Source organism: Neoarius graeffei, chromosome 4, assembly GCF_027579695.1.
Source record: "Neoarius graeffei isolate fNeoGra1 chromosome 4, fNeoGra1.pri, whole genome shotgun sequence".
In the NCBI taxonomy this organism is placed as follows: domain Eukaryota; kingdom Metazoa; phylum Chordata; class Actinopteri; order Siluriformes; family Ariidae; genus Neoarius; species Neoarius graeffei.
The window spans coordinates 79,037,581-79,181,759 of NC_083572.1; the positions used below are offsets into that span (position 1 = coordinate 79,037,581).

A 144,179-nucleotide genomic window follows, 5' to 3' on the forward strand; every position below is an offset into this window, starting at 1 on the left:
TTTGAAATATGCTATGTAATACATCAGTCCATATGTCAAAGCAATGGCTGTAAACGAGATGCGTTGAGACCTGTGCGAGACATCGCACGAGACATCGGACGGAAGTAAAACGTACAGCGGAAATCAAAGTGATCAACGTTGTCAAAAGACGTGCGCGCCCTCTTTCGAATGCTGATGTAATAAAGCCGGAAGTTTTGTTTGTTTTGATAGCAATCAGGAAAGTTTGAAAAAAGTCGGCAGTAATCGTCATTTAAACTCGTTTTTGTGCAATATTTCATTTGGAAAACAGTTTTCAAAATGGCGGCACTGACACCTGGCTGACACGTCATGTTTCGAAGTCTCACACAAGTCTCGTGAAGATCATGCGGGTAAGTGACGCCTGCCGTGGACCAAACGAACTAAATTCAACATGGCTAAAAACCGAATAGGCCGATAAGTATAATATTTAATTGCAATTAGTTGCCAAAACGAGTCACGATATAAGGTGACTAAAACCGAAAACGTAATTGAATAACATGTTAATTAAGAAATAAAGCAAGTTTAAAAATGACTTCAGTTCTCCTTTAAGTAATAATAATAATAATAATAATAATAAGTTAAATTTATATAGCGCCTTTCAAGAAACCCAAGGACGCTTTACAATTATAGACAAGGAAAAAAATAAATAAATAAAAAATTAAAATAATAATAAATAATAATAATAAAAAAGTGTGAGTTTTACATTATATTTTAAGTCAAAGTCCCTTCCCACGCCATGTGGTGCATAGGGCGGCGCCGATCTCCGTTTCTGTAGCCCTCGGCCTCTCACCTATTACATAGCTAGGGTTACAGCGGGGGGCTAGTCCTCTGGTAACCGTGAGGGTTTTATTATATTATATACATTATATTTCAAGGCTATGTTAATTTTTTTTACTTGGTGCAACTGTTAATTTCTTTAGGAGGCCTTTTACGGTGTATTAAAGCTAGCCTACAATAGAGTTTATTCTATTGCTGCCAGAAGCTGTTATTTATACTGAGATTTCATGACATTTTGTATGTCTTTATTTATTTATTTATTTATTTATTTTTTGCAGGCTGACATTACAAAGTGTGTAGTGAACACAGATCCCAGCTTCCATTCTCACTGGCTGGTGGCAGCAGCCTGCACGTGTGCACACTACCTGAAGGCCATCGTCTTCTACCTGCTGAGGGAGAAGTGAAAGCATGGCAGAGGAACAATGGACATTGAGCCTCTCTTCTGTTTTTGGTGGAGAGAGCTGCCATTTCACTGCTTCAACCCGTTACTGCTCTTGGTGTGTTTACACATTCAGGAAAGTTGCACTGTGCCTTTTAAATGACATTTGTGTGTACTGAGCTGTTCTTGGATGTCTTCATGGATTGGGTTCAAGGGGCTGTAAGGATTTTCAGTGGATTGATGTCCATAAGTGATGGTACGTAGAGGGCACTTGTATCTGAGGGGTAACTGTCAATAGGACGCGAGCTGCAGGATGTTTCCCCATCAGAAACAGGAAGCTCTGTGTGTGCGTGTGACCAGTGTGTTCCATTAAAGCCATACTGTCTAGCCCTCGTCTGCACTGTCACATAGTGGCTCTTATTAGTTTATCCATGTTTCTAGTGGACTGCACTGTTTTGGTTTGGGTTGTGTTTTGTTTTTTTTTTGGTGCGTGTGTGTGTGTGTTTTTTTGAATACACTTTACTGATAATGACACCTTCAAATGGGTCTAGTGTTATGAAATTACTTGGGCAGGATAGAAAATCTTTTTGCTCAACTGAAACTGAGCAGAATATTTGAGTCATGCTGACCTGAAAGATTCTTTTTAAGGGTGTGTGTGTGTGTGTGTGTGTGTGTGTGTGTGTGTGTGAGAGAGAGAGAGAGAGAGAGAGAGAGAGAGACAGAGTGAAAGTGAGAGAGATTAAAAAGCATGAAATTAACAAACAGATCTGGCTTTTTATTTCTATTTCTTGTCCACTCTAAAACAAAGAACTTGTCCATTCCAAAAAAAAAACCATATCTGAATCCTCCAGTTGTCCATAAAAAGCCTATAAGAACTCTGTCCAAAGTTTTCAACAAGGCTAAGGTGTATCTGGTGTTTTTGTTGTCATAGCTCTAACTGTGCTGTAAATATAAAAGCTATGAACTTTGACTGCATTTACGCAATCGCATCTGATAACTTTTTCTGTTTTTATATATTTAAAAATTCCTTTTTGAGGAATTACGCATTGCTGTTGTGTGCAGATTGCTAAGCCACCCTGAATGTCTGTGGAATAAATGCTAGTAAATGGAAAAATGAATTGTTTCCCATTATTGGATTTGTGTAGGGATTTTTTTTTTAGATTAAAGGTAGACTGCCTTTCAGATTTTTCAGGTGTTAGTCATAAAAAGAATTTTCCTTGACACCCAATTATTTTTGTTTAGTGGACCAAAAGCTACTGAATTTGAATCACAGACTTACAATTTTATTACTTTTTTTTTTCAACAGAACAATTAATGAAATTTAGGGCCACGTGCCCCTAAATTCTCTGCTATTTTTTCCTGCTTCACCATGACCCAATTCAAGATACTACATCATGCATCACGTGGTGGACTTTCCCTGATTGCGCAAGGCATTGTGGGATACAAATTTGAAACAGGAGAGAAAATGGAGGGCGTGAGCGTGAGAATGAAATGTGAAAAACCGACTACAGTAACGGAAAGCGAGAAGAAAAGACGTTATGTTGGGAAGGAAAGGAAACGCAGGACCAAACTAATAAATATCAGCGGTCAGCCAGCACCTCGGTGTGATCAACTGTTCGTTTAGTGACAGAATGATGGAACTGTCAGTGCACGGTCACGGTAAACCTGTAGATGGCAGTAATGCAACACTGTGGATGCCAGCTGCCATAAAACCCAAAAGAAGAAGGTAAATGTGCGCATGCGCACACAGACTTCCTCTGTCTGCTTGACTGCACGAAGCGAGCGATTTCATGCACATTATTTGCTCGGGAATCCCCTCAAATAATTTCCCAGCCACAGAATGGCCTGATATTTTGTGAGATATTACAGAAATAAACATGTGTATCACAATGACGAAATTTCAGAAGGAAGTAAATTTCACCAATTTTATGAAATCGAAAGGCCGTCTAGCTTTAATATTACCTAACTGGAATTCACTGAATTTTGTCCAGTGACAGGATCATAGGGAAACGTGGTGATCGTTTGTCTAAAATTTCTGCAATTTTGTGTAAACCCCTGACTTTTTAAATACAAGCACTTTCCTTTAGGCCCGAAAAATTCAGGGGATAGACAATGGAGCTTGACCACACACACAGTAATTTCTCTTTGCTGTCAGCTGCCAATTATGCAGAGAACCAATAAGATTGCAACTTTCCACATTCTAATGTTATGGCTAGAATAGTAGATGAAGTGTCTGAGGCTGAAGCTAACTTAATATATCTTACAGTATAAAAGAAAAGCACAAGAGAATTTAGATCGACAGAAAATGTAATACAAGCACTGAACTAAACATCTAATGGGAGTCTAATATAGTGGTATCAATATTACTGCATGAATATTCTTAATGACAATCACTGTTAGTTTAGATTAATTTAATAATTCGGGTTCCATGCCCATTATTTGGCAACTTATAAAATAGCACACGATCCACTAGCTTCGGCTGTACCTACTGTTGAAAGTTTTAACAAGTGACCAGACAGGCCAGGAAAATATTTATTTTATTTTACTTGCACAATTTAATATGGGAGCAAGATACTAAATCAGGCGGCACGGTGGTGTAGTGGTTAGCGCTGTCGCCTCACAGCAAGAAGGTCCTGGGTTCGAGCCCCAGGGCCGGCGAGGGCCTTTCTGTGTGGAGTTTGCATGTTCTCCCCGTGTCCGCGTGGGTTCCCTCCGGGTGCTCCGGTTTCCCCCACAGTCCAAAGACATGCAGGTTAGGTTAACTGGTGACTCTAAATTGACCGTAGGTGTGAATGAGAGTGTGAATGGTTGTCTGTGTCTATGTGTCAGCCCTGTGATGACCTGGCGACTTGTCCAGGGTGTACCCCGCCTTTCGCCCGTAGTCAGCTGGGATAGGCTCCAGCTTGCCTACGACCCTGTAGAACAGGATAAAGCGGCTAGAGATAATGAGATGAGATGAGATACTAAATCAAGCTCATGTAATAGTAATACATGTGCTTAACATCAGCTAATTTATCATGCTGTTATTGTGCTATTTTAATTTGTCAAATGAATAAAACAACACCAATATTTTGGTTAATTTGATGTCTCATCTCATCTCATTATCTGTAGCCGCTTTATCCTGTTCTACAGGGTCGCAGGCAAGCTGGAGCCTATCCCAGCTGACTACGGGCGAAAGGCAGGGTACACCCTGGACAAGTCGCCAGGTCATCACAGGGCTGACACATAGACACAGACAACCATTCACACTCACACCTACGGTCAATTTAGAGCCACCAGTTAACCTAACCTGCATGTCTTTGGACTGTGGGGGAAACCGGAGCACCCGGAGGAAACCCACGCGGACACGGGGAGAACATGCAAACTCTGCACAGAAAGGCTCTTGCCAGCCGCTGGGCTCAAACCCAGGACCTTCTTGCTGTGAGGTGACAGCGCTAACCACTACACCACTGTGCCGCCCGTAGGGCTCATCCATCCATCCATTATCTGTAACTGCTTCTCCTTGCTTGCCTGTGACCCTGATAAGTGGTTACAGATAATGGATGAGTCCTATCACAGAAATCACAACTTTTCTGAAAATAGGGGTTGGGTTCTAAGGAAAAAAACTGCAGTAAACTCAAACAATAACAAGACCTAACAAAGGGTCTTGCATCATTTACTAATGTTGACTCCTTTAGCAGCAGCATGCTTGGATTGTGTTCGGCTTCATTTGTAAGTCACTTTAGATAAAGTCTGCCGAACAATAAATGATTTACATATACAAGCTACACATCAGTGTAGTTACAGTTGACATATAATTTGCATGCTGTTAAAAAAAGCACATGAGAAGACTGTTTGCAATGTATTTAATGATCCAAAGTGATATGTACTGAAAACACACCATGCAAAACAACTCAAAGCATGACTCTGTGCGACTTTGCAGCAACCCCTATTAGTCAGTCCACTGTAATAACAGGACAAGCCTTATGGGATACGCTCCACATCAGTTTGGTTAATGGTGAAACTATGCCAACCTGACATTAGGGCTTGACTATATAAATGTTATATAGTTCCAGTATTGCAATAAAAACACCTTTATGAGAATCTCGTGGGTAGCATAAGTAATTTTATAACACTAATTCATTGACTGTTGCTCTTTACAAAAATAAGATGAATTATAAAATATTATTAAATGTTTAGTTTTTCATGGATTGTTTAAATTCTGACATTGATAGGCTAGAATATTTTGACCATATTGCCCACTCCTACCTGATACTCTTTTAAAGAATATCTTACTATATTCAGTAATGATCAACTCTGATGTCTTGTTTGTATATGTAAATCTTTTGTTTCTATCTTTATTACAATCTTAGACTTTAATAACGGGCGGCACGGTGGTGTAGTGGTTAGCGCTGTCGCCTCACAGCAAGAAGGTCCGGGTTCGAGCCCCGTGGCCGGCGAGGGCCTTTCTGTGTGGAGTTTGCATGTTCTCCCCGTGTCCGCGTGGGTTTCCTCTGGGTGCTCCGGTTTCCCCCACAGTCCAAAGACATGCAGGTTAGGTTAACTGGTGACTCTAAATTGACCGTAGGTGTGAATGTGAGTGTGAATGGTTGTCTGTGTCTATGTGTCAGCCCTGTGATGACCTGGCGACTTGTCCAGGGTGTACCCCGCCTTTCGCCCGTAGTCAGCTGGGATAGGCTCCAGCTTGCCTGCGACCCTGTAGAACAGGATAAAGCGGCTAGAGATAATGAGATGAGATAAGGTGACTTTAATAACGTTATAAATTCTAAAGACAGTGTAGATGATTGTAGACTTCAGGAGGAGCTCTGCCACATCCTCCCCCATCACCCTGTTTGACTGTCCAGTAGGGCTGAACGATATGGACAAAATTTCATATCTCGATATTCATGCCAGATATCTCGATATCGATACGATATGACTACGGGTTTGGTGAAAACCAAGCATTTTTCAGAAAAATAAAAACATCATAATACAAAAAAATGTGGAAAGTGCAGTTTTATTTTTAAGAACTCACTGCCAGTCATCAACATTAACATAAATTACGAATAAATAAATTACAAATCAAACATCTTACTGCAGCTCTGCTTTAACAATAAATAACAAATGCAGCAGCTGGTGGAACATTGAAAGTGCATTGAAGTGCAACATCTTATGTTCTTCAAAAGATCACATAACTGTATGCAGAAAATGCATTTGCTACTAACAGAACAGAGGTAGTTACAGGCAGCACAACTTCTACAGATTCTTTGCCAGGAACACTAGCTTGTTAACCATCGTCCTTTTTGAATCCAAAATACTTCCAAATAATGGAAGATGATTTATGTTTTGGCACCAAGTCAGATTCTGCACCGCCACCGGCCGCATTATCTTCCGCACTCATTTTCTTGTTCTTTTTAATTTCCCCGCTGTCTGTAGTGTGTGTGCACGTCGGTCTCCATCTCCTTCACTCCTGGCGTCATATGTTTGTCATTGGTTGGCTTCAGCTGTCGATCCACAGCAAGCATGAAATAAGGTTTGTGGTTGGCTGGCCTTTGCGGTGCATTCAAGGGCAATCGTAAAAATGATGTTTGTTGTGACTGCGAGAGCTTTACATGCAGGGTGAGCGCGGGGAGGGGAAATCTATATCGTCTATATCGTTGCTTTTTCGATATTAATATCTTGAATGTTCATATCTAGATATAGATACGATAATGATATATCGTTCAGCCCTACTGTCCAGTAACCTCTATGGAGTATTTCCACATGGAGCAATGAGGCTGCAGAGAACCTTCAGGTGTGCTTGGACTGTACAAACTGGGATGTGTTCAGGACTGCTACCAATAGTCTGGATGAGTACACAGAGGCTGTGACATCCTACATCAGCTTTTGTGAGGACTGCTGTGTTCCATCACAAACCAGGGTGAGTTTCAATAATGACAAACCCTGGTTCACAGATAAGCTCAGACAGCTAAGGTTGCAATAGGAAGAAGCATTCAGAAGTGGGGAAAGGAACAGGTTTAGCAAGGCAGTGAGAGAAACAAAATGACTGCACTCTGAGAAACTCCAACACCAGTTCTCAGCTAATGACTCTACGTCTGTCTGGAAAGGGTTCAGACAGATCACTAACTACAAACTTTCAGCCCTCCATTCTGTTCATGACTTATGCCTGGCCAACCAAATGAATGAATTCTACTATCGTTTTGAAGATGATGGGACTGTCCTGATATCATCTCCCATGACTCCACACTCCAGGTCCTGCCCACCACCCCACCTCCCTCACCTCTACTGCTGCTGGGGCCTTTCTACAACCTCTCACCTTGGAGGCCCCCCCATAACCACCACCACAAGCTCAACTCTCTCCATTCTGGAGAGGGACATCAACAAGCTCTTTAAGAAGCTGAACCCCTGCAATGCAGCAAGCCCCGACTCTGTCTCACCATTTATCCTGAAGCACTGTGCTGATCAGCTGTCTCTGGTGTTCACAGACATCTTCAACACTTCATTGGAGACATGTCGTGTGCCAGCCTGCTTCAAGGCCTCCACCATTATCCCCATCCCCAAAAAGCCAAAGATCATAGGATTAAATGACGATAGACCCACCACCCTGACTTCTGTGGTTATGAAATCCTTTGAAAGCCTTGTGCTTTACCACCTTAAAGCCATCACTGACTCACTCGTGGACCCCATGCAGTTCGCCGACAGATCCAACAGATCTGCAGATGATGCTGTCAACATGGCTCTTCACTTTATCTGCCAGCACTGGACTCCTGTCTGACAGGAAGCAGCACGTGAAGCTGGGGAAATGTCTCTGACTCCCAAACTATCAGCACTGGATCCCCCCCAAGGCTTCATCCTTTCTCCTCTACATTTCTCTCTGTACACCAACAGCTGCACCTCAAGTCTGTCAAGCTCCTAAAGTTTGCAGAAGATACCACCCTCATTAGACTCACCTCTGATGAGAATGAGTTTGCCTACAGGTGGGAGATTGATCATCTGGTGTCCTGGTGCAGGCAGAACAACTTAGAGCTCAATGCTCTAAAGACAGTGCAGATGATTGTAGACTTCAGGAGGAGCTCTGCCACACCCTCTCCCATCACCCTGTTTGATTCTCCAGTAACCTCTGTGGAGTATAGATGGGTTGCATCCGACGTCACATCCGCCTCATTAGATATGCAAGACATAAATTGGTGGTCAACTAAACTTACTGTTCACAAAATGTTACTGTTGCTGGGGCGCCTTGCTAGTCGTTAAAATGTCCTACGCTTGCATTGTTTTGCGCTGTTTGAATCGATCAAACCGTGAAAGTGATAAAAGTTTCTTCCGGGTTCCCTGTGAAGTGATAAAGGGTGAAAGAGCAAAGGAATTTCCCAAAAGGTGACAAGAAAGTTGGCTCTTGAACCTTTCACTGCGATGGAAGGGAGCAGAGTCAAAGAATGCTTGAGTCTGCAGTGATCACTTTGTGAAAGGTTTGTAAATTCCTCTGATTTATTTAATTTAGATTTGCAAGTCACTTTTCTCACCATTTTCTGTTATTTCATGATGTTTTGAAGCTCATTGCTTAAGTCCTCATGTGTTTTTGTTTACTGCTTGATTGTGTCACCATATTGTAAACTAATGCATGTGTTTTCACTTTATTTGTCAGGGTGTCCTAGCAATCTTTACAAGGATGATGTAGTTTGGGCTCCTCCACTGAACTAGATAGATGAGATAATCAAGACGATTCACATAAAACAAAAAGTTCACGAGTTAACAGTACGAAACTGCTTCCCCGGCCATGCAGTTACAGTGAACTGTGATAACTTCTCTGTCCTGTTTCACCAATACCCAGGTCTTTAAAGGGGTTTCTGTGGATCTTTGTGAATGATTTACCTGGAAGAGAAGAGCAGGGAGGATTAAGAATCGAGCGGCTGTGGTTTGTTTACACCCAATACTTGTAGCGTCCTAGCAAATATCACAAAGACACATACAAAGAACCCACAAAAGCCTACTTACCCAGACATAAATGATATAGGATTTATCTTGTAATGTCTTGATCCCCAGATCTTTAACCAGCAACATATAAAAAGTTTAATACCTCCATGCTCTTCCAGGTTTTCATCTGTTTGTCCGTGTAGAACGATGTCTGCAGCACCAGGTAGTTTGAGATGTCAGGGAACTCATCTCATCTCATTATCTCTAGCCGCTTTATCCTGTTCTACAGGGTCGCAGGCAAGCTGGAGCCTATCCCAGCTGACTACGGGCGAAAGGCGGGGTACACCCTGGACAAGTCGCCAGGTCATCACAGGGCTGACACATAGACACAGACAACCATTCACACTCACATTCACACCTACGGTCAATTTAGAGTCGCCAGTTAACCTAACCTGCATGTCTTTGGACTGTGGGGGAAACCGGAGCACCCGGAGGAAACCCACGCGGACACGGGGAGAACATGCAAACTCCACACAGAAAGGCTCTTGCCGCCCACGGGGCTCGAACCCAGGACCTTCTTGCTGTGAGGCGACAGCGCTAACCACTACACCACCGTGCCGCCGTCAGGGAACTCAACGAATGGATAATTTTCCAACTCACAGGAAAAATCCTTCTGAGATAACATGCAAGGATCTATCCCATTGCAAAGAGCAACTTTCTGAAGGTATCTTGACTGTGTATTGGCCTCTAATCTGCAAAAATAGTCGGAGACGGTTTCACTAGCTCTTTGTATAACGGCAGCCAAATTGGTTTGTTTGACCACCACTTCATTCACTGGAAGTAAGCAAAATTCACGTGACTGAATACAACCTATTTCCGCTTCCTGGGCACTACAATCACTCGGGGCCTCAAGTGGGAGATGAATATCTGCTCTCTCACCAAGAAAGCGCAGCAGAGTATGTACCTTCTGTGGCAGTTGAAGTTGAATCTGCCAAAGACAGTGATGGTGCACTTTTACACTGCCATCATCCAATCCATCCTCACTTCCCCCAACACTATCTGGTACGTTGCTGGTACTGCCAGGGACAAGGGCAGACTGCAGTGCATCATTTACTCTGCTGAGAGGACGATTGAATCACTCCCCTCTGGTAGGAGGTTTCAGTCCGTTAGAATAAAATCCTCATGCCATAAGGCCAACTGTTTCCCCCACTGCAGCTGGTCTCATCAAGAAGGTCAGAGACCCCCACTGACTCTAACCTCACACTTTCAATCTGTGTCATTAATGTACTTTATCTCTGAACTGCAATTTTACACATTTCATAGTCATGTCATACACCTTCATTCTGTGAACTTTTATTGCACATTCTGGCACACACTGTACAGCTTGGTTATTTATTTAACCCTTCCATCCATTATCTGTAGCCGCTTATCCTGTTCTACAGGGTCGCAGGCAAGCTGGAGCCTATCCCAGCTGACTACGGGCGAAAGGCGGGGTACACCCTGGACAAGTCGCCAGGTCATCACAGGGCTGACACATAGACACAGACAACCATTCACACTCACATTCACACCTACGGTCAATTTAGAGTCGCCAGTTAACCTAACCTGCATGTCTTTGGACTGTGGGGGAAACCGGAGCACCCGGAGGAAACCCACGCGGACACGGGGAGAACATGCAAACTCCACACAGAAAGGCTCTTGCCGCCCACGGGGCTCGAACCCAGGACCTTCTTGCTGTGAGGCGACAGCGCTAACCACTACACCACCGTGCCGCCGTCAGGGAACTCAACGAATGGATAATTTTCCAACTCACAGGAAAAATCCTTCTGAGATAACATGCAAGGATCTATCCCATTGCAAAGAGCAACTTTCTGAAGGTATCTTGACTGTGTATTGGCCTCTAATCTGCAAAAATAGTCGGAGACGGTTTCACTAGCTCTTTGTATAACGGCAGCCAAATTGGTTTGTTTGACCACCACTTCATTCACTGGAAGTAAGCAAAATTCACGTGACTGAATACAACCTATTTCCGCTTCCTGGGCACTACAATCACTCGGGGCCTCAAGTGGGAGATGAATATCTGCTCTCTCACCAAGAAAGCGCAGCAGAGTATGTACCTTCTGTGGCAGTTGAAGTTGAATCTGCCAAAGACAGTGATGGTGCACTTTTACACTGCCATCATCCAATCCATCCTCACTTCCCCCAACACTATCTGGTACGTTGCTGGTACTGCCAGGGACAAGGGCAGACTGCAGTGCATCATTTACTCTGCTGAGAGGACGATTGAATCACTCCCCTCTGGTAGGAGGTTTCAGTCCGTTAGAATAAAATCCTCATGCCATAAGGCCAACTGTTTCCCCCACTGCAGCTGGTCTCATCAAGAAGGTCAGAGACCCCCACTGACTCTAACCTCACACTTTCAATCTGTGTCATTAATGTACTTTATCTCTGAACTGCAATTTTACACATTTCATAGTCATGTCATACACCTTCATTCTGTGAACTTTTATTGCACATTCTGGCACACACTGTACAGCTTGGTTATTTATTTAACCCTTCCATCCATTATCTGTAGCCGCTTATCCTGTTCTACAGGGTCGCAGGCAAGCTGGAGCCTATCCCAGCTGACTACGGGCGAAAGGCGGGGTACACCCTGGACAAGTCGCCAGGTCATCACAGGGCTGGCACATAGAGACAACCAACCATTCACACTTACATTAGATAAAACTTTATTGATCCCTTTGGGAGGGTTCCCTCAGGGAAATTAAGAAATATCCATGTTATATAAGTAAAACACACTATGTGTTCATAAGAGGAGCAGAAAGGTAAAAAAAAAGTGGGAAAAAAAGAGGTTTAAAGAGCTAAAAACTACAGAGCTACTAGAGAGGCAGCCATCTCACACAACACCCATTCACACCTACGGTCAATTTAGAGTCACCAGTTAACCTAACCTGCATGTCTTTGGACTGTGGGGGAAACCGGAGCACCCGGAGGAAACCCACGCGGACACGGGGAGAACATGCAAACTCCGCACAGAAAGGCCCTCGCCGGCCACGGGGCTCGAACCCGGACCTTCTTGCTGTGAGGCGACAGCGCTAACCACTTATTTTAGACTCTTACTTTTTATTCTATTTACATAGCTTCTCTTTTTAATTATTTTATCTTAACTGTTCAAGCACCAATCACCAAAGCAAATTCCTTGTATGTGAGAATGTAACTGGCAATAAACTTGGTTCTGATTCTGAATCATTACCACCATCTAGTGGTAAATAATAATATTGCTACAACTGTCGACGTGTCAACATCAGCTACAGGATCCAGTGAACAGGACCAGTTGATCAAGACTTAACAATGTGTTTACGTTTATTTAAAGTAAGGGATGTCAGCCGTAATGGCGGCACGGTGGTGTAGTGGTTAGCGCTGTCGCCTCACAGCAAGAAGGTCCGGGTTCAAGCCCCGTGGCCGGCAAGGGCCTTTCTGTGTGGAGTTTGCATGTTCTCCCCGTGTCCGTGTGGGTTTCCTCCGGGTGCTCCGGTTTCCCCCACAGTCCAAAGACATGCAGGTTAGGTTAACTGGTGACTCTAAATTGACCGTAGGTGTGAATGTGAGTGTGAATGGTTGTCTGTGTCAGCCCTGTGATGACCTGGCGACTTGTCCAGGGTGTACCCCGCCTTTCGCCCGTAGTCAGCTGGGATAGGCTCCAGCTTGCCTGCGACCCTGTAGAACAGGATAAAGCGGCTACAGATAATGAGATGAGATGAGAATACAAACAACTTTTTCCTCAACGCGTTAAATAAAATAAAATTATATATTTCTTCAAAAATAACATCAGGCAAAATGAGAATATTTCAAGCTGATGAAAATTTGCAAATTTTTCAAATAAAAACTGTGATGTGATATCAACAAAAAGTCCAGAAACACGAAACAAAAAGCTATTTAGTTTTCTCTCTTATTTCATTTCTCTAAGCCAGTTTCTTGGCATCTTTTCTTGGCTGCAAGTTCATTTATGTTTGGGGTTAGGTTCTGAGCTGTGGAAACTCTCAGGATGGAGTGGAGATGTGCATCAGTGAGACGATGACTTTGTGTGGTTTTGTTCATCTTCATCACAGAGAAAAAGTTGCTCACACAGGTATGTACCACCAAACATGCAGAGCATTCACGCAGTGTGTGGGCGGAGTTGGGGCATCATGTCAGGAATGAATTGGGGGAACTGTGCAGGCCCCACAGTCATACTTTGCCCTAAGTGTGCCGTTACACTGGAGTTCTATCAGTTCTTTTTTTTTAAGATTATTTTTTTGGGCTTTTTCCACCTTTATTAGATAGGACAGTGTAGAGACAGGAAATGAGTGGGAGAGAGAGACAGGGAGGGATCGGGAAATGACCTCAGGTTGGAATTGAACCTGGGTCCCCGGATTTATGGTATGGCGCCTTATCCACCTGAGCCACGACGCCCCCATCTATCAGTTCTATCTGGATGTTTGCTGGAGCTTTCTCCACATCAACTGCAAATGGACTTCTGAGCAGTTCATAGTTAAATTTCTGCGCTTCAAAGTTGCCAAAGTGCCATGTAAACTCAGTGCACAGTGTGTTCAGGTTATCAGCAAAAAGCACAGCTGGAAACACAGCGGTGGAGACCTGGTCTGTGATTTTTTTGGCAACATGGAAAGTGGTACAAGTTCCCTTTTGGCATCTGCGTCTCCTATAGGTGCAACTTGACTTGAAACACTTTCACTGCATCATACATGTCCATCATCACACGGTCCCGTCCCTGAAGCTGGAGGTTTAATGCATTAAGATGCTTCGTTATGTCGCACAGAAAGGCCAACTCACACAGCCACTTTTCATCCCGGAGCCCTGTTCAGTCTTTTCCTTTACTTTCCACAAACTAACAAATTTCCTCACGCAGCTCAAAAAAAATCTACTGAGCACTTTTTCTCGACTCAGACATCGCACCTCTGTGTAATCACGCACGTCACCAAATTCAGAATGTATTTCCTCCAGAAAAGACTGGAACTGCCGGTGATTTAAACCTTTGCCTCGTATAAAGTTAACTGTCTGTGTTACGGTGCTTATGACATGTTCCATCTTCAGGACTTTGCTGCACAGCATTTCCTGGTGTATGATGCAGTGATACACTGTCAGCTCACCTGTGCAGTTCTCCCTCTGCATCTTCTCCCGCATCCGTCCCACCAATCCACTCTTTTCCAGGCACATCGCAGGCGCTCCATCCGTCATCAGTCCCTTAAGTTTGTCCCAGTGCAGTTTCATGTCATTCACACATTTAGATACTTCTTCAAATATGTCATTTCCTGTGGTTGTGTCGTGCATTGGTTTAATACCCAAAAGTTCCTCTGTAACACATATACTGGAGTCTGGCATGCTATTTGGTCGCGGATCCACGAAAATGCACAGATTTGAATAAATTTTGTGAAATGCCCAAATACTCAAAAATCGGGAGAGGTGTTGACTTGCGGTAAATGTGCAAACGTAATATTTGCTATTTTGCATTCAATTTCATGTCCCATTTCGTGTTTTACGGACTGACCTTGACTCCGATTACGCGTGTGTAACGAGGTTCATGATTGGAAGAAAATGTGTCAATGTAGCCAATCGGCAACGTGAATATATTGTAGCTTGTTCTTGCTTGTTTACAACGTGCTAACCGCATTTCGAAGTTAGAAAGCAAATATTTTGAACAATGGCAAAAAATTATTGATCGAAAAGAAGAAAACCGAGCAAGGGAAGTGGATAGTGGGTACAGAGTGAAATGGAATTGGGAATGGTGTTAAAACCGTTAAGAGTCGTTTATAACAATAAAGAAACGGACACCACTGTGGGCGAATATTACCGGAAAGTTGACATTGCTGGTAAATGCAGGTGTGTCTTGTGTGATGCAGAGACTAACTGTGCTGATCGTGGTTGCTTTGCCCTGGTCGACCATATCAAAACAAAAGGACACGCACGGAAACTGTATGAAAAGCGGTCAAATCATCAACTGCCGAGTAATTTTTTCACTCGTCGCTGGGAAAATGCACAAAAACAAGATTTGACACATGGCATTAGCCCTGTTTACTTACAGGCCACGGAAAAGCCTGCAGCTCCACAGTCTAAGGCTACATCCACACGACAACGGCAACGAGATTTTATTTTTTTTTAAAAATCGCGTCCACATGGGCAATGGATCAGTAAAATATCAAGTACATATGGCAACGCAATGCTTGCTGAAAACGATGCAATACACATGCCACACCTCTACGCGCGCTGTAAGACGGTCCCATCGGAGACACCAGAACAATAGAAGAAGTAGGACGCATGCGCATAAACCCCTTCTTCTACCCGGCGGGAAGCACTCACAGGAACAAACACACAACAACAAGAAGAAGAAGATGGCTGCGACTACGCGAGGAAATCGTGCCTTCTGTGTGTACAAATTAGTTTTATTAGTGTGCATAGTTTTATATAACTTTAATTTTCTTATTGTGTGTGAACGTTTTGAAAAGCATTTTTATATAATTTATATAACTTTTTATATTGTGTGTGAACATTTTGAAAAGCAGTATCCAATAAAAAAAAGAAATTCAAGAAATGGTTCAGTTGCTTGTTTGTTTGAAAGAAAAGCTGTATACAAAAGTGAATGCAATGCAGTGGTTCATACAAAACAGCGAGAGTGCTGCTTGTTCTAGTCATGTGGTTGTGACGTCATCGTAAACAAATCTGTTCTACTCATCCAGACGACTTCGCAACGGCGCCGTTGCCAGATTTTTCCACTCTGGAACCCGTTCTCGTTTTGGGGCACCCAAAACCCCGGTGCCATGTGGATGCCAGGCCGAAACGATAAACAATTTTATCAGATTCACCTGAATCTGTTGCCGTGTGGACAGCCTCTAAGAGTCTGACATCGTTTGTGGGAAGGAAAGCACATATTGAGGTAAGAAACCACTTTTTGTCTAAGTTTTTGTCACTTTCCTCTTAACTGTCAAACAATGCAAAGAATATAATATATCCTAATTATAGAGAAAAGTTTCAAATTTAGAATGAAATGCAACTGATTTGACATTTAGATCTAGTCAAGTCAAGTCAACTTTATTGTCAAATATGCTGTACATGCTCGACATACAGCACAGATGAAATTTCAGTCCTCTCTGACTCACGGTGCAAACAGGCAATGCAATAAATAAAAATAGAATAATTGAAAAACAATATAAACAGTATAAACAGTAGTTGAGTTATTTACAATTGCAAAATCATGAAAATACCTCACTAAAGTAATTTTATGCAGATAAAACTTTATATTTAGATCTACTGCAGGCTAAGTTTAACTAATCAAATGTAGTTTAGTGGACATGAGAGTCTTCGTAATACACAATAGAACAGTTAGTGAATCTAATAGGCTATAGGCCGATATGCTTTTGCATGAAACTGTTAATGTTGTGGTTTAATGCTTCACATGGCAAGAAGTAGTGCAACTTACAAGCTGATTCATGGACTGGGGAAAACTTTGAAAGACTGTTCCACCCAAGAAAAAGCAAAAGCATGCTGCCAACTTAGGATGTGTAATTTTTCAGCAATATAATAAAGTTATGAGGTATGAAATAATGTACATTGTGTTTTTGTATTAACTAATTTTCAAAAATGCTATCTGTTTCAGTAATATTTACTCAAAATAAACTTATTAAAAATGGTAATGATGTTTGATAAGTTTAGTAGCCCTCCACTAGTCAGGAGCCAGTCAGATGAAATACCCCGCAGTAGGCCGTAAGGTGAACCCCGAAAAGTCTTTCAGAAACAAGATTCCGCTCCGACGTCTCCGAACTACATAATATCCAATTCTTAAAAATGGACATATTATGAAATGATGTCATCAAAAAGTTCTCACCTTGTAATGCTGTCAATTTTTCGCACGAAGGCTTGAAAAAGCGAACTAATGTCATCAGCGCGGAATGATATTTTGGCACCGCGGAATAAGATTTCGCTACAGAACAGGTTCCACGGTTGCTGAAGTATCCCATAAACACCCGCGACGTAGCCCATTTCGTAAACAAGAGACCAACATGGCAGCCGCCACAGCCTCATCTAGCAGCAGTGGAGGAGAGGAAAGTTTGGAAATAACGGCAAAAAGGAGAAAACTTCTTGCACGTAAGCAGTGCTATATGCATATAGCTTCTGTGAAGCATGGAGTGACCCAGGAATTTACCTTCAAAAGGTGGAATACATACCGGGACAGTATCCGACAGTGGCTGCAGTTGAGCGGTGAGAACAGGAGACTAGCTGAAAACTACAAACACTGTTTAGATTTAGATTTAGAGTTTGACAAGATACCCGAGGATGCTGCCTTCCACCCTGCATGTTACCGCAGGTTTACGGACAAACTTGCTATTGAACGAGCGGGAAAGCGTATGGTGCGCGAGAAAGAAGGGGGAGATGAAACTCAAGACGCCGCAAGACCCCCCGAAGCTGCCCCCCCCCCCTCCGAAGCTGCCCCCCCCCCTCCGAAGCTGCCCCCCCCCTCCGAAGCTGCCCCCCCCCTCCGAAGCTGCCCCCCCCCCTCCGAAGCTGCCCCCCCCCCTCCGAAGCTGCCCCCCCCCCCCTCCGAAGCTGCCCCCCCCCCCCCCTCCGAAGCTGCCCCCCCCCCCTCCGAAGCTGCCCCCCCCCCCTCCGAAGCTGCCCCCCCCCCCTCCGAAGCTGCCCCCCCCCCTCCGAAGCTGCCCCCCCCTCCGAAGCTGCCCCCCCCCCTCTCCGAAGCTGCCCCCCCCCTCCGAAGCTGCCCCCCCCCCCTCCGAAGCTGCCCCCCCCCCCCTCCCCTCCGAAGCTGCCCCCCCCCCCTCCGAAGCTGCCCCCTCAACATCGGGCAGCACTAAGAGTCTTAGATCCAGGTCAGCACTGCCTATGTCCAGCTCAGGTCCCGTCCTTCCTGCCCTGTGCATTATATGTAAAAAAAAAAAAAAAAAACCTCAAATTCGTCTTAAAGGGAGGCAAACGACAAAGGGAAGCTCTTTCAAAAGCTGAGACCTTAACAGCAGGTAAGCAAACCCACACACACACAAAGGGTCACTATCACTGATCAACCCCCCCCCCCCCCCCCCCCCCCCCCCACACACACACACACACACACACACACACACAGGGTCACTATCACTGATGACTATCTACAGTGCTATCTCCCTCTGCAAGTGTGTTTGCATGCATGGATGTTATGTTTCAATGTTTGTATGCATGTAACATGTATGCCTTTATGTGAATATGCTACTGGCAAACTTAAATTCCTATGTGGTAATAAGCATGTCTTTCTGTCTGGCAAGGCAAGTTGCAGACTGCTGCTGAGACTAAAGATGACCACAGTATTCTGGTACACATTAAGGACAAAGACTGTGTGGCTCTGGAGGTGCAGTACCACAAGAGCTGCTATCAGCAGTACACCAGATTTCTGAATGAGCCTGCTAGACAAGAGAAGGACAAGTAAGCCATGTACTAACTTCTCATACATGACCATAGAATCCTACTTGCTACTGTTCAATGTGAAGACAATTAGTCACAGCACTGTGTGTGTGTGTGTGTCTCCCCCCTTTCTCTGTCACTGACACCTAGGTCATTGCCTGGATGCTGACCCCTGCCTTTTTGCACCATGCCACAGGACTTTTATATATTTTTATATTTTTATTTGTGTATATATAAATTTGCATTTGTAATGTGTATATATCACTTTTGTTGTTTACATTTTCTATTAAAGTTTGCAATTTGCCACATAGTTCTGTTGTATGATGACTCAGTCTTGCATCTTCTTTGTTGCCGCTGCTGCAGGTGCATAGTGCTGCCTAGTGCGTTTACCTACCTCTACTGTGCCGCTGCATAGGTAGTGAATACTTGAATCCCTGCCATTGTGCCTCTGAACTGAGCAATAGAACTGCAATATTATATATAGGTTGTATTATTATTATTGTGTATTATTATTCCTATGGACTCTTCTCCTTCCTGCACAATTTCTTAAATCTTGATCTGAAATCACACGCATTGCCTATATATTATATATGCCATTTTATGGCTAATCCATGGTGTATACAGCCCACAATGACGAGTCAATACTCTATTCCATTACTGCCTGTGTAACATTGTAGGTCTGTTTTTCAAGCAAATTTTTATAGTTGATCAGTACTTTATAGTTAATAACCTAAGAGAATGAATACATGAATGGTCCTAGTCATTAGACCATTACACCATATTTTGTACTATAATAATGGTGATAATAAAAATTATTTTTATTCTAATAATAATATAAACACTTCAATATACCACATATATGCAGTATTGTCTTTAGTGATGTATTTAAAGCACTATTTAGGACTTAGAAGACATTTCACCCACTTTGGAGGGTATTTTGGAGACTTTCTACTAATGTGACTGTAATTACGCAAGCTGTCAGCTGATCTGTGGTCAAAAATCGGCAACGCGATTGGTCCAGACCGGTCACGTGATGTCCCGACACGTCATTTTTAGAGGAAAATAGTTCGCCACGCGATCGCTCGGTGCGAGGAATTGACAGGATTATAAGGTGAGAACTTTTTTCGCCACACTTTCTAGTACTCATTCTTAATTTTAAAATAAATATTTCGTAGTTCGGAGACGTCGGAGCGAGATGAAACGAAAACGGGGTTCACCTTACGGCCTACAGTGGTCATGAGATTTCTTGAAAGTGTGAAAAATTATGTTATTGTAATTTGAAAGTTTGCATGCATTTTATTCTAAAAGTTTCTCAAATTTTAAAATATGTGCTATGAATTCTGTGAAAAGGTCCTGGCTTCTGAGGGCCTTTGGCCCCCACACCCCCTGGCTTGACATTCACTTTTTTTTTTTTAGATATTCCCAGGGGCATGCCTGCGGAGTCCACTCCACGGATGAAGATTGCCAGCTGTGCAGTGTCAGTCTTGTCGGTGCTCTCATCCACAGCAAGGGAATATGCAATAAAGCCTTTTCCCTTTTCCATCAACTGTGCCTGTAAATCAGTGGCAAGCTCACATATCCCATCAGCAACCGTATTTTTGCTTTAACTTATATTTGAAAATGCTTGCTTTTTTATCTGGACACAAGACATGGCACATTTTAATCATGCAACTCTTCAAAACCTCTCCCTCTGTTAAAGGCTGGGCTGATTTGGCTAGCTCTTCTGCCACTACAAAACTAGCTTTCATGGCAGCTTCACTTTGTGATTTTGCTTTTGTAAACATAGCTTGCTGTAACACTAAACTCTTCTGCCTTCTCTAGCTTCTGCTGTATGTCCAGGTTTTTGTACTCGTCCTGATGTTTTGTCTCATAATTCCGTCTTATGTTATATTCTTTAATTCCGGCCACATTAGCTCCACAAACAAGGACACACGTGTTTACCTTAGATATCAACAAACATGTACTCTGCCTTCCACCTGTTTTGAAAACCCCTGTTTTCAAACTCCACTTTTCGTTTGGTCATTTTTTTGGGGAGTCAGGATAGCTTAAATATCACTAAAAAGTGCTCGGTATATTATAGAGCAGGGCTTTTCAAAGTGTGGGGCGCGCCTCCCCTGGGGGGCACCAGAGTTCTTCGGGGGGGCGCAACGTGAGGAAACATAAGCCAGAATAAGTTACTATTGCGGACATTTAGCGAACTTCAGCTAGCCTTTACCAGAGACAAAATGGATCGATTTTTAGTACCTAAAGCTACAGTGAGTGAGGAGACAGAGTCTGGGCCAAGCAAAAAACCAGACCCTTCAGGATTTTGCGATTCAACCAATCCCCGTGAATTCAGGGCGGTGTTGCAATTATATCCAATCACCGCAACCTTCCCGCAAATTTGACCAATCGTTGGCGTCGTCTTGAGGTGACGTCGACAAACTACCTTCCGCCTTACTTCCGTGTATACGTTCAAGAGAAGCAGCATGTGCGAGTCAGTGTTTATATAGGCTTAAATTCTGTTACTGAAAGTGTGTTATGTTTACAGTGAAGGACTGTGCGCACTTTACATTATTTTTTTACTTAATACAAGAAATTAATGGCTGCCAACATTTTTGCCAAAATGGTATTTTATTTTCCATTGTTTAGGCAGCTTCAGCATCATACTGTGAGATTCTGTTCAAATTGTTTTTTTCTTCTATGAAGCCTGAGCCATTTATTTTATTAGTTTATAATTATTGTTTAATTTAGTCTTCAGGAGAGACTGCCTGCACACAGTACTAGTATTAATAGGTTTTTTTTGTTGTTCTTACATGAAAGCTGAGGCATTTATATTATATTTTAAGGTAACTTCATGTTGTGCTGTGAGGTTCTCTGCACTTTAACTTTTGAACCAACAAGTGCATTTGGATAAGTAAAGCCTATTTTTCTGCATGTTTGTAGTCCTGGTAATCTTTTATATTGGTAAAGTTGTTTATAGGACCATTTCTCAATGTCTTTGTTTTTTTAATCAATAGTTTTTCAGTAATAACTTAATATTTAACATATCACTCAATTTTAATCACAAAAAGAGAAAATCACAACAATTTCTTGCAACTTTCACTTCCTCCCACAATGCAATCGCAACAAAAACCTAAAAAACACCGCAACTTTCATCGCAATTTTTTGGAAACCCCCCCGCAACATCAGACATTTTAGCCCGCAACAATCACAAAAAAGGCCCGCGGAATCCTGGGGGGACTGAAAAAAGAAGGAAGTATGACCACGATTATTTAAAGTTTGGATTTTCATGGACTGGATCTGAAGATGCTCCACTGCCACAATGTGGTGTCTGCCAAGACATGCTAGCTAACGATGCTATGAGATGTTTAAAACGTGTAAAACAAGATGTTTTAAAAAGAAAAGCACAGATGTTTAAAATGTGTAAAAAAAATGTTTTAAAAAGCACAGACGTTTAAAATGTGTAAAAGAAAAAAATAAAAATGTGTACAACAACCATTTTTTTAAATACGAATGGAACATTAAGTATAGCAACAACAAAAATTGTGAGGGGGGGCGCTGTTGTTTATTTGCTCTCTGGGGGGGGCTGACTCTCCCACACTTTGAAAACCCCTGTTATAGAGAATTACTACAGACTGAGCTCTTGGTAAAATGAAAACACGCTTTCAGACATAGACGCCGCATTCTGCGTAGAATCATACGTCATCCTCGCCGCCATATTGGATGTGGCAAAGTGGAGATTCTTCAACCGTCTCTGGTATAGCGTCTAGACAGTAGCCGAGAATAAAGATGCCTCATTCATGTGCTGCGTTTAACTGTACCAACAGGTTTACCGTCCAAACGAGATCACATGGGATTACCTTTCACAGGTGAGACTGGAAAAATACTTTTCATTGTATTTGGTCATTATAACGTAATTTTACGAACAGATTTTTCTGACTTTGTGGCTAATATGAAGTCTCGCGCATAATAGCCGCTCGGTGAAACCTGTCTCCAAACAACGAAGTATTTCCTTCGTAACTACGCTGATTGTTGTTAGTTGCTTAGCTAACTTTTCACATACTATGTAGGTTTCCCAAAAATAAAGACATGAAAAAGCAGTGGGAGACAGCTGTGCGACGGGAAGGGTTTTCTGCTACTCCGTCATCCATGCTCTGCAGTGAACACTTCAGAACGGAGGATTTTGACAGAACAGGTCAGACAGTCAGGATCAGAGAGGGAGCTGTTCCTTCAGTCTTCAGTTTCCCAGCTCATCTCCACCGGGTAGGTGTATAGTTATAAGCAGTGAGAATTAGATAATACAGTGCCACACTATGATGAACGTTTTTGAACATATGATGAATGTTTTTAACCTTTATGAATGTGAAGGAATCAGTGATGTATTTTGTTTTGGTATGACGTTAGAACCTGGCCGAACTCAGTTTGGCGGTCATTCAGCTCACTTTATTCAACGAGAGTAGGTCTGTGTGGTGACTCAATAAATAAAACAGTAAATTTTTATTTTCATTCACTATTTCCAGTTTTTCCACTATTTCCATCATTTATCATATTCAGTCTTGTAGGTTGGTTACTGTGGCCTCAGGTTTTGGTAGCTTGCTACGGTATGCTGACTGATTAGCTTACCTCAGCTATCTATCGCATATCTGTTGCTAGTTTGCAGTGTACAGGGTATTTCGCACACTATTTATAACCATCACATTAAAAGTTATATGTGTTGTTTTGATGCCTGTTTGTTTCCCAAATATATACGTGTGTGTCTTAATGGGTGAATAAAAGGCATCGAGTTAAATATTATTGTAGAAAGGGGCTTTATGAAGTTCAGTCCATTTACTTGCATTGGTTTACGGGGAAGATTTGCCACATCCAATATGGCGGACACTCTGACGTATCCCAGCAACGGGGCCACCAGCTCAATGTGGCGTCTATGTTCATATGTCTATGCTTTCAGACACTTCTTCTTCTTTAGGGTTTTATGGCGGTTGGCAACCAACTTAAAGGAGCATTACCGCCACCAACTGGGCTGGAGTATGGAACAGGTAGATATTGGATTAAATAAACAAACAAACAAACAAAAAAACACTTATATCCTCTGGGCTAGCCCAGTTTCTTTGAGAAATCTGAGAACAAAATGATATATATGGCTAGATGCCTTACCCAAGATGCCGGGTAGATTAAAACTGCTGTGTTTCACTGTGCTTAATGACTGACAAAGGTTTCTTCTTTCTTCCTCATACTGTTTGCAGTGAAATAAAACATGCTCTACTGTTTCCAGCTGGCTACAGTAATCACAGTTTCCTGTGAGATGTTTACCTATTATTTTTAGTGTACCGTTAAGCCCTGTGTGACCAATTCTTAGACAAGTTATTATGCTCTCATCTTTCCTACTTCTACCTTCCATTCTTCCTTTGTCCACCTGTTTTTGGATGTTGTACAGATGTCTGCCCTTTCCATTATTATCCAAATATTCCTGCCAGATTGATTTGGCATGATTCTTTATAAGGACCTTAGCCTCCGCCCTACTCCCAGGGATTAGTAAATCTACCTCTTTATGCTTGAGTGTTTGTTTGGCTAACTTGTCCACCTGCTCATTACCCTCAACACCAGCATGTGCCGGTACCCAAAGAAAATGAGTTACTATTCCTACTGCTTCTAGATGGAATAATGCACTGTATATTTCATTGACGAGGTCGCCCCTGAATGATCTACCTGACTGTATGCTTTGTAGAGCTGAATAACTATCTGAGATGATGACAGTATTGTGAATTTTTTGTTTTGTTTTATCCATTCCAGGGCCAACCAGATCGCTACTAACTCTGTAGTGTAAACAGATAAGTTGCCATCTATTCTTTTCAAAATGCTCACATCATTTGCTGGAATGTGTACTGCTGAACCAGCAAACTCTCTTTCTGGATCTTTTGATCCATCTGTGAATATGAATGTATGGCATGAAAAATGTAACTCTAAATAATTCTGCACTATGGTTTCTACTGTCACCTCTTTTGGTTTCTATTTAATTTCTAAGTGAATCCCCAGGTCTACAGAAGGTAATGGGAAAACCATGGCTGAATAGAGGATAAAGGTACAACAGGACTGTACTGCAACTGATGCAGCCCTAAACTCTCTGCTTTAGCATCACCTATCCACCCAAAGCTTCTAAAGTTGGACCTGTTATGCTCCCAATAGTCATTTAAAATATTTTTGGCTGGATGATCAGCATATTGCCCTCTAAGGTTAACCCAGTATGTTAACATAAGTTGTATTCTTCTAATCCTTAATGGCATCTCACCCATTTCCACCTGCATTGCAGGTACAGGGGATGTTTTAAAGGATCCACTACAGATCCTCAAAGCCTGAGCTTGCAGTACATCTAAGACCTTTGTTAGATTCAGCTGAAGACATATATGCTATGCAGCCATAATCAAAGACAGACCTCATAAGTGCCCAGTATACATTAAGCAAAGCTGCTCTGCTGGCTCCCCAGGACTGTCCTGATAAAAGCGAAGGATGTTAATAACCTTTTTACACTTGTTTCCTACCTTACTCATGTGCACTTTCCATGTTAACTTTTCATCAAACCATACCCCAAGAAATCGGATAGCTTTGACTTGCTCAAGAGGATGTTCATAAAGTTTTAAAGAAAAATGCTTTAGGATTGAAGTTTTTAATGAGCGAGGGCCATATACAGTTTGCTAGATTAAAGTGTTGCTAATAACGGACACCAGTCAAGTGTTTGACATGGTTACGTGTGTGGAATGTTCACACGTTCTAAACCATTGGTTGGTTTACATTGTTCACATTGGTTCTAAACCATTTTGGCATGTGGCAAAATCTTGAATTTTCATTTGTGATTGTAAATGCACCAGAATTAGTCACTGACCAGTTTTCATCTAGTCCCTGGTAGGTTAATACATAAAATGTAATAACAAAGTCACAAACTCAAGGTCCATGGGCTATCAAAAGTCAAATAATGACAATAGTGCAATTGTGACGAGGGTGGGCAAAGTTGGGGGGCCCAAAATTTCTGGCGGCGCCCCTGCAGTCATGTTAATGACCTATTGCCAATTGACCTAATGAGTTGCAATTTGGTCCTCCAGCTGTTCCTTTTTTGTACCTTTTAACTTTTCCAGCCTCTTATTGCCCCTGTCCCAACTTTTTTGAGATGTGTTGCTGTCATGAAATTTCAAATGAGCCAATATTTCATCTTATCTCATTATCTGTAGCCGCTTTATCCTGTTCTACAGGGTCGCAGGCAAGCTGGAGCCTATCCCAGCTGACTACGGGCGAAAGGTAGGGTACACCCTGGACAAGTCGCCAGGATGAGCCAATATTTGGCAAGAAATTTCAAAATGTCTCACTTTCGACATTTGATATCTTGTCTATGTTCTATTGTGAATACAATATCAGTTTTTGAGATTTGTAAATTATTGCATTCCATTTTTATTTACAATTTGTACTTTGTCCCAACTTTTTTGGAATTGGGGTTTTATATATATTAGTTTACCAGCTGGGAGGTCTGTATCGTGAAATACCGTGACCGAGATCTTTAAAGTATTTAAGGCCGAGTGGCGAGCCGCCATTTTGAATCCTCATTCATGGCTGTAATGCAAATGGCTTTCTCCTCAGTATGCAAGTGCACTTCCATGGCAGGAAAAACAAACCTACATTTTGCCACCTATGTAGTCCCCTATTTATACAAATAGGAGTCATTCAGGATTCAGCCATGTTTTTGCTCGGTGTTAGCAAGTTAGAGGTTTATAGCTTTCTCCTGCAATGTTTTCTTTTATTTCTTCTTCCTCAGGGTAGTAAAACTCGCTTTCACTGTGAACACTGTCATTATCGCTATCCATGATGTAAAATTAATGCTATTCTCCTGAGAAATGCTGGCAAAAATTTATAAGATTTTTGATAATCTAATAAAAAAATCTTGTAAAAAAAGATAAATGTTGACAAAAAATGTTACTATGTTTGTTGTTGGGCAGCACAGTGGTGTAGTGGTTAGCGCTGTCACCTCACAGCAAGAAGGTTCGGGTTCGAGCCCCGGGGCCGGCGAGGGCCTTTCTGTGTGGAGTTTGCATGTTCTCCCCGTGTCCGCGTGGGTTTCCTCCGGGTGCTCCGGTTTCCCCCACAGTCCAAAGACATGCAGGTTAGGTTAACTGGTGACTCTAAATTGACCGTAGGTGTGAATGTGAGTATGAATGGTTGTCTATGTGTCAGCCCTGTGATGACCTGGCGACTTGTCCAGGGTGTACCCCGCCTTTCGCCCGTAGTCAGCTGGGATAGGCTCCAGCTTGCCTGTGACCCTGTAGAACAGGATAAAGCGGCTACAGATGATGAGATGAGATGTTTGTTGTTGTTGTGAACGAGCGAGTTGCCAGAGGTCCGTAGTAGGATACAGACCCGCTCGCCAGCCAGAGCGCAGGATTTGGACCGCGAAAAAAATAATAAAAACTGTTATTTAATCCAGTATGGCCTATTCTCAGTCTTGTAAACCAAACCTCCTCCTGTCTGTTTGGGTAACTAGATTTGCTACTTGAGATATCTTTTTGTATATTATATAAGTGTCTGGCTTTCTTCTCCTTATCCCATTCAGCTTGCCATATTATGTTAACTTTATGTTTAATGAGTACCTTAACTTCTGATCTACTGAGTGGAATATTTAACTGAACCTCTTTTTCTTTGGTTGCCTCTTTGGCCAGCTTCCTCATTACCATCAACTCCTTTATGGGCTGGAACCCATACAAACTGGATTGATATTCCCTGTTGACTGATTGCAAATAAGATATTATTAATTTCATTCAATAAGTCCTGTCGGGGGGCGGCACGGTGGTGTAGTGGTTAGTGCTGTCGCCTCACAGCAAGAAGGTCCGGGTTCGAGCCCCATGGCCGGCGAGGGCCTTTCTGTGCGGAGTTTGCATGTTCTCCCCGTGTCCGCGTGGGTTTCCTCCGGGTGCTCCGGTTTCCCCCACAGTCCAAAGACATGCAGGTTAGGTTAACTGGTGACTCTAAATTGACCGTAGGTGTGAGTGTGAATGGTTGTCTGTGTCTATGTGTCAGCCCTGTGATGACCTGGCGACTTGTCCAGGGTGTACCCCGCCTTTCGCCCGTAGTCAGCTGGGATAGGCTCCAGCTTGCCTGCGACCCTGTAGAACAGGATAAAGCAGCTAGAGATAATGAGATGAGATGAGAAGTCCTGTCGGCATGATGATTCTCCATTTTGAATGGATTGGTATTTACGTCATTACTGTCGCACAATTAAAACGTGCCCGATCAGCCGACTGGTAGGTTTTCAAAATAATAAATACATATTATACTGAGCGTATTTCCCAAATTAATAAATACAAAGTACCTGCATCTTTCAGTTCTTTTAAATCAAGGCTGAATAATTTATTCTTTGTCTTTTATTAAATCAAATTGAGACTTTTAATTTGATTTCTTTCAGCGCGACCGCAATGCATGATGGGATATATTGCTTTGGTTAGTGACCACCGGTTGTACACTACTTTTCATGATGCATTGTGGGATACTTTGAGTGCGCTATCTATCGTTTCGGACAGCACTACAAAATGGCGTCCTCACTATATAGTGCCCTATATAGTGAGCAGGGTGCGATTTCGGACACAGGGTTAGTGTTTGTCAAATTTCTTTAGTTTATACTGAGAAATATCCGGAAACCGTGAATCGTATTTAAATCATAAAAGGTGAATAAACCAGGACAAAACTGTTTCTGATGGCTTGCTTGCTTAACTTAATACATTAATTTATTAAACAATTAATTGAAAAAAAAAACCCTGCTTTATTTTTTAGCAGCTTCCGGGTTAGGCTGGAACTTACGTCACCAATACGAAGGCGTTGCTTTGCCTTAAAAAGCGTGTCCCGCCTACAGGCATGATTTCATTGGATGTTCCAAGTTCCTGTTCCCCAAACAATGGTTTCTATTCGATGATTTTAGTGTCACTCAGACTTCAGTCAACAAGATAGGGTGAATCACAACTGACGGGATGGATGCGGGTAAGGCTCCTAAGAAAACACTATTACTCTGCATTTTTGTGAAACTTTATCACTGTTTAATCAAATCAGCAGTAAACGATGTGCTGTGAAGGATAACTAGCACTTCTGCGTGTTGTGAAGCGGATGTCAGGATTCAGAATAGGAAATGTGATGTTGTAAACTGTGTGCAGATACAAACATAACAGTTGGACAGCAGATAAGAGTCGACTCTCACTGCCAGATAACTGATGTGGCAATGACGTAGACTTCCATGACTCTGCCACCGATATAAATGCACTATGTAGGATACAAAATAGTGGTTTGTTCAGCCTGTGTAGTGCTCGGATAGAGCTCCAGGCTGTACTGTAAATGTCTGGACGCCGTGGTGGACTTAAGAATTTATGATGCCTTAAAGTTCTGTTCTGTTGTTCTTCCCAGCTGATTATCTGTCATGTTATTGCAGCGCCATAGGGAAGCTCTTTATTAGCTATTAGATGTCATCAGTGTAATACATTATTTAGTACAGCTGGGGTTTAATGGGATTCCATTAAAATGCTCCTTCCCTGTTGTTTCCCAGAATGCTTTCACGATATTCTTAAGATTCTGTTTATTACTCTCTAAACAGCTACTCTTACCTATGACACACTACGATTTGGGGAGTTTGAGGATTTCCCAGAGACATCTGAGCCTGTCTGGATTCTGGGGAAACAGTCCAATGCTCTGACAGGTAAGTCAAGTCAACTTTTATTGTCAAAATATGCTATACATGCTCGACATACAGCACAGATGAAATTTCAGTCCTCTGTGACCCACGGTGCAAACAGGCAATGCATTAAATAAAAATAGAATAACTGAAAACAGCATAAACACTCTAGATAAGAAATAGACTAAACACTCACAGGTAATATATATAAAACTCACAAGGATGTTGGAATTAGACTCCATGTTGAAGCGTGTTTGTTCGTCTTTTCACAGAGAAGGATGATATTCTGTCAGACGTTACTTCGCGCTTGTGGTTCACCTACAGAAAGAACTTCCAGGCAATTGGTGAGTGATGTGACCTGGCCCACACTAACGACTATGCAATTGTGATCTTTAGCAATGACCGATTTGTCTAGCTGATGTTGCTTGTGTGGTGAAGTTGTAGCTGTACTGTTGTTACAGGCGGGACCGGGCCTACGTTTGACACAGGCTGGGGTTGCATGCTGCGATGTGGACAGATGATTCTTGCTGAAGCGTTGCTCCGCAGACATTTGGGTCGTGGTATGTCTGTCTCTACCACAGTGAAAGCACTTGATTTATTTTTCTAGCTCATACAATGTATTTTTTTTTTTTTTTAAATATAACAAGAGTGGAGATGGGTACGAGGTCAGCAACCAAGAGAGGAGTATATAAGCATCCTCAATGCCTTCATAGACAAGAAGGACAGCTACTACTCTATTCACCAAATAGGTACAAGTCAGTCCTGTATTTACCTCATGAGTTGTGGAATTACAGAGCTTTTTACAAATCAGATGTATTGTTTGAGGTTCCTACAGTTAGTTGTCTCTTTTACCTTTAGCTCAGATGGGAGTGGGAGAGGGCAAGTCCATAGGCCAGTGGTATGGCCCGAATACAGTGGCACAGGTACTCAAGTAAGTTGACGAGCTAATATAGATGTCATGAAGAGCTCTGAGAGAAAATTGTCACATGAAATCCTGTTATTTTCTTTTGAGCAAGCATTTTCTATGTATATCTCGGGCAAACATGATTTTCTTACCTCACGTAGGAAGCTGGCAGTGTTTGACACATGGAGCCGATTGGCAGTTCACGTGGCCATGGACAACACTGTGGTAATCGAGGAAATCAGTGAGTTGGCATTAGTATTAAAGATACTTTTAAAGGTTCTGACTGCAAAGGTGAATTCTGGGCAGAAATGTTCTATTGCTGTTGGAGTTTTGAGCTGAAATTGAGGAACTACGCTTCTGCACACATCGTGTATCCTGTGTGTGAATGTTTTGCCGAGATAAAATGAGTCCTGAATTTTACAATTCCGGAGATTGCTGAAGCAAGTGAGCAACAATATTATGTGACCACTGTGGCGAGTGTTTGACCTACTTTTAACCAAAACAAGTTGGCATGGTCCGCATTGTCGCCTCACAGCAAAAAGGTTGTGGGTTCGAGCCCAGTGGCCGGCGAGGGCTTTTCTGTGTGGAGTTTGCATGTTCTCCCCATGTCTGCGTGAGCTTCCTCCAGGTGCTCCGGTTTCCCACACAGTCCAAAGACATGCAGGTTAGGTTAACTGGTGTTTCTAAATTGACCGTAGGTGGGAGTGTGAATGGCTTTGTCTCTGTGTCAGCCCTGCGATGACCTGGGGGCTTGTCCAGGGTGTACCCCGCCTCTCGCCCATAGTCAGCTGGGATAGGCTCCAGCTTGCCCACGACTCTGCACAGGATAAGTGGTTACGGATAATGAATGAACAAAGTTGGCATGGGCAAACATGGTGGACCCTGCTCTCCTGCCAGCGGAAAAGGAAAATATGAAAAGCAAGTCTGCTAGACACCGTGCCAGAAACCAAAAAGTTGAAACCAAAATCTGATGAATTTGCAGCGCTTGTCTTGAGTCTCTTGGGTGAGTCCAAGTATGGAATTGTACGCCTAATGTTTTGATTTTACAGAGAAAGAAACGATAACACAAAAGCAGTAACAGAGAAAAGATGTGTCTTTTGTGTCATGGATCTATTCACGAATGTCAACCACAAGTTACATACATGCAACTCAAAACTCCCTGAGGTCGATGCAGAGTTACGGTGTTTTCTGCACGTCACCATCTTGGTGTGACGCAGTTCCATAATTATGCTAATTAGCTCAGCTCCTCGCGTTCGGCTGTTTCCGTAGGGCCATACTGTTTGGCTTCAAGAGGTAGGATAGTCGGTCCCAAAATGGAGACGCGTGACCCTCGGCACATCAAAATGATCACATCTCATCCGCACGATCTTGTTCTTGCAGGACATAGGAAAATGCCATTCACAAAAACAAAACACTTCAGATGACACTGCAAGTCAGTACCTTTTAAATATATACAGACTTGAATATGAGGATTATGATAAAGCTACACTATATGGGTAAAAATTCATGGGCACCTGACCATCACACTGCATGTTGAACATCCCATTCTGGATTTAGTCCCCCTATGTGGTTATAAGAACCTCTGCTCTTCTGGTAAGGCTTTCCACTAGATTTTGGAGCATGGTTGTGTGGATTTGTGCCCCTTCAGCCATAAGAGCATTCGTGATGTCAGCATTCCAGTTCATCCCATTTGGGTCTGTCAGTCCCAGTGCAGTATTGCTAAAGGTGCGGCCTTTTCTTCACGCTTCTCATTGCTTTAATTTTACTTCCGTATTTTCTTTCCTTTCCCAATTCTGAGCGAATCCTCCCTCTGAGGTTTCAAGAATAGGATGAGGAAATGGACTGGAGTCGATGAAGACTAATGTAATTCCCAAATGAGATGTCCTTGGTCACTGTCATGTCACTCTAAAGCAACTTTACTTATTGATCCCAATGTACATGCAATGATGATCTGCATATACACAGTGTGATTACTCACTGAATAAACATCATTTAAAACAATGCACATGGACCAGATCACGTTCTTAAATGTCTGTTGTAGTGCATTTAGTTTTGTAAATCTTACATATTGTAATAAATCTTAATATTCTTTATTTTAACCTAATACAAAAGTAACAATTATTTGTTTATTATTAGACTATTTATTGGAATTTCTTTTTTTTTGGGAGAGGAGGAGCATTTATACCAGACCTGGGCATTTTCCGGCCCGCGGGCCGCATCCGGCCCTTTGGTTCATTCTGACCGGCCCGCATAAGGTTAATTAGAAATTACAAAATAAACGTATTTTCTAATTTTACCTCATGCATGGACTGAATGTGCATTGCTTTTATTTTGAAGTTGTGTTCAACAAAACGACATGAACATGACATGAAATCCCACGAAACCTAATCCCGCGATAACTACTTCCGTAATTTGTCCAGACCAACCACAAACTTGTACGTCATCCTTCAAACGGTCCAGCCAATCACATAGTGTGACGTCACCAGCAGGCGCCGCAGCCCGAGCCAATCTGTAGATCTGATACCTACACCGAATTGACTGATGATCATCTGTCAGCTGTGCTTCGCATCTCCACCTCAGACATTCAACCTGACTCTGATGCACTCGTTAAAGACCAACAGAGACTAGATTTCTCTCACTGAACAAATAAAAAACACCAAATGAGGTGATTAGACTACAAATGTGGGCATCATTATTATAATATGATGTATCTTGTTTGATATTTGGAGTAGAAAGACAATATTTTGATGTCTGTCTTGTGTTTTGGGGTGAATGTGACTGAAAAAAAAAAATGGTACAAACGTTCACATTAACCATTGTTTTGGGAAATTTGATTGAATAAATGACATTTTTTGTAAGGCAACCTCGTTTTTTCCCATCCTCTTACCGGTCTTAGCAGCTTGTAAAAACAATTATATTTATTGCTTTATATAAAGAAATACAATTAATATTATGCAGAATTTAATTCAGCCTTATGGTCCGGCCCTCCACAAAATTTTCTGTTTCTCATGTGACCCTGTGGAAAAAATAATTGCCCACCCCGATTTATACTGTACTCTTACATCATACTCTACAGTACAAAAGACTTCTACATAGGAAGCACCCATATATCCTTGATCTAGAAGCTTTGTCCTTGTTCACCGATTCTTCAGAATGCATTTTATGAATTGGTATGTCTTTAAGGCTGGTGGACTTTAATCATTTTCTGGGTCATCGCCTGAGGGATGTAGGATCCGTTAGTTTGAGGTATACAGAGTTAACCTCTCAGTTTCAAAGGATAGTTTTATCTTTGGCACCATTTGCAAGAGAACGATCACATCACTGATTGTGCGTTTTACCTTCTAGAGCGGTTGTGTATGCCATGGTTGGACTTTGAGAGGGGAGGAGGTGTAGAGCCGCTGGAGATGAATGGGTATATGGAGGGGGCATGTGCTATGGCTTTGGAAGAGACAGCTGTGTGGAAACCACTTGTGCTTCTTATCCCCCTACGGCTGGGCCTCAGCAACATCAACGAGGCCTATATTGAAACTCTAAAGGTGAATAAGTGATAGATGGACACCTATACTTGGAAAAAAATAAAAGCACTTGTTTATTTTAATGATTGTGTTGGGATGCAGACGTGTCAATATGCTGCTTTTTTTTTTCCCCCTCTCTCTCCATCTCCACAGCAATGCTTCATGATGCCTCAATCTTTAGGGGTCATTGGTGGGAAGCCGAACAGTGCCCATTACTTCATCGGTTTTGTTGGTAAGCACTGACGTGTTCATATCTGAGCATGAATATCAAAGAGGTATCCTGTGTTCCAGTAGTTTTATAACACGCTTGTTGACATCCATTTACATCAGTGCTCGCACTTCAATTTTCAGTACGAACACACCTCTACAGCAAGAACAATGCAGGTGAAGGGAATCCAGTCTCCTTGCTAGTTAGTTGGCAGCGTAAAGAGATCACATAAAATGCAGAGGAGCTAGTATTTGGATTCCTGATACTCCACGGTAATCAAACAAATCAACTTTTGGACTTGAAGTATTTATTGTGGAGACGTTTTCTTGCCAAAATTTGAGAAAATTAGTATTAGTTAAATGTAGCACAGATTTGATGAATTTATGATAAAACATTAACCCCTTCAATGCCCTTGGACGAGTCACATACGTTATGAAATCTTTTACCGCTGTGCCTTATGATGTACGCTACTTGTCAAACACCTTTTATGTACCTTGCATGGCACATTACCGCGAGTTAGCCTAGTAGTTAGCGTGTCTGCCTCTCGATTGGGAGCTCATGAGTTCTATTCACGGTTGGGTTATACCAAAGACCATCATAAAAATGGTACCCAGTTACTTGGAATACATGGACCCTTGGTGAACATTTGTGGTTAAAGGACCCATGGCATGGTGGTTTGTTGATGCTTTAAATGGGCTCGTGGAGGTTTCTGGATGTTATATCCGCAGCCTTTCTCGAAATGAACCCTCGGCACATAGATATAGCCTCCTGGGAGAAAGCCCCATTTCAGCCCTTTTCCCAGTGTGTCGTTTTGCTAATGAGAAGCATGGAGGCAGGGAAGGGTAGAGGGTGGGGGTTTGACCAAGCTGCGGGCATGCTACCTGTGTGTGAACAGTAGCAATGGCAGGTCAAGCAACAGTCCAAGATTTTGCTTTTGACCTGGAGTCCGACCCCGAAGCAGAAGTGCAAGCAGTTGAACAAACTAAATCACCGACTTCAGCAGGAGTACCTTCAGTGCAGAGTACCTGGCTAACTGCAGGAAGCGGTTAGCTGCACAGCTAATGTAGCCATTGCAAGGCTAACGCACCGATTTTAAAACACGGCAAAACGACTTAACAGTTATACACTTACTTGTTCGGTGTTTGTGGCTGATGCGGCAGGGATGCTTGGTACGGACCCAGGCTTCAGTGACAGTTGATGTGCAAAACCTGCCCTGTACTGTCCCAAGTTGTGGAAACATTCATCAGGAAAATGCTTCCGACAAACATACACCGTCTTAGGTAGACTCGACGGCATATTATTGGAGTAAATAAAATTAAGCCACTGCGTCTTCAGGGTCCCGTCGGCAGTAAAAACAGACTTCTTTCTGTATCGTCACATCCATGTACAGCGCAACTTCCATGTTTCGCTCGCTTAGGTGGTGCCATGTTGTTGTGTCCTCTATGGTCTCCTCGCTACAAAATTGAAGTGACGTATCTATGGTGGCAACTTTTGAGCTGGGCAGGCAATCCATACAGTGGGTGAGAATCCAGAGGGGGGGGCGTGGGGATCATTTCCCTTGCTGACGTAGTAAAGGGAAGAGCCTATCAACGTGCCATTTTGACACGCTATTCTCAAATGTTGGGCATAGTTTGGTTTACACATTGACATTTCTAGCCACTGGGGTGACTTAAGGAGGTCAGAGGAACTCATTTTAACGTTAAAAAACCTCAAAGTGAAAATTTCATGCCATGGGACCTTTAAGTACTAGTAATTCATGTTTATGGACAGGTTCTCATTGACCAGACCCGTTGTCTTTAATTAAAAAAAAAAAAACTCTACAATGTGTGTTTTTTTTTTTCTATACAAATATTAAAAATAAAGATTATCAAAATATCAGGTTTTGTTCTATGTGCCTAGCACATTGCAATTAATTATGGGTGGCAGCCAAGGGGTTAAGTGAAACAGACTTGAAATTGTAATCATTCACTATCTTCAGGCTCAATTGCAAATATTAGTCAGAACAATCAAATACTCCACTCCAAACATTGATTATTGTGGCATTATTTGTTCTTTGGGTTTACTCATTATGCCATCATTTCAGACATTTCTACATCTTATTTCTTGTCACGTTTCACATCGTGCTTTAAAGATGGTATACCCCCTTTCCACAAGCTGAGACAGTTCCCTGTGGTCTTAAAATGTCGGTGACGTGCTTTGGTCAAAACCCCACAACGATAACGCACCCCAGCAACCTTCTCGTCCTGTCTAAACAGCCTTATTCAAAATGCTGTACTACTTTTAAATAAGGCACTGCTCACTGCCAGTCAGTCAATCAGGTAGCACTGTCCTCATGAATATTCATTCACAAAAACAGTTGAGTGGAGATACTCAAATGAGGGGGTGGCATAATTCTTCTGAGCTTCCCTTGTGAGATGGGAAGGGGAGGCAAATCTGAACGGCTTGTTGAAGCACACGTTTTGTGAAATAGGTAGCTTAAAAGAAACTGACTTATTTCAGAGTTTGAGGGTTGGTAAGCACTCCAGACACCAACTGAGTTTTGTTTTTTTTTTTTTTTTTCCCCTTCCTTAATACATCCTTTTTAATGCTTTCGAGGTAGGTTTTCAATTCTAGTTATACTGACTGAAATCCTTTGATTTCCATTTATTCATCCAACCATATACACTTGAGCTGACTAGAACTACCCAGTTTAACTACTGGAATGCAGGTATTCAGTGCTTACCATTTCCCATTAGCTTTATGGCTGTGGCTCACTCATACTGCCCCCTGCAGGTGAGGAGCTCATATACCTGGACCCCCATACAACTCAGCCGGCTGTGGAGCCATGTGAAACCGGAGAGATTCAGGATGACTCCTATCACTGCCAACACCCGCCGTGTCGCATGCACATACATGAGCTCGACCCATCTATAGCTGTCGTGAGTAACACAATCCCAGTGCTCTAATCTTCACCATAAAGTGGGCTTCCATTCCCGTTTTTGAAATTGTATACAATCATGACTAGAAATGCAAAACATTCTGAAATAAATGGCTACATATCAATTTGTTCTATCCATATTCACTGGATATGAGCAGATCACACACTCTGACTGGCTCCTCTACTACTAGGCTATCAGCTTGTATACTGTGAGCAGAGAAACAAAATGGGAGTGTTGCTGAACTAACGGAGGACGAAATAAAAACTAACAAAAAAACCAACAAAATATGGAATAAAAGCATTTGAACAATTTCAAAAATTGCATTTTTCACAAATTGCTGCTGTCATTTCACTGGTTTGTTGGACATTTTGTATAAGTCTTATTTATCGAATTTGCCAAAAAAAAAAAAGCAGTTTCTCAATCCAGTGAATGTGGATAGAATAAACGTTATTCCACTTGATCTTGTCGTACGTGGTTTATAGCCAACTCTGCTACGTGCCTCATCGACTGTCAGCTCATGTACGACTTGATTTTGTGGAATAACTGTTAAAGATTTATCTTCGCTTGACATAGAAAAGACAGAACAAGTAATATGGCTTCCATATGTTGACTGTCAAACTTGGCGTCTACAAAAAAGTAGCTTATGGCAATAGAGCTACCTGCTGTTTGCTTTAGAAAGCATTTAATAGTGTGACATGTTCAGTATACAGGGGGCTGCAAAAGTAGGTATACAGTAATGAAAAAAAAAGTATTAAATGAAACCTAGCACCACTATTCTAATACTTATACCTGCAAACTAGTCACCTTTCGGCGAAATTCGCCGTTTTGATCCCAAAATAGGTCACTTGTGTGAATCGTGTAGATCCGAAGAGTTTTTTTTTGGGGGGTGCGCGAGGCTACGTTGCCGAACATTTGGTTTCAATGTACTACTACTTCAAAGTACGACTACTACTTTTCTCCTCACACCCACATTCAGACCATTTCCGCCTTCTTCATACTTCAAACGTCTCTCTGATTGGATGACATTCCAACGAGCCAATAGTCTTACAGAACGCTGGACAGTATCCACGAATTGTAACTGAATAGAGGCGGGGTTTTCTTGAATACAGGTGTGTATAGGAAGATGGCAGAGATCATCCAAACGCAATGCAGAATGGGACACAGTCTTGAAAACAGCTCACGGAATCATATTTTCTGATTTTTTCTGGAACTCTATATTACATCTGGAGACGGAAAAACATTTTTAGTATGCAGAGAAAGCTTTGTTACGATGAGTGCGATTTAAAGAGGCTTTAGGGTGTTTTTTTTGGTACCTGTGATTTGGTGGTCTGTGAGTCGCGTTTTTATGACGTAAGACGCAAGGGGCGGGGCTGTTACGTTTGAACTGAACGCGCGACACGGAAGATGTTTCTGTGGGCTGAAACAAAACAGGAAAAAAAGTCATCAGTTTGAATAAAGTCATTTTTTGTTGAACATAGGATCTATAAACGTGTGTTTTGGGTAAGAGAAATCATTTTTATGTGAAACTATTGGTGGGATTGTCAAAATTATAACGTAATATCTGTTGATCTCGGTTGTATTCAGAGAACCAGTTAGTTGTGAGAGAGAGAGAGAGAGAGAGAGAGAGAGAGATTCTCTCCCTCACACACACACACTCTCACTCTCACCATGAATTTGGCAGCACTGAAGGAAAGGAGGGCTGAATTTGGTGTCCAGCCATCTACCAGTGCTGCTGGTAATAGGGCAGAGGTGGTGAAGGATAGCATGGCGTGAAAGAGGCACATGGCAGAGCAGCATAAACGTGCCCTTGAACGGCTTGTTCGGGCCAAAAGGTCCAAAAAAAATAAATAAATAAATAAATAAACTGGTCTGCTGAAGAAAGTTTCCAGTGTCACACTTCAAAAATTACTTTTTTAAATTCAAATTTTACTTTTTATACTTTTCCTTCCTTAATGGTAATGTAATGAGCTGTCAGACGCAAAACTGAAAATTGCAAAGCTAAAAATTAATAAATCTTGTCTTTGTTTTAAATGTTGTCTTTTCCCTTTATCTTCCTTGATCGCGTGCTGTTTAAGGGGGCCGGGAGGTTACCGGTAGTTTGTCACCTTTTTCAACCCTCATGAGTTTGCAGGTATGAATATTGGAATAATCCTTACTGTATACCTACTTTTGCAGCCCCCTGTATTTTTTTTTTTTTTTTTTAAATCAATTTAGTCTGGTTACCTCCAGAAGTGTGAAAAGGAAGAAGACATTTAAGGACTCCATTTTGACTCCAGTGCAGGAGCATCATGGCAGTATGACAGCCAAAATCTGATTACAAACTGAATCGATTCAGTTTGTAATCTATCTTACTTGGTTATTCAATAATTTGATCAAAACCCGTGTGAGGAAATCGCATTTTGCCAGCAAGATATTGGACCGCTTTAGAGAGACTGTTAGGCTTTAATCCTGATAAAAACAAAGCATTTTTTTTCTCCTAGTTAATGTTTTCTTCAAGTTGCCAAAGTATATAAGCAGAAAGTATGTTGTAATAGGTACAAGACATGTCAAATGCAGAAGAAAAACCCTGCTATTTTGGCATGGTCATAATTTTGTACTCAGCACATGGCTGTAGTGCCCCTTGAGGACAGTGTTTCTTCAGAATATTCTGTATTTGAGCCATTTAGCTGTGAGATCAAACCTGATTTTCTTGTTTCAGGGCTTCTTCTGTCAAACAGAGGACGAGTTTGATGATTGGTGTGCACATATTCGAAAAGTGAGTTTGCATTGTGTTCATGCCCAGTCTTAATTATTGCTGTGAGCTGTTGTTAATTAGCACTTTTTTTTTTTTTTTAACCTTGCAGTTATCGAGCTGTAGAGGAGGTCTTCCCATGTTCGAGCTTGTAGATAGTCAGCCATCACATCTAATCAACACTGAAGCCATTAATCTTACTCCCGGTAAGCCCATATGTTTGTGGACATTCTTAAAATTATGTGTACTGATTTTGAGTGTAGCTGAATCATCCTTTGCAGATTTCTCAGACTCGGACCGGCTTGAGCGTTTCTTTGACTCTGAAGATGAGGAGTTTGAAATCCTGTCTTTGTGAAGATAGAGAGAGAGAGTTGGTCATTGTTCAGTATATAGACCTCAGTGCCACATTCCGGAGAGGAGTAATACCACTGACGTGAGGCCTGCCTGGCATTTGGTGGCATAGTCACCTGCATAAAACTCAGCTTCCTGCTACACTGACTGCTCCATGTCATTCCGAGTCCTGAAGTCGTCATCACAGGCTCTGAAGAATCGCAGTATGTTCATATTAACACTTAATGTGTATCCATTTTGAGTCTTAACACTTTTTGTTATGAAGTGACCGTGCCTTTTTATGCGCCTACACTAATGCAGATTTGCCATAAGTCACTATCGGTGGTCACCAGGAGCACAGCTGCTCGGAGTATGCTCATGACCTACACTGCTTCGATGTCTGTAGCAAACTGTAAATGAAAGCCACGATGTAAAGGTTACAGACCAATTAGGATAGCTTGTGTAGTACAGTACATTTATCAATGTTTAAAGTATCTGTACTCAAGTTTATTTTAAGAGTATTTATTTAATCAAAATGAATAAAGATACACAATCACCATCCACTTTGTACAGGTCTTCCTAATATTCATGCAGTTATCCGGGGCAGCAAAAAAAAAAAAAAAAGTCAATACAGGTCAAGAGCTTCAATTAATGGTCATGTCAGAATGAAGTGTGATCTGTGACTCTGATCATGACAGTTGTTGGTGCCAGATGGGCTGGTTTGGACTGCAGAAACTGCTGATCTCATGGAATTTTTACACAGAATGAATGGTGGGGGTGGGAAACAAACCCAAAAGCCTTGTATGCACAGGTGTTCCTAATAAAGTCGACAGTGAGTGTGCATGCAGTGGCCCTACAACACCCTTTTTACTCAGAAGTTCTCCTTACTGTTCATTTCCAGAGCTCTCCAATTGGCAGATTCTCAGATGCATTGATTGTGTTCTCACACAGCACTTTAAGATCACTGTGTACTGCTTCTATGCTTCTGGCTGCATCAATCACCTGGAAAAAAAAAAAAAGCAAAGAGATTATTCATTCCCAAGGTCTACGAACACTACCAACATGTATTAAACTTTGCTTGTAGGTATATGCCAAGATTAAACAGACATTACTAATCTTGTCCTGTTACATAACATCTCAAGGGTGTTGAAGCTCCAAAATTTGTTTTTTTTTTTTCCATCCTAATATTACAATACCTAGTATGCATTACCAGGGTTGTGAAAAGTAAAACGTGAGGGGACGCACAACCCCCCCCAGAAGCTGAGCATGGCCCCAGAAACCAAGTAAATCTTGCATCAACTACAACAGTCTTAGTATCTCCTGAAAGAGAAAAAGTTGCTGCCGAAATGTGTATATTTTAATGATTATAGTTTTAATGTCAAAGCTATCAATCAGTTTTTTTTCTTCATAATATTGAAAAATTCTTACTTATAAACCAACATGTACATTAAGAACAGTTTAGCTACATGAATTAAAATAAGATTGAAAATACTGAGGCATTTCAGGAACCACAGTAAAACCATTTAAAGTTTTGCAAGTATGAAAAGATATAAATGACTGGTAATCTGTAATTTGACAGCTTTAACTTTACCAGTTCTGCACGTTTCTTTCCCTGCATATGATCGACCAAGTGTGTTCTTCCTCCTGATCCCATGGTTTTCCCCAAAGCATTTTAGCGTGTCGGGCCCAATACGCTTGCTCTGCCCGCCGATACGCTTAGGCTACGTTCAGACTGCAGGCTGAAGTGACTCAAATCCGATCTTTTCGCCCATATGTGACCTGTATCCGATCTTTTATTGACAATATGAACGACACAGATCCGATTTTTTCAAATCCAACCCAGGCTGTTTGGATATGTGGTCCTAATTCCGATTCCTATCTGCTCTTTTCATATGCGACTTCAGTCTGAACCGCCAGGTCGCATTCATCCGACTTACACGTCATCAACAAGCCACAAACGTCACTATTCTGCGCTGAAGTAGGCGGCGGGTCTCTCAAAAAAAGTTACAACAACATGGCGCATAATCACGGGCGCAGATAGAGGGTGAGACTCGTCCCACCCAGATTTAAATTCACCTCGTTCGGTCCCCCCCCACTTATAGGGAGGAAAAAACGTCTATGCTGTCTTTCTTTGCATAAGGCAAACCTCACGGAAAAATCAAAAGACTAATTACCATTCGGTTTATTGAGGTGCACAGCAGTGTATACATAGTTGCAACAGCTCACATAAAACAAAGACTGATATTCGGTTGGTTGAGCTGCGCAGACTGCACAGGTTGCGAGCTCGAGCTTGGTTGCTATGGTAACCCACAACAAGTTTGACAGGCATATCGGTGTTGGGGTTAGTTTGCTGGCAGCTTTGTCCCCCCCCAGTTTTTTGTCCCCCCCAGTTCAAAAAACGTATCTGCGCCCCTGCGCATGACATCAATGCGAGGGACGCTTCGGGCTGTGAAGGTTCTGAATCTTCTCACTGGAAGGACGCAGAGGTTAGGGAGCTGATTTCCATTTGGGGGGATACAGCTATTCAAGCTAGATTGGATGGGTCATACCACAACCGGGCGGTTTTACTTCCGTAAACACTGGCCATGCTCACTGCGTGTGACATCGTCGTATCCTGCAATGCGCATGCGGAACACTTTTAGGTCGCTTTTCGTTCATACTGAGGATCACATACAAGTCGCATATATTTGTTAATGTGAACGACCTCACAAAAAAATCGGAATTGAGCATTAAGCCTTGCAGTGTGAACATAGCGTTAGTCGCTTTAGTTAAAGTCCGATACGCTTAGATTTATACCGATACGTTAAAATTTCCTACCGACAAGTAACTAGATATATAGGAGAGCAAATAACCGATCCATTTACATATTGATTGATTTGTGTTAAACAAGCGCTCTTTTTTTCCAGTGATTGTATTGATTCTGTCAAAGTAATATGTCCGCGTGGCATGATGTAAACAAACTGTAATCTGTTGGCTACGTCAAGATCACGTGTTCAAACTGTCCAATAAAAATATCGAAAGAAAATATCAGACATCCCGGAAGTTTCCGATTCATTATAAGCGATCTCATTGGCTGCCGATGTTGTCCCCCACCAGACGGGCAAAGCCGACTGATTTTAATAAGCTAGGAGAAGACTCGCTGAACAAATTGATCCACATCAGCATGGATGACAGCGAGATGGACTACGAGAGCGTTGCCCAACATTGGGCCAAGCAAAAGCCAAGGAGAATTAACCCGCTTTAAAGGAGTAGAAAACTTTAATTCGTTAGTTTGGGTTTTCAGAAAGATTATGTACATAAACACTCTCACAAAGTGAAGTTGACCAAATGTGTCAAATACAGCATAATTTCAAATAATAATCATAGGCATTTTTGGCAGTGTGATGTCACTGGGATCCATTTAACAAAAGAAGGCTCCGGATTATTCTTTTGTTAAAGGCTCACAGTGACATCACACTGCCAAATATGCTCATCATTATTTTTCTTCAAAATGATGCTACATTTGACACTAACAAATTCTCTTCATGAATGTTTTTATAAATACGTAATCTTTCTGCAAACTTAAATGTATGAATTATGTTTTTTCCTTTAAATACGTTTTAATCTTAATCTAGTCCATTCAATAAAGTGCCAAAATTTAAACTTTATAATATGCAGTTGCCTTACTTTTCAGTGTATCTTAGTGATACATATATAATGGTAATTGCATCAAACATTCTAAATCATTACAGTTATAGTAATACAGCAACTTATTTTATTTTAAGGTGGCAGTTCTGAGGTTCAGATCCCTTTGTGATCAACAGGAGGTCATGATCGATTCTCTTCATTGGATTGCATAAGATGGAGCAAACCACTGTTCATATTTTCATGCACACTTTTGTTACAGCATTACTTGATCATAGATAATTAAGTGCAAGGGATCTCCATAGATTTTCAAATCTATTGTATACCTCAGTAATCTATAACAGTTTAACTTGCATGTTGAACTTTAAGGTGAAATTTCAAATGTGTATACATTAATACTATTTAGGTCAGAAATCATTGAAGCACTGTTAAACTCTATCCTATAATCATGTATCTAAAACCTCTCAGAGACCCTGAAAATGCACCCGAGAGCATCTATTTTCAAGAAATTTTACGGGGGGGGCATGCCCCCGGACCCCCCAGTTTCACTTTGCGCCATTGGCACTCAATTGTCTGTGTTTTATCATGCCAGAATTTAGGGCTTTCATTTTTTTCTGGGGAAAACACCGCGATCCGTATTTTACATCCTGATGGCATAACGTGCAGTACACCTTGCCTGGTTCCTTGATCTTTCAGATGTTCAAAAAGATATTCGTTTCCGACTTTAAATTCCGGCTACCGCCAATTCCACGGATTCTTGATGGCATTTTCCTTGTCTACTTTTTTTTGTATTGTCATTATCGCCATCCTCCCTCTGGCCAATGTCTCTGCGACACAGACGTACCAAAAAATCTTTTATCACTTAATTGCAAGCTATATCGTCAACATGTGTTTGAAAAGATTAACCCGAAAATGGTAAGAAAGAAATGGCACTGTGTTGTAAAACGGTCTACAATGTTGTGTATACATAACGTGTACAATGTTGTAAAATACAGAGACACCTGGCGTTAGATTTTCTCCCCCATCCAGTAAACAATGCACTTGTCGGCGATTACAGTCCCCAGCCATTAGCAGAGTACCCCCCCCCCTTTTTTTGGCAAAAATACACAATTTACAAAAATAGTATTTTTGCAATCAAATCTGTGGAATTCCATGAATTTTTCACAGCCCTGATTACACAAGAACATCAGCCAACCAAATATCTAATGAGAGCCTATCATAGCCAGCTTATTTTAAATATATTCAGTTCCCATCATGATCATTTCATGCTAGTCTTATTCTATAATGGACAATTTTGTCAATATGCAGAAAACATCAAATTAAATCCATAATAATATCCAAAAGAAAGAATTTCAGAAGACAATTGTCATTTACTGCCATCTGAATGGGACAGTCTTTCTCTCAGAACCTCAAACACTGCCTAAAAGTACCAGCTCCCTAAGCAGCGTCTTCCAGACAAGGAGTGGGGACGATAATTTGTGACGTCTGTGATTAATACATCAACATGCACCAACATAGCATTTCCATATATTGCATTCGTGACTGCCACATGAAGCCGTTTACCTTCCAGTTTATGGATGGGTCCTTCATAAGTTGTTCGAACCTCTGCTGCACTATACTCTGAAAAGTGCCGGTCTCGTATCGCTCCATTCCAAACTCTCCACGTTCAGCTGCTACGCTGGGGCTTAGCTGCAGGAATATCACAAGGTCCGGCTTTGGCAGACCCACCTCAGGCTGCATACACCACTCCAGAGAGAAGCCCTAAACAACACATAATTTCATATGTAATCTCGACAGTGGCCAGTATAACCAAAATAAATAGGAGATTCTAACACAAACTTAGGCAAGCCTTGGGGGAATCTCCCACGTGTACTTGCCCCCCCCCAAAAATAAATAAATAAAAAAATAATAATTCACTTGCCCAGAGCTTTATTTTATTTTGGATAGGACAGAATGCAGTTTTTTTTTTTTAAATAGGTGAAGCATAATTATGATAAATCCACAAAACCATAACACCAATATACAGTGGTGCTTGAAAGTTTGTGAACCCTTTAGAATTTTCTATACATCTGTATAAATATGACCTTAAACAACTTCAGATTTTCACAGAAGTCCTAAAAGTATATAAAGAGAACCCAGTGAAACAAATGAGACAAAATTATTATACTTGGTCATTTATTTATTGAGGAAAATGAGCCAATATTACATGTGTGAGTGGCAAAAGTATGTGAACCTTTGCTTTCAGTATCTGGTGTGACCCCCTTGTGCAGCAATAACTGCAACTAAACGTTTCCGGTAACTGTTGATCAGTCCTGCACACCGGCTTGGAGGAATTTTAGCCCGTTCCTCCGTACAGAACAACTTCAACTCTGGGATGTTGGTGGGTTTCCTCACATGAACTACTTGATTCAGGTCCTTCCACAACATTTCGATTGGATTAAGGTCAGGACTTTGACTTGGCTATTCCAAAACATGAACTTTATTCTTCTTTAACCATGTAGAAGGATAAAGTGGCTAGAGATGAGACTTGTGTGCTTAGGGTCCTTGTCTTGCTGCATGACCCACCTTCTCTTGAGACTCAGTTCATGAACAGATGTCCTGACATTTTCCTTTAGAATTCGTTGGTATAATTCAGAATTCATTGTTCCATCAATGATGGCAAGCCGTCCTGGCCCAGATGCAGCAAAACAGGCCCAAACCATGACACTACCACCATGTTTCACAGATGGGATAAGGTTCTTATGCTGGATTGCAGTGTTTTCCTTTCTCCAAACATAACGCTTCTCATTTAAACCAAAAAGTTCTATTTTGGTCTCATCCGTCCACAAAACATTTTTCCAGTAGCCTTCTGGCTTGTCTACGTGATCTTTAGCAAACTACAGACGAGCAGCAATGTTCTTTTTGGAGAGCAGTGGCTTTCTCCTTGCAACCCTGCCATGCACACCATTGTTGTTCGGTATTCTCCTGATGGTAGACTCATGAACATTAACATTAGCCAATGTGAGAGAGGCCTTCAGTTGCTTAGAAGGTACCCTGGGGTCCTTTGTGACCTCGCCGATTATTACACGCCTTGCTCTTGGAGTGATCTTTGTTGGTCGACCACTCCTGGGGAGGGTAACAATGGTCTTGAATTTCCTCCATTTGTACACAATCTGTCTGACTGTGGATTGGTGGAGTCCAAACTCTTTAGAGATGGTTTTGTAACCTTTTCCAGCCTGATGAGCATCAACGCTTTTTCTGAGGTCCTCAGAAATCTCCTTTGTTCGTGCCATGATACACTTCCACAAACGTGTTGTGAAGATCAGACTTTGATAGCTCCCTGTTCTTTAAATAAAACAGGGTGCCCACTCACACCTGATTGTTATCCCATAGATTGAAAACACCTGACTAATTTCACCTTCAAATGAAATTGCTAATCCGAGAGGTTCACATACTTTTGCCACTCACAGATATGTAATATTGGATCATTTTCCTCAATAAATAAATGACCAAGTATAATATTTTTGTCTCATTTGTTTAACTGGGTTCTCTTTATCTACTTTTAGGACTTGTGTGAAAATCTGATGTTTTAGGTCATATTTATACAGAAATATAAAAAACTCTAAAGGGTTCACAAACTTTCAAGCACCACTGTATGCAGGAAAAAAAAAAAGTTCTCATAGCAGAGGAATGAATAATTTAGGGTATATTCAGCTGTGGAGAGTTTTGAATGAATATAATATTAAGCTAGCTGGATATTGTTGAGAAAGCTTGTTGGGATAGTAATAGGTCTTTTTGATGATGTAGCAGCTTTATCTTGGGCACATTCTGCTACAACTGTATTTAGCAAGGGGTCAGTTAAGTTTCAGTGTATGCCTCCTGGGACCGTTTTCTCCAAGCAGGAACTATTTAACAGCAGGATCTGAAGAAAAAGAAGCAGCCTTTGTCACATGTACAGTGAAATTCATCCTCTGCAGATAACCCATCTGAAGCAGTGAACACACACACCGAGCAGTGGGCAGCCATACTACAGCACCCGGGGAGCAATGTACCTTGCTCAAGGGCACTTCAGCCCAAGGCCGTTCCATTTTAACCTAACCGCATGTCTTTGAACTATGGGGGAAACCAGAGCACCCAGAGGAAACCCATGAAGACACGGGGAGAACATGCAAACTCCATACAGAAAGGCCCCCTGTCGGCCACTGGGCTCGAACCCAGTACCACCTTCTTGTGAGGAGACAGTGCTAGCCACACCACCACCGTGCCTGTTGACTGCAATAATCAAAACATCGTCATAACAGGCAGAATAGCGTAGCCACAAGGCAGTAACAAATGTTCAGAAAGGATTAGGAAGAAGTAAATAACTTATCAAATCCTAACCCTCTATACCACCGCTAATCAAACGTCACTTTCTGCCATAATAAACTATATACACACAAAAGAAAACAAAAACAAACAAAAAAAAACATACCAACATGGTATAATATCGACCAAATCAAATCATACATACAGATACTTATGCATATATACACACACACATACCTATACACATCCATATGTACACAGACACCCATAATATTTTTTTTTATATATATGGGAATGGGCACACACACACACACACACACACGTAAGTATATATATATGGGAATGGGTACACACACATCACACACTTATCAACAATGTTATTGTAATTCCTTTTCCCTATAACTCAAAGATCTGTTCCTTATACCTTTTTTTGAACTGGTTTATAGTTGTACATTTCATGAGCTCTACATTCAAACTGTTCCATAGCTTTACTCCACATTTTTAACGCTGTCCTAGCAGTGTGAATTTTAAATTTCAAATTTCCCTCTAAAATTATAGCCCCCCCTCTCTATCCGAGAACATTGCATGGATTAAAGCAAAAAAAAAAAAATTATTTGACTGAAAATTTACGGGGGGTGGGGGTGGGGGGGGGGGGGGGGGGTGTTATGGGTGGATTTCGATGAAATTCTGAGAATGGTTACTTAGAACTGATAACTTTATCATCAATTAATTAATGGATTAATATATTCAATTTATTGCACACTTTTTCCATTGCTTCCGTATATTATTTTTTGTGGCAAACCACACAAATGCAAGCGCCTGGAATGTAGGGCTGCACGATATCAGAAAAATATGCGATATTCGATAACATGACTGAATATCTCGATATCGATATGCATCACGGCGGCACGGTGGTGTAGTGGTTAGCGCTGTCGCCTCACAGCAAGAAGGTCCTGGGTTCGAGCCCCGGGGCCGGCGAGGGCCTTTCTGTGCGGAGTTTGCATGTTCTCCCCGTGTCCGCGTGGGTTTCCTCCGGGTGCTCCGGTTTCCCCCACAGTCCAAAGACATGCAGGTTAGGTTAACTGGTGACTCTAAATTGACCGTAGGTGTGAATGTGAGTGTGAATGGTTGTCTGTGTCTATGTGTCAGCCCTGTGATGACCTGGCGACTTGTCCAGGGTGTACCCCGCCTTTCGCCTGTAGTCAGCTGGGATAGGCTCCAGCTTGCCTGCGACCCTGTAGAAGGATAAAGCGGCTAGAGATAATGAGATGAGATGAGATGTATTAATGTTTTAAATGTATAATGTTATAATGTCGCTCATTGTAGCGTCATTTATTTACACAAACTCGAAAGGCAAAGCATGGGTAACATATATAACAACTTATTTTGCAAAAACTAATCTACATGTTGCTGCCAGCACTTTGCTACAAGTTTAGAACAACTAAGTAGCTCCGAGAAGAGCAACATGTCAAAATGATGGACAATGAAAACGTCTAATGCAACCTCTGGTACAACATGCAGTGAATAATTTTTATCATTACGAGGAAATAATGAATTCCCTTTCCTTCTTGTCAATGACTAGTTGAAAATGCCTAGCTGCTAGACGTTTTCACAAAATAATATTTGCAAGCAACAAGCAGCTGAGGCTACTTACCGATGGCGAGATGCAGCCTGTGCCCAAAACACTGCAGTCTAACCCAGTTGTTCAACTGGGTGGCCTTCACCACGTTGGCGCCGTTGTCTGTTGTCACACATACTTGGTTTTCTTCCCGTAGGTTCCAACTTGCTAACACTTCACGCAGTCCAAGCGCAATATTTTCCCCAGTGTGCGATTTGGGGAAGTATACAGTCTCTAGACATCGTGTCTTCAGCTCGAACTCTTCAGTCAGAAAATGAACCGTGAAACTCAAGTAGGGTTCTGTGGTGCGACTTGACCATAGGTCTGTAGTACTTGCGTAGTACTCCGCTCCACTTACTTCAAGTGTAACTGATTTTCGACACGTGTTGTACATGTCTGGAATTGCGACTTGAGAAAAATAATTCCGTGAGGGAATTTTATACCGTCGGTCCAGTATTGAAATCATGTCCACAAATCCACTGCCGGTAACAGCTGTCATTGGCATCATGTCTTTCGCCAAGTATCTCGCTATGCCTGCCGTTATGTCTTTGTGGCGTTTAGAATGTGTCTCATAAGGGGTTATACTAGCAAAGCTCTGCTGAACTGTAGTCACCTTCGTAATTTAAGATGTTGAAGGACTTGGCATATCATTGGACTGTTTACTGCTAACGCTAGCTTGGATCTCTTCGTACAGGTGTTTATGGTTGTGTTGTAGATGCTTATGGAGATTCGTCGTGTTCCCCTTGGTAGCTGCCACCACTGTTTTACATGTCTTGCAAAGTATACCCGAGTTTGCAGTACGTCATCCCTCCTGAATCCAAAGTACTTCCAAATAGCAGACGTGCATTTTTTTTTTGAAACCAGTTCCTCCTCACACAAGTTTGTCTCACCACACTTGCTACTGCTTCCGCCATCACCATGAGGCTTTTACTTGTTTTGCAATAGGGGGCGGAGTTATCCCGCAGCGCTTGTTGACATTCAAATGTGATTGGACGGCACAGAAAAATGTGCCTTTTATCGAAATGTAAGTAATTTTTGCGGTATGTGTATCGCAAACTATGATATCGCGATATCGATACTTTTTCGATATATTGTGCAGCCCTACTGGAATGTTTAGTTTTTTGCACCATGAACTAAATGGCTTTCCGTTTTCACCTATTTCGTACAGCCAAGCCCACCTCCACTTGTTTTTTACACCTTTATCGATGGCAGACACATCAGTGCCTTCTTTCATGTAAAGCGCATCCATGCTGCCGAAAGCGAAAGCAGAATGGCATGCTCCTCTATGCTCGACGTCAATATAGAAAAAAGTTTGGATCTTCGCTTAAATTAAAATTATAATTTGACCTTACTTTGTGTTGAATACGACTTCAAAAACAATTCAAGATTTTATTAAAGAGAAATATTGTGGCCAACACGAGTGTCAAGTTCCCTAAAAGATCGCGTGAAGTTGGCTGCTATCTACTTTGCGTTCGTTCTCATTTTCCTCCATCATTTCATAGGCCAGAAACAGATGTTTTGACGTAATTTAACTTAGTAGGCTATGATTATTATTTAACTGTAGTCTTCTAGACATTTTGACTGTTTGGGGCACTGAACGCTGGTGTATGATTTTCAGGGAATAAAGTTTAGCGCATGTCGGAACATCATTGCGCTCGCAGCCTCCAACTCCTCAAACGTCCTTTAAATTGTGATATAGCGTAGGCTATAAGGCACGGTTCTAACATACCTTACACACTGGCCTAACGAAAATAATAATTGTTGGGGCGTCTGCTGATTTGTTAGCTATAAATTTAGGTCTAATTACTTCGGACAGTCTGCAAGGATTGCACCGTCGGGTCTTCAAGTCTGGCTGAAGCAGAGGAGCGGGCTTTCCGGGGTTTATTTTTATTATTTTTTTTTAACATGCTCCATTTCTATATGTCCAGGTTTGAACTAAGTCATTTTGGCAAGATTTAATTTAATACAAAACAAAAATGGTCAGACACAAGCACGCCAAGCACATGGGAATGTATTTTGCCAATTTTGACAGCGCATGTTTTTTTAAATGCCACACCGTAGACAGCGAACGTTTAAACATGATCAAACATAGGAAATGAACGACACAAAGCATGGCTCAAAAACAAAAAAGTTAAATAAACCCTGCTGATAGTTGATGGTGTTGCAACACATCAGTGTTATAACCCAATCTCTACCCAACCACCTGTCATTAGGGCCCGAGCCCGAATGGGCGAAGGCCCTATTGCTCTTGTAAGAGTTCACTATTCTTCTTCTTCTTCATTTTTCTCCGCTGTTGGCCCATTTTCGGGGCGCTTGCCATGGGCGAAAACGCACGAAATTTGGCACCAGTTCCGAGAATTGCCACCGCTACTCAGAACCAAAAGCCCAAACTTGGCCGGGGCTCAGGGCCTCTATAGCGCCCCCTAAGTCGTTGTGATTTTGGCCTCCCGCATTAAGGTGCCTGGTTGCCATATAGTTTGTAGTAGTGGCATGCCATTTGGTACGCATATGTATCTCACTAAGCCGGGCAAAAAGGTAATGCCAATGCATTAGCCACGCCCAACAGGAAGTGAGGTAATTTCACTTTTGTGCGAAATGCATGGCCACGAAGACGGCGCAACTCCTCCTAGACCGTTCATGGGAATGTCACCAAAATTGATACACATCATCTACAGACATGGCTGACAAAAGTTACTAAATACGTTTCACGTAGGATAAACCGTTCAGAAGTTATACGTCAATCAATTTTCACTTCAAAATTTTACATGCTTAAAAATTCATAAATCTTCTAATTGCTCAAAACTGCTCATACTTCACACGCAAATCACTCATTGGGCTTCTGACATGTTACCCAATTTCTGTGATATTTCGCCACTGGGGGCGCTATTTTTGGGCAAAAAATCCAATCTTTCCTCAAATTTGGTCAAACTTCACGGCCACCCTCTTACTACCTCCCATGTCATGTATACCACATTTTGGGAATTTTCGTCCATGGGGGGCGCTGTTTTTGGCCAACGCAATTTCTCCAAAACGGGTTTTTGGTAAATAATTCCATAATGCTTTTCCTTCACACCACTACCTTGTGATAGTACGTTGCTGTTGTAGACACTTATTTTTCCATCTCATAATCGCTCATGTACAGCATAGCGCCACCTACTGACATGGGAAAAAACAAAAAATTTATTCTTCAAAAATCTATCTCTCATCTTCTATTTACTCAATTGTCATCAAACTTCATACGCAAACTCTTCATAGCTCACCTGACATATACGCCAAATTTTGTGCACTTTCGCCCCTGGGGGTGCTGGTTATGGCAAAAATGATATTGCAGCTTCTGATTTGTCAAACTTGGCAAGCAAACTCTTTACAAGACCCTTATTGGGGCGCTTGCCATGGTCGACAACGCTCGAAATTTTGCCCCTTTTTCTTAGACTGCCACCGCTACTGAGAACCAGAAGCCCAGATCCAGGCGGGCCTCAATAGCGCCCCCTAACGTGCTGTGATTTTTGCCTCTCGCATTAAGGTGCCTGCTTGGCATATAGTTTCTAGTTATTATTATTATTATTATTAGGGCCCGAGCACCGTGCAGTGCGAGACCCTATTGTTTTTGAAGGATTATTATTATTAGGCCCCGAGCACCGTACAGTGCGAGACCCTATTGTTGCCATGTGTCCAATTCTGTGCTTTGTCGCCATTGTGGGAGTAATGTCTCTTGCCGAAGAAGCTGTGGAAGGTATTCCGCGGGGACGCATGCCCCCGCCCCCCTTGGCCGCTGGCGCGAGGGCCCGTCAAGGCTGCTTGCGGCTTTAATTTTAATTCTCGTCGGATCAGCACCGACCTCACATTTGGCCTCGGGAGAGTTCAGTTGACGGAAATCCGTCACACGACGGAAAACTTTAATCCATGACATTGTTTGGATATTCCTTGGTGCTTTATAATTCCTTACTTTGTACATTATTAAGGCAGTTTCATATTCTATAATATCCCTGAATTTTAAACATTTTGAATTTAAGAATAATGAATTAGTATGATCTCGGTAACCAGCACTATGAATTATTCTTATAGCTCTATGAATTATTCATATATATATATATATATATATATATATATATATATATATATATATATATATATATATATACACACACACACACACACACACACACACACACACACACACACACAATTATATAAAATGTATATAAAATCAGACATGAGGTTTTTCAAGCACTGTAAGGATTTTGGTGCTTACCTGTTTGGCACTGGTGAAAGCCACTCCAGAAAAAGCATAGCGATCCACCACCAGGGTGACTCCCTGCTCCAGCAGCTTCTTCATTTGAGGCCTAAAAAGAACAATAAAACCCATCCCATCCATTATCTCTAACCGCTTATCCTAAGCTGGAGCCTATCCCAGCTGACTAGGGTTAGAGGTGGGGTACACCCTGGACAAGTTGCCAGGTCATCAGACTGACAGAGATAAACAACCATTCACACTCGCACTTACGGTCAATTTAGAGCCAGCAATTAGCCTAACCTGCATGTCTTTGGACTGTGGGGGAAACTCGAGCACCCAGAGGAAACCCACACAGACACGGGGAGAACATGCAAACTCCACACAGAAAGGCCCATCAGTCACTGGGCTCGAACCCAGAACCTTCTTGCTGTGAGGCGACAGTGCCAACCACTACACCACTGTGCCGCCCACAATAAAACCAAAAAAGTACAGCATTTGTAGTATTATAGTAATTCCAATAATAATGAAGTAAAACGATACTATTACCACACAATGTTTTATTACTTCAAATACACACATGATAATTAGGTATGTTTAGTTCATGTCCTATAAAATCTGGCCATGTTTACACTGTACTCGCAAAAGTAAAGAAAACCATGAAATGGTGCATTATTACAGGAAAACAATCACCAACAAAGAGGTGTGATGCAGCCCGATGATTAGTTTTCTATAGCAGTAAATCCCAAAGTGTTTTATTCCTCTTATTCCACAGCAGTAAAATGTACTAATAAACATCATGTGCATTTAACGGTTGAAATTTCTTAGGGAAATGTCTTTGTTAAATAATAGCATTTAATTTTCAGCTAATTATTACATTATATGGAGAGTCTATAAAAATGATAATGGATTAGATGTAGAACATTAAACCATCAGAAATCTTGAATCCAATATTGTTCTACATCAGTGTAAATCACTAATAGTAATCTGAAGTAAAATTACTCTAAGGCATAAAACAGAAAAGATAATCGTTTCCTCCTTCTTTTGGTTGCTCCCGATTAGGGGTCACCACAGCGGATCTTTCGTCTCCATTGCTCCCTGTCTTCTGCATCCTTCTCTACCACACCTGCCACTTTCATGTCCTCTCTCACCACATCCATGTATCTCCTCTTTGGCCTTCCTCATTTTCGTGTGCCCAGCAGCTCCATCCTCAACATTCTCCTTCCAACATGCTCTGCATCTCTTCTCAGGATGTGCCCGTACCATCTCAGTCTCATCTCTCTTAGCTTCATTCCCAAGCTCTCCACATGTGCTGTCCCTCTGATGTGCTCGTTCCTCATCCTGTCCAACCTCCCATCACAAACCTTAACATCCTCAACTCCGCCACCTCCAACTTTGCCTCCTGTCTCTTCGTTAAGGGTACGGTCTCCAATCCATACATCACAGCTGGTCTCACTACTGTCCTATACATCTTACCCTTCACGTTTGCTGGGACTTTCCTATCACAAATGACTCCCGAAATCCTTCTCCAACTGCTCCACCCTGCCTGCACTCGCTTTCTCACCTCACTATCACAGCCCCCATTTTCCTGCACAGTTGACCCCAGGTAGGCCAGGACAGCGTGCCATCATTGATGGAATGATGAATTCTGAATTATACCAGCAAATTCTAAAGGAAAATGTCAGGACATCTGTCCATGACCTGAACCTCAAGAGAAGGTGGGTCATGCAGCAAGACAACGACCCTAAGCACACAAGTCATTCTACCAAAGAATGGTTAAAGAAGAATAAAGTTAATGTTTTGGAATGGCCAAGTCAAAGTCCTGACCTTAATCCAATGGAAATGTTGTGGAAGGACCTGAAGCAAGCAGTTCATGTGAGGAAACCCACCAACATCCCAGAGTTGAAGCTGTTCTGTACGGAGGAACGGGCTAAAATTCCTCTAAGCCGGTGTGCAGGACTGATCAACAGTTACCAGAAACTTTTAGTTGTAGTTATTGCTGCACAAGGGGGTCACACCAGATACTGAAAGCAAAGGTTCACATACTTTTGCCACTCACAGATATGCAATGATGGGAATAACGGCGTTAGAAATAAACGGCGTTACTAACGGCGTTACTTTTTTTAGTAACGAGTAATCTAACCAATTACTTTTTACATCGTTATAACGCCATTCCCGTTACTTACAATAAAATACTATGTGTTACTTTATTAAACCTGTTCTCATCTGGCACGCTGCTCGTTCAGCCTTTCTTTACTCTGCTTTTGTGTGGGGCAGGGAGACGCGAGACAACGGCACAGTAAGCCAATCAGAGTAGATTTGGACAACATACATAGGTAGGCCACGCCTACTGCACTGCGCACTCTTTCAATCAGAAGACACAGCGATGGCAAGCAGTCAGCCCAGCACTGCGTTTTCACATTGGAAATACAGCCATTGCTTTTCATTACTTGAAATAAAAGGCAAAAATGTCTACGTGCAATGCACATTATGTCGAGGAACAAAGCGTTTGTCCTCGTCAGTGGCCAGTAATTAGTAACAATTTTAATAACTACAAAAATATATTAAAATTTGATAGATGTCTTCTCACATTGTCCCACAAAAATATTAATATAGTGTAGATAACGTTACTAATTGGTTCTGTTAAGTGTCCATTTCAGTCATTAAACACATTTAACATTCACTTTTATTATGATTACACTAATTGAATTTGATTTTTATTTGAGGGGGAACAAAATGTAACGGAATAATTACTTTCCCTGGTAATTAGTTACTTTTATGACAAAGTAACTCCGTTACTAACTCAGTTACTTTTTGGGAAAAGTAACTAGTAACTATAGCTAATTACTTTTTGAAAGTAACGTGCCCAACACTGCAGATATGTAATATTGGATCATTTTCCTCAATGTCCAGGGTGTACCCCGCCTTTCGCCCGTAGTCAGCTGGGATAGGCTCCAGCTTGCCTGCGACCCTGTAGAAGGATAAAGCGGCTAGAGATAATGAGATGAGATGAGATAAATGACCAAGCATAATATTTTTGTCTCATTTCTTTAACTGGGTTCTCTTTATCTACTTTTAGGACTTGTGTGAAAATCTGATGTTTTAGGTCACATTTATGCAGAAATATAGAAAATTCTCAAGGGTTCACAAACTTTCAAGCACCACTGTAAATACAGTTTTGACATGGCATTTTGTTAGATCAACCCAATGTCCCAGAGGATTTAAACCATAATCTGCTACAAATTAAATGCATAATTAGTCTCTTCAAAAGGTCTTGATTGACTGGATTGTAAATGTTAGCTGTTAGTTTTGGAACCGAACTCTGCACACACGCGCACACACATCTCTGAGACTGACTCACACCAACTCCCAACGGTTTGCAGCAAAGAGCAGGTGTACGGTGTGGTCCTCCAGGTTATTCCTTTTCTCCAGGTATGAGCTGATCAGCTGCCCAATCTGTGTTGTTCGGTCTGTGTGAACACAAAATACACTCACTATCCACTTTATTAGAAACACCTGCACATGCATGCATTTATCTAATCAAACCATGTTGCAGCAGCCCAGTGCATAAAATCATGCCAATACAGGGCAAGTGGTTCAATTCGTGTTCACATCAAACATCAGAATGGGGAAAATTGTGATCTCTGTGACTTTGATTGGGGCATGGATGTTGGTATCAGAAGGAATTGAATGAGTATTTTCAAAAACTAATGATCTCCTGGGAATTTCACACAGAACAGTCTCTAGATTTCACACAGAACGGTGCAAGAAACAAAAACTGAGTGAACAACAGTTCTGTGGGTCAAAAGGATGGTTTGGTTCAATTCAAAAAGGACATCTCAATGCAAGTTTTAAGTCTTTCAAAATCTTCTTAATTTACGAACCGAACACAGAATGACACTGTGCTTTACATCATACGTTAGTTAGCCACAGGGTTACAGTCCAGTTTTCCTGACGCTTGTATTTTTTTTTTAAAGGGAGATGAGCATCCTTTGGTTGGTGAGGTTATGGGTGGCACGGTGGTGTAATGGTTAGCACCGTCACCTCACAGCAAGAAGGTTCTGGGTTTGAGCCCAGTGGCCTTTCTGTGTGGACTTTGCATGTTCTCCTCGTGTCTGCACGAGTTTCCTCCGGTTTCCCGCACAGTCCAAAGACATGCGGTTAGGTTAACATGGGGCAGCCTTAGGCTGAGGTGCCCTTGAGCGAGGCACCTTCATCTGAACTGCTCCCTGGGCACTGTTAGGATGTCTGCCCACTGCTCTAGGTATGTGTAGGTGTGTGTTCACTGCTTCAGATGGGTTAAACGCAGAGAGGAATTTCACAAGTGTGCATGTGATAAATAAAGCTGTTCTTTTATATCTAACTTTACAAGCTAATATCACCCACAGACATTCAAAGATTATGACATGTTTATTACGGATTTTTACACTGCTCTTTAAATTTACATCGTTCACTTCAGTTTCTGTCTATTATCAAGTTATCGTCAACACCCATAATGTCTCAGGAAACTGAGGCACGTGTCAATTGACTTAAAGCATATATACAGAGCCATGGCCTCACTTTCGTTTATAAATGCCTTGAGACCTCAAGAATGGCACAGGAATAGTTTTAAGCATTAACAATAAATCTAATATAGTAATTTTTACGATTAAAAGTGATATATAGGTAGTGATCTGAGTGAATTACGGATGTCAATGTCACGTCATAAACAGGAAGTGTATTGGTCTCATCGCCATTTCCGCTAGACTAAAAAACACAGAGCTGACTGCAACTCCGATCCTCCATTTTGAGCTAATTTATCGCCATGCCACGTAGAGGTGTTTTTGGCCGGTACAGCAACACGACAGAAGGTGGATTTACATTGCGTTCATGGCCCAAGAATGTTCAAACTGCAAAGATTTGGACGTGTTTTGCGAGAAGTTCACGGGCACATTGGGCGCTTATGAAGTGGTCTCTCCTCTGCACATTTTACTGAAGACTCGTACGAAACTTCTGATCTGTTGAGGAGCGTTGGCTATAAGCTCGTATTGAAAGAGGGTGCAGTACCAGCAATTAAAGAAAACTACAAGTATTTATTTTATTTATTTTTCTTTAAAAGGAAAGCAAGTTCAGTTGCACCAGTCCTCCCGGAGTGAGCTGAGGGTTGTTGCTAAAACCAGTGACATCTTGTTCCGTCCCGGGTTTTAGTAATTGCCTGAGCTCAGCAATAATGGCGGACTACACAGTATGAAGAAAAGTGAATGAGTGGAGCAGCCGTCTTATTTCTAAACTGGATATTGCTGCCATCTCGCCCTTACGTGGAAGAAGTGAATGAATGGGAGAACTGAACGAACAACTGAAAAAGTCAGATTGTTTCAAAAACAAATCAGCCTTCAAGAAGCGAGAACACAGATGGGTAAGCACCGACTCTCATTTGGACTTATTAAAAAAAAAAAAACTCCACCCACAACACGTTGTTTACCTGCATTTACATTAAATACATGCAACTTGTGTGTTTAAGATTCCGGTATACAGTGGGGCAAAAAAGTATTTAGTCAGTCACCAATTGTGCAAGTTCTCCCACTTAAAAAGATGAGAGAGGCCTGTAATTTTCATCATAGGTATACCTCAACTACGAGAGACAAAATGAGAAAAAAAAATCCAGAAAATCACATTGTCTGATTTTTAAAGAAATTATTTGCAAATTATGGTGGAAAATAAGTGTTTGGTCAATAACAAAAGTTCATCTCAATACTTTGTTATATACCCTTTGTTGGCAATGACAGAGGTCAAATGTTTTCTGTAAGTCTTCACAAGGTTTTCACACACTGTTGCTGGTATTTTGGCCCATTCCTCCATGCAGATCTCCTCTAGAGCAGTGATGTTTTGGGGCTGTCGCTGGGCAACACGGACTTTCAACTCCCTCCAAAAATTTTCTATGGGGTTGAGATCTGGAGACTGGCTAGGCCACTCCAGGACCTTGAAATACTTCTTACGAAGCCACTCCTTCGTTGCCCAGGCGGTGTGTTTGGGATCATTGTCATGCTGAAAGACCCAGCCATGTTTCATCTTCAATGCCCTTGCTGATGGAAGGAGGTTTTCACTCAAAATCTCACGATACATAGCCCCATTCATTCTTTCCTTTACACGGATCAGTCGTCCTTGGTCCCTTTGCAGAAAAACAGCCCCAAAGCATGTTTCCACCCCCATGCTTCACAGTAGGTATGGTGTTCTTTGGATGCAACTCAGCATTCTTTCTCCTCCAAACACGACAAGCTGAGTTTTTACCAAAAAGTTCTATTTTGGTTTCAGCTGACCATATGACATTCTCCCAATCCTCTTCTGGATCATCCAAGTGCTCGCTAGCAAACTTCAGACGGGCCTGGACATGTACTGGCTTAAGCAGGGGGACACGTCTGGCACTGCAGGATTTGAGTCCCTGGCGGCGTAGTGTGTTACTGATGGTAGCCTTTGTTACTTTGGTCCCAGCTCTCTGCAGGTCATTCACTAGGTCCCCCCGTGTGGTTCTGGGATTTTTGCTCACTGTTCTTGTGATCATTTTGACCCCACGGGGTGAGATCTTGCGTGGAGCCCCAGATCGAGGGAGATTATCAGTGGTCTTGTATGTCTTCCATTTTCTAATAATTGCTCCCACAGTTGATTTCTTCACACCAAGCTGCTTACCTACTGCAGATTCAGTCTTCCCAGCCTGGTGCAGGTCTACAATTTTGTTTCTGGTGTCCTTTGACAGCTCTTTGGTCTTGGCCATAGTGGAGTTTGGAGTGTGACTGTTTGAGGTTGTGGACAGGTGTCTTTTATACTGATAACGAGTTCAAACAGGTGCCATTAATACAGGTAACGAGTGGAGGACAGAGGAGCCTCTTAAAGAAGTTGTTACAGGTCTGTGAGAGCCAGAAATCTTGCTTGTTTGTAGGTGACCAAATACTTATTTTACCGAGGAATTTACCAATTAATTCATTAAAAATCCTACAATGTGATTTCCTGGATTCTTTCCCCCCATTCTGTCTCTCATAGTTGAGGTATACCTATGATGAAAATTACAGGCCTCTCATCTTTTTAAGTGGGAGAACTTGCACAATTGGTGGCTGACTAAATACTTTTTTGCCCCACTGTAAGATTATTTAATTTGCTTCAGAATGTGATTGTCCCAGTTCATCTGATTATTTAATTAGCCTTTTACGTTTTATCAGTGAAAATGCATGCATGTACATGCATGTTACAGAAGTTATAACACCTATCCTGTTTTAATGAGAGTCAACCCACAATCAGTGAAGTCAAATCAGTTGTAGTTGAGCAAGTCGGTAACGGTATTTCTTACTATATGACTTTGGTCTATAGCCGTCAAAGGCCTCGGCCTTAAAACCGGTTACCGCTGTGACGTCACGTACTCAGGGCTCGCTGGCTCAGCTCGAATGCCAACTTTGCGGTCGATTTTAAATCTCAAAAATATATACATTTTTTATTCCCATTTATGCAGCATACAAGAGTCAAGGATGGAGATACTATCCACTCAAATTTATTTAAAAAATAAAGGCTCTGCGTATCTCCTTTAATGTCACTAATAAAATCAAATCATCAGTTTAATAAAAATACATAATTTCTCACTCACATACTGTATCTCTCCTTTAGGACCACAAAGGCAAAAATTCTAGCCTACATGATTATATTACAACATTCAAAATCCCAGATGACATCCAAGTCAGTTGTTTTCTATTAATCTCTTACTTTTTTTGAGGGGGCTATAGCCTTAAAACATGGCTCCCTTAGGTTGCTTGCCAGCTGACAGCACTTTCACTTTGGCGATTTTTTTCTTTTTTTTTAACCGACCCCTGTATTACTGACACTGTCCGATGTGCTCAGGGACGGTAGGGGCTCCGAGTGTGCCTCCCCCGTGCCGGGTTCAGCCCCTAAATCGTCTTCAGTGCTTGAAGAAGCTTGCTCAAAAGCAGGATTCCCCCTGGGTTCTGAAAAATATTCTCCACTTTTTTCCTTGAAAAATCAAGTCAAAGGAATATTCTTCACTTTTTCTTCACTTGGTCTGCATTTTTTCTTAGTTACTGACTTGGTGAACTTAGAGGTTTATACCAACCAAACCGGCACAATTCAAATATTTGTACAGATACAACTTGGCCTGGGCGGCACGGTGGTGTAGTGGTTAGCGCTGTCGCCTCACAGCAAGAAGGTCCTGGGTTCGAGCCCCGGGGCCGGCGAGGGCCTTTCTGTGTGGAGTTTGCATGTTCTCCCCGTGTCTGCGTGGGTTTCCTCCGGGTGCTCCGGTTTCCCCCACAGTCCAAAGACATGCAGGTTAGGTTAACTGGTGACTCTAAATTGACCGTAGGTGTGAGTGTGAATGGTTGTCTGTGTCTATGTGTCAGCCCTGTGATGACCTGGCGACTTGTCCAGGGTGTACCCCGCCTTTCGCCCGTAGTCAGCTGGGATAGGCTCCAGCTTGCCTGCGACCCTGTAGAAGGATAAAGCGGCTAGAGATAATGAGATGAGATGAGACAACTTGGCCTCTCCATTACATATAAAATTTAGGCTCCACTCTAGTCTCTGAGAAGAAAGACTTGATTTTGGGCACCGTGTGCACCATCAAACTAAAATAAACCCCTTTAGTTTGAGCTTACTTCAGGAGACTTTAGCAGGGAATTATTCAAAAGAGATATTAGGACTCCCCTTACCTTTTACTTCAACACAAAATTTGATTTACAAGTGAACAGAGTTGAGAAGAATCTTGGACCAACCAACAGTGAAGGAATCATCTTTTTCGGGTTTTTACGACGTGAAGGAATCCGAATTTGCTATTGATTTATGAGCCGAACACAGAATGACACCGCGTTTTACGTCATACGTCCACTGTGGGGACTCAACACCCCCCCCAAACAGAGCACTTCTGTCATGTGCCAGCTGACAGCACTTTCAGTTTGATTTTTTTTTTAAATTACACCAACCCCTGTATTACTGACCCTGTCCGATGTGCTCGGGGACAGTCGGGGCTCCGAGTGTGCTTCCCCCGTGCCTGTTTCAGCCCTTAAATCATCCTCAGTGCTTGGAGAAACTCGCCCAAAAAAACCTTCATCAGTTTAGACTGCACCATTGTTCGGTTCACGCAGAGATAATTACACCACCACACCAGGCAGATTAAGAGACACTGCGATTGGTCAAAAGTTTGGCGCTCATGTAGTCACTATGTGTCGTTGATTTTTATTGGTCACAAGCACGCACTCATTGTTTACACTCTGGCTTCCAGCCGTCTTCACTGGGGTTGGATTTGGGCAAACGGAGGGTGCTCTATAAAAGATGACTTATGATAAATATGACAAATACATTCATCACTGTGATGACCGCTCATAATTTTCTCTTCGTCACCGATGGATTATATTCGTCAGTGACAAGTACCAGTGGGAACCCTGGAACCTTCACAATAATAAATATCCAAGAATTTACTAGAGCAGCGGCTAAAATTATTGACCCCTTTTCAGATTTACCAATAAAAAACAATTTTATAAAAGGTGAGTTTCAATTCCAACAGTTATTATTGGTTAATTAAATCAACCGGAAGGACCCCCCTCCTTGATCTTGTCATCTGAGGACACCGCTCGTTACCTGAGATGGATTTTTTTTTTTAAACACCATCAGCAATTTGAAGAAAACCTGGACGTTATCATCGCAGGCAAGTATGGTGGAACATTCAAGAGAAGACAAGTCAGCTCAACTCAGTTGCTAAGACAGTGGGTTTGAACATCAGCAGCAAGAAGACAGAGATCATGGCTCTGAATACCACAGACAGAAGACCTGTACTACTGGATAGCAAAGACCTACCAACAACAGAAGAGCTTACGTACCTGGGGTCCATCATTAGCCAGGACGGAGGAGCAAACCTAGACATCCAACGCAGGCTGAACAAAGCAAGAGGTGCAATGAACATGATGAGCAAAGTGTGGCGTTCCTCAAGCTACAGCATTCACATGAAGATGAAGCTCTACCACAGCTGCGCTTTGCCAACTCTCTTGCATGGAGCCGAATGTTGGCGCCTTACTGAGAAAGTCATTAAACTTGCAACCTTCCACACCAAGTGCCGCCGAAGAATTCAAAAGATCTTCTGGCTTGCAACCATCAGCAACCAAGACCTCCTGGAAAGAAGCCACACAGACTCTCTTCCTGACATCCTGCAGGGGCGTGCCCGTGACCCCTCCCCCCTTTGTCGGGCCATACATTTTTTTTTTCCAATAGCTGCATAAGAATATTAGAAAAGCGCCCATTGCAATTTTTCTACCCTTTTTTTTTTTTTAACTAGATTGTCACCTCGGCCTCATTAGGGTTTCTATAACCTTGTATGAACTTCCTGTGGTTTGGGCGTGAAAACCCAGTTCTACGCAAGCGCAAAACAATCGCACTAGAAAGCATGGTCAAGCTGCCAGTGTAGCTGCAGTCTTTTTAGTTGCAAATTACGAGTATTTCCTTGTGTTAATAATATGCCATGTCAAAACAAGCGAAACTTTCCTCCTTCTTTTGACGTGAAGAGAGGTAAGCAATTTATTTTTTTCCATCAAAGTTGCATTTTGTGGCTTCGAAGCCAAGTTTTAGAGTGCCGTTTCTAGAACACATCATCAAGAAAACGTGGAAGAAACAGCAATAATGAAAGAGCCGGTTTCTAAGCTACCAAAAACTAGCAATGGTAACTATTTTTTGTTACATATTTTTCATAGTCAGGACTGGCGATGATGAACATACACTATGGCAGAGCGATCGACACTGACAAGATCGTTGACATCTTTGCCATGGGTCATCCACGACGCCTTTTACTGAGAAACATTTTGGCCGATGAGCAGTAAGACAACAAGAATAGACAGATCTGCATCGGGTGACTAGGGTAAGATGTCGAGCTGCTATCCATACACTGCCAGATAAAGCTGATTTGGCCTAATCATTGTCCGACATCTCAACAGCTCGCAACAAGAGATGAAAGAATGATGCAAAAACCACGTTATTTTCTCAAATGTATTCAGTGTATTTTTCCATTTACAAACCTGCAGGTATGTACTCAGGCTGCCAGTCAGTATGTGACACCCCCCCCTTCGAAAAATCCAAGCTACGCCCCTGTCCTGAAGAGAAAGCGCCGGAGGTGGATTGGCCACACGCTTTGGCAAGACGCCACAATTACCAAGATCGCTCTACACTGGACACCGGAAGGGAAGAGGAAGCATGGACATCCCAAGACCACGTGGAGGAGGACTGTAGAGATGGAAGTGAAGGAGATGGGTCACACCTGGGCCAGCGTACAATGAGTGGCCAAAGATCGCCAGAGATGGAGTAGTCTAGTTGCTGCCCTACGCACCACTGGGTGTAACAGGATTAAGTAAGCAAGCAAGCATGGTGGAAAGATCATGGACATGTTTTTACTCATGAAATTCACCGATATTTCATGATCTCCTTGTCGAAACCTACTTTGTTTCTTACTCTTTCATTTGACAGTCGCCATTTTGTATCTAAACGTGCGCTTGAGAAATCACGTGATGTTTCAATAACAGTGATCACTTTCACCGGTGTCCACCATTAATCGACACCTTGTGGAATTAAAGGAATAGAAAATGCAAAATAAATACATGCATGGGTTGGTAGCTTGTAATATTGAGAGCCTGTCAGAAAAGCTTCAGGCATGTTTGACCATTTATAAGAAAAGTTGTCAGTGTTTTTGTATCACTGCTCTAATGCCACCAGGAGGCTGCCATGTTGCCTGTTGGAAGGGCGATGCATGACGTCATTTGGGTGCAAGGCTGAGTGTATACTTCAGTACTGAAGGGGTAAAGCGAAAGGTCTACTAAGGTGACAATGTTGATTTTTTTCACTATACATCTGAAATAGTGTATTAATGAGCTGTAACCCTGACTTATGGACAAACCTGAACTCTTTACCTGTAAAACGAGGCTGAAACTACACGTGCTCTTGACTCATTCATGAAAAATTTCATCAAGATGTCCCCAGGGTAGCCTACCGTAATTACCGTAGCAGGGTTTTTTCTAGAAAAATTTAGCATGAGGGCGCTCACCATGGCGAGGGAGCGAAGCGGGGGTGGGGGGGATGGTGCCGGTTGTCCCCCCACCGTGCAAAGCCTTTGAAAAATGCTCCAATGGGACATTGAGGCTATCTGAGAGGGAAATTGTAACAAATTGTCTGTCAACATTGAAAAAGAAAGAAGTAATCTTCTTCTGCCCCGGACAGTCTTTGGCTTTCTTCCGTTTCGTGCCGCGGGATGACATCTTTCAATGCCCAAATGTCAACAAAAACAACTCGCGAACTACTTCTGTCAAAAGCTCCCGCGCCGGTGGGTGAAAGGTCATTCAGTCTCGAGAAATCTCGCTCTACAAATCAGCTGACCTCGTATGTAACCCATGTCAAATCTTGCGAGAGCAGCCGCGACAAGCAAACAACTAAACAACATGGCGCCTCAGTCTGGAAAACGCCAATTCAGATTGTTTTTGCACCGTCTGGCGGTGTATCTACTATGATTGGAATATTTTTGGAGCAATTATAACGTACTTGATGATCAGACACATTGTCACGTAATGTTGCTGGGATGTTTTCACGGAGTCGGTAAGGGGGCGCACGCCGAGAGTAAGAGGGCGCAGCGCCCCTGTTCCCCCGTTTAGACGAAAGCCTGACCGTAGTATGCAGTCCAACCTCTGCGGCAACGCAGAGAGGGTAAACAAACACTGCTTTACTATACAGGATTCATGTGAACATTACAGGAGGATGCACTTGTATGAAAAAAGGCGGAAATATTGCTAGAAACACCCGAGCTGCTGGTCTGGATTTGTTTGGTAAAATTCATACATGTAAAAAGATACAGTATAAATAGCACCAAGGATAACACGAAGTATAAAATACACTTATTTCCAATGTGGTCCTCTTGATGACAGCAGGAAACAAAATAAGAGACAATAATAAATTGACAAAATTGTATAAAACAATGATGAGTCATAAACAAAAACATATACCAACTATCACAGAGTACAACTAGATTACGGAAATGGCACCAAAATGATTAAAAGTTAGTTAAATACACATCATAAAACTGGGTTTGGGATTTACTCCATAAAAACGGTTTTACCCGTTTCTGAAAATGATCACGTGTTTGATTAGATTGCACTGATCGAGGCAGGCTATTCCACAAACAAATTCCTGTTTACCTAAAAGAACTCTGAATGGTTTCCTTAAAGTGTGACGTCACTTATGATACACGGCCATATGAGACAAATTGGACCATAGCGCCAGCGACATTTCTTCACCGATTTCCTCGAGTATTTCAGACAAGAACATGAATAACGATGATCATGATAAACAAGCATTATCATATATCAGTTACATACAAGTGAACAATATTTATATAGAGTTGTTTTAGTTAGTCATTACCGAGGCTTTTCTAACAACACTAAATCAAAGCAAGACACCCAACAAACATCAAGCTCTTTAGCTGCATCAGCAATTGTTACGTTTATGCCCAAAGGAACTCAAAATAACATCACGCTTAATAAAAACTTAGGGAAGCCAGACAAAGTGTTTTCTTACCCTTTGAACTTCTCTTTTGCGGACTACTGACTGCATGGTCTCGTTTGTCTTGTCCGCCTTTTGGCCGAAGATTGTGGGAATCGCATCTGGATTCCGCGCTGACTTGTACGGTATTCCTAATGCCGGTGCATCCGAGTTGTTTGAGTGAAAATTTTCTTCAAAATGTTCCGAGCACACGAGCTGCGCAAACCAGCATAGACATCCTATTATTACGTAGACGGAGCGTTGGCTGTTCTGACGCGAGAAATACGGTCGCCATCTTGGAGTGGTGAGATAAGCGCGAGATACTCATATACATCAAGGTAACGTCTATTACTGCACCATACTACACGACTGAAGAAGAAAAAAAGAGACAAGATGCCAGGCTGGTGCTCAGCGTACTCCTGCTCAAACAAGCGAACCATTTCAAACAGAAGCAGGGGGATTACTTTTCACAAGTAAGATTTAACATCTCATCTCATTATCTCTAGCCGCTTTATCCTGTTCTACAGGGTCGCAGGCAAGCTGGAGCCTATCCCAGCTGACTACGGGCGAAAGGCGGGGTACACCCTGGACAAGTCGCCAGGTCATCACAGGGCTGACACATAGACACAGACAACCATTCACACTCACATTCACACCTACGGTCAATTTAGAGTCACCAGTTAACCTAACCTGCATGTCTTTGGACTGTGGGGGAAACCGGAGCACCCGGAGGAAACCCACGTGGACACGGGGAGAACATGCAAACTCCACACAGAAAGGCCCTCGCCGGCCCCGGGGCTCGAACCCGGACCTTCTTGCTGTGAGGCGACAGCGCTAACCACTACACCACCGTGCCGCCCAGATTTAACATTACCGTACTATTTGTTGTTTTTTTAAATAGTATATTACCAGAGCTGAGAAGGAGCTAAGAGACTTAAATCGTCATCAGGTAGCACTAGTCTAATACATAAGAGTATGACAATAATAGACATGAATGGGGGGCGTCGTGGCTCAGGTGGCTAAGGCGCCATGCCGTGGGTCCGGGGACCTGGGTTCGGCTCCGACCCGAGGTCATTTCCCGATCCCTCCCCGTCTCTCTCTCTCACTCATTTCCTGTCCTGTCTCTGCACTGTCCTATCCAATAGGGGTGAAAAAAAGCCCAAAAAATATCTTTAAAAAATAAAGTTAAAAAAAAAAAAAATAGACATGAATGAAATTAAATATGATAAAGTCAAAATAAATGATGAAATTATGATGATTGTAAACGCCAACGGGTATAAATGTACAGTCTAGATTGTGTTAGGGGTAGGGCTGTTAACCTACGTTAACCTGTCAAATTTCTCGGTTTCAAAAAAAAGTTTCACTGACTAGATTAATTTCCCCTTTGATATGTTCTTAATCTATTTAAAGAAAACATACACACATTTGAATCATTATAATGGATTTAGATTGTTAAAACCGCATTTTATTTAAAAAAAAAAAAAAAAAAAAAAAGCGTCCCACTTTACCTGAATTTACCCTATCCATTGCAACAGATTGGTGGTTGTAGCCGATAGAAAAACGTTAAGCTGTTTATATCTAATGTATTTAGTATTCACACATTTTTTTGTAGGATATTAATCACCGTTTCCTCAACTTCAACAATCTCCGACGTCTGTTCACTTAATATCAGGATATTCTATTAACGTGAAGCCAACTATGAATAATAACCCCGCCACTATCCTTTATCATAGCCTACATGTATGACAAAAAAATGCGAGCCAGCGCATTACATAGACATCCTATTATTACGTAATAATAGGATGTTTATGGCGCATTACACGGAGTGCAGCGTATCACCACTCCAAGATGGCGGCCCCGCGTCTCGTCAGCGCTTTTAGAATTTATGTTGGATGCTCCGTCTATGTAATAATAGGATGTCTATGCAAACCAGTGTTTGTTTACCCTCTTTCTGCATTGCTGCGGAGGTTGGACTGCCTACTACGGTAATTACGGTAGGCTCGCCTGGTGATGCCTTGACAAGAAAGTAGGTGGCGGTAATGCACCTTTAAGCTGGCTTGCCAACTGCCATTAAACGAAGATGATGAGTCGAGAGCATGCAAAAGCGTGCTTATGCTGCCAGGAACAGTAAAAACTTGCACACTTGCCTCTTCAACAGATGTAGGCAAGTCAGATTATATGCAGATCTGTTTGTAGGTCGTCTAGCAAGGTTACACTCCACAGAATGAGGCTGTTACGGCAGCATTACTTGTACCGGGGATATAAATATCAAGTCAAGTCAACTTTATTGTCAAATATGCTATACATGCTTGACATACAGCACAGATGAAATTTCAGTCCTCTCTGACTCAGTGCAAACAGGCAATGCAATAAATAAAAATAAAAATAGAATAATTGAAAAAAAAAAAAAACAGTATAAACACTAGATAAGAACTAGACATAGACTAAACACTCAAACAATATAAAACAGTATAAATATAAATATGAAAAGTTACTTCCCCCATTCAGTCACATGAGTAGATCAGCTGTTCACTTTTCCCTCACCGTTTATTAGTGACATCAGTATTATCTTTCCCCTCCACTTTTTTGTTAGAGAAATGGAATTTGAATGTTTTCATAGAAACTTTTAATGAAATAATCTCCAGCCAGGGGCAGCTTCAAGTCTTACTTGCTATGCGGAGTAGGGATGGCAAAAACAAAAAAAAAAAAATCTTGACCGACCACTGAGCCTCATTAGCCAGTTAAAGTCGGTTAACCTAGGAGTTTAAACAGGGATGCAAACAGCGCACCTTTTGGCGGATGCTGCCTTTTTCACGGCTGAATCGTGCAGATCCGATTTTTTTTGGGGGGGGGGGGGGGGGGGGGGGCATTGGAGTGTCTGAATAATTTCATCAGAGTAAATCCTGTATTAAAATTACTAAATAAGCAAATGCCATTACAGTCCATGAAACATAGGAAGTATGAGAAGAACACAGTAAATCAGGAAGCTGCGCACATTTGCGCAGCTTCCGTGAAAACGTGCGCAGCTTTCTGATTTACTGTTTTCTTCTCATACTTATACTTCCTATGTTTCATGGACTGTAGCGGCATTTGCTTATTTAGTAATTTTAATACAGAATTTACTCTGATGAAATTGTTCAGACACTCCAACGCCCCTCCCCCCCCCCAAAAAAAATTTATATATATATATATATATATATATATATATATATATATATATATATATATATCTCGGATCTGCATGATTCAGCCGTGAAAAAGGCAGCATCCGCCAAAAGGCGCACCGTTTACATCCCTGAAAATTCTAGAATTGGAATTATTAGAATCTATTCTAAATCTAACCGCGAGCATCCGCACATTCAGTCCCAGTCACTGCCCTCCACTCACATTACCTTTTCTATAGCGCGAAACATTTAGTCAAACGTGGCACTGATGTCGAGGGGTTTGTATTGGAGCAGAGGACAAACGGCTCCAGCTTAGAGACAGTTTTAGTTGGCCATGATGGCGTTGAAAATAAAGTGCTAGAAGAAGTACATAACATTCAGTGATGGGAATAACGGCATTAAAATAAAGGCTGTTATAACGCCGGGTAATCTAATTAATTAGCTACAATCGTTATAACGCCGTTACCAATATCAACACGCCATTATTGCATGGTATTGAAGTTGCTCTGAAGCCGTCACCGACTTGGCTCACAGACATAAAAGCTGCGTTTGTCACTCCTCCTCAGACACCGCTGTCATTTCATTCTCTCCCCTTCCCTCCAAAAGTTGGCGTCTGCGCCTTAAGTTTGTGTGGACAGATATGATCTGCAATAACATGCATTGTTGGCTACAGACCGAAACATACTTTCAGAATGCACTGGCCAAGGCAGGACTAAACTCCATGTGCCTTCTAATAATAATTAAAAAAAAAAAAAAAAGAATAGTAATTTGTAAGCTAAAAAGCCTGTGTCTACACTTCTTTTCTTTCGCCGAGTGGCAGCTGTGTTCAACTGGGGCGGGACATGACTGAATGGGTGTTTCTGATTTGTCAGCTGTCATCCTTACACTGCATGGCATGCCCCAAGGGTTTACAAACACAGAATTCCAGGTTCTCCGCTCCAAAACGATTGATTTTTTTTTTAACCGACAACCAAAAAAGAAAAAAAAATTAACTGGCTGACGTTGATTCGGTCAACCATCGGTCAAACGGTCATCGGTTAACATCCCTAATGCGGAGCTTCGGTGTCTTGCGCTTGAGTCATGTCGTCATTGCCGGAAACGATCAGGGGGATTTTTCTGATTGGTTAAAATATTTGCAATGGCAGCCTCCATGAAATAGTCCATTCTGCATAGAAACTTGACTTTTGGAGATAGTTGTGCGAGTTCCTTATTTTCAATTATTCACATAAATCGTTAGTTTATATCATAATCTATCTTCATAACTATTTTAAAAATGGGTTTTCTTTTCTTTTAAATGACATTTACAACTGTTATGTATCTATCTTTGTGTAACGTTGAAGTAGATGAAGTACTTAAAAAAAGTTCTGCGATTTATAATAATTTTTCTGATTCATAACAGAATGGAATGCTATTGCAATAAATAGAATTAGACCAGAATTAAATTCCTAGCATATAAAAAATAAAATGCTTGAAATATTCAGAGTTTTCTATTCCATTCAGATTTTTTTTGCAGTTTGTTGTAAATATCTATCACAGATTACAAGATCAGTAGACTTTTTATATTTTGGTTCGAGGAATGACATGCGACCTTTGACCTGGATTTTCATGTGGTTACAATGTCAACTGCCTGTTGACGTTTACTGTTAAACTACAAAACTAGAAATTAATACAAACAACAATGAATGATTAACGAAATGTGATCTACGAAAATATTTAGAAAGTGGAACAAAAGGATTTTCTGACACAGGTGTTAAACATTATTAGTTCATTTGTTTACAAACCTTAGAATGGTTTCCTCATTTACATAATGCCCAGGTCGGACGGCAGAAAGACGCATGCTGTGACCTGCGATTGGTTGGGTGGCGACCGACCGCAGGTGGACGCAGGCGTTTTGCATCAAATCTTTCGTCATGGTCAGATGTGCTGCAAGACGCAGAGTTTTTAAGCTGAATCTTGTCACGAGCCAGCCGGGAACATCTAGGTCCTTATCCAATCTTTCACCCCTTTCCCTGGTTTTCCCCGCGCTGCAGCCCGCACACCTGTCTCTCATCCCGTTGCAGGACTGCGTTTCTGGACTTGATCAGGCTTTTTTCCCCCTTTTGCGCTCATTTGGCAGCTGATCTCTAATCTCCGTTTTTTCCTCTAATTACCCGTTCCTGTATTTCTCCCATCGGCTCCTCCCCTTCACCATCCAACTTAAGACCCACCGTCTACATGGGTCAACCTGCTATTTGCACTGATTGGAAGCAAATCGCAGCTGAAATGCGAACAGATTGTGATCCACTGGTGTCAACCTGCCTTTACTATCGACCCTCTGCAACACTGCCATTATTTGTGTCGTCATGCGTCGATGCGAGACCAGTCTTACATCTACCTGTGATTTTGTTATCACAGGCAGACGCAAGTAGTTGAAAACTAGTTGCGGCCTGCCGTCTGACCTGGGCAGACGGACGGACGGACGGACGGACAGACATCGATATATTTATATAAAAACATATTTGTACTAAATATAAGTCTACAACCCCGATTCCAAAAAAGTTGGGACAAAGTACAAATTGTAAATAAAAATGGAATGCAATAATTTACAAATCTCAAAAACTGATATTGTATTCACAATAGAACATAGACAACATATCAAATGTCGAAAGTGAGACATTTTGAAATTTCAATTTCATGACAGCAACACATCTCAAAAAAGTTGGGACAGGGGCAATAAGAGGCTGGAAAAGTTAAAGGTACAAAAAAGGAACAGCTGGAGGACCAAATTGCAACTCATTAGGTCAATTGGCAATAGGTCATTAACATGACTGGGTATAAAAAGAGCATCTTGGAGTGGCAGCGGCTCTCAGAAGTAAAGATGGGAAGAGGATCACCAATCTCCCTAATTCTGCGCCAACAAATAGTGGAGCAATATCAGAAAGGAGTTCAACAGTGCAAAATTGCAAAGAGTTTGAACAGATCATCATCTACAGTGCATAATATCATCAAAAGATTCAGAGAATCTGGAAGAATCTCTGTGCGTAAGGGTCAAGGCCGGAAAACCATACTGGGTGCCCGTGATCTTCGGGCCCTTAGACGGCACTGCATCACATACAGGCATGCTTCTGTATTGGAAATCACAAAATCAGGGATGAGAGTGGGTGCTCATCAAAAAAGCAGAGAAAAAAAAAAAAAAAAAGGCGCCTTCAAGATGCCCCCCGGAAAATTTTGAAAAATAAGGCCTTACAAACCGCTTGTACTGCAATCTGAGCTGTAGTAGATTAAAAAAAAAAAAAATTATATATGAGTATGAGTGATTCCACGCTTATGGGTACTGAAATGGGGACATGAACTTATTTTTAAAAATTCACCTAAAACCATTTCTTTTTTTACCATCAGGTCACAAAACATGTAATCTTTAATGAATGATATGTTAAAAGATAACTTTAATTTTCTGAGATGTAATAAAAACATATTTATATGCCAAAGTCAGAACGTAACAGAAGTGTTGTGGACATATATATTCTCAATTTTAACAATGTAGAATTACTTTTTGAAACATAGGAAGGTGATGTTTTAGCAAATATAATTAATAAACATGTGTAGTAGAATAAACATACACATTCTTTCAATAAGATTAACATGGTATATAGCTAGATTGTAATTAATTTGTAACAGACGCGAGACGGACAATCGTAACAGAAGTAATGTAACAGACATCATTTTGGAACTCATAGGCTTGACTTTGGCATATAAATATGTTTTTATTACATCTCAGAAAATTAAAGTTATCTTTTAACATATCATTCATTAAAGATTACATGTTTTGTGACCTGATGGTAAAAAAAGAAATGGTTTTAGGTGAACAAGTTCATGTCTCCATTTCAGTACCCATAAGCTTGGAATCACTCATATCTGTTGTCTTTTTTATATATTTACATGAAAATATGTTTCAAATCAATAGGAGTATTGTTTGAATTCAAGATAAAATCACATTCTACATTCAAGGGTATGGTTATAATTCATGATCAACAAAAACGACAAACTAAATTCACATTAAACTTAAGTTTTATTAATTATCAAAATGTTCATATATTAAATAAAATTTTAGGGTGACTGACCTTTTCTCCCTATGTCCTCATTAGTTGCATATGATTTCTTCAAAAAGTCTTCTGAAATATTTAAGTTTTCAAAACTGTCAGCATTAATTCAGATTTACTGACTATCATATACATATTCAATGTATTAAATCAAACGAATGCTAAGTTTATGGGATAATGTCTATGTACACTTTATACAATTATTTATAGTTCACAGTCACTTCTCATTTTCATTTAATCATTTCGACGACGACTTCAGCTTTGTGGCCAAAGATAAGAGCTTGTCAGTCCTCTCTGTTTTTTATACCAGCATTGATTTCACGTACCTTTGCTTCGTCTCGCTTGTCAATTGTATTCAGCACTTTGAGTAAAAAAGCCGATACGAAAGAGAAACATTTTTGAAGAGCAGCGACGATGAACATATGCAAGTTTCGATAAAATAGAACAGATGCGGGTACTTTTGTAAGAACTGTTATGATTGGCTTTTGTTCTCTCCCACACTCTTGTAAGAACTGTTATGATTGGCTATCATGCTCTCGCCAGCGATGTTTTGGCCAATTACATTGTAGATAACACGTATTCTACCACGAGACTTAGCGAGACTAAAGATGGCGAAAATGTAAACATGTAACATCATCGTAGGAATGAATTACGCTTGAGTATCATGAAGGAACATACCCCAACCCCCCTCAATAAGCCTGCACCTCTGATGGTATGGGGTTGCATTAGTGCGTGTAGCATGGGCAGCTTACACATCTGGAAAGACACCATCAATGCTGAAAGGTATATCCAGGTTCTAGAGCAACATATGCTCCCATCCAGACGACGTCTCTTTCAGGGAAGACCTTGCATTTTCTAAAGCTGGGCATACACTGTGCGATTTTTTCAATCGCGGTATTCAGCTGCTGCTCACACTGTACGAGTGAATCGCAGGGGTAAACAGCACGCAGCTTACGATTCCTGTTCTCACACTATACGATTCTTGATTGTTTATACGATCGCTCGGATGCGATCTGACTGCTCACACTGTACTTCCATACACGACTCGTCGGATTCTTGTATCCGGAACTGCAACGTGAAAAAGAAGAGGAGGAAACCGGAAGTCTCCGTTTTCTCTTCCGTATCTGTGTTCGGGCATGTGTAGTGTGACAGGTTGAGGTAAATCGGCTCGTGACACTGCATCAACAGTGCAATAGCCTCACGATGGGCGACCAGGATTTCAAACAAGTTTGATTTTCATCCGATCGATCGGGAGGAGGTCGTAGTGTTAATCGCTTGTCGTTACCCCATGTATACTACACGATCCGAGACGCACGATTGAGCCAAAACTCAGCCAGATCTCCAAAATAGTCGCACGAGTGAAAATCGTGTTAAAATCGGGCCAAAAATCGCACAGTGTATGCCCAGCTTAACATGACAATGCCAAACCACATACTGCATCAATTACAGCATCATGGCTGTGTAGAAGAAGGGTCCGGGTACTGAACTGGCCAGCCTGCAGTCCAGATCTTTCACCCATAGAAAACATTTGGTGCATCATAAAACGGAAGATACGACAAAAAAGACCTAAGACAGTTGAGCAACTAGAATCCTACATTAGACAAGAAAACATTCCTATCCCTAAACTTCAGCAACTTGTCTCCTCAGTCCCCAGACATTTACAGACTGTCGTAAAGAGAAAAGGGGATGTCTCACAGTGGGAAACATGTCCCAACTTTTTTGAGATGTGTTGTCATGAAATTTTAAATCGCCTAATTTTTCTCTTTAAATGATACATTTTCTCACTTTAAACATTTGATATGTCATCTATGTTCTATTCTGAATAAAATATGGAATTTTGAAACTTCCATATGATTGCATTCCGTTTTTATTTACAATCTGTACTTTGTCCCAACTTTTTTGGAATCGGGGTTGTACATAAAACAAATTTTAAATAAACTGTTTTGTTAACTTAATACCACACACTGATTATTCATCCATCCATTATCTGTCTACAGGGTTGCAGGCAAGGTGGAGCCTATCCCAGCTGACTACAGGTGAGAGGCGGGGTTCACCCTGGACAAGTCGCCAGATCATCGTAGGGCTGACACACAGACACAACCATTCACACTCACTTTAGAGCCACTAATTAGCCTAACCTGCATGACTGTGGAGGAAACCAGAGCACCCGGAGGAAACCCACGCAGACACAGGGAGAACATGCGAACTTGACACAGAAAGGCCCTCGTCGGCCACTGGGCTTGAACCCAGGACCTTCTTGCTGTGAGGCGACAGCGCTAACCACTACACCACCGTACCGCCCACATACTGATTATTTTTAAAAAATAAATCACCTGGATGTCGATAATTGTGGAACGGTGTCGATAACTGTGGACAAAAGTGTCAATAATTGTGAAACAGTGTCATTACTTGGACATGCCAAGTGATCAGGAACTCATTTTTTTCCAGTGGAAGTTTGAGTAACTATTCATGCACAATTTACGTATTGGAAGTCTTTTCTACTTTTGCAATGGCCAAAACATGGTTAAGGTGTCGATAATTGTAGCCGCCTTTCTAGATACATGTATTACAAGTTGACTCATGATTGAGCTATAAAACATGAAAATAGCTCAACTTGGCATGAAATCAATCATCAATGAGGAGTATAGGAGCCTCGTGAGGGACTTTGCCGTTTGGTATAACAGGAACCATCTGCAGCTCAACACCTCGAAGACCAAGGAGCTGGTCATTGATTTTGGGAGGTCCAGACCAAGGTCACGACCAGTTCTGATCGAGGGAGTCGAGGTGGAGGCTGTGGATTCCTACAAGTACCTCGGGCTGTGGCTGGACAGCAAGCTGGACTGGACTTGCAACACCAACCACTTGTACAGGAAGGGACAGAGCAGGCTGTACTTCCTGAGGAGGCTGTGGTCCTTTAACATCTGCAGGAAACTCCTGTGGATGTTCTATCAGTCCGTGGTCGCCAGTGTCCTGTTTTCCACCGTGGTGTGCTGGGGGTGTTGCAGAGGAAGGATACACTATGCACAATAGCCATAAAATGACTGCCATGGTCACTGAGTGCAGGTGTACTCCGCTCAATACAGAGGCCAAAATAAGATCTTTAAACACATAAAAAAAAAAAAGTGCTCCAAGAGATAAGACGAGTATGGAGTGTAGATCTCAACCCAAAGAAGACTGAAAGAGGCAGTCATGTTCGGTTTCAGGTCTAGAAGGAATTAAGCTTACATCAGCACACAAACAGTTTCAACTGGTTTGCCAGGGAACCCAAAGAATAGCTGAATGGGACATGATGTTTACAGTGAGGTTTCCAGGCTTCTTCTCTCCAGCAGTGAAAAAGGAGTCTATATGAGGAGAAGAGTTTAAAGTGCATATCACGGGTAAATTCAGGAGCAAGATCAATGTAATTCTCCTATTTTATATTAAACTTTGGTCAAATATCTGTCACATTTTGCGCAATTTTTTTACCTTGCGCAATACCAGAAAAATTCAGTTGAAATCAAGCCATTTGAGGCGAATTGGTCCGCCTCTGAAAAAACTTGGCATTTGGATTTCCCAGCAAACATTGATTTTCGTGACGTCACGTGCGGGATGCCTCCTTCTGAATCCTACGTCAGCACTGGTTTGTTTATGAGAAAACGACCTGGTGGTTTTCTGCAAATTTCTTCAACGTTATCACGTAATTATTAAAATGGTTAACAGATGTATCGTAGGAGGGTGTAGCAACACCAATCTTGATGAGATTAGTACTCATCGTTTCCCACATTGCGCTCAGGTGACAATTCCATATGTCAATGCAAAAATCACTAGCTGCTAAACTTGGTCTACACAGGCTGTGCACTGAAACCATGCAAGCTCTAGCAGCCTGCTGGCGCTTCCACAGATGATGTCATGAATCTGGCTCCAGACCCCCTTGGGATTTTTCCAGACGCGTTTGGTTATTTTATATTTTTCTGCTGTAGACAGATGGCCTTGTGCAAAATTACCCTTCTGAATGAGTGTGTGTAAAGGGACATTCTTTCATTAAAAAAAAAAAAAAAAAAAAAGACAAATTTGGTCCAGGACAAAAACTCCTTTGTCCCTCATGCCATCAGACTGTACAGTCCCAACAGCTTGAATGAAATAATTTTCTTCACAGCACCAACTTCATATTTGGTACATATATCAATTAGACCTTGCTCTTTTCACTGCTCTAATTTGTTTTCTGGTAGACCTTGTCAGATGTTTGCTATAAGCATGTTTTCCTGATAGTACTGTAACATCTCATTATCTCTAGCCGCTTTATCCTGTTCTACAGGGTCGCAGGCAAGCTGGAGCCTATCCCAGCTGACTACGGGCGAAAGGCGGGGTACACCCTGGACAAGTCGCCAGGTCATCACAGGGCTGACACATAGACACAGACAACCATTCACACTCACATTCACACCTACGGTCAGTTTAGAGTCACCAGTTAACCTAACCTGCATGTCTTTGGACTGTGGGGGAAACCGGAGCACCCGGAGGAAACCCACGCGGACACGGGGAGAACATGCAAACTCCACACAGAAAGGCCCTCGCCGGCCACGGGGCTCGAACCCGGACCTTCTTGCTGTGAGGCGACAGCGCTAACCACTACGCCACCGTGCCGCCCAGTACTGTAACATGTCTCATATATTAAAAAGAATCAGACATCTGGTGTCATTAAATCTGGAGATATAGAGAACCAAAGTGCTACCATGGACAAATGTGCATTCCAGGAAGCACACCATGAACGCAAATATGTCACATACAAAGCTCTCCTTCTCTGTACAGAGCCTTATTAGTTTATGGGTTGTTTTACAATCAGGGTACGCAAGCTAAAAATCACATTTAACACTTATCTTCAATATCAAAAGGCTTGACTACATAAACTTGGTTGTTTATTGTAGCCCTGTGATAGCTCTATTTACCATGCAAAAAAAATTGATGATAACGTTATTTTTGGTGAATGTATGGCAATATAAAGGGATTTCACTGACGTCACCCGAAACCGGAAGTAAACAGACCCTGCGCCATATTGGAAGACCAACAATCTCGTGATTAGGGGGAAATAACGGCAGCGGTATGTGAACTCACGAGAATAAAATGGAGTGGCAAACGACTTAAACAAGTCTGAGCTGTTTTATTTATGATTTATTGGCCCAACAGTAGACTTGAAAGAAACCTGTGTGAGACTTGGCAAAAAACTGTGGATATAACGGATAAGTCTGTGCATGATCTGTGGACACTTTGAGGTAAGCAAACGCAAGAAATTCAGATTTAAAACATGCTAAAGTGGCCCCAAGTTGATAACTGTATGAGGAGCAAGCCTCCCAGACTTCTACAATTTAATAATAATAATAATAATAATAATAAAGGATGGTTTGGGGCTTGCTCTCCCTCCTATTATATAAATAAAGCATAGTTGTGTATGCATATATCATAAATACATATGTATAATTTGGATAAATTAACCTAAATTATGGATACCTTAATAGTAACAAAAAGTATTAATTTTTTCAACTGAAAAGATACATTATTAAAAGATATCAACAAGATCTTGGCCATAACTATGTGTAGGTTATTCTTAACAACAGCTGTAATATCACGAACCAAGCCACTAACAACATAATTGCAAGCCTGTAGCCCTTTGTAGGCTTTCAAGTCATCAGCAGTGTAGGCACTGGGTGTAAACAACAAATAGTTTACAATGTCTGGGTAGCAAACAGATGGCAGAATTGGTGTCAGGTCCTCCTTATGTTTCCATTCTCCCTTGCCCCGAGTCTTATATGGGTCAAACCCATCAATCACAGCCTGTTTCTCCACATACCGTGCCCTTTCTGCAGCTGGTAATGTACTCACATAACCAGAATTATCAGCCATCGTGTCACTTCACTCTCGCGCGTACTTTGTTTTATATTGCGAGTATGTAGTATGTATGTACTTGGTCTTCCAATATGGCGCCCTAACAAAATCTCGCGGTCTGGTGACGTCACGCGGTAGCCCTCTATAGGTCATATTTAGCAAAATTACTCATGTCATTTAGAAAAAGTGCTTTTTTGACCACAGGTAGCTCCAAAAGGGATGCACTTAAATCATTCTCATCTCATCATCTCTAGCCGCTTTATCCTTCTACAGGGTCGCAGGCAAGCTGGAGCCTATCCCAGCTGACTACGGGCGAAAGGCGGGGTACACCCTGGACAAGTCGCCAGGTCATCACAGGGCTGACACATAGACACAGACTTAAATCATTCTTTATACCATAAAACAAATATTTGGTTCCATATCATTGGAAACATAGTTAAGTTTTAATGTTGAATGCCAGTAAGTTTTCAGACTATTTTGATCAAATTAGTATGTAATTGTGTCAAAAAAATGTCCTCTCCGAGACAGCTAATTTTTCAATATAAAATAACATATCTAAAATGATTATTTTCATCCTAAAATGTGGTCAAGATATTGGGACATAAATATTAGAGACAACTAACACAAAGCTTACAGCCTTATATTTGAAAGCACTATGGAAGTAGTGGATTCTGAATTGTCAAAAAAAAAAAAAAAGTCCTCTCCGAGAATCACTTCATTTGTTTCTCCCAGCCCTGCTTAAAGCTACACTTAATCTTGTTATAATACAAACTATTACACATGCCTATGTTCATATGTGTATTAATTTCCAAAAGTGCAGATTTGATATGTTTTTTTTAAACCAGTTTGAATCAATTTGAATTTTGGACCCCTGAGACACAAACTTTGTACCCCGATTGTAAAACAACCCATATCAAAGAATCATGTGTGAAAATTTGAACCATTTAGTGTGAACAGTTCAAAAGTTATTAGCCATCATATTATGGATGTTTGATTGTAGCACTTGTTTTTATGCTAAATATGGGGCCACGCCCCCTTTTTGAAGGCTTAACATTTCCAAAACTAGTGGAGAAAATTTTGCACAACAATTATTAGTAACAAGGGCACCAAAATAAATTATGAAGCAAATCTGAGATGGTAAGTCGGGAGCCTTCGAGTGATTTGGCACAGAATTACCCTTATGATTACCATATTAGCTGCATAGATGAAACTTTTCAACGTGATCAAGAACAGCTTATTTTCTCCGAGATGCAAAATGTTGCAGTCTGGCTCACTGAGTCACAAAGCACTATTTTACACCAATATTCTGAAACTGTCCCAGGGCAGGAACCCCCAGACCCCCACCCTCATACTTCTCTCCGTTTCCACTTTCCGGTTATTGACTGGGCTGCTAAATCCTCACCCACTACCTGCTCTCTCTGAGTGCACTACACAATATAAGGGTTGTTTTACAATCAGGGTACAAAGTTTGTGTCACAGGGGTCCAAAATTCAAATTGATTCTTGTACCAGTTTTTAAGTGAAGGACAAGTTAAAGAACAGATTTCAGGTAATTTTTTGACATGCGTGTATGGTAGTTTTGTGTAATCTGCTATAAGATAAAGATTTAGGGCGTATTCACACCTACGTTGTTTGGTCCGGACCAAACGACCCAAATTTCCCTTGGTCCGGACCTTTTGGGTTGGTCTGAATACAAACCACTGAACTCTGGTCCGGACCAAACAAGCGGACCGAGATGCAAGGTCGGACTCGGTCCGGACCAAAGGAACCCTGGTGCGGACCTTTTGGAGGTGTGAAAGCAGACCGGACCTAATCCGACAGTTTTGCTTTTTTGTACCTCGGGAGCTTCCGTTGTTTGTCGAGCATTATGGGAAACAGAGTCTTGACACTCCACCGCAAAGTGCAAACACTGTTTCGGTTGTCAAGGGAACCTTACAACAGTCGTTCAGTCATTCAGACCAGTGGTAGGCTAGACTACAGAGTACAAAAAATGAGTAGGGAGCAAACGTGGGCCGAGGAAGAAACGCGTACCCTTGTGGATATATGGGCAGATGTCCACATATCTGAGCTTTTGGAGAGAACACACAAAAACACCGACGTGTTTGCTGTATTCAGTGAGAAAATGAAGGAGAAGGGGTTCACGCGCTCCCCAGAACAATGTCGGCTAAAAGTGAAGAAACTCCGTCAGACCTACATTAAAATCAGGGACATTCTTTCAAAAAGTGGCGGTGCTAGCGACTTGCGTGAAGAGCCAGAACTGTCCCAACATGATGTGCGCTCATCAGCGCTATCCTCCGTGACTACTTTTGAACTTAACGCTTTGTGCGCGTGTCGTCTCTGACCAATAGCTGAACGACCTCAGGGCCCGTGGCTTTGTTGACAGATTTTGGTCCACTTACTAAAATGTACAGTGTGAAAGCGAACCGCACCAAAATGAAAAAATAAAAAAAACATTTGGTTCGGACAAAAGCAAGTGAACTATCGAACTATCCTGGTCTGAATACACCCCAAGTGTAGCTTTAAGCAGGGCTGGGAGAAACAAATGAAGTGATTCTCGGAGAGGACTTTTTTTTTTGACAATTCAGAATCCACTACTTCCATAGTGCTTTCAAATATAAGGCTGTAAGCTTTGTGTTAGTTGTCTCTAATATTTATGTCCCAATATCTTGACCACATTTTAGGATGAAAATAAATCATTTTAGATATGTTATTTTATATTGAAAAATTAGCTGTCTCGGAGAGGACATTTTTTTCACACAATTACATACTAATTTGATCAAAAGAGTCTGAAAACTTACTGGCATTCAACATTAAACCTTAACTATGTTTCCAATGATATGGAACCAAATATTTGTTTTATGGTATAAAGAATGATTTAAGTGCATCCCTTCTGGAGCTACCTGTGGTAAAAAAAAAAGCACTTTTTCTAAATGACACGAGTAATTTTGCTAAATATGACATACACTACCGTTCAAAAGTTTGGGGTCACTTTGAAATGTCCTTATTTTTGAAAGAAAAGCACTGTTCTTTTCAATGAAGATCACTTTAAACTCATCAGAAATCCACTCTATACATGTGGTAAATAAATTCTACTAAATGTGTGGTTTTTGGTGCAATATCTCCATAGGTGTATAGAGGCCCATTTCCAGCAACTCTCACTCCAGTGTTCTAATGGTACAATGTGTTTGCTCATTGCCTCAGAAGGCTAATGGATGATTAGAAAACCCTTGTACAATCATGTTAGCACAGCTGAAAACAGTTGCGCTCTTTAGAGAAGCTATAAAACTGACCTTCCTTTGAGCAGATTGAGTTTCTGGAGCATCACATTTGTGGGGTCGATTAAATGCTCAAAATGGCCAGAAAAATGTCTTGACTATATTTTCTATTCATTTTACAACTTATGGTGGGAAATAAAAGTGTGACTTTTCATGGAAAACACAAAATTGTCTGGGTGACCCCAAACTTTTGAACAGTAGTGTATGTTTCCAATGATATGGAACCAAATATTTGTTTTATGGTATAAAGAATGATTTAAGTGCATCCCTTCTGGAGCTACCTGTGGTCAAAAAAGCACTTTTTCTAAATGACACGAGTAATTTTGCTAAATATGACCTATATTGCCATACATTCACCAAAAATAACGTTATCATAAATTTTTTTTTGCATGGTAAATAGAGCTATCACAGGACTACAATAAACAACCAAGTTTATTTAGTCAAGCCTTTTGATATTGAAGATAATAAGTGTTAAATGTGATTTTTAGCTTGCGTACCCTGATTGTAAAACAACCCATAAACCTTTTCGCTAATGTTCTTACAACTACAGAGACTCGTATATGTTTTTGATGAAGTAAAAAAAAAAAAATTAATACCAGGAAATCTGATCATTTCAGCAGCTCTCCCGCTTTTCTTCAAAGCGTGGACAAGCTTCTGACACTGGGTAGTCTTTCCGGCTTTGTCCACTCCTTCCAACACGATTAAAGCTCCTCTTCTACAAGACATAGCTTTCTAAAACGTTTTATAAAAAATATTAAAAGCCTTTGCACTGTAAACAAAATACCACCAGCCCCTAATTTAATAAAGCTTTGAATGCCTTTTCACATATTTGTGCCTTCTTCTGCTGCTGCTTAAGCTTTCTGGCGGGTGGCAAAGCAAACACAGGGTGCAGTGCTGCCATCAGCTGGCCTGGAGCGTATAACAGGCGCTTTGGGGAGAACCCACTGAACTTATCCTGTTCTACAGGGTCTCAGGCAAGCTGGAGCCTATCCCAGCTGACTACGGGCGAAAGGCGGGGTACACCCTGGACAAGTCACCAGGTCATCACAGGGCTGACACATAGACACAGACAACCATTCACACTCACATTCACACCTACGGTCAATTTAGAGTCACCAGTTAACCTAACCTGCATGTCTTTGGACTGTGGGGGAAACCGGAGCACCCGGAGGAAACCCACGCGGACACGGGGAGAACATGCAAACTCCGCACAGAAAGGCCCTCGCCGGCCACGGGGCTCGAACCCAGGACCTTCTTGCTGTGAGGCGACAGCGCTAACCACTACACCACCGTGCCACCGGAACTGATAATACTAGTGCATCTCAAAAAATTAGAATATTGTGAAAAAGTTCAATATTTTCCATTAGTTATATAAGAAAGTGAAAAGGAAACTATGCAACCATGGGGAGAACATGCAAACTCCACACAGAAAGGCCCTCGTCAGCCACTGGGCTCGAACCCAGGACCTTCTTGTTGTGAGGCAACAGTGCTAACCACTACACCACCGTGCCACCTCCTAATAAACCAGGTAATGTGAAATTATGATGATTAACCATTCTGAGAGATTTAAAAAGCTCATTTTTCTCATGTTCATATTTCTTGCAGTGAAGTATTACATGCTCTACTGATTCTGGATGTTTCCAGTTGGGTGTTTGCCTATTTTGTTAAGCGAATAGTTAAGCCCTGTATGTCCAATTCTTAAATGGGTGATCATGATGTCTTCTCTCCGACTCCTGTCCCCTATCCTTCCAGTATTCACCTGTTTTTCAATGTTATATAGATGTCTCCCTGTTTCATTGCTATCCCAATACTTCTGCTAGGCCTTTTAGGACTTTGCGTAGGCCTTGATATAAATCTTAGCCTCTGCCTTACTAATTGGGATTTGGAATTCTATTTCTATGTTATTTAGCGTTTGCTTACCCAGCTTGTCAACCTGTTCGTTTCCCTCCGCACCAACATGAGCAGGTACCCAAAGAAAACTAGTTGTAATGCCCTTGGAATCTATTTTAAGCAAAGTTATAAAGATTTCATTGATTACATCTGTTCTGAATGATTTATCTGATTAAATACTTTCCAGTGCAGAGTAACTATCTGAGATTATGACTGTTTTGTTTATTGCATTTTCTTTAACCCATTCCAGGGCCAATAATATTGCCACCAATTCTGTAGTGTATACTGTCACATTGTCGGTCACTCTTTTCTTAATACTTACTCCATCCTTTGGAATATACACTACTGATCCAGCATATCCTGTTTTGGGGTTTTTAGAACCATCTGTAAATATACGCAGAGGTGGACAAAGTACCCAACTTCATTACTTAAGTCAAAGTACAGATCCCACTGGTCAAATGTTACTCCGATACAAGTGAAAGTTGTACAGTCAAAATTTTACTTAAGTCAAAGTACTGAAGTACTTGCTTTTAAAAATACTTAAGTCTTAAAAGTGCATTTTCTGTCAACGCATTGTTGTATTATTGCCACAACGCTTACAAAACCTAATGCCTCTTAAGCAACCGACTGGATTTACTGATGAGCTTGTAGAGCCTGTAGAATAAACACCTGGTAGAATGTTACAAAATGAAACACAACTGAACTGTAAAAGAGCCATTGTTATTTTCATTTTTTTTAAATTGTAACACTCCTCCCCACCCCCACAAAGCAGCATGGTAGTGTTCTGACCCAGCTCTGGCAGTGTGTGCACACATGTACAGTATGTGTATGTTAATCAGGAAGTCAAGTCAAGTTTATTTGTATAGCGCTTTTAACAATAAACATTGTTGCAAAGCAGCTTTACACAATTTGAACGACTTAAAACATGCCCTGATCAGACATGTGTCAGACATGCCCTGATCAGACATGTGTCTGATCAGACACAGTCCTGATCAGACGCCAACAGTAGGTCACAGGAAGACAGTGGAATAGCTGTAAATGCAGCTTCCTCAGAAAATAAAAAGGACAGTCCAACCTGCTTAAAACCCAGGTCCACACCTCGAGCTTAATAACTGCCCAACAGCAGCACTGCTTTAAGCAAGACAAAATAAAAAAGTGCAAGACCATCATCTGACATCAAAACAAAAAATTCCAGCAATTTGTTGTGACTGACAAGTGTAATACTGTCCATCTCACAGGTCTCACGTGTGTGCGTGTGCAAGTGTATGTATTTATGCACACATGAATCTGCCTGTGGAATCATGGTGGTTTAATGTTAAGCTAACTATTCAGTGAAGCCCCACCTGACATGCGAGCAAACTCTTTTCAAACTCCAAATCATATTGGGTAGCTAATGTTACTAGAAAGGAAAGATTTCTACATTTTGTTTATTTGGCAAGATTGTGCTAAAACATTTCTGAAAGCACTTCATGTTATTCATGTTAGCATAACTCCGTTTTTACATGCTAACTAACATTGTCCAATTTAACTAGCTATGTGTTAATATTAGCTGTGGACAAGGCTATGGCACCTTGGCAGGAAAATCCATAGAAAGTCATTTGACTAACCAGAATGCATAGCGATTGCAATATTATTGCTATCTCTAAGGCTACATCCACACGACAACGGCAACGAGATTTTTTTTTTTTAAATATCGCGTCCACATGGGCAACGGATCAGTAAAATATCAGGTACATATGGCAACGCAACGCTTGCTGAAAACGATGCAATACACATGCCACACCTCTACGTGCGCTGTAAGACGGTCCCATCGGAGACACCAGAACAATAGAAGATGTAGACGCATGCGCATAAACCCCTTCTTCTGTAGCATCAGCCACATAAAGTTTTGATTATTAATCAGTAGCGTAAAACGAAAGACGCGGAAAGAGGAATGAATGTGGGTAGATGGAAGCCGGTACACCAACATTCTGATATCCTCCAGAATTCTTTAATGGTCCGGAATAAATTGAATGCTACACGTTGATGGATTACTTTGTTCTTCTACGCCCTTTTTGATGAATGTATTGTCGGACTTAAACCAACATCTGAAGAGGTGAGAGCGCTCCTTTTTTTCCCTATTTTTGCTCGCGGGATTGTTTTTGTTTTTGGAAAGCAGTGAAAATATTTTGTAAGCGCGTTTCATGAACCAAGTTATAGGATTTGTTGACAACTCGCATCGAGTTCGTTACACTTCTACCCGGCGTGAAGCACTGACAGTCATGTGGTTGTGACGTCATCATAAACAAATCCGTTCTACTCATCCAGACGACTTCGCAACAGCGCCGTTGCCAGATTTTTCCACTCTGGAACCCGTTCTCAAAAGATTTTGTTTTGGGGCACCCAAAATGCCGGTGCCGTGTGGACGCCAGGCCGAAACGATAAACAATTTTATCAGATTCACCTGAATCCGTTGCCGTGTGGACAGGGCCTAAAAGCACAGACAACTTCAATGCAAGCTTTCTCTTGGAATAAAATGTTTACATACCTCAATATGCTTCTACAGGTCGGACAGCTAGTTTTTGTAGGCTGTGATGTGCTCTGTTTTAGGCAAACAATTAAAACAAAACAACTCTTTATTCCTTTCAGAAAACTGAAACATGGGTTCTAGCTATAGAACCATGAGTGTGTGCATTCTCCAGAAGAACTGCCTCCTTCCATTCTGCCATCAAATGATTGTGTTAAATAATGCTGCAGAGAAATCATTGATCTTGATTTTATCCAGTCTATAGACTTGATGTGACTCTAGTGATTACTGATAGGCTGTCTCAGTGTCACCTGTGAAAAAAACCAATCACGTTTTAGAAAAGAAAAGAAAAAACATCCACTTTCAAAGCCACTTTATAGTAACGAGTAATGAGGACCTTGATAGATATTGTAGTGGGGTAAAAAGTATTTGTCTTTCAAATGTAGTGAAGTTAAAGTCATTAGTTGCCAAAAAAATTAACTCAAGTAAAGTACAGATACTCAAAAAGTGTACTTAAGTACAGTACTCAAGTAAATGTACTTCGTTACTGTCCACCACATCATGAATATACATGTATGATTAGAAAAATATAAAGCCATGTAATTTTGAACAATATCCCTCACTGATAGAAATCAAAGGAACTTTCTTATTTCCTGATGAATATTTAAGTCTACATCTGGTAAAGGGAATAACCATAGTGGGACTGGAGATAATGGGACTGTAGGGCAGTACTGTAGCTGATGTAGACCAATACTCTCTGTTTTAACATCACTTATCTATCCAAAACTTTGGAAATTAGATTCATGATGTTCCCAGCAATCTTTGTAATACTTTTAGCTTGGTTTGCAATTTCAAATTAATAGTTCTTTTCAAATAGCAAACGATAAATTCATATACCTATAAAAACACATATTCTTGGGTTTCACGTGACGTCACATCTGCCTCATTAGTTATTCAGAACTTTAGCTGGTGGTCTACCAAAGAAAGCTCAGTTGACAAATCATTTGTATGAAGAAAGTGCACTGTGTCACTCACTCACTCATGCCCATTACGCTGGGTGGCGTGTACGGCAGTAACGTGATCCCTCCACTTCTGCCGGTCTTTCGCCATGACTGAAATGCTGCTCCAGGTCTTTCCCATCTGCTACATTTCTTTCTCCATCGTCCGCCACCATGTGATCTTTGGACGACCCCTCCTTCGCTTTCGCTCTGGTGTCCAGTGCAAGGCAGTCTTGACAATGGAGGCTTCTTGGCGGATGACATGGCCAATCCACCTCCAGCATCTCCTCATTAGGATGGTAGCCAAGGATTCAGCTCCACACCTTTCAAGCAGGTCCTTGTTTGAAATGGTTTTGGGCCAGAAGATGCATAGAATTCGGCGGAGGCTCTTGCTGTGAAACGTGGAAAGCTTTGTTAAATCGTTCTCAGTCAGCCTCCAGCATTCTGAACCATATAGGAGAGTTGTGAGGACACAGCTGTGGTAGAGTCTCAATACATTGTATTGTGTTGTGGCTCCAACATTAAAAAACAAAGCAATCTAGCCACTAATAAATAACTTAAAATGCTGTAGGTGGAGGAGTGCCATACTTTGCTCATCATGTTAAGAGAGTTTCTGGCCTTGTTGAGACCGCTCTGGATGTCCAAGTCTGCACCCCCCCCCCCCCCCCAATACTGATGATACTGCCAAGACAGGTGAACCTGTCCGTATACGGGAGGTCTCCATTCTCAACCTGGACTGGGCTTCTGTTGGTGGTGTTCAGTGCCATAATTTCAGTCTTCTTACTGCTAATGTTGAGACCAACTTGCTTTGCAAAGATGTTAAATCACCGGGTCTTCTCTTGAATGTGAGAATGGGTGTGTAATAGTAGTGCTAAATCATCAGCATAGTCTAGATCTTCCAAGTAGGAGAACAGGGTCCATCTGATGCCCCTGTTCCTATCCTCTGTAGTACGCCGCATGATCCAGTCTACAACAAGATTGAAAAGCACTGTGGACATAACACACCCCTGCCTGACACCAGTCTTGACTTTGAACAGGATATCACCATCACCAACAGAACAGGTAAAGTTACAGTAGAAACTTCTAATGATCTCGATGAGGTGGGAGGGGATTCCATATGCTCGTAGAATCCGCCAAAGGCTGTCCCAGTGAACACTGTCAAAGGCCTTGGTGAAATCTACAAAGTTCACATACAGAGATCGCTGCCACTCGGTACATTGTTCAATAATGTTTCTAAGCGTGAAAATGTGGTCAATACAGCCTCTTCCTCTCCTGAAACCTGCCTGTTCTTCTCGCAGTTTAAGGTCCACAGCCAGTGACAGGCGCTTCATGATGACTTTCGCTAGGATCTTGCTGGGGATGGATAACAATGTAATGCCAGTTAGTGCATTCTGACAGAGCCCCTTTCTTCGGTATCCTGATGATGATGCTTTGACTCCAGTCATCAGGAATGTTCTTTCTGTCCCATATGATGTTAAATAGTGGTTGCAGGATGCTTGCAGTGGTCGCAGCATCAGCCTTAAACAGTTCGGCACTGAGGCCGTCTTTGCCAGGTGCCTTGTGGTTCTTCAAGGACTTTGTGGCAGCAATGATCTCCTCTTGCCTCAGTGGTCCAGTTTCAACGCTCAGATCCTCTTCAGTCAGCTTCTGATATCTCAGGCTCCTCTTCTGGTGCTGGTCTGTTAAGGACTTCCTTGAAATGTTCGACCCATCTTGCTTCTTGGTCTTTCTCAGAAGTAAGAAGCTGCCCCTGCTTATCTCATACGGGGACATTCCTGCTGCCGTTGTATTTCCCACAGACCAGTCTGGTGATTTTATAGACATTCCCCTGCTCTCCCTTTCGTGCTGCTTCCTCAGCTTGCTTTGCCAGTTCTTCGACATAAGCCCTCTTATCAGTTCGGATCTTCCTCTTGACGCGGCTGTTGGTCTCAGTGTACTCCGCCCTATACCTCTCTTATAGCCTGGTTGATCTACTATCATTTATCATCTTCTTCAGTCGACGCCTTTCCTCAATATCTTTCCATGCATTTGATGTTATCCATTCTTTCCTTCCTTGTCTTCTGCATCCCCAGGCAGTTCTTACTTACTTCATTGAAGATACTCCTCACTTGCTTCCACTATCAATTCACAAGATCCTCTTCTTCCACTTCTGGCTCATCCATGAGGCTCAAGGCTTGAAACCTGCTCCTCAGTTGTAGTACAAAGGCACTCAATCCTGGGATCTTGCAGTCCACTGATGCCATATCTGGGGTTGAACTGTTTCTTAGGCCCTGCTGCCCTTAGCTTCAGTCTCACGCGTACAATCACCAAATGATAGTTGCTGCCCACGTCAGCTCCTCTTCTCACTTTGACATCAAGCAGAGAGCGATGCCACATGCTGTTCACCATGAGGTGCTCAATCTGGTTCTGATCCTGTCCATACGGAGAAGTCCAAGTGAGTTTGTGGATGTTGCGGTGCAGGAATATCATTCCTCCGATGATCATGTTGTTGAACGCACACCACTCTGTCACACCAATTGTCATTCTGTACTCCACACCCTTCCTTTCCCATCACTCTCGCATAGTTTACATTACATTTACATAGTCCCCACTCGCTTCCTCACTCGAGTTTGTTGACGGTGTAGTGGCTGGCTGCTTTATGTCCTGGGGCTCCCTCATGCCTGTGTTACCTTCTGGCTCTCCCCTTTTAGTTATGCTGTCATAGTTAGTTGCCGGAGTCCCTGCTTGTACTCAGTGCAATATGTATACTGTTCCTACTTATTCAGGTGACATTGGGCATACCTAACAACCTGTGTTTTCTTTCCCTCTCCCCCCCAAAATCTGTCCCTCTGAGTTACATGGAGTCAACAGGAAATCTTTTGGTGGAGAGGGTGGAGACCTCGACTGGCTATCTTAGCCTGCAGGGAATCAGCCGCCAGACATTCTGTCGCATGTCCCAGACCCGGTGAAATGTAACTGAATTGTCTTGGCCAGCCCTAAGGGTCCCATCTGCATCTCATCATTGCTGAGGAGTGTGCTCCCATCACCCAATCAAGCATCCAGCCAGAGCAGGTCATGATATTTTTTTAACCATATTAACATGCCATTGTTATGTATTATGCCTGATGTCAAGACTCTCGTCTCTGCGAGCCTACCACACAGACTTAATACTTGTGTCATTTTTAGGGCATACCTAACAACCTGTGTTTTCTCTCTCTCCCTTCCGCCCCCCCCAATCTGTCCCTCTGAGTTACATTTTGGTCCTGGGATTGAGATGCTGGCCTCTTCTGCCCCTCGGACCTGCTTGATCCATCCTGGTGCCCTGTGTCTGGTCTGAGTTTTATCAATGTAGTTGTTTTGACACTGACGGCTCCCATAATCATGGCAGTGGCTTCCTCCTGGCTTTGACCACTGCCAGTCATGCGAATCCTCCTGTTGGCAGAGTTTCTGGTGGCTTCACAGTCAGCATTCATTCTTATCCTTAGCCAGCATAGCTCTTAAGCTCCTTGGGGCACACAAGCCTCCCCACTACAACAAGGTGGCAATCTAATCAAGGAGGGGTGCATTGTGTAACCCAGTAGAAACCCAGTTTCCTAATATTCTTAAAACTAATTTAATTCAAAACATATTCATAATTTTATTTTCCTATTATACTTCCTTTGGTTTCTGCCTCACCAAACTATGTTTATTTGAAGTTATTTGGTTGGTTTATGTACCTGTCAAGGTTAGTTAATTGTAACTGGCCAAATCACCCAGTAGCATAATGCAAGTCCCCCCTCCTTCAGGTAGCAGTCATGGTAGTACACACACACACACACACACACACACACACACACACACACACACACATTTACACCAATAGGAAGTGGCAGTACAATTAGTTTTCTTTGGGTACCTGCTCATGTTGGTGCGGAGGGAAACGAACAGGTTGACAAGCTGGCTAAGCAAACACTAAATAACATAGAAATAGAATTGCAAATCCCAATTTGTAAGGCAGAGGCTAAGATTTATATCAAGGCCTACGCAAAGTCCTAAAAGGCCTGGCAGAAGTATTGGGATAGCAATGAAACAGGGAGACATCTATATAACATTGAAAAACAGGTGAATACTGGAAGGATAGGGGACAGGAGTCGGAGAGAAGACATCATGATCACCCGTTTAAGAATTGGACATACAGGACTTAACTATTTTCTTAACAAAATGTGACCCCTCACCGGATCCAGGGACACATGTCGGCTGAAACGAATCCGAGATAATCGTAAAAGAAGCATTTTTTTTTTGAAATTTGTGATTTTTGTTTTTTTCCATCATGTGCAAGTTGAGATCTTGAAGAATGCAATCAGTATTTCAGATAATAGATTGTTTTGTTGGAAAAGCATACATTTTTTGTTGCAAATTGTCTCGTTTTTGTCAGGACTGTAGCCTGCTGGGGGGTGTGGGTAAATTACCATATGGGCCATTCACATGATGATTTAAGTCTTTTTTTTTTTTTTTTGCGAATCAGCTGTATGATCCGAGCTGAGCGCATGGCTACTTAACTGCATACAGGCATGTAATTTCACTATGGAATGAGTTACTAAACAGAGCGCAGAGGAGCCCCGCGAAGCAAACAGACGCACGGTATTTACATCGGAGATAACCATTTCTAGCAAAAAAAAACGCAACCTCGTTTTCCAGATTGAATGGAATACTTGAATGATCGGATGATACACGGACCGTTCTAGGATTACATTCCATCGGAGGCATTGGTGTGTGCAAGGCGCCGTTTCTCTTTCTGATGGGGTAAGTTTATTAATCTAAGGCTGTGTGGTTATTTTTGCATGTAACGGAGAGTGTTGTGGTTTGGTTAAGCCTAGGTCACAACCGGACGTACGATTTTTTGGCCGTGTGATTTTTGGCGTTTCCCAAATCGCTGCGTTTTTTTTTTTTTTGTTCATGGAGAAAGACGCGCGTTGGCCGTAAGTTTGTCTTGCAACCTGAAAAAAACGTAAGCACCCTTAGAGTTTGTTTGACATGACAAAGAACCTCTGTGGCCGGTCTGTGGCCGGTCTGCGGCTCGAAAATCAGCACATCACACGCGCGCTCTCGTGCTTTTCACATGCGCGCTCTCGTGTGTTTCATGCGCGCTCTCCGTGTGTTTCTTGCGTTTTTTGCATGTAGACCGGCCGTAGGAGCACATACGGCCGGTTGTGACCGAGGCTTTACATGAAACTAGTGTTGTGTTAGTTGTGTCATCATCGTGCTCTTTCTTTCTTACGGTGTGAGTAATTTTTCAACCACAAAACGTTAAAGTACACTTTAGGACTTATTTTTGTACTTCATAATTGTGTTGGGCATACTTTGCATGGAAGGAAAATTGACATGGTGATTTGTTTACATGAAAGTAGTATCGTGCTAGCTAGTAGGGGGTAGGGCTTTCCTTAATGTCATGCAAATGATCAGCATTATGTGCCCGCCCTACACCCAGAGTAGCTGAGATGGAAAACTTTGAGGGCGATTTTCTCCCTTTTCTGTTTTAAGTAGTATACACTTTCAAAAGGCCACACATTCTTCAAATATTGTCAGATCTCCACATGGAAGGCATCATTGGAAAGCTTAGAAACTGTACTTTCTGAATCTGTCAATAACTCAAAATGCCCCCGGGCAGACATGTGTCCCTGGATTCTGTGATCTGCCACATGTTGTCGTGACCTTCATGCATATGGACTTTGTGAAGAGTAAACAAAGAAACAGCTGGGGGCTTTAGCACTTCGTGACTAAAAAAAGTACCATAAAATAACGACACATAGCAAGAAAATTACTTGGAAAACACTAAGGATATAGCTGAGAGGGATATACAAACCTTTCACCAAGTGATCACTGCAAACTCGAGCGTGCTTTGACTCCATTCCCTTAGATTTCAGTGAGGTTCAAACGCCACCTTTCTCAACATCTTTTTGTGAAATCCTGTGTTCATTTACCCTTTTTTTAAAATTAGTTCACGGGGAACCCTGAAGAAACTTATCAGTTTCACGGTTTGATCGATTCGAACAACCTAAAACAATGCAAGTGTAAGGCATTTTTCATGCGAGCAATTGTAACCCGTTACCCAGCTAACCTGCCTGTAATGGTGTTGGACCAAAAGTAAGCTCCGATTAGTTGGCTGAGTAGTGGACCAGTGACTAGGTTCGTGGAGGTAAATGCTGTGATGTGTAATAGCCAGAAAGGATGAACAGACCCAGGGATTAACTTAAGTTGAACACCTTATATTTAGGTACATTGTGATAAATAAATAAAGTTTACAATTTAACAGCCAGCATCTCTATGAAAGGGAAATACTTCAATAAGTGCACTTTTACACTGTAACAAAGTTCAGTTTCTCTGCTTTTAATACTTGAAACCAGTTATACTTCTGCACAGTTTAGGTCAGTCAACTCCTATAGTTTCAGTCAGATCCTTTAAGTGTAGTTCAAGAGGTTTTTCAAGTTCAGTAAATGTCTTTTAGTCAACATCAGGTGGAGGTCATGTCAAATCCTACCACACCGGTGAACTTGTGAAAAAGGAATGGATGAGTTCCCTCAGTGATGAATGAAGCAATCAGATTTCCCAGTGGCTCACCATCTCCCTCGTCAGGGAGAAAATCCAGTTCCGGTTTCCAGAATCCCAAGAAGTTTCCAGTGGAATCAAAAACCTAGCCAAGACGGTCCGCATACAATAAACCCACGTCGACAGGCTTCAGGTTGCCTCAGTCACCTCCAGTATCACTTCTTCAAGGTTTTATGGCAGTTGGCAAACCAACTTAAAGGTGCGTTACCACCACTGACTGGGCTGGAGTGTGGAGCAGGAGATATAAGGGAGAGAGAGAAGAGAAAACACACACACACACATTTCTGAATTTTTCAGAAATTTGATAATGTCATAATACATCTGGCTTGATGCGCTCCCTAATAAACCAGGTAATGTGATGATTAACCATTCTGAGAGATTTATAAAGCTCATTTCTTTCACATTCATCCTTAGGCGGCACGGTGGTGTAAGTGGTTAGCACGGTCACCTCACAGCCAGAAGGTCCTGGGTTTGAACCCAGTGGTCGACGAGGGCCTTTCTGTGTGGAGTTTGCATGTTCTCCCCGTGTCTGTGTGGGTTTCCTCCGAGTGCTCCAGTTTCTCCCACAGTCCAAAGACATGTGGTTAGGGTTAATATGGGACGGTCTTGGGCTGAGGTGCCCTTGAGCAAAGCACCTAACTCCCAGCTGCTCCCCGGGTGCTGTTAGCATGGCTGCACACTGCTCTGGGTATGTGTGTGTGCATGTGTGTTTTCACTGCTTCAGATGGGTTAATGCAGAGAGGAATTTCACAAGTGTGTGATGAATAAAGGTGTGCTTCCTTTCTTACAGTGAAGTATTGCATGCTCTACTGAATCCAGATGGCTACAGTATTCACAGTTTCCAGTCGGGTGTTTATTTATTTTGTTAAGAGAATAGTTAAGCCCTGTATGTCCAATTCTTAAACAGGTGATCATGATGTCTTCTCTCCAACTCCTGCCCCCTATCCTTCCAGTATTCACCTGTTTTTCAATGTTATATAGATGTCTCCCTGTAATTTGGCTGTGACAGACCAGACGCTCGTGGATTATAAATGAACTCAAGGTTTTAATGAGAACAGGGTAATAAAAAACAGTGTACAAAAGCCAGGCCAGGTCAATACCGAGAGATCCAAAACAGTAACAAGGGCTAGACAAATCGTGGTCAGAAAACAGGCAATAGTCGAAGAACTGGGAATCAGGAGATACAGGAAATCTAAACACAAGGGCTAGGCTAAGCAGAAAAAACAGGAAGGTAAAAAGGGTCATACACAGATAAACAATCGGAATAATAACACTCAATAGGCTTACAGGAAGTGAAGACAATACTGTACAAAGAACAAAACAGACAAAGGGATATAAATACAGACATAAACAAAAAGGTACAGGTAACGGTGATCAGAACTCAGATGAACCACTCCGAGGAAGTCATTCCAGATTGGCTGACGGAGTGCACGTGGTAGTGACTGGTGAGTGAGGGGGATTATGGGAAATGGAGTCCTGAGGGTTGAGGCCGACGGAGGGTGAACCCGGAAGCGTGACACTCCCTGTTTCATTGCTATCCCAATACTCCTGCCAGACTGACTTTGCATAGGGCTTGATGTAAATCTTAGCCTCTGCCTTACTAATTGGAATTTGCAATTCTATTTCTATGTTATTTAGTGTTTGCTTAGCCAGCTTGTCAACTGATTCTGGATGGCTACAATGTTCACAGTTTCCAATTGGGTGTTTGCCTAATTTAAAATATTCTTTCTTTGATACAAATAGTAACCCAAGCTCATGATCGAACCAGAGACCCTGAAGCTGTGCCATGCAAGAAAAAGTATAGGAGTATAGGAGCCTGGTGAGGGACTTTGCTGTTTGGTGCAACAGGAACCATCTGCAGCTCAACACCTCAAAGACCAAGGAGCTGGTCATTGACTTTGGGAGGTCCAGACCAAGGTCACGACCAGTTCTGATCGAGGGAGTCGAGGTGGAGGCTGTGGATTCCTACAAGTACCTCGGGCTGTGGCTGGACAGCAAGCTGAACTGGACTTGCAACACCAACCACTTGTACAGGAAGGGACAGAGCAGGCTATACTTCCTGAGGAGGCTGCGGTCCTTTAACATCTGCAGGAAACTCCTGTGGATGTTCTATCAGTCTGTGGTCGCCAGTGTCCTGTTTTACACCGTGGTGTGCTGGGGGGGCAGCACATCCAAGAAGGACACATCCAGGCTGGACAAACTGATCAAGCGGGCCGGCTCTGTGGTCGGCGTGAAGCTAGACTCTCTGGTGACAGTGACCGAGAAGACGACTATGGACAAACTATTGAACATCATGGACGATGCCAGTCACCCTCTGCACACCGTCATCAGCAACCAGAGGAGCCTGTTCAGTGACGGAATGCTCCTTCCCAAGTGTAGGACTAACAGACTTAAAAACTCCTTCGTCCCTCACGCCATCAGACTGTACAACTCCTCTCTGGGGGGGAGGAGGGGTAACAGGAGGACAGAGGACGGGAAGGAGCAGTAGCCTAGCCTGACAAAAAAGCAATACTGGACAATGTGCAATATAAATGTGCAATACCTCTCGTGCTGGATTTTTTCATATCTTAATATATTTGTGTATGTAAATACTTAATTTATTTATCTAGAAGTTTTCTAAAGACTTAATTTATCTAGAAGTTCTCTCTTTTTTTCTATTCTATTCTCTGTTTATCCTACAATAATGCTACTGGAATTTTAATTTCCCTGAGGGAACCCTCCCAAAGGGATCAATAAAGTTCTATCTAATCTAATCCAATCTAATCTAATCTAAAACTTGTCTTTTCACACAACAGGCTTGGTTGGTATGTGGCATACCTTTAGGTTTGGATGATCATGACTTAATGTTTAATGGTTGAATTAATCTTTAACAAGGTTTCCCTGACAAAACACATTAGACAGTAATTGCAAAAGCACATAATTTTAAAGGGTATATGTAAGTCCACAGTAGAAAGCCTCTGTATTTTTATATTACTCATACGAGCACTCACTGAGCACATTATTAGGAGTATTGGGTAAGGCCTCCCTTTGCTCTCAAAACGGCATCAATTCTTCATGGCATGGATTCCACAAGATGTTGGAAACATTCCTTTAAGATTCTGGTCTATGTAGATTTTTCAAGTGAGCATTCATGCTGTGAATCTCCTGTTCTACCACATCCTCAAGGTGTTCTACTGGATTCAGATCCAGTGACTGGGAAGGGCACTGAACAACACTGAACTCCTTGTCATGTTCATGAAACCAGTTTGAGACTTTCACTTTGTGGCATGGTGCATTATCATGCTGGAAGTAGCCATTAGAAGATGGGTAAATTGTGGCCATGAAGGGATGCACATGGTGACCGGAGTATACATGAATATACTGTGGCATTCAAGCAATGATTGATTACTATTAATGGGCCCAAAGTGTACCAAGACAGCATTCCCCACACCATTACACCACCTCCACCAGCCTAGGCTGTTACACAAGACAGGTTGGGTCCATGGATTCTACTGAGGCACTATTGAAAGCATTCTGACCAGCTGCATCACTATGTGGTTTGGGAGCTGCACAGCTGCCAATTGTAAGACCCATAGTGAATACAGCTGAGAAGATCACTGGTGCTTCACTATCCCCCCTCCTACAACACCCGCCTAGCCCACAAACCACCAGCACTGTGAGAGACCCCACCCACCCTTCACTCATCTTCAGTCTCCTCCCTTCTGGTAAGAGGTACCAGAGCCTCCAAGCTAGCGCAACCAGAATGACAAACAGCTTTATATACCAGGCTGTCAGGAAACTGAACACTCTCTCCCTCCCACTTCCAAATAACTCAGACTGTTACTGCAATTCATCTGTTGTCTTTGTTAAATAAATCAGGCACTTGTCACTTTATTTTTTACATCTGCTCATTATTCATCCTGCAAATGAAACATTATTTGCACATAGTACATACTCCCATATCCGTTAAGCACTATTTATTCCATTTGCACCATTTCTTTTTGCACTATTTCTGCTTGTGTGGTTTTATGTGTGTGCCTTTCTTTAAGTGCATTTTATTACTTGTATATAATCCATCCATCCATCCATCCATTATCTGTAGCTGCTTATCCTGTCCTACAGGGTCACAGGCAAGCTGAAGCCTATCCCAGCTGATTATGGGCAAGAGGCAGGGTACACCCTGGACAAGTCGCCAGGTCATCGCAGGGCTGACACAGAGACAAACAACCATTCACACTCACTTTCGCACCTATGGTCAATTTAGAGCCACCAATTAATCTAACCTGCATGTCTTTGGAGTGTGGGGGAAACCGGAGCACCTGGAGGAAACCCATGCAGACGCAGGGAGAACATGCAAACTCCATACAGAAAGGCCTTTGCCGGTGGCTGGGCTCAAACCCAGAACCTTCTTGCCGTGCCACCCTACTTGTATATGTGTTCTTATATTTACACAGAAGGTCTGGGAGAAATGGTATTTCAATCCCAGCTATGTCCCGTACACATGGCAGAATTAACAATAAAGTTAACTTGACTTTGAGTTGACTTGACTTGACTGTTGGCACCAAATTTTGAGCCTGCCATCTGTGCGCTTCAGCAGAAATCAATTTTTATCAGTCTACATTTTCAGTCTTCAGCTGTCCAGTTTTGGTGAGTCTTTGCCCACTTCAGCCTCAGCTATCTGTTCTTGACTCACAGAAGTGGAACCTGACGTGGTGGTCTGCTGTTATAGTCCATCCACCTCAAGGTTCTACATGGTGTGCATTCTGAGATGCTTTTTTGCTTACCACAACTGTATGGAGTGGTCATCAGAGTTACTGTAGCCTTTCTGTCAGATTGAACCAGTCTAGCAATTCTCCATTGATCTCTCTTATTAACAAGGTTTACCCAACCTGTCTGGCACCAATAATCAGGAACCAGTCAAAACCACTGCGATCAGATATTTCCTCATTCTTATGGTTGATATGAGCATTACCTGAAGCTGCTGGCCCATATCTGAATGATTTTATGGGCTGCAATGTTGCCACACAATTAGCTAATTAGATAATTGCATGAATGTGTAGGTATAAAGGTGTTCCTAATAAAATATTCAGTGTATTTTACTAAGTACAGTACTGATGTCATTTTGGGGTTTCTATAACACTTTATAGTTAAGATGAGAATGAACAGGACTTTTTGTTTTCACTTGTATCATGTATGAATCATAAATTAATCATTAATGTGAGAAAGACTATTAAATCCAAGCTACCTGTAAATAATAGTCATTGTTATTGTTTACAATTTACTTTTGTTATATATAGCAAATATTTATTTGTAACAGATATTCAACACAGATTGACATGGACACTAACAATCAACAAATAATTATATAAAATATTTTAAGTAAAAAGTATTTTTAGAGAAACTATATTATTAGAAATTCATAAAACAGAACTTACTGCTACAACTCCAAATTGTCATCCACAATCTTAATAATGTTACAAGTGTCAGAATAAAACCAATTCTTGTTTATTTAGTTGTGATTTCAAATTCAGAGTATCCATCCATCCATTATCTGTAGCTGCTTATCCTGTTCTGCAGGGTCACAGGCAAACTGGAGCCTATCCCAGCTGACTACGGGCGAAAGGCGGGGTACACCCTGGATAAATCACCAGGTTATCGCAGGGCTGACACACAGAGACAAACAACCATTCACACTCACATTCACACCTACGGTCAATTTAGAGTCACCAGTTAACCTAACCTGCATGTCTTTGGACTGTGGGGGAAACCGGAGCACCCGGAGGAAACCCACGCGGACACGGGGAGAACATGCAAACTCCACACAGAAAGGCCCTCACCGGCCGCTGAGTTCAAACCCAGGACCTTCTTGCTGTGAGGCGACAGTGCTAACCACTACACCACCGTGCCACCCCTCAAATTCAGAGTACTTCTTAGAAATTATACATTTTATATATGAAGTTAGGTTTTATACATAATGTTTCAGCAGCAGTTGTGTTTGCTACACAAGATATTACACTTTGCTCTTGTGGCAGTGTTTAAGTGCATCAGAAAGAGCATCTAAAATCATGTCCACATGGTCCTTGTTGCTGTTACACCCCATCAAACCCACACGCAGGACCTGCAAACAAGATTATGGGTCAGTTACAAATGTATAATATACACAAGTAAGAAATTATTAAATAGAATGCCACACATCCAGGTAAAATAAGTCTGTAACTGGTACATTACTGATACAAGCAGTAAATTAACAACAAATAACCCCTACCATGCCAAATGATGGCCCGAGACCTCCAGAGATTTCTATGTTGTGATTCTTCATAACAAAACCTGTGATCTCTTTCCAGTCATAACCTGGGGGTGCTACTATTGTAGTAACAGTGGGCAATCTCGCTTTCTGTTAGAGAAGACAACCAAATGTCAAAATGAACTACACTACAATTTTGACAACAACTAGACCAAGCTTTAACATGAAACAAAAATGTTAAAAACCGCTGTGAAATTTGACTCTCTACTTGAAAGGTCCTAATACCAAGAAAGTAAAGATTTATAAATTCTGGAATTATATTTATATATGCAAATATACATTGATACATTCAGAGTTATATTTATATATTCAGGAATTATATTTACGCTACAAGTCATAATATTGGATATACTTTCTAATTTAATGATTTTTCTTTACTTATATTAATTAAAACATACTTCATGTCTCAAAGTAATGATGGCCTATTGCTTCTCTTTACTTAGTTGCGCGGATTTTGACATAATATGGATTACTGCAGTTGTGGAATAGGGCTATTTACTGTATTATTATTTACTATTTACTGTTTTATCTCAAACACAAAGAAGGCAGGAAATTACACTAATTAACTTTAGATGAGGCAAACTGAAAAGCATTCCAGGCGATGACCTCATGAAGCTGGTTAAGATAATGCCAGTAGTGTGCAAAGCGTCAAGGTAAACAGTGGCTACTTTGAAGAATCTAAAATATGAAACATTTTGTTTTTAACACTTTTTTCTTTACTACATAATTCCATCTATGTTCCATATGTTATTTCATAGTTTTGATGCCTTCAGTATTGCTCTACAATGTAGAAAATAGTCAAAATACAGAAAACCCTATGAATGAGTAGGTGTGTGTTCAAACTTTTGACAAGTACTCTATATATTCAAATTACACTTATATATTCAGAAATCTCATCTCATTATCTCTAGCCGCTTTATCCTGTTCTACAGGGTCGTAGGCAAGCTGGAGCCTATCCGAGCTGACTACGGGCGAAAGGCGGGGTACACCCTGGACAAGTCGCCAGGTCATCACAGGGCTGACACATAGACACAGACAACCATTCACACTCACATTCACACCTACGGTCAATTTAGAGTCACCAGTTAACCTAACCTGCATGTCTTTGGACTGTGGGGGAAACCGGAGCACCCGGAGGAAACCCACACGGACACGGGGAGAACATGCAAACTCCGCACAGAAAGGCCCTCATCAGCCACGGGGCTCGAACCCGGACCTTCTTGCTGTGAGGCGACAGTGCTAACCACTACACCACTGTGCCACCCACTATATATATATATATATATATATATATATATATTCTCATCTCATTATCTCATCTCATCTCATTATCTCTAGCCGCTTTATCCTGTTCTACAGGGTCGCAGGCAAGCTGGAGCCTATCCCAGCTGACTATGGGCGAAAGGCGGGGTACACCCTGGACAAGTCGCCAGGTCATCACAGGGCTGACACATAGACACAGACAACCATTCACACTCACATTCACACCTACGGTCAATTTAGAGTCACCAGTTAACCTAACCTGCATGTCTTTGGACTGTGGGGGAAACCGGAGCACCCGGAGGAAACCCACACGGACAACATGCAAACTCCGCACAGAAAGGCCCTCGTCAGCCACGGGGCTCGAACCCGGACCTTCTTGCTGTGAGGCGACAGCGCTAACCACTACACCACCATGCCACCTATTCAGAAATCATATTTAACATTCAGCTTTATATTCATATGTCTCCTGTTTGGCCCCTCGTAATACAACCCTGATTACAAAAAAATTGGGACACAGTATAAAATGTAACTAAAAACAGAATGCAGAACTTCAGCAATTAGTGCCCTCAGTTCCCAAATGCTTTCTGAGTGTTGTTAAAAGTAAAGGTAGCACAGTAGCAATAAACATTCCCCTGTCCCAACTTTTTTGGATTGTGTCGTAGGCATCATTTTCAGAATGAGTGTATATTTACAAAAAGCAATCAAGTGTATCAGTTTGAACATCAAATATCTTGTCTTTGTAAACTATTCAATTGAATATAGGTTGAAAAGGATTTGCAAATCATTGCATTCTGTTTTTATTTACACTTTACACAGCTTCCCAACTTTTTTGGAATCAGGATTGTATGTGTAAATCTTTTCACTTTCTATAAGTTACAAATGACTGTTACAAATCACTAACATTGGAAACTTCTTCCATAACTGTTAATTAAATGTCTCCTTACAGCAACATCACCATATCAACTATATGCCTTTGTAAATTACTATAGAAATGATAATGTATAAAGTATTAGTATCAACTGGCGAGTTGAATTACAGCTGCCAGTACCATCAGAGCTGCTGTTAGAGAAAATTAATCAACACATTCTGACCAATCAGAACACTGCTGTGGTATAACATCTGCATGGAAGTACAACTTTTCTGTGATATTTAGGTACTTCATACAGGAGTACCTTCTCCTCCACAAAGAGCTTGAGACCCATCTTCTCCAGGCCTGCATGGAAGTATTCTGCCACATCTTTGTGTCGCTTCCATGACTTTTCAAGACCCTAGAAAAGCCAAGATATGTATAGATTAGATTGAACTTTATTGATCCCTTTGGGCGGGTTCCCTCAGGGAAATTAAAATTCCAGTAGCATCATTACAGGATAAACAGAGAATAGAAATAGAGAAAAAACTTCTAGATAAATTAAATTAAATTAGGTATTTGCATATACAAATATAAAAAAAGAATAAGAATAAGGTATGGGGAAGGGGGGAATTATATTAAGTATAATTAAATTAAGTATAATTTAGTTACTAAAGTTTGCCTGTGCATTTGTACATCTTTTAACTTGTCAGAAAAAGAAACAACAATAATAATAGGCCTAGTGTTATTTTGTGTGTGTGTGTGTGTCATTCTTGTTGTAGTATTACTACACAGTATCGTCATTACAGTGATGGGCATATGACAAAGGTAATTCTCACCATTTCTGCAAGTATGGCAAGACCTTCTCTCAGACTGTAGAAAGCAGTTATAGGTCCAGTGTGATGATAACTAAAAAAACAGCATAAGTATTCTATATCATCTATGGAATAGTAGAGGTACTTGTATTTAATAGAGTAACTTTAATCGAGGTAAAGCATGGAGGTATTTATCTCATCTCATCTCATTATTTCTAGCCGCTTTATCCTTCTACAGGGTTGCAGGCAAGCTGGAGCCTATCCCAGCTGACTACGGGCGAAAGGCGGGGTACACCCTGGACAAGTCGCCAGGTCATCACAGGGCTGACACATAGACACAGACAACCATTCACACTCACATTCACACCTACGGTCAATTTAGAGTCACCAGTTAACCTAACCTGCATGTCTTTGGACTGTGGGGGAAACCGGAGCACCCGGAGGAAACCCACGCGGACACGGGGAGAACATGCAAACTCCACACAGAAAGGCCCTCGCCGGCCCCGGGGCTCGAACCCAGGACCTTCTTGCTGTGAGGCGACAGCGCTAACCACTACACCACCGTACCGCCCCGGAGGTATTTATAAGAAACCTATTTCTAATAAATTGCACATGGCCCAAGCTACCACTATGCTCATTTTCAATGTCTGTCTTCACTTAGCAAAGCACTAGAACTACTACCATGTACACTATATGGCCAAAAGTTTGTAGGCACCTGACCATCATACTCGTATGTGCCTGTTGAACATCCCATTTCAGATTTAATCCCCCTTTACTATTATAATAGCCTCCACTCTTCTGTGAAGGCTTTCCACCAGGTTTTGGAGAATGGCTGTGTGGATTTGTGCTCATTCAGCCACAAGAGCGTTAGTGAGATCAGGCACTGATGTTGGGTGAGGAGTCCTGGGGTGTAGTCAGTGTTCCAGTTCATCCCAAAGGCATTCAGTGGGTTTGAGGTCAGGGCTCTGTGCAGGACACTTTAATTCTTCAGCTGCAAACATGGCAAAACATGGTCATGGACCTTGCTTTGTGATATGCTGAAACAGTCTGAGCCCCTTAGGTTTAGTGAAGTGAAACTGTAATGCAACACCATACAAACACATTGTGGACAATTCTGTACTTCCAACTTTGTGGCAACAGTTTGGGAAAGGCCCACATATGGGTGTAATGATTAGGCATCTACAAACCTTTGACCATATAGTGTATATGTATATAAGGTATGTTTTTTTGTACTGGGGTTAAACTATGGCCGAGGACACAGTGATGCTCTACTTCTTTCATGGATGCAGTGACCACGGGGCACTGTTCTAGATCTTTTGGAAAAAAAATATAAAATATTCTGGCAAAGTGAAATTGTTAAACAAGCAAAATGAACACATTTTCTTTACTATGAAACCAGTGTTAAAAATGGCTTTGACTGAATTCACTCATGAGCTGCATGATGCTCAGCAGGTAGCCAAGGTCCCTAGTTTGAGCCCAAGCTCCAGTTACTGTATGTGTGGAGTTTTATATGTTCTCCCCATGTCAGTGTGGGTTTCATCGGGGTTTTCCAGTTTCCTTCCATCTCTAAAGGCTCACTCACAACCCACCGTACGTGCTACTACGGGCGGTCTACGGTAAAATTTTTTGCAAAACCGTGCTTGAGACTTGCGCGACACTTGCATGTGTTCAGCACTGTAGAAGGTCGCAGACTGGCCGTGGAGACTTTTGGTCCTGCACCTGCAAATTCTACGGGTCTTGCGACAAATCAAGAACGCATACACTACGTACAGGACCCGTACTACACAAGTACCCCACACTTGCTATTTGTGTGGCACCCAAGACAGAAGTACATCTCACTTTCTACCCCATGTGTGGCGTGCACACAGCGCACGTGACCCGCACACGACACGAGGGGCAAGACTCTGGGTATATATATTAGGGAGGAACCAAGGAACCGATCATGTAACGTGCAGCATTGTAGAAGGGAAGATGGCTGTCGCCATATTGTCGCAACGACTAAGGCAGTTGGACCCTTATAGACAGATGATAGAAGCTGAGGAGCAGCATGAAGCAATATTGTTCTTCAGCTGAAAGACAGATGCAGAATGCTGCAGACACGCTGGTTTTATACCCACTCCTGGCTTGTGTCACACGCAAGTCATGAGTGATTGGCACGTGCTAATCACGTGTCACACATGCTTCACAAGTGCGGCCTGTACTCCTAGTGCAAGAAACTGGTAAAATGCAAGTCACACACACTCCACACTCACTGAACACACACTGATCATGTGCGTCAGACACGCTTTCCACGAGCTAATGGCACAATTTTTCCCACACCTCGAGGAAGTCAGGCGTGCAACCTGTACTTGACAAGTACTTTGCCTGTACTCCTCCCCTAAACTTTCCCCCGGGTTCACCGCGACCCTGCGGCATGACTGTGAGCTACCAAACCCTGTGACCCATACATGTCCAAAACACTTACGGCGGGTTGTGAGTGTGGCATAAGAAGCATGCTAATAGGTGGATTGACTACTAGGTATGAATGAGTGTATGAATGTGTGTGCTTGTATGGTGCCCTGAACCCCTTCCCCATCCCTGGTATATTCCCAGCTCACACCCAGTGTTCCCAGGATAAGCTCGAGATGCACTGTGACCCTGACCAGGATCAACATGAATTCAGTCATGACAACTTTTAAAGGAAAGTGTTTATCTATTAAAAAGTGTGAAGCAGGATGACAATCATTAACATTATCATCACCATTATTCCATAAAACTCTGTGATTAGTCCTAAGCTATGATCAAATTCTGTTTCACAATACTTACGGACAAATTCCAGTCACAATGCATTGTGTTATTTTTTCAGTTGCACTAATCAACAACATAAATATGACCTGTAAATGGATTTTGGGCCCACTGTCTTTAAGGCTACAATACATGGAAAGAGAGAGGTTGTTTGATCTTTAGTTAGTTAGTTTACCTACAGGAAGCCATTCATGAGTAACAGATTAAGAGAAATTTACGTGCGAGCAGGTTTATCATCACAGCCCCAGTAACTGGCCAGCCAGCTCAGGTCCAGAAAATAAGACACAGGCTTTGTCTTCCGGTTGAAGATTTTATAGCTGTCAGAAATGGGAGACAAGATATGATCCTTTCAGCTGAGTTTCATCAGAACATGTATGCTCAAATACAAGATGTCTCATCTCACCATGCTCGCTCACTGAAGGAGATTGGTGCAGTTCCTGGAGGTACGTTTAGGACCTTCTGAGAGCCAGTGTACAAAATGTCGATAGCTGCAAAATCCATAATGCACTTTTAAGTTTGGGAACCCACAAGGCATATATACAAGTTCATATGTACAGTAAGTTGCTATGAAGTACAGGTATACATAAAACACAGAGGAAATCAATATACACACTACTTCATTTTACATGTTGCTTTAATATACCTAGAATTTTTTTAACATAAAATGGCCCTTCAGAGAGTTCTTCTGGTGTAGTCTAGTTTAGTTTCTATCTTGTTAATGTTATCATAGTTTCTGTATTGTTTCCCGAGCTAAAACCTTAGATATTGTATTAGCAACAGTGGTAGCATACCTTCTCATAACCTTGCTGTAATTATTTGACTAGATTGGCTACAGTGAAAACCCTAACATATTAACACAATACACTTAGGCTAATGCAGAATATGTCAGTTTTATAAGACGTGCAAAAGGGTGTCTTTTAGTCCAGAAAATGAATATGGAGGTACCTATGTAATCTAGCTTGCTTTGCTGAAAGCAACTTCTGTCAAGATTTCTAACCAAAAGGGGACAATAGTGTGTGGCATTATTAAATATACCTTGCTTGTCCATGTAGATTGGACAACCTCCAAGTGCTGCAACAGAGTCAACCAAGAACAAACTACCATATCTGAGAGGCAAAAGTAAGTGCATAAATAAGAGAATTACAGTGAAATGCAAGGAGAAGGACTAAAGCAGACATGAAAAGGTTAATGAATGAACAGAACACGGCAGTCTTTTTTTCTTACTTGTGACAGAGTTCACCAATGCCGTCTATGGGGTGGACCACTCCTGTAGAAGACTCTCCATGTGTGAGGAAGAACATAACTGGCTTATATTTGACTAATGCCTGTGAACAAAACACTGACGTCATATATTTATCTCACAAATCTCAAACATATAGCATTTTAATACAGCATGCAGGCCTACTGCTATGGTGTTACCTGCTCTATTTCATTGTTTGTGAAGTACCTGCCAGCTGAGGTTACAATGGTGTTTACTTTGGCACCTGTTACACATCAAGAATTCCTCAAATGAGTACGAGTTAAGTTTAATAAATTATTTGAAATCCATAAACAATGACTAAATGCTGAATAAATGTTGTATTTTAAATTATTATCCTGTGATTAACAATTCAGTACCTATTCTCTGTGCGATTTCAGCAGCTCTCTCCCCCCAGATCCCGTTGACTGCAATGAGAACACTCTCTTCAGGCTCCACTGAGTTAAAGATAGCACACTCCATAGCAGCATGACCCGGCCCACTCACTGCCAGAGTCATGCGATTCTGAGTTTGAAACGCATACTGGATCCCACTCTTTATCTGATCCATAATCTAGGATATACATGAAAAAATAATGCCTCATTGTTAGACTAATTCAATTTGTAGGATGTACACTACTGTAACTTTTAATTCTCTGAAATGTCCAAAATTAAGTCCTCGAAGAATCTAGTAATTAGATATTCAAATCATAGTTTAATATATTGGCTATTGCTATAAAATCATTTGAGAGGTGTAGCTACTTTGCCAAGCCACTTTGCTGGAACAAGACCCAAACTATCACCTTCAGCTGAGATGAAATTGGTTCAGGTGGTCAGGAACAACCAAGGAACCACCAAGGCACAGGTCTGCCATGAACTAGAAGCTGCTGGAACACCAGTGTTTTTGTCTACAGTCAAGCAAGTTTTACATCACCATGGTGAGAGACTTCTGTCCAACAAAGACGCCCCTGCTCCAAAATCAACACCTTCAAGCTCAACTACAGTTTGCAGTTGGACACATGGACAAAGAAAAGCCTTCTGGAGGAAAGTTTTATGCTCAGATGAGACAAAGATTGAGTTGTTTGCCACAATGACCAGAGGTGCAGATGAACACTGTACCAACTGTTAAGCATGGTGGTGATAGTATCATGCTCTGGGGCTGTTTTGCTGCCAGTGGAACTGGTGCATTGCACAAAGAGAATGGAATAATGAAGTAGGACTACCTCAGAATTCTTCAGCATAACCTCAAACTACCAGAAACCTGGACCCAATTAAATGTTCAAACAAGACAATGACCCCAAACACACATCAAAACTGGTTAATGAGGCTAAAAACAGACTAACATCAAGCTTAAAACAAGTCCTGACCTCAACCCGACTGAAAATATGTGGACTGTGCTTAAACGCCAGGTATGTGTAGGAAACACACAAATTTAGTTGAACTCTACAAATTCTGCCAAATATTGAACTCAAATCCTGCCAGAAGCTTGTTGATGGCTACCAAAAGCTTCTGGTCAAGGTAAAACTTGCTAAGAGACATTTAACCAAATATTAGGTGTGCTGTATGTATATTTCTGAACTCGTCTGTGTAATTTTGACCCTGTGTTGATTTCAAAACACATAAAATAAATTAAAACTTGTGCACCAAATTCTTTTTTAAATTCAAGATGTAAAGTACTAGTCAAAAGTTTGGACACACCTTCTAATTCAATGGTTTTTCTTCATTTTTTACTCATTTAAAACACTTCATGTTTTAAAGTAATGATGGATGTTGCTTCTCTTTACTTAGCTGAGCGGTCCTTGACATAATATGGATTAATACAGTTGTGGAATAGGGATATTTACTGTATCTTTATTATTTACTGTTTAATCTCAAACACATTAAGAAGGCAAGAAATTGCACTAATTAACTTTTGATGAGGCACACCTGTTAATTGAAAAGCATTCCAGGTGATTACCTCATGAAGCTGGTTAAGATAACGCCAATAGTGTGCAAAGCATCATCAAGGTAAACGCTGGCTATTCTGAAAAATCTAAAATATGAAATATATTGTTTTAACACTTTTTTGTTTACCACATAATCCCATATATGTTCTGTATGTTATTTCATAATTTTGATGTCTTCAGTATTGTTCTACAAGGTAGAAAATAGTCCAAATACAGAAAAAACTACGAATGAGTAGGCGTATCCAAAGTTTTGACTGGTACTGTATGTAAATTTCTGACTGCAGTTGTATATATGCGCATTATACAATTAAAAATGAAAATAAAATACTGCCATATATTTCTTGGCAACAACCAGTTAAAGGTGCTGACTGTAAAGCTGAATTCTGGGCAAAATGTTCGATGGCTATAGTTAGTGGAGTTTCAAGATGTTGCAATGTTGCACACACCGTGTATCCTACGTGTCACTGTTTTGCTGAGATAAAATGTGTCCTGCATTTTACGATTCCAAAAATTGCCGAAGCAAGCGAGCAGCAATATCACATGCCCACCAGGGGGCATGTTTGACTTACTTTTAACCAAAGTAAGTCAGTATGGGCAAACATGGCAGACTCCACTCTCCCATGAGCTAAAAGCCAGCAGAAAAGAAAAGGAAAACTTGCCAGCGAGTTCAGCTGCAAGACAGAGCAAAGTTAGATGACGTCATTTTTCTGGACAGATAACTAAATCGGGCGGCACGGTGGTGTAGTGGTTAGCGCTGTCGCCTCACAGCAAGAAGGTCCTGGGTTCGAGCCCTGGGGCCGGCGAGGGCCTTTCTGTGCGGAGTTTGCATGTTCTCCCCGTGTCCGCGTGGGTTTCCTCCGGGTGCTCCGGTTTCCCCCACAGTCCAAAGACATGCAGGTTAGGTTAACTGGTGACTCTAAATTGACCGTAGGTGTGAATGTGAGTATGAATGGTTGTCTGTGTCTATGTGTCAGCCCTGTGATGACCTGGCGACTTGTCCAGGGTGTACCCCGCCTTTCGCCCGTAGTCAGCTGGGATAGGCTCCAGCTTGCCTGCGACCCTGTAGAAGGATAAAGCGGCTAGAGATAATGAGATGAGATGAGATGAGATGAGATGAGATAACTAAATCATTCTAGCTAGCGCTTAGCTATCTTAGCCTGAGAATGCATGGGCTCAACTCCAAGGTAGCGAGTATGGAGCTGTTGAGGTCTTTAACATGACGTCACTGTAACTATGGATTTGTTTATCCACCCAAACTTTGTGTTGGACAATGACTGGCACAAGTGTATGTGAGTGATTGTAAGCACAATTTAGTACATCTACACAAACTTGTAGAAGTTACATCTAAAAGAACAATGCCAGAGACCTGTAGTGCTTTTGGATGTAATAACAGACATGGAGATAAGCCTGGTTTAACTTTTCACTGCTTCCCAGCAAACACAGAAAGACAAGAAAAATGGCGAGCTGCAGTTAAACAGGAAGACTGGGTGCCAACAAAGTATTCCTGTGTGCGTGGAGAACATTTTATAACAGGTTAGTGTGAAAGCTCTGTACAACGTTAAAATGTATATCTGGATGTGGGCTTTGGATGCAATATATTTTTTAGACCTAATGCTTAGCGAGACGAGCAGCATTATGTACTGATAATGTAGACGAGGGTAAACACCATAAAATATGCTAGATCTAGGCCATAGCTTGTCTATTAGAAGTCCGCGTTTAATGTTACCTTTGCCATAATAAGGCATTTTTCTTTTTTGGGAATTTCCTATAACATTCCGGCATGAAACCTGCCTCAAAATATTGGGAGGCATCTGTACTTTTGTAAGCCTTTAGCATCTCTGATGTATTTAGAAGTCCAAAATACTAAATAGCTCAGGATGTCGTAGTGTCCCAAATCCGGTAGCTGGTTTGCTGAACACTTCAAGTGGAATAAACAGAGTTGTGGGTAAATTAAGAAGAAGCAGCCTTTATTTTTATTCAAGCACAGCAAAATTCCTCTTCTGCATTTAACCCATCTGAAGCTGTGGACACACGCGTGCACGCACACGTGTGCACGCACACACACACACACACACACACACACACACACACACACACACACACACACACACACAAAGAGAGAGAGATAGAGAGTGTGCAATGGGCATAATGAATAAATACATTTGTGGGTAAATTATATGGATCTGTGATACCTGCATGTTTCAGCTTTTGGATGTAATGCGATCTGCTGGTATAAAAGAAATTTTTAATTGTCACAATGTTTTCTGTGTGTCGCCATCTTGGTGTGACGTAGTTCTATAGTTATGCTAATTAGTTAAAGCTCCTCGCATTCGGCTATTTCCATAGGGCCCTACTGTTTACCTTAAGAGGTAGGAAAACGGGCCCAAAATGGAGAAAAGTGATGTTCGGCACATGAAAGTGATCACATCTTGTCTGCATGATATTGTTCTTGCAAAACATAGAAAAATGCCATGCGCACAAAAAAAATTAGAAAATTTCAGATGACTTTGCAGTCAACACCTTTTAAATTTAACATAACTTTTAAGTGATTTTATATATAGCAATTTGTATGTAAGCTATTTAGTAACCTAGTAGTAGTATTGTTTTTATAGACATACATTGTATTGTGTTGTGGCTCAAACATTAAAAAACAAAGCAATCTAGCCACTAATAAATAACTTAAAATATATTTATATAATTAAATGCATTATAAGTTAATAAATAAAATACAACACACAAAGAAGAAAAAAGAAAAATGAATATATGGCAGAAAAACAAATACAACTGAATCTGAAATGAAGATTTCTTCTAAAAATTATTTTTCCTAATTGAGTGAATCATGAACTAGTATTAACTTTAATGCTAAGTGTACCTCTATGGTCTCAGGGTGCAGGTGTCCTAACATTGGTTGGCACGCAGCTGTCACAATCCGAGCCGGCATGTTGGAGGGTCCCGGTCCCAGCAGAAGCCGGTGTGGGACCGCAAAAGTTTGTGAGAGACATTGCGGTGGTGGGACAGAGAGAGACGACATACTGGAGAGACAAAGAGCAGCTGCTCTAATGTGACAATGGAAAAAAAAGCAATGAACTGGAAATGCATATAATCCGTACAGGCAACCAAAGGTGTGAAACAGTGTTTCACAATCAGGTCCACTAGTCCAGTGATTTCAGCAGAAAGTGACCAAACCCCATGACAATTTCATGCATCGTGATCATCTCATCTCATTATCTCTAGCCGCTTTATCCTGTTCTACAGGGTCACAGGCAAGCTGGAGCCTATCCCAGCTGACTACGGGCGAAAGGCGGGGTACACCCTGGACAAGTTGCCAGGTGCATCGTGATCATTTGAATATCAAAAAATTTGAAGATAAGATAGAGTACAGGAGGTAACAAATGATTTATTTCATCATAAAATATTATCCCTTCATTATAAGCCATATAAAAAGACAAGAAAATCACCTTTAAAATGCAATGAAAATTATGCAAATTTTTTTTTTTTTTAAATGAGAGTCTCTTTTTGAACACCCAAATTTAAAATCTGATACAAATGTGTGCCATTTATTCTGGAATTTATTGAAGGCACTGACATTAAAACTATTATCAAAGGATTTTTAAAAGGGAAAATAAATATATGCATAACAAAATATGCTTAAAATAAATTATAAACTGTATAATAATAATAATAATAATAATGTACAATTATTAAATATGAAGACAAGGCTGAAATGTTTACATTTTCTAATAAAAATGCTTTGAGAAAGAATTATAGGATGGTGTTTGGTCACATATGTGATTGTACCTGAACACGTAAGGTTTTTAAAGCTATATTCCTTTAAATTTTGTTCTGCTGCTCACCGAATGTCAATCATTAACTCAGTCCCCCCTAACACAAACATGACTTTAGAGGGGAGGGAATTAAAACTGCTTAGTAATCTTTGTTTAATGCCAAAGCTGATGTCTGTGTGAATGAAAAATAAAATGTACATTCTGCATTCTTGTTGCAAATATGTTTTCAGTTATCTGGTACATAAATGTCTTTTACTGCCAGAAATCACAGCTGCTTTATTCCTACAGTTACTTATATTGAAATTTTTTTTTGCAGTAATGTATCATTCGTGAATCTGAGTGAGTTATTTTATATTATAAAATGCTGCTTAATGGAATAACCACTCTATAGGGAATGTTAAGTAAAAATCATATTTATTTCCACAGCCCAAAATCACAAGCATGTCACATCCTTACAGCAATCAAGCAGAGAAAGAAATACTCCTCAAAAATATAGGAAGGACTGGAAGAAATCTTGGCATGTGCAGTAAGTGGACGAAATAACGGAGGTTCACAGAGAAGCCTGATTTAGAGTCTGATTTGTGAGTAAATTCTGTCCTAATGGTTGAGGACTAAAGGAGCCATTGAAGTACACAAGTTTTCCCCGAACTATGGTACCCTTTACTTCTCCACATAAGGTCAAACCAAGATATGGAGTCAGCTGAAAACAGAGTGAGAAAGAGTTAATGAAGTCCAAGCTTATTTTGCACAAAAATGAAGAAAGTCTTACTTACTTTATTTTTGTGATGTATGTTTTCCTCTTTTACCTAAAACATGGCGAAAGTACATGTTATGTTCACTGCACATAATCCCATATATTTATTAGATTTTACACATTAAATATTTAATAGATATAAAAAGTTATTAGAAGTAAGCTTTAGAACATTCTGACATTGGGATGCAAAAACACCCCAGACATTTATTCTGTTCCAGGTGAATATAGGTAGAGCTCCGTGTAATATAAAATGATCTTTTACTCACTGTAAATTCCTTTTCTGGATCCCAGATGACCAAGTCTGCATCGTGACCTGGCATGAGACTGCCTTTTTGGTTGTCAAGGCAACAGAGACGTGCGGGTTCTTTGCACAGGAGTTTTACTACATCAGGAAAAGCAAAACCTCTCTTATGAGCTGAGGTCCAAAACAGAGGCAGACCTCGAAAACAAGAGATATAACAGGGTTTTCAATCACACAGATTAAGAAGCAGCATACTAAACCACTCTTAATATTTGACTTGTGTTGTCATGTTCATATGGTAGCCTGGGAAAATCCCTTCTGAAATCTTTTACAGTTTGTAATATATATATATATATATATATATATATATATATATATATATATATATATATATATATATATGTGTGTGTGTGTGTGTGTATATATATGTGTGTGTGTGTGTAGGAATTGCAGGTTTCCAAAACTGAAATATGTTTGCATGTATCTCAACCAGAAATAAAGTTATAGCATTTTAAAATCTGATTATTCACTGAAAAGTGAAAAGGTAGAAAATTACATTTAAAGATCACATTTTGACTGGGGCACAGGAGCATCACAGACATCATCATAGACATGATCACAGATATGATCACAGCCATTATCTGAATAAAATCTGAAATTTATTAGGCTTACGTCTATTTCCCAACTGTACATAGCTTATCTACCAACTTGATCAAAGCTGGACACTTACTATGTGAGGAAATACCGCTGAAAGATACCAACACATTGTCTAAAAGCAATTGCTATTAATCTGCATTCAATTTAATATGTAATAAGTGAAATATCTAAATATTAATAAATACTAGCCTGCTAATATTTAAACACTAACACAAACTGATCATTTGTTAAACTGGCTGCTTAGCCGGCATGATCTTTGCAGAATGCTTTCCACATTACTTTGGGTGAAATATATTTATGGCTTTTTAAACTTGACGTGTCAAAGTATATTATAAGCAGAAAAAAAAAACAATTTTGTTCAAAACCTGATTTTTTTGGTCGGTTTTCCAGAATTTGACCACAGAAATTTGGCCACAACAGAATTCCCAGATCATAACTCACAATATGTTTGCTATTAAAAAAAAAGTATAGATTATACCCTCTTACAAAAAAGGTAGCAGTTACTTATTGCTTTTAAAACACAACAACAGGTACTTATGGTTAACTGTGGTTTTTGTGAAGTCACTTTAGCTTGATCTTCAAACATTTGTCCATGTCGTTGTCGATTAATAGATGGACTGGTCAAGTAAACAGACCCTGAGCCAGTGCTAAAGTCCTCTTTGAATCAAGCAGAACTTTGACCCAAATAACATACCAAACTGCAGAGAAGAAATGCCGCCCCATGCTTGGTTGAAATTCCCACTGTCCAAGCACTTCAGGTTGGGGGTGCAGGGAGAGTGATCAGAGACGACCATGTCTATATCACCAGCTCTTAGTGCAGCCCACAGCTGCTCCTGAGGGGACAGCAATATAATAACAAGAAAAATATAAACAATTTTTTTTATTTCTTCCTATATTCAAATTTGTTGTGTTTAACATAGCTTTATTTTCATGAAAGGAAATTTAAAGCTTGTTGCCATAGTAACTAAAAGTTGTCTCCACCCATCTCAGTTATTCAGGGATACTGTCTGGTGAATAGGAAGGCCTTGTTTTAACAGCTTTCTCACCAGTTTCTCTCTCTCTCTCTCTCTCTCTTATTAGCCTTATGTTTCAATAGAGCTTCTGTTAAAACACTTGAATAAACTGTGAGAAATGATAACATATTAGAACGAGTGCATGAATATAAACTCGTGATTTGAATGGCAGTTTACACTGGGTGGCATGGTGATGTAGTGGTTAGCACTGTTGCCTCACAGCAAGAAGGGTTTGGGTTCGAGCCCAGTGGCTGACGGGGGCCTTTCTGTGTGGAGTTTGCATGTTCTCCCCATGTCTGCATGGGTTTTCTCTGGGTGCTCTGGTTTCTCCCACAGTTCAAAGACATGCGGTTAGGTTAACATGGGGTGGCCTTGGGCTGAAGTGCCCTTGATCAGGGCACCTAACCCCCAACTGCTCCATGGGCACTGTAGCATAGCTGCCCACTAGAGCCCTGCACTCCCGCGAGAGTCCCGCGGGACTCGCGGGACCCGCCGCAAAGCAGTGCGGCGCGGGACAAATTTTGAAAGCTCATTGCGGGCGTGGGCGGGACCGGAAGTGCACATATGCGTGCGCGGGCGGGAGCGGGAGTGCACATATGCGGCAGGAGCGGTGATAAGCTGCAGTCCCGCTAACTAAAATTTATAAATTATTAATTTGTGTCTATCATATATAATTTGTGCTGGATATTTTATTTGGCATTAATAAAAACATTTTAAGATGCCTAAATTTACAGAGAGAGTCAGATTGCCAGATTGAGTGAGGAATGGCATCTTCTCATCTCATCTCATCATCTCTAGCCGCTTTATCCTTCTACAGGGTCGCAGGCAAGCTGGAGCCTATCCCAGCTGACTATGGGCGAAAGGCGGGGTACACCCTGGACAAGTCGCCAGGTCATCACAGGGCTGACACACAGACACAGACAACCATTCACACTCACATTCACACCTACGGTCAATTTAGAGTCACCAGTTAACCTAACCTGCATGTCTTTGGACTGTGGGGGAAACCGGAGCACGGACACGGGGAGAACATGCAAACTCCGCACAGAAAGGCCCTCGCCGGCCCCGGGGCTCGAACCCAGGACCTTCTTGCTGTGAGGCGACAGCGCTAACCACTACACCACCGTGGAATGGCATCTTAAATTTGCCATTAATCATCCTAACGGGAAATCCTTTGATCACTCTAATGACTCGCAGTTCACACCCAGCTAGCAAGAGAACCATGAGTGATTTACTGCTTGAGTTACGTATTGAGTTATGTAGTGTCTCTAATAATAATTAGCGCTGTCAAACAATTAAAATATTTAATCGCGAATCGCACACGAGAAACCATTGTAATTCTCTGATCAGCATAAAAAAGTGAATGGGCTTGCTTTGTACAAATGGTGTTTTTCTTTTTCTTTTTATTGCAAAGCAGAGCTAGTAAGAGAAGTGAATTGATTTACTGCTTGAGTTAGTCTACTAGTCTTCTCTTACTAGTTCTGCTTTGCAATAAAAAAAAAGAAGAAACACCATTTGTACAAATCAAGCCCGTTCACTTTTTTATGCTGATCAGAGAATTACAATGGTTTCTCGTGTAATAAAAATGTGCGATTCGCGATTAGATATTTTAATTGCTTGACAGCACTAATTATTATTAAAGACACTACATGCTGAATTCAGGAAGAAAGTAAATAATAACAAACGTGAGCTGTAGATATTTATGCTGAAATCCACTCAAAGTAGGGGGCGGGGCACCACGCTGTGTCAAGACAAGAACTTTCTTGAGAAATAATGCGAACGTCTGCATCATGCGGGATTTGCGGGCGGGAGCGGGACTGAAAATCATAATTTTTTTGTGGGCGGGAGCGGGACTGAAAATCATAATTCTTTGCGGGCGGGAGCGGGACTGAAAAATCCGACCCGCGCAGACCTCCACTACTCTGGGTATGTGTGTGTACTCATTGCTCACTTGTGTGTGTGTGTGCGCATGTGTGTGTTCACTGCTTCAGATGGGTTAAATACAGAGGATGAATTTCACTGTGCTTGAGTGTGCATGTGACAAATAAAGGCTTCTTCTTCACTACGATCAGAGCTGCTGATTTGCAATTCAGTAGTGCTGTGTGTTATAAAAATGTTTAATGAGCTACTGAATTGAGATGGTAAAAACTGTTGTCCTGTTCTTTCTTTCTTTCTTTCTTTCTTTCTTTCTTTCTTTCTTTCTTTCTTTCTAATGAACAAATGCATTGCAAAACTGTCTTATCTAACCTGGTTGGCCCTGTCTCGAATTGGAGGACAGCACTTGAACTGTGTGGCCCCTGATGGGATATTGTCTGAGTTCAGAGTGAGATAGTGGTGTGTCGTCTCTACTGTTAATGGAGCTCCAGCCTGTCGAGCTCCTCGGATCAGCTCCAGAGACTTGGCTGATGACAGGTGCACAATATGGCATCGAACTCTATAAAAGAACTCAAACTCTGTTTGAAACTGTTGTGTCTCTTTAGGCTAATAATATTGTAAGACTAATTAATTGCATTATAATTATAGAATACTGATAAAATAATATTTGATTTATTTATGGTTTAAATATAAAACAATTCATAGATGATTATTAGATTAATGGACTAAATGTTGGTTGAACTGACTGGTACTGCAGGCAGAGTTGTGTAACAGTCCGAATGGCCTCCAGCTCCATGACATCAGGTCTGGACCTCAGAAATGTTGAGTACTCACATGGATCTGAGCAAGAAAGAATGTATTTTCTGATAAATCAAATTAATAAACAAATTTATTTTTATTGGTGATGCACATGAGTCAAAGTGTAGTAGTTTATTATGACACTCATCTCATTATCTCTAGCCGCTTTATCCTGTTCTACAGGGTCGCAGGCAAGCTGGAGCCTATCCCAACTGACTACGGGTGAAAGGCGGGGTACACCCTGGACAAGTTGCCAGGTCATCACAGGGCTGACACATAGACACAGACAACCATTCACATCTACAGTCAATTTAGAGTCACCAGTTAACCTAACCTGCATGTCTTTAGACTGTGGGGGAAACCCACGCGGACATGAGGAGAACATGCAAACTCCGCACAGAAAGGCCCTCATCGGCCACGGGGCTCGAACCCGGACCTTCTTGCTGTGAGGAGACAGTGCTAACCACTACACCACCGATCCGCCATTATGACACTCATACTGAGTAATATAATATCTTTCTTACCCTCATCCTTGATCAGAGATGAATGGACCTCCAGCTCTGCGTGAAACTAAATACACCAGAGAAGAGCATCATTGCAACAAAAATGGTGTTTAAAAAATGAATAATTACACTATCTTTAATAAGGCATTCAAATTATATAAAAAATAAAAATTCATTAAATAATAATTATATTCATAATGTGTCTTCATTCTGTTGTTGCTTCTTAAATTAAGACAATTAATAATATTAATAATATTAAGAAGAGAGACACTGGACGGCTCGACAGGCTGGTGAGGAAAGCTGGCTCTGTGCTGGGAACTGAGCTGGAGTCCCTTACATCAGTGGCAGAGCGAAGGGCCCTGAGCAAACTGCTCTTAATCATGGACAACATTCATCACACTCTGCACGGCAACATCATCAGGCAGAGGAACTCGTTCAGTGGCAGACTGTTGTCCCCGCCCTGCACCACGGACAGGTTCAGGAAGTCTTTTGTCCCTCAGGCCATTAGACTGTTCAACTCCTCCCGGCTCAGCAAAAATAAGACTCTGTGACTCTGCTGTACTCAGGACTAGTTACACTGCTCTTTTCATGTCCATTACACTTCTCTGCTGCTTACATAGATGTACATTATATGCATAGATGGGTATATACAAATATTTGTAGATAAGCTGGTATGTTGTACTTTACCTTATTATATACTTTATTATTATATACTGTTATGTACAGATTATATATATATATATATATATATATATATATATATATATATATATATATATATATAAACTTAATATTTATATACTAACTTATTATATATCGTATACTATCACACTATTACATATACTATATGTACTGATATATACTTTAACTATGCCTATCATGTAATATACTATGCTTTTTATCTACCATATACCACTAAACACACCGCACATGTATGTAACTGTCCACAAAGTATTTGCACTGCTCATTACACTCTTATTTGCACTGTGACTGGTTATTGCCAACTGCACTACCTCACTACCTTCCACACTGAGAGCTGTATATTTTATTACTTGCTCTAATTGGTAATGTTTTATTTCTTTTGGTATTTTGTTTTTTGTTTTTTATACGTACAGTATAATGCTATTTAGTTTTTGTATTGATCTTGTGCAATGCGGAAATGTTACTGGATACCTTGAATTCCCCTCTGGGATTGATAATGAATGAATGAATGAATCTATCTATCTATCTATCTATCTATCTATCTATCTATCTATCTATCTATCTATCTATCTATCTATCTATCTATCTAATGAGCACAGAGCTCTCATTATGAATCATTCATTTAATAATATTCACCATGTTTTCATATTTTGTTGCTCCATAAATTTAGGACAATTAATAAGTGCAGAAATCTGAGAAAGAAGCCTTACAAACCACAAGAACAATCAGACGGTGACTCACCAGTAAAACACTTTGTGTGCCCTGGAGTTCTTTCATTGCAGCATGCAGGTCCTTCTCACTTACGTGAGGAAATTCATCAACTCCACTATGGATGAGAAAGCACTTAAACCCCACCACTCCCGCCTGGACCATGGGCCTCAGCTCAAGCTGAAGGTACAGAAAGATAGAGAGAGACACAGAAGGAACAGAGGTGCTAATTTAGCTCAGTTTCAGGCCCTAATTAAATAAAGTCAGATATGAATGGATATCTTGTTAACCTCCTGTTTGGTTACTTAGCAATAGATCCAAACCATTATTTTTGATTTTATACTGCTACCACTATAAAATGTATTTTAAAATGTAGAAAAAATTGAATGCATTTTTAAATACACCAAATGGCAAAATAGCAATACAAATATATTTTTAAGTAGTGATATTATTAGACACAGTTACACAGGCCAACTTTTTTTAAACAAATTTTATTTCACTCAGTTACTCTAAGGTTAGAATGACTTGTTCATAATCTGTGTAAAATAAATTTATATCAATGATATTTCATATTCATTAGAAAAAGTGAGACAAATGCAAAAGTTCCATGTTGCAAAAAAGTAATCAGTTTTAATATTGCTCAAAACAAGAGTAAATAACTGTGTAATATGTAAAGGATCGGATCGTACCTGGTTGCCAGGGACAATGCCTCCCCAGAATGCCACGTCCACGAAACACTGTCCAGTAGCAGCTTGTAACTTTTCACGGAAGTTCACAAGGCTTGTGGTTGGTGGTATGCTGTTACTAATGAGCCAAGAGCATTTCAGTTATTTTTATAAATTGGAGTACATTTCACATCAACAAAGAAGTACAAAAGCATTATCAATACAACAATCAGTGGTTCATGTTAGTATATTCCTTAAGTGCCCATATCCTTTAGCTGTGAAGCTTAAACATTAACAATTTTTTTCTTTTTTTTAGGGAAAGGATGTTTTCACTTCTCAGTTTGTCAACTATGTTATGGACAAACTGGATGTCATGACAGTCATTTGACTAAATCTTGCACTTCAAGTAAAATACAATTTTAAGTGCTCCTGAACCTATTCTTCCATATTCACAATGATGTTTTAAAATAATTTTAAGAACTGATTTTTTTTCAGATATACATACGATATTTTCAGCACTGTCCTTAAGGACATGAATTTTTTTTTTTAATTATAAAACTACGATACATGCCATTCTGATAGTTTTAATGTCATGCAAAGAGCCAACCTGCGTAGATGTAGCACACTTTAAAGGATATCAGAAGCACCAGTTTAGTTATTTTAAATATGAAAAATGAGGTGTAACATAGTTGACAATGAAAGTCACAATTTATGCCATGCCTCTCTCTGCTTCTCCAAATACTGTATGTTACCCTTCTTGCAGGATCAGCATCTTGACGAGCCCTGTATCTCTGCTATTTCTCAGTTGGTTATCTATTTAAACCACGTGGATTTAAAAAAATACAAAACAAACGTGTTAATGTGGGAGAAAGGGAATGTGTGCCCTAAAGTTATTAAAAGTCATTAAATTTTATAAACCACAACAATGTATGCAAAATAGTTGAGGGTCACTTGATATACTGGTTGACAATGTGGTATTATCGATAAAATATTGAAAAAATTAGAGGACACTCTACAGTAAGTAAAACATGTCTGCCACAGAAAAAATTACATCACATAATGACATCACATGGTGTTGGGACAAACCATTTTTGAGTTGCAGCCAGGGGGGAGTTTTGTTGGTAACATAGTTGAAAGAACATTTGTGGACCTTAATAAATTACAGAATCTCTTTACACAATCTCTCCAGATCATCCAGGGTCCCTGGCCCGGTCTTGTGCTCTCTCCTCTTCAGCTCACACCACAGATTTTCAATGGGGTTCAGGTCAGGGGACTGAGATGGCCATGGCAGAAGCTTGATTCTGTGGTCAGGTCACCATTTTTGTCTTGATTTGGACACAAGCTTCGGATCATTGTCCTGCTGGAAGATCCAATGATGACCCAGTTGTAGTTTCCTGGCAGAAGCTGCCAGATTTTGATTTAAAATGCCCTGGTATTTCATGGAGTCCATGATGCCATGTACCCTAACAAGGCTTCCAGGGCCTTAGAAGGAAAAATAGCCCCAAAACATCATAGAACTTCCACCATATTTTACAGTTGGGATCAGGTTATTTTCATTATAGCCATCCTTCTTTTTACACCAAACCCATCTTGAGTGTTTATTGGCAAAAAGCTCCGTTTTTGTTACATCAGACCATAGAACACGGTTCCAGTCAAAGCTGTAGTGTTTTGCAAACTTCAGGCTATAACATTTGTGGTTAACGAACAGAAAAGGCTTTTTTTTTCCTGACATACCTTCCAAATAACCTGTTGGCATGGAGATGGCATCTGATGATAGTTTTGGAGACTTGGAAACCCCAAGATTTTACTTTTTCTTGTAATTCACCAATAGTGATCCATGGGGATTTTTTTTTGCCTCTCTTACCAGCCTCCTTACTGTAGGTGGGGGAAAAATAAACTTGAGTCCTCTTCCAGGCAAGTTTATAACAGTTCCAGTTGGTGTCTACTTTTTTTTTTTGCCCTAACAGTAGAAATGGACATTTTCAGGAGAGTAGCTATTTTTATAACCATTCCCTGACTTATGAAGGTCAACCAGTGTTGGGCAAGTTACTTCAAAACTGTTTTGCGTTATTTATTACTTGTTACTGTCATTTTAAAGTAATTCGTTACATTACAATATTATTGTATTTAAAATGTAAGGCATTACACTACTACTGCATTAAGTTACTCTCACCAAAATAACTGGAAATATGGATTTGGCAATGTAAATGTAGCTCAAGACGCTCAATTAGCTCATCACACATCCAGTGGAAGGTGATGTGGTATCTGACTGAGCTAGGCTTATGGTTAAAAACAGTAGAATATAATAGCCACAGTGATGGCTCATGGCACAATACAAGGAACAATCATCGCAAGAACAGACAAAAGGTCAAAGTCTGGCAAATTGTGATAGAAATACTGTAACTTTAGGCCTATTCATATTAACATTAATTGAACTGTATTGTAATGTCTAAAGATATGACAGGATACAAAATTAACATTTCTATGCCTTTATTGTTTTCAAGTTTACAGCATTAAGCATAGTTTATGCTTCATAAAAAAAAAAAGATTAGCCCTAAGGGATATGACTCCATTTCAGAAATTTAACAAAAATGAACATATTATGGCAAATCGTAGCCTACAATAAAACTGGCCTGAAAAAAAAAAAAAAACCACAAGCCTTTTAAATCACGGCTAGACAATGACTATTAGCTATATGAGGCTACCCAGTCACATTTTGAAAAATGGAATTAGAAATAACAAAATCAAAGTGCTTTTAATGATACTGAAGTGCTTAGGCCTATTAACCCTCGAAAGAAAGGCAGCTCAATCACTTTAGTCTGACTTCCGACCAGAAAACAGAAAAAAAAAAACCAAAACAAAACAAGAAAAAACTCAGTTATACAGGACAAAAATGTAAACAAACTGTCAGCATATCTTCAACTACATACTCTGCCACAAGTCTCCTAACCTCTTGAGGCTGAAGTAGCATCTCAGAGTGGCAGAACGTTAATTTTGGCTGCTTTGTGATTTTATCGCCACTCTCATCCTCCGCTTGCTTCCTTGCTAACCTCATGTTACTATGGGACCTCTGTAAATGTTTAGTTAAAGGTCTCATTGCATCGTTTTTTCATTAATTGTGCGGTGGTCTCAAGTATGAATGAATGCACTGTGAGCCGGTTTTGGTGAAAAAAAATGCTGTGGTTCTCCTGTTTCAGGCTGTTCTAGTTTGGTGGAGGAGTGGGTGGCGGGAGAACGACAGGATTTCAGCTCTTACTCATTAATATTCATGGCATGTAAACGTGTTACCTCTGATTTTGCAGATTTTATCACAGATCTGGTTATTTCCTTAGATAAAGCTTTAGTTGTCGGAGATTTTAAATATTCACTTCGATAACCCAGAAGACCCTTTAAAAACAGCGTTTGTGTCCATTTTAGATTCAGTAGGGATTAATCAGAATGTCATAGGACCGACCCATAATGGTGGTCACACCCTTGATCTAATACTAACATTCAGGTTAAACGTAGACAATATAGACCCTTTTCAGTCACGTGACCTTCGTAAACGCGACCGCCATTTTGGACATGTAGTGGACTTCGGCTCGAATCAGTTTGAATGCGAGGAAGGCGACAAACGAAAAAGATAAAAGAAAAAGGAGCGAGATGCAGAAAACACCTTCACTATCCAGCGACGTAGGGCATTTACAGGGCGAGCAGAGGGAGAGGTATTTGCAAAAATTGAGGTTAGCAGGCTTAGAGAACGACGTTTACCTGCTTCCACCAGGATTGTTCACTGACGTACAGAAGTACACGAAGCCCTCGTCTTTACCTGACTTCAGCCCACATGATCTGTATACCTATGTCGTTAAAAACCCATCGCCATACACATACACGCCAACGTCCGAGGTTCCGGATCGCGCTCCGGCTTGCTCCAGGAGTGCTCCGGCCGAGGTTACGGAGCGTGCTCTGGCTTGCTCCCCCTCAAATTAAGCAGTGCGCTCCGGCTTGCTCCAGGAGCAAGCCGGAGTGCGCTGCTTAATTTGAGGGGAACCTCGGCCGGAGCACTCCGGGAGCAAGCTGGCGCGCGCTGCTTAATTTGAGGGGAACCTCGGCCGGAGCACTCCGGGAGCAAGCCGGAGCGCGCTGCTTAATTTGAGGGGGAGCAAGCTGGAGCGCGCTCCGGAACCTCGGACGTTGGCTCCGGCAGCTATTTATACTGGATCCGGTGTAAATAGCTGCCGGATCATAATTACAGTAAACTAGTAAATACAGTAAAGGGAAAAACTTGAGACTGAAAGGTTTTAACAGTCATCCAAATGACTGAACGTAAACATTGCTACAGTAACATACCAGCTACTTGTTGACATTAGCTAGTCAACAATAGCTACTACGGAAGAACAAAGAGGTTACAATGGGTTATTTTAACCTACTTGGTTACACACTCGCCGCCACAGAATGTTAACAGCAATGTAATGCCTTTTCTGGCTAATTTTATTCGTCTTACCTCCAACAAAGTGGTCACTACACAAGCGTTGGTATGCCGAGGGCTGCCAATCTTTCCTGTTAATGGCCGCTATCCATCTTCTCCGTCGGGATCCGATAAAATGATAAACCTTGCCTTGTTTGTTGATGGTTACTACATCCAGGTGCACAACAATATAGTGGCATGATGGAAGTCTTGCTGAAAGTAAAAACTTTCTTTGCTGCCGTTCCTCAGTGTTGGCTGTGGTAAACTACTGGTAGTACATGTCCAAAATGGCGGCCGCGTTTGTCGTGACGTCACGTGAAAAGGGTCTATAGTCATACTTCCACAGTCTGAAGTTATCTCAGATCATTATCTCATCTCATTCAAACTATGTCTGAGTAATAATATATGCATCTCACCACGCTACTGTATTAAACGCACATTCACGTCAACTACTGCACAGAGCTTTATAAATGATCTCCCAGAGTTATCAACTTTGATTGGGTCACTGTCAGCCCCCGCAGAACTTGATCAGGCAACTGAATGCTTAGAGTCAACATTCCACCATACTTTAGATAATGTAGCTCCTCTTAAAAGGAAAATGGTCAGAGACAAAAAATTAGCACCCTGGTATAATGATGACACTCGCCCATTAAAACAGACCACTCGAAAATTGGAACATAAATGGTGTCAAACAAAATTGGTAGTGTTCAAATTAGCGTGGAAGGAGAGCTTCCTGAAGTATAAAAAAAAGCTCTTAGTGCTGCGAGATCAACATATCTCTCCTCCCTAATAGAAGATAACAAAAATAATCCTAGATTCCTATTTAATACTGGAGCAAAATTAACCAGGAATAAGTCCACTATAGACACGTGCACACCTGTAGTATGTAATAGCAATGATTTCATTAATTTTTTTTAATATGACAAAATTGAGAATATCCGACAAAAAATTCTAACTACTAATTTAAGGTCAGACAATGTAAGTGACCTTGTAGTTAACCATATAACTGTATCAGATCATCTATTAGAATGTTTTACTCCCCTTAAAGAAACTGAATTACTTTCATTAATCTCGGCATCAAAAGCCTCAACTTGCGTACTAGATCCCTTACCTACACGTCTATTCAAACAGATAATACCTGAAGTAATTGAACCGCTTCTAAAAATAATAAATTCTTCTCTCACGATTGGCTATGTACCCAAATCCTTTAAACTAGCAGTTATCAAACCCCTGATTAAAAAACCTGATCTTGATCCCTGTCAGCTGTCCAATTATAGGCCAATATCAAACCTCCCCTTTATCTCCAAGATCCTTGAAAAAGCTGTGGCACAGCAGTTATGCTCATATTTACATAAGAATAACATCCATGAAATGCATCAGTCAGGATTTAGACCTCATCATAGCACAGAGACAGCTTTGGTTAAAGTAGCAAACGACCTACTGTTGGCGTCTGATCAGGGCTGTGTCTCGCTACTTGTGTTACTTGACCTTAGTGCAGCATTTGATACCATTGATCATTCCATTCTTTTGGATAGACTACACTGAAAAAAATGAACTCACTCTGTTGCTGGTGTTATAGAATCCTCTTTTGTTGGATTAACCAAACAAAGTCGCTTTTTAAGGTGTAATTAAGTCAGTTGCTTTATTTCAATTATGATTAAGACTTCTTGATATTAACTCAATAACATGTCATTAAATCAATACAACCTTTCTAAATAAAACGCATATTACATTCAGCGTTAACAACGTTTGTCCTTCTGTTGATGCCGTACCTCCTTGAGTTCCTTCAGAGAAATTTGCTGCGCAATGATGTTCCGCCATTTTGCCTGAGGACAGTTCCTATATGACCTTAGCAGATCATTTACGGTTACGATGGTCAACTGTAGGTTCATGGAACTGAAAATTGTGTATTTCTGAACTGTTGTGTGTAAAGAAACTAAATATTCAGTTTAACTGAAATTGTTGAAATCAATATACATGGCTGAATAAATGCAGGTTTATTTTGAAAATAGTGTTTCCTTCTACAGCTTATTTACTTGGATTTACACAAGAATACTGTTTTGTGTTAATTTACATAATGTTATTGTCGCAGCAGGGGCGTGGTCAAGCGTTGGTCTGTGACCGGAGGGCGGAGTCGGGGAAGGTAAGTGGCAGAATCACTGCACCTGATGTCAGTTAACGTGTGTTTGTGTGTCTTCCCCAGTGACTGCGCCCTATATAAGGAGAGACAGAGCAGAGGAAGAGAGCTCTCTCTCCAACCAGACGACTTGTGTGTGCGCGCATGTGTGTGGCTGGGAGAGTGAATATTACACTGAAAATTGCAAAATAAAGAGTTTTTGGGAACTCGGTTCTGGCCTGCCATCCTTCTGTGCTCTACCCACCCATCCGAATTGCAACAGTGGTGCCGAAACCCAGGACCGGAGCACAGAGAAAAACAGCCCCATGGAGTCCTCCCCCTTCGTGGACCTGGTCCACGCCCTCGCCACGGCCCAGCAGAGTCAGCACCAGGCGCTAGTTGCCCTCCGGAAGGAGCAGGAGCAAAGGTTCGAGGTCCTGGTGCTGGCGCAGCAGGAAGATCGTCAGGCGTTCCAGCACCTCCTCGCATCGGCGGGGTCCACCACCTCCACCGCTGCGGGCCCTCCCCACCTCACCCTAACGAAGATGGGCCCGCACGATGACCCCAAGACCTTCCTCATGCTCTTTGAGCAGGCAGCAGAGGCCTCAGGCTGGCCGGTGGAACAGCGCACGGTGCGCCTCCTCCCCCTGCTAACGGGCGAGGCACAGCTGGCCGCGCTACAGCTCCCCGCTGACAGCTGGCTGGTCTATGCAGACCTCCACCGGGCCGTCCTCCAGCATGTGGGGCACACCCCCGAACAACATCGACAGCGCTTCCGCACTCTGCGCCTGGAGGAAATCGGCCGGCCGTTCGCGTTTGGCCAGCAACTCTGGGATGCCTGCTGGCGGTGGCTGAGGGCTGACAACCGCGACGCCGCGGGAATCGTCGATCTGGTGGTACTGGAACAGTTCATCGCCTGACTACCCGAAGGGACCGTGGAGTGGGTCCAGTGCCATAGCCCGGCATCACTGGATCAGGCCATCGAGCTGGCGGAGGACCATTTGGCGGCTGTCCCGACAGCAGGACAGCAGATCTCCTCTTCTCCCCTCTCCTCTCTCTCTCTCCCCTTCTGTGTCTCGTCCTCACACCGTTCCCCCACCGCGGAGGCGGGGGCCGACTCCACCCCAGCCGGCCCGCCGCACCTGCGGTGCCCTCCCGTTTCCTGCTTCTGTATCTGTCTCTCCCCCCCCCTCAGGTGAGTGAGCCCCAGAGTGCCGGTGCAGAGAGAAAGCCCGGGCTGGTTTGCTAGCGCTGAGGGGAGCCGAGGCACCTCCAGCAGCAGTGCTTGGCAATGGAGGTGGGCGCAGTGGTCCGGATCCCTGACGCGCCAGGAGCCGCCCTCGATCGGGCCGGAGTGTATCGCATACCAGTGAGTGTCCAAGGGGATACATATCAGGCGTTGGTGGACTCTGGCTGTAATCAGACCTCAATCCACCAAAGCCTGGTGCAAGACGAGGCATTGGGGGGAGCACAATTGGTGAAGGTGTTGTGTGTGCATGGGGATGTTCACAACTACCCTTTAGTGTCGGTCCACATTCTTTTTCGAGGGGAAAAATTTAGTGTAAAGGCGGCAGTTAAGCCTCGCCTTACCCACTCGATAATTTTGGGGACCGATTGGCCGGGATTTCGGGAGTTAATGAGGCATTTAGTGAAGAGTGGGGCCTGCCGTAGTTCAGCAGGGGGAGGTCCCGGTGTGGCATTGGCGGGAGCAGCTGTCACAGAGCCATCTACGTCATCTCCGTGTCAGAGCGAGGAGCCGCAGGCTCCTCCTCCTCCTTCTCTCGGGGAATCCCTCGTGAATTTCCCGTTAGAGCAGTCGCAAGACGAGACTCTGCGGCATGCGTTTGACCAAGTGAGAGTAATCGATGGTCAAACACTCCAGCCAAACGCCACCCCGTCCTTCCCCTATTTCTCCATTATGAGAGATAGATTATACTGAGTGACACAGGACACTCAGACTAAGGAGCTGTTTACACAGCTTTTGATTGGTATTGGTATTGAATTGGTATTCCAGGCGGCTCACTTTAATCCCATGGCTGGACACTTGGGGCAGGATAAGACACTAGCCCAAATAATGGCCCGGTTCTATTGGCCAGGGGTTCGCGGCGATGTCCGCAGGTGGTGTACGGCGTGCCGCGAATGCCAGTTAGTAAATCCAGCGGCCATTCCAAAAGCGCCTTTGCGCCCTCTGCCATTAATCGAGACCCCGTTTGAAAGAATTGGGATGAATCTCATTGGGCCATTAGATCGGTCAACATGAGGGTATTGCTTTATTTTAGTTCTGGTGGACTATGCAACGCGATACCCGGAAGCAGTGCCTCTTTGCAATATCTCAGCACGCAGTATTGAGGAGGCACTCTTCCGCATCATCTCCCGAGTCGGAATCCCCAAAGAGATTCTGACTGATCAAGACACCTCATTTATGTCATGTACACTGAGCGAACTGTATGGATTATTGGGAATTAAGCAGATCTACACCAGCGTTTATCACCCACAAATGGATGGTTTAGTCGAACGGTTCAATCGCACACTCAAGAATATAATTAAAAAGTTTGTTTGCAAGGACGCACGCAATTGAGATAAATGGCTCAAACTCCTGTTATTTGCAGTGCGAGAGGTCCCACAAGCCTCCACGGGGTTCTCCCCATTCGAATTATTATATGGGCGTAAGCCACACAGCATCCTAGATGTACTGCGAGAAAATTGGGAGGAGGGATCTTCCCCGAGCAAAAATGAAATTCAATACGTTATTGACCTGCGCGCAAAACTCCACACACTCACACACCTAACCCAGGAGAATTTGCGGCAGGCCCAAGAACGGCAAACCCGCCTGTACAACAGGGGTACGCGTCTTAGGGAGTTCGCACCGGGAGATAAAGTACTCATACTGTTGCCCACATCGAGCTCCAAATTGATCACCAAGTGGCAAGGACCCTTTGAGGTCACACGGCGAGTCGGGGACGTCGACTATGAGGTGAGGCAAACGGACAGGGGTGGGGCGCTACAGATTTACCACCTCAATCTGCTCAAACTCTGGAACGAGGAGGTCCCCATGGTGTTGGTGTCGGTGGTTCTGGAGAAGGCGGAGCTGGCAAAAGGGAACATTGACATTGCGTACCTCTCCGGTCCCCTGTGGAGACCACCTCTCCCCGACCCAACTCACGGAGGTTGCCCAGTTGCAGACCGAATTTTCAGACATGTTCTCGCCCCTGCCCGGTCGCACCGGCCTCATAGAACACCACATTGAGACGCCCCCGGGGGTGGTAGTGTGCAGCCGCCCTTACAGGCTACCCGAACACAAGAAAAAAGTGGTTCAGGAAGAACTCGAGGCCATGCTCGAAATGGGCATTGTCCAGGAGTCCCACAGTGACTGGAGCAGCCCAGTGGTCTTGGTTCCCAAGGCTGACGGGTCGGTCCGGTTCTGTGTAGACTACAGAAAAGTCAAAGCGGTGTCTAAATTCAATGCATACCCAATGCCTCATATTGACGAGTTGCTGGATTGACTAGGCACGGCTCGCTTTTACTCGACACTGGATTTGACAAAGGGTTATTGGCAGATCCCCTTGACTCCATTATCCCGAGAAAAAAACGGCCTTTTCCACACCGTTTGGCTTACACCAATTTGTTACACTTCCTTTTGGGCTGTTTGGGGCGCCCGCTACGTTCCAGTGGCTTATGGACAGGGTCCTCCGCCCCCAAGCCACCCATGCGACTGCATACTTAGATGATATCATAATCTATAGTAATGACTGACCGCGGCATTTAGAACACCTAAGGGCTGTCCTTAGGTCGCTGAGGCAAGCGGGTCTCACGGCCAACCCGAAGAAGTGTGCGATTGGGCAGGTGGAAGTACAGTATCTGGGCTTCCACTTGGGCAATGGGCAGGTGCGTCCCCAAATTAACAAGACAGCAGTGATTGTGGCCTGCCCAAGGCCCAAGACCAAAAAGGGGGTGAGACAGTTCCTGGGGCTGGCTGGCTACTATCGTAGGTTTATACCTAATTATTCAGATGTCACCAGCCTGCTGACTGATCTCACTAAAAAGGGGGCACTAGATCCGGTCCAGTGGACGGAGCAATGCCAGCGGGCTTTCTCGGAGGTGAAGGCTGCACTGTGTGGGAGGCCACTGTTACACTCCCCTGACTTTTCTCTCCCCTTTATGTTGCAGACGGATGCGTTGGACAGAGGGCTGGGGGCTGTTTTGTCCCAGGAGGTGGAGAGGGAGGACCGTCCAGTGCTGTATATCAGCAGAAAGCTGTCGGTGTGTGAAGGGCGCTACAGCACCATCAAGAAAGAGTGCCTAGCCATCAAGTGGGCAGTCCTCACCCTCCACTACTACCTGCTGGGACACCCTTTCACCCTCTGTTCGGACCACGCACCCCTCCAGTGGCTCCACTGCATGAAGGATGCCAATGCAGGGATCACCCATTGGCATCTGGCACTCCAGCCCTTTAACTTCAAGGTGATCCACAGGCCGGGGGTGCAGATGGTCGTGGCAGACTTCCTCTCCCGTCAAGGGGGGGGGGGGGGGGGGGGGAGTCGGCTGCAGGCCAGACGGCCGCCCAACCTGAGTCGGGCGGTGGGGGTATGTGGCAGCGGGGGCATGGTCAAGCATCGATCTATGACCGGAGGGCGGAGTCGGGGAAGGTAAGTGGCAGAATCACTGCACCTGATGTCAGTTAACGTGTGTTTGTGTGTCTTCCCCAGTGACCGTGCCCTATATAAGGAGAGAGAGAAGAGGAAGAGAGCTCTCTCCCCAACCAGACGACTTGTGTGTGCGCGCGTGTGTGGCTGGGAGAGTGAATATTACACTGAAAAGTGCAAAATAAAGAGTTTTTGGGAACTCAGTTCTGGTCTGCCGTCCTTCTGTGCTCCACCCACCCATCCGAATTGCAACAGTTATGTCAAGTGTGGTTCCACGCAACTGTGCTACTTTAAAGTAAATTAGCTTGACTGTGTTTTACTTATCTGTGAAAGGTTAATTGATTGAATCGAACTGCGTTAATTTGATTCAACATAAGAGTATTTAATACAGATGAACTAACCAAGTTACTTTGAATATACTCAACTCACTCGTGTATGATTTACTGCATTTCATTGAGCTCAAATTAAAGAATACAGTATCTTAGAAGCTATGCAACACAGTTTCGTGGAACCACTTGACATAACTTTTTTAATTAAATCCAATAGAACATTTTTTTGAGTGTAGAAAATGTTGTGGGAGTTAAGGAAACGGCCCTCTCCTGGCTCAGCTCTTATTTAACTGATCGTTATCAGTATGTTGATATAAATGGCGATATTTCTAGACATACTGAGGTAAAGTTTGGTGTTCCACAAGGTTCTGTCTTGGGTCCACTGCTTTTTTCTTTATATAGGTTACCTCTGGGTGATATTATTCATAAACATTGTATTAGTTTCCACTGTTATGCTGATGACACACAGTTGTATGTTTCTGCAAAACCTGATGAGAAACACCAGCTTAATAGAATTGAGGAATGTGTTAAGGACATTAGACACTGGATGCTTATTAATTTCCTTCTGTTTAACTCTGACAAGACTGAAGTACTTCTACTAGGACCACATACAGCTAGAAGTAAGTTTTCTGATTACACAGTAACTCTGGATGGCCTTTCTGTTTCTTCACGTGCAGCAGTAAAAGACCTCGGAGTGATTATTGACCCCAGTCTTTCATTCGAAAGTCACATTGATAACATCACCCGGATAGCTTTCTTTCATCTCAGAAATATTGCTAAGATAAGAAATTTAATGTCACTACATGATGCAGAAAAACTAGTTCATGCTTTCATTACCTCCAGGTTGGATTATTGTAATGCCTTACTGTCTGGATGTTCCAATAAGTGCATAAACAAACTCCAGTTAGTTCAAAATGCAGCAGCAAGAGTAGAAAATATGACCACATCACGCCTGTCTTATCCACACTGCAATGGCTCCCAATCAAATTTCATATTGATTATAAAATACTACTATTGAACTTTAAAGCACTAAATGGTCTCGCACCACAGTACCTGAGTGAACTTCTGCTCCTCTGTGACCCACCACGCCTACTTAGATCAAAAGGTGCAGGCTATCTGCGGGTACCTCGTATAGTGAAGGCTACATCAGGGGGCAGAGCCTTTTCTTACAAAGCCCCACAGTTATGGAACAGCCTTCCAAGTAATGTTCGGGAATCAGACACAATCTCAGTGTTTAAGTTTAGGCTGAAAACATATCTGTTTAGTCAAGCCTTTTGTTAATGGTGTTTATGAGATAAAGGAGTAGATCTGGAGGGTCTCCAGACATAGAGTGTTTTGGTAAACTGGGATGTATGGATGCTGTCAGTCCCCACTCGCTTGCTCACTCGAGTTTGTTGATGGTGTAGTGGCTGGCTGCTTTATGTCCTGGGGCTCCCTCATGCCTGTGTTACCTTCTGGCTCTCCCCTTTTAGTTATGCTGTCATAGTTAATTGCCGGAGTCCCTGCTTGTACTCAGTGCAATATGTATACTGTTCCTACTTATTCAGGTGACATTGGGCATACCTAACAACCTGTGTTTTCTCTCCCTCTCTCTCTTCCCCCCCCCCCAAAATCTGTCCCTGTGAGTTACATGGACTCAACAGGAAATCTTTTGGTGGAGAAGGTGGAGACCTCGACTGGCTCTCGTAGCCTGCAGGGAATCAGCCATCTGACATTCTGTCGCATGTCCCAGACCCGGTGAAATGTAACTGAATTGTCTTGGCCAGCCCTAAGGGTCCCATCTGCATCTGCCTGCACTCACTCTGATCTATAATTCCAACTGTCTCATTGCTGAGGAGTGTGCTCCCATCACCCAATCCAGCCAGAGCAGGTCATGATATTTTTTAACCATATTAACATGCCATTGTTGTGTATTATGCCTGATGTCAGGACTCTCATCTCTGCGAGCCTTCCACACAGACTTAATACTTGTTATTTTTAGACATTGACACCTGTTGCCTACACTTATTCAGGTGACATTGGGCATACCTAACAACCTGTGTTTTCTTTCCCTCTTCCCCCCTCCAAATCTGTCCCTCTGAGTTACATGTCGGTCCTGGGATCGAGATGCTGACCTCTTCTGCTCCTCAGACCTGCTTGATCCATCCTAGTGCCCTGTGTCTGGTTGGAGTCTCATCGCATCGCTCCTGTGGAGGACGGCCCCATGAGGACAATTGAAAGTCACACCTGGAGGACGCTCTGGACTCTTACAGTAATGCTTTTATGGCTGAGGACTACAGTTGACTTGCTAACTTTAGAAATGCAGTTGTCATGAACAGTTTTGCACTCAAGTTTCCATCAGTGAAGAGTTACATCAACGAAACTGTCTTCATGTTAAAACTGTTAATATTATAGTCATGCTGTCTGTTGTTGCCCAAATGAGGATGGGTTCCCTTTTGAGTCTGGTTCCTCTCGAGGTTTCTTCCTCATGTCGTTTGAGAGAGTTTTTCCTTGCCACCGTCGCCACAGGCTTGCTCATTGGGGATAGATTAGGGATAAAATTAGCTCATGTTTTAAGTCGTTCAAGTTCTGTAAAGCTGCTTTGCGACAATGTTTATTGTTAAAAGCGCTATACAAATAAACTTGACTTGACTTGATTGGCTAACAGCAATCAGTAAACGTGTTACCTCTGATTGGCTAACAGCACTGTGACGCTACCTCCAGTTGGTCAGAACAAGCGGATGTGGGTGTCTTTGTAGAAACTGTTTTGATTGGCTATTATGGTCTCAACATCAATGTTTTGACCAATAACAATGTAGATAACATGAATTTTACATCACATTCAACGAGATTTAAATGAGACTAAAGATGGCGACTTACGAATAATGTGTAAACATCGTTGGAATTAATAAAGTTTGAACAGCATGAAGGAACATACCCCAACCCCCCGAAATTACTAAAAAAAAAAATTCTCAACGGCTTTGGCATAATATAAAAAGGTCGTTTTTTACTCAGAAAAAGCGGAAATCCGCCGAAAAGCAGAAAACTCTCATCCCTGCCTAGCTTGTGACCATGTCATGCATACTAACATGGAAAATATGAACATGCTATTTTGTAACAAAAACCTTCGAACAAAAAGTTCATGTTTTACTTACAGCTTGTGAGCTGGTGGTCGATCGTCTTGATGGTACAGATCCAAGTATTAAAAACAACCTCGAAGCAAAACCACTACTGAAGGCACCGAAGTTTGAAAAGTCACTGTGGTTGAAATGATCAGCACACAGTACTAACGTTGCATTATACTTCACTGGTGGCGTTCCAAAGATAAATTCCAACCATTTCTTCTTCAGCTCTTCTATCTTGGGCAAGAAATGCAACGTTGATGTGTGACTGCCACAAATAACACAGGCACGAACTTGTTCAGACATGTTTTCAACTTGCTGTTAGGTCCTCTTCGTTAGCTACTGACGAGATGGGCTCTGCTATCTCTCCTCGCGTTTAAATCCGAACTTTCTTCCCATGGGTGGTTGCAAGCCAAGGTGGGCGAGGCCATGGATACTAATTTTCAAAGTGATGTAAATTCGTATGGCTTTTTCAGATTCGCTCATTTTTCCAACTATTTTCTTTCATAAGCTAATACAGGGAATGGGAGTAGAATTACATTTTCACATGCAGCATTCATATGCAACTCGGAGTGAACTATGGTATTTCAAAAAGAGCCAGTATTAAACGTTTTTTGGTGGAAGGGCACCTTTAAATTACTCCTGCTATTTCGGGAAGTGGACAGTTCTTTAGGTTTAGCACACAAAGTGCATTTGACTATGATGTTCTTCACATCCTTATTTTTCACAAACTTAAAGTAATGGGAGTATGCCCATCTGGAGAATGTGCTATCCGATGTTAGATCAGCTGCAGGTTCACTCATCTCTCTTCTGCCTGACTAGCCTAAAGGAAAAGGGAGTGAAACATTTTGCACGGACGTTTCACCTCTGCTGATTTTGAGGTGATTTTGGCGAATTTGTATGAAGGAAAAAAAACCCCACCACTTCATTCCAGGTTAAAAATGCATTGTAAAGCGCGTTACTGACATTTGTACCGAGTAAAACCTCATCTCATCTCATTATCTCTAGCCGCTTTATCCTTCTACAGGGTCACAGGCAAGCTGGAGCCCATCCCAGCTGACTACGGGCGAAAGGCGGGGTACACCCTGGACAAGTCGCCAGGTCATCACAGGGCTGACACATAGACACAGACAACCATTCACACTCACATTCACACCTACGGTCAATTTAGAGTCACCAGTTAACCTAACCTGCATGTCTTTGGACTGTGGGGGAAACCGGAGCACCCGGAGGAAACCCACGCGGACACGGGGAGAACATGCAAACTCCACACAGAAAGGCCCTCGCCGGCCCCAGGGCTCGAACCCAGGACCTTCTTGCTGTGAGGCGACAGCGCTAACCACTACACCACCGTGCCGCCACCGAGTAAAATATTACCAAATTTTTTCTGTAATGCCTTTCATTACCGCGTTACCGCAAAAAGCAATGCATTACAGTAATTCGTTACTTTTGTAATGCGTTACTCCCAACACTGAGGTCAACACACTTCTCCCTCATTTGGTTTGTGTGTTCTCTTATCTTTCCTATGTTGATGAATGATTAAGGGAATTTGGCCTCTGTGTCACCTCATATTTGTACCTCAGTTAATCAGGAAGTCATGGATTACAGCTTGAAAGTTCCTACATAGTCCAGTCAACTCAAACATGTGCAATTTAAATGGAAAACATTCTTCAGTTACAACCCCGATTCCAAAAAAGTTGGGACAAAGTACAAATTGTAAATAAAAACGGAATGCAATAATTTACAAATCTCAAAAACTGATATTGTATTCACAATAGAACATAGACAACATATCAAATGTCGAAAGTGAGACATTTTGAAATTTCATGCCAAATATTGGCTCATTTGAAATTTCATGACAGCAACACATCTCAAAAAAGTTGGGACAGGGGCAATAAGAGGCTGGAAAAGTTAAAGGTACAAAAAAGGAACAGCTGGAGGACCAAATTGCAACTCATTAGGTCAATTGGCAATAGGTCATTAACATGACTGGGTATAAAAAGAGCATCTTGGAGTGGCAGCGGCTCTCAGAAGTAAAGATGGGAAGAGGATCATCGATCCCCCTAATTCTGCACCGACAAATAGTGGAGCAATATCAGAAAGGAGTTCGACAGTGTAAAATTGCAAAGAGTTTGAACATATCATCATCTACAGTGCATAATATCATCAAAAGATTCAGAGAATCTGGAAGAATCTCTGTGCGTAAGGGTCAAGGCCGGAAAACCATACTGGGTGCCCGTGATCTTCGGGCCCTTAGACGGCACCGCATCACATACAGGCATGCTTCTGTATTGGAAATCACAAAATGGGCTCAGGAATATTTCCAGAGAACATTATCTGTGAACACATCCGCCGTTGCCAGCTAAAACTCTATAGTTCAAAGAAGAAGCCGTATCTAAACATGATCCAGAAGCGCAGACGTCTTCTCTGGGCCAAGGCTCATTTAAAATGGACTGTGGCAAAGTGGAAAACTGTTCTGTGGTCAGACGAATCAAAATTTGAAGTTCTTTATGGAAATCAGGGATGCCGTGTCATTCGGACTAAAGAGGAGAAGGACGACCCAAGTTCTTATCAGCGCTCAGTTCAGAAGCCTGCATCTCTGATGGTATGGGGTTGCATTAGTGCGTGTGGCATGGGCAGCTTACACATGTGGAAAGACACCATCAATGCTGAAAGGTATATCCAGGTTCTAGAGCAACATATGCTCCCATCCAGACGACGTCTCTTTCAGGGAAGACCTTGCATTTTCCAACATGACAATGCCAAACCACATACTGCATCAATTACAGCATCATGGCTGCGTAGAAGAAGGGTCCGGGTACTGAACTGGCCAGCCTGCAGTCCAGATCTTTCAGCCATAGAAAACATTTGGCGCATCATAAAACGGAAGATACGACAAAAAAGACCTAAGACAGTTGAGCAACTAGAATCCTACATTAGACAAGAATGGGTTAACATTCCTATCCCTAAACTTGAGCAACTTGTCTCCTCAGTCCCCAGACGTTTACAGACTGTTGTAAAGAGAAAAGGGGATGTCTCACAGTGGGAAACATGGCCTTGTCCCAACTTTTTTGAGATGTGTTGTTGTCATGAAATTTAAAATCACCTAATTTTTCTCTTTAAATGATACATTTTCTCAGTTTAAACATTTGATATGTCATCTATGTTCTATTCTGAATAAAATATGGAATTTTGAAACTTCCACATCATTGCATTCCATTTTTATTTACAATTTGTACTTTGTCCCAACTTTTTTGGAATCGGGGTTGTACATTGTGTTCACTATAATTTCCAGGGGTGTCAATAATAGTGGCACTTTTAGTGTGTGTGTGTGTGTGTGTGTGTGTGTGTGTGTGTGTAGTAATATTCTTATGACCTGTGTTGAAGGGCTAGACACATTCATTTCTATGCGAATTCATATGTATTTGTGTGTGTTCTTACAGCGGCATGTCTACAATAGTAGTCACCCCTCCTGCTGCTGCTGCTTGTGTTGCTGTCCAGAAGCCCTCCCAAGTGGTGCGGCCCGGTTCATTAACATGAACGTGACAATCCAGTAAACCTGGCATCACCACATTGTTGCCCACATCTAGCACCTACACACAGAACATATTACACATTTAACCAGAGAAGGAAAGGTATCCGTTATCTAAAAATGGAATATAAAGGATTTCCTTGGACTTCTCTCTGATTCTAGATGTGCACAGACAGAGTAAATAAAAAATGGAGGATATGAGACAGGAGCTGAAATCACCATTTTATGGATTTTCAGCAATAACAGAATGCTATAGCAACATGAATTTGTCTAACAAATGTTAATGGCGTGGCTTTACAAGAGGCCCAAAACAAACTTTGACATTACAGCGATAATCTTTTTAGGTTTTGGCATTTATTATAATTTATCAACTGCCGGTTCAAAATTTATATTTGTTTTTGTGCTAGACAGATTTCATTTGGTGAGGAATAAAACATGACAGGATGTGCTGTCATTGTGTAAAATAAAAAATCAGGGTGGTGTGAAGTTGATTTACTGTTATCACCCTGAAGTGAATTATTTTCCACTAACAGCATATTCCAAAGTGTTTTATTACTTTAATATGACAAACAATTTGCCAAAAAACAACATTTTATTATAGAATGACATGTCAGACAGCACCTTTTATCCATTTATAGTTAAATTTCATATTGGGGAATTTATGCAAAGTAAGTTAGTTCCTGTTATCATAATACATTGCATTGTATTATGACAGTCATAAACAGTCATTCAATCAAGTTAATAAGACAAAACAAATGCTGCTTTTCAGGTTACAAAGAAACCACAAAGCCTCTGTCCTGAAGACATCCTGTGGCAGAAAATTTAGTTATACATTACATTTGACTTTTACACATTAGCACTGTAGACCCCTTCCAAAAATGCCAAATAAACATCTCACAGAAATATTTCACCACATCAACAATTGCGCATTGTAAGTCTGTTCACATGAAGCATTTAGCATGCAAGTCCCTGTATTAGTTGTTATAGGAAAAATTTATGTATTAGAACAAGCACGTTAATATACAATCTGCTGCTATTACAGAAAATTAATTATTGAACACCCTCTGACCAATCAGCACTGAACCTATGAAAAACTGCATCTCAAAATTTCACTTAACCTTCTTTGGTTCCATACACTTGTTAAAATGTTTGTTTAATACAGAAGTTGGGCCAAACACATTTAGAAAAAAACAACTCATCTTTGTTCTACTTTTGATATAAAAAATATACATGAGTCATTTTAGCTCCTGAAAAGAAGATTAGGATTTACATTTGTTGCTGGCTATCTGCAAAATGAATAGCTATAAAAATAAATTTTAAATGCACATTTTGTCAGGCACCTGTAGTACCACTTGTCTACCACAGGGCGTCAGTTTTCTTACACAATCTCAGCTCACCTCTCCAGCTGCAAGTACATTAGCATCTGGATCAGGCAATATGTTGTGAATCTTCCCTTCCTTTATCGTGATGAGTGCAGGTCGAACCTCATCCCCAGTCACAACCTTTAAGCTCCTCACAGCACTCACAGTGGATCCTGCGTCCATTTCAGTGCTTCTGTCGCTGTATAGACTATTCAGATCTTAAATCTAGTGTGGTGCAGAATTTCAGGTGCACCACAGACACCGTAACTAATGGGGCTTTTCCACTACCAACGCGGCTGAGTTGGGCTGAAAGCCAATTTATGCTGACAACCCAGTCCTCGCAGACAGTGTCTGCGTAGCCCCCCCACCTTCGCAGACCCTCTGCGCGCACCTCCCAAAAATTGTGACCACCGCAGAAGCCTCGCAGACAGCGCCACAGACAAGAGGGCTCTGATTGGTCCACTCTACATCCGCTGTACACACACTTCCGCTTCCCTACTTTCCCGGTTTGTTTTGTTTTCACATTTTTAAAAACACGAGCGAAGATGGAGCAGCATGAAGAGCGGTTGATTGAGGAAGTGAAGGCTGAAGTGAGCTCAGTCGTGCTGCTCTGAGGTAGTCAAAACGCGAGCCGTGTTGGGCTGAAGTGAGCTGAAAAAGGGTAGTGGAAAAAGCCCATAATAGTGCATAAAATGAATGTGAAAACTTGTGCAGACAGCGACGTATTTCACAATTACCAGCCAATCAGAAACATGACATATTACCCTCTATGAAGTTAGTCGTTAAAAAAATCCAAATGAACTGTGCTTTACAATAAAATGTTGACTCAAATTATGGATTTGTACTTTATACTCTGTCAGTGAACTGGGGTCAGTGCACCAACAGTCAAGGTTTGGTGACCTGCTTATTGCATAATTATGAAACCCTTTCAAGGGTTTTCAACCATGCCACTGTAAACTCCATGAAAATGAGCAAAAAAGAATAACACATGCAGAGATATTTAGAGCTAAACATACATTCACCATCCACTTTATCAAGAACACCTGTACACCTTCACATTCATGCAGTTATCTAATCAGCCAATCATGTGGCTGCAGCACAATGTATAAAATCATACAGATACAGGTAAAAAGCTTCATCATGATGTTCAAAATCAAACATCATAATGAAGGAAAAAGTGTAATCTCTACATAAATTCTAGAGCAGGGTTCCTAAATTAGTTTTCCCCAAGGGCCAAATTATGTCAAGCATGGCAAGCCAAGGGCCAAAACATCCAGGGTTAAACACTCACACACCCACCAACACTGAAAAAAAAGCATCCTGACATGGACACACCTTTTCATATCCAACTCAAAAATCTCATCTCATCTCATTATCTGTAGCCGCTTTATCCTTCTACAGGGTCGCAGGCAAGCTGGAGCCTATCCCAGCTGACTACGGGCGAAAGGCGGGGTACACCCTGGACAAGTCGCCAGGTCATCACAGGGCTGACACATAGACACAGACAACCATTCACACTCACATTCACACCTACGGTCAATTTAGAGTCACCAGTTAACCTAACCTGCATGTCTTTGGACTGTGGGGGAAACCGGAGCACCCGGAGGAAACCCACGCGGACAACATGCAAACTCCGCACAGAAAGGCCCTCGCCGGCCCCGGGGCTCGAACCCAGGACCTTCTTGCTGTGAGGCGACAGCGCTAACCACTACACCACCGTGCCGCCCAACTCAAAAATAATTTTATTTATTGCACCTCAAGTAGCAAAAAACCCCCCAAAACAACAAAAAAACAGCTGTTGACTAACAACAGCACACCAGCAAATAGCACACGGCGGGAAAGGACTGAGTATCCTGAGGCAAAGATAACTGTGTCAACATTTCTACAAAGGCCTGACATATATCTACATACCAACAATCACAGAAATGCTGATTGTTAAACAATACAAACATCTGCAAAATATCCAAATAGACAGCTATCAGCAGCATCTCTACAACCACATTCACCTTAAGAAGGGTCAAGTGAGACTGTGAGCATAGTCAGACTGGAGGACATATTTATGCTTACACACACACACACATTCCCCCCCCCACACACACAGGAAGACAGATAGACAGGCAGAGATTTTCACTTTGTCATTTTAAAATAGAGGTTAAAATTCCACAATAAGACACCAACACATTATTATTAGTTGACACTTAATAATATCAGGCTATAAATACCAAATTATTTGTTTTTCTTTTGGTAAACAATATAATTTGCTTTTATTTTTTTAATTATTTTAATTTCTCTTTATATTATTTAATTATTATATTTTACCAACTATTGTTTGCTGTGTTTCAGTACTACTGCATTTTCCACCATTTCTGTTCTT

At 41.8% G+C, this 144,179-nt stretch overlaps 4 protein-coding genes, 1 long non-coding RNA gene and 1 pseudogene across 11 annotated transcripts in view; 3 read left to right on the forward strand and 3 right to left on the reverse strand.

Annotated features, from left to right (window-relative positions):
- The window catches only part of boka (BCL2 family apoptosis regulator BOK a), a 35,616-nt gene extending 33,324 nt beyond the window's left edge, over positions 1-2,292 (forward strand). For 2 of the 3 annotated variants that reach the window (XM_060919766.1, XM_060919767.1), the window contains one exon: positions 1,074-2,292. In XM_060919766.1, the coding sequence (XP_060775749.1) occupies positions 1,074-1,199 (126 nt within the window). In that variant the 3' untranslated portion in view covers positions 1,200-2,292. The remainder of the gene's footprint in view (positions 1-1,073) is intronic. The other variant, XR_009654574.1, reaches the window with a different exon arrangement.
- Positions 2,293-13,018: 10,726 nt separating this feature from the next.
- Positions 13,019-20,522, reverse strand: LOC132884618 (general transcription factor II-I repeat domain-containing protein 2-like; annotated as a pseudogene).
- LOC132884478 (uncharacterized) lies at positions 15,628-18,820 on the forward strand. Of its 2 annotated transcripts, none has more exons than XR_009654466.1 (3): positions 15,628-15,992; positions 18,364-18,520; positions 18,650-18,820. It is a non-coding gene; the product is annotated as an uncharacterized LOC132884478 (long non-coding RNA). The 2 variants fall into 2 exon arrangements; XR_009654465.1 differs by lacking the exon at positions 15,628-15,992 and adding an exon at positions 17,878-18,084.
- Positions 20,523-27,976: 7,454 nt separating the features above from the next.
- Positions 27,977-40,338, forward strand: atg4b (autophagy related 4B, cysteine peptidase). 2 transcript variants are annotated; one of them, XM_060919768.1, is made up of 14 exons: positions 27,977-28,179; positions 28,286-28,489; positions 29,094-29,195; positions 29,444-29,515; positions 29,633-29,731; positions 29,819-29,920; positions 30,030-30,102; positions 30,237-30,316; positions 33,421-33,611; positions 33,744-33,822; positions 36,571-36,716; positions 39,415-39,471; positions 39,560-39,653; positions 39,711-40,338. In XM_060919768.1, the coding sequence occupies exons 2-14, from the start codon at positions 28,480-28,482 to the stop codon at positions 39,800-39,802; spliced, it is 1,197 nt and encodes a 398-aa protein (XP_060775751.1). In that variant the 5' UTR covers positions 27,977-28,179; positions 28,286-28,479; the 3' UTR covers positions 39,803-40,338. The 2 variants fall into 2 exon arrangements, with proteins under 2 accessions (XP_060775751.1, XP_060775752.1); XM_060919769.1 differs by having other exon boundaries at positions 27,978-28,179; positions 39,729-40,338.
- dtymk (deoxythymidylate kinase (thymidylate kinase)) lies at positions 40,284-84,313 on the reverse strand. The gene is made up of 5 exons (XM_060919770.1): positions 84,040-84,313; positions 56,896-57,004; positions 53,556-53,646; positions 44,965-45,162; positions 40,284-40,779 (listed from the first exon to the last, which is right to left on the reverse strand). Exons 1-5 carry the CDS (start codon positions 84,167-84,169, stop codon positions 40,669-40,671), a joined length of 639 nt encoding a protein of 212 aa, XP_060775753.1. The 5' UTR covers positions 84,170-84,313; the 3' UTR covers positions 40,284-40,668.
- Positions 84,314-100,723: 16,410 nt separating this feature from the next.
- LOC132885280 (alanine--glyoxylate aminotransferase-like) lies at positions 100,724-142,265 on the reverse strand. Of its 3 annotated transcripts, XM_060919774.1 has the most exons (13): positions 115,381-115,434; positions 115,134-115,166; positions 113,448-113,607; positions 109,011-109,203; positions 108,813-108,877; positions 108,618-108,718; positions 108,429-108,499; positions 107,797-107,881; positions 107,612-107,710; positions 104,634-104,703; positions 104,120-104,215; positions 101,646-101,774; positions 100,724-101,498 (listed from the first exon to the last, which is right to left on the reverse strand). In XM_060919774.1, the coding sequence occupies exons 3-13, from the start codon at positions 113,604-113,606 to the stop codon at positions 101,391-101,393; spliced, it is 1,176 nt and encodes a 391-aa protein (XP_060775757.1). In that variant the 5' UTR covers position 113,607; positions 115,134-115,166; positions 115,381-115,434; the 3' UTR covers positions 100,724-101,390. The 3 variants fall into 3 exon arrangements, with proteins under 3 accessions (XP_060775757.1, XP_060775756.1, XP_060775755.1); XM_060919773.1 differs by lacking the exons at positions 100,724-101,498; positions 101,646-101,774; positions 104,120-104,215; ... (4 more) ...; positions 108,618-108,718; positions 108,813-108,877 and adding exons at positions 116,707-116,845; positions 119,273-119,459; positions 119,647-119,740; ... (3 more) ...; positions 140,354-140,505; positions 141,842-142,265 and having other exon boundaries at positions 109,125-109,203; positions 115,381-115,553; XM_060919772.1 differs by lacking the exons at positions 100,724-101,498; positions 101,646-101,774; positions 104,120-104,215; ... (6 more) ...; positions 109,011-109,203; positions 113,448-113,607 and adding exons at positions 114,758-115,060; positions 116,707-116,845; positions 119,273-119,459; ... (4 more) ...; positions 140,354-140,505; positions 141,842-142,265 and having other exon boundaries at positions 115,381-115,553.
- Between the last annotated feature and the right edge of the window lie 1,914 nt (positions 142,266-144,179).

What these genes read in the sequence shown, in the direction of transcription:
- dtymk (XM_060919770.1), bottom strand. Translation starts at nt 84,169, where the DNA reads ATGTCTTGTAGAAGAGGAGCTTTAATCGTGTTGGAAGGAGTGGACAAA. An exon ending in CTTTCACCAGTGCCAAACAG is followed by an intron (nt 45,163 to 53,555) that starts GTAAGCACCAAA and finishes TGTGTTGTTTAG; the next exon opens with GGCTTCTCTCTGGAGTGGTG. An exon ending in ACCCATCCATAAACTGGAAG is followed by an intron (nt 40,780 to 44,964) that starts GTAAACGGCTTC and finishes TTTTTTTTCCAG; the next exon opens with GTGATTGATGCAGCCAGAAG.
- atg4b (XM_060919768.1), top strand. An exon ending in AAAGAACTTCCAGGCAATTG is followed by an intron (nt 29,516 to 29,632) that starts GTGAGTGATGTG and finishes CTGTTGTTACAG; the next exon opens with GCGGGACCGGGCCTACGTTT. An exon ending in TGTGGTAATCGAGGAAATCA is followed by an intron (nt 30,317 to 33,420) that starts GTGAGTTGGCAT and finishes TTTACCTTCTAG; the next exon opens with AGCGGTTGTGTATGCCATGG.
- LOC132885280 (XM_060919773.1), bottom strand. Translation starts at nt 141,988, where the DNA reads ATGGACGCAGGATCCACTGTGAGTGCTGTGAGGAGCTTAAAGGTTGTG. An exon ending in ATGTACTTGCAGCTGGAGAG is followed by an intron (nt 140,506 to 141,841) that starts GTGAGCTGAGAT and finishes TTCTGTGTGTAG; the next exon opens with GTGCTAGATGTGGGCAACAA. An exon ending in ACATACATCACAAAAATAAA is followed by an intron (nt 113,608 to 115,133) that starts GTAAGTAAGACT and finishes TTGTCTCTCCAG; the next exon opens with TATGTCGTCTCTCTCTGTCC.